Source organism: Zootoca vivipara, chromosome 2 (assembly GCF_963506605.1).
Source record: "Zootoca vivipara chromosome 2, rZooViv1.1, whole genome shotgun sequence".
Lineage (NCBI taxonomy): Eukaryota > Metazoa > Chordata > Lepidosauria > Squamata > Lacertidae > Zootoca > Zootoca vivipara.
The window spans coordinates 7,760,462-7,900,928 of NC_083277.1; the positions used below are offsets into that span (position 1 = coordinate 7,760,462).

The 140,467-nt window shown below is 46.3% G+C and overlaps 7 protein-coding genes across 13 annotated transcripts; 2 read left to right on the forward strand and 5 right to left on the reverse strand.

Moving 5' to 3' along the window:
• Positions 1–1,163: 1,163 nt before the first annotated feature.
• On the reverse strand, positions 1,164–35,011 carry LOC118080256 (E3 ubiquitin-protein ligase TRIM11-like). The gene is made up of 12 exons (XM_060270915.1): positions 34,480–35,011; positions 33,916–34,011; positions 30,739–30,969; positions 29,536–29,558; positions 20,675–20,946; positions 12,509–12,966; positions 9,381–9,476; positions 7,771–8,001; positions 6,536–6,558; positions 5,402–5,520; positions 3,939–3,971; positions 1,164–1,953 (listed from the first exon to the last, which is right to left on the reverse strand). The coding sequence occupies exons 1-12, from the start codon at positions 34,903–34,905 to the stop codon at positions 1,436–1,438; spliced, it is 2,526 nt and encodes an 841-aa protein (XP_060126898.1). The 5' UTR covers positions 34,906–35,011; the 3' UTR covers positions 1,164–1,435.
• Positions 35,012–35,873: 862 nt separating this feature from the next.
• LOC118080222 (uncharacterized) lies at positions 35,874–74,424 on the reverse strand. The gene is made up of 16 exons (XM_060270916.1): positions 72,996–74,424; positions 71,918–72,013; positions 69,838–70,068; positions 66,162–66,184; positions 65,187–65,305; positions 64,296–64,328; positions 63,176–63,205; positions 60,984–61,490; positions 57,621–58,126; positions 48,781–48,876; positions 46,664–46,894; positions 45,408–45,619; positions 43,917–43,937; positions 43,003–43,121; positions 41,397–41,429; positions 35,874–40,663 (listed from the first exon to the last, which is right to left on the reverse strand). The coding sequence occupies exons 1-16, from the start codon at positions 73,410–73,412 to the stop codon at positions 40,152–40,154; spliced, it is 3,186 nt and encodes a 1,061-aa protein (XP_060126899.1). The 5' UTR covers positions 73,413–74,424; the 3' UTR covers positions 35,874–40,151.
• An 8,466-nt stretch (positions 74,425–82,890) lies between these two features.
• On the reverse strand, positions 82,891–94,818 carry LOC132591574 (zinc finger protein RFP-like). 2 transcript variants are annotated; one of them, XM_060270781.1, is made up of 7 exons: positions 94,170–94,658; positions 93,618–93,713; positions 91,738–91,968; positions 90,486–90,508; positions 88,811–88,929; positions 87,317–87,349; positions 82,891–84,033 (listed from the first exon to the last, which is right to left on the reverse strand). In XM_060270781.1, exons 1-7 carry the CDS (start codon positions 94,584–94,586, stop codon positions 83,513–83,515), a joined length of 1,440 nt encoding a protein of 479 aa, XP_060126764.1. In that variant the 5' UTR covers positions 94,587–94,658; the 3' UTR covers positions 82,891–83,512. The 2 variants fall into 2 exon arrangements, with proteins under 2 accessions (XP_060126764.1, XP_060126765.1); XM_060270782.1 differs by lacking the exon at positions 87,317–87,349 and having other exon boundaries at positions 94,170–94,818.
• A 1,881-nt stretch (positions 94,819–96,699) lies between these two features.
• Positions 96,700–98,168, reverse strand: LOC132591609 (zinc finger protein 232-like). Its single transcript, XM_060270917.1, has 2 exons — positions 97,964–98,168; positions 96,700–97,223 (listed from the first exon to the last, which is right to left on the reverse strand). Exons 1-2 carry the CDS (start codon positions 98,166–98,168, stop codon positions 96,700–96,702), a joined length of 729 nt encoding a protein of 242 aa, XP_060126900.1.
• Positions 98,169–99,562: 1,394 nt separating this feature from the next.
• On the forward strand, positions 99,563–105,786 carry LOC118081120 (zinc finger and SCAN domain-containing protein 16). The gene is made up of 4 exons (XM_060270745.1): positions 99,563–99,651; positions 100,075–100,841; positions 102,968–103,097; positions 105,016–105,786. The coding sequence occupies exons 1-4, from the start codon at positions 99,567–99,569 to the stop codon at positions 105,603–105,605; spliced, it is 1,572 nt and encodes a 523-aa protein (XP_060126728.1). The 5' UTR covers positions 99,563–99,566; the 3' UTR covers positions 105,606–105,786.
• Positions 105,787–108,441: 2,655 nt separating this feature from the next.
• Positions 108,442–119,441, forward strand: LOC118079485 (zinc finger and SCAN domain-containing protein 2-like). 2 transcript variants are annotated; one of them, XM_060270181.1, is made up of 4 exons: positions 108,442–108,585; positions 110,124–110,830; positions 113,697–113,775; positions 115,480–119,441. In XM_060270181.1, the coding sequence occupies exons 2-4, from the start codon at positions 110,129–110,131 to the stop codon at positions 117,480–117,482; spliced, it is 2,784 nt and encodes a 927-aa protein (XP_060126164.1). In that variant the 5' UTR covers positions 108,442–108,585; positions 110,124–110,128; the 3' UTR covers positions 117,483–119,441. The 2 variants fall into 2 exon arrangements, with proteins under 2 accessions (XP_060126164.1, XP_060126167.1); XM_060270184.1 differs by having other exon boundaries at positions 108,461–108,589.
• Positions 119,442–120,652: 1,211 nt separating this feature from the next.
• On the reverse strand, positions 120,653–135,971 carry LOC118081267 (zinc finger protein 397-like). Of its 5 annotated transcripts, none has more exons than XM_035107675.2 (4): positions 135,191–135,971; positions 130,871–131,784; positions 128,673–128,751; positions 120,653–126,760 (listed from the first exon to the last, which is right to left on the reverse strand). In XM_035107675.2, the coding sequence occupies exons 2-4, from the start codon at positions 131,591–131,593 to the stop codon at positions 126,021–126,023; spliced, it is 1,542 nt and encodes a 513-aa protein (XP_034963566.1). In that variant the 5' UTR covers positions 131,594–131,784; positions 135,191–135,971; the 3' UTR covers positions 120,653–126,020. The 5 variants fall into 5 exon arrangements, with proteins under 5 accessions (XP_034963566.1, XP_060126732.1, XP_034963567.1 ...); XM_060270749.1 differs by having other exon boundaries at positions 130,871–133,393; XM_035107676.2 differs by having other exon boundaries at positions 133,184–135,971.
• Between the last annotated feature and the right edge of the window lie 4,496 nt (positions 135,972–140,467).

Consider the following 140,467-nt stretch of genomic DNA (forward strand, 5'->3'; position numbering starts at 1 on the left):
TATGGAAGGGGCCCGAAACTAAGGCCCGGGGGCCAGATGCGGCCCAATTGCCTTCTAAATCCGGACCGCATACGGTCCGGGAATCAGCATGTTTTTACATGAGTAGAATGTGTGCTTTTATTTAAAATGCATCTCTGGGTTATTTGTGGGGCATAGGAATTCATTCATATTTTTTTTCAAAATATAGTCCGGCCCCCCACAAGGTCTGAGGGACAGTGGACCAGCCCCCTGCTGAAAAAAGTTTGCTGACCCCTGATAGAGGGGAGAGAGCAAGGGGAGGAGGCCCTCAGACAGGTGGAGGGGGTGTCTTTATTCCATGGTAAACGCAAGGAACGGAGAGCAGGCTGCACTGGTCAGTAGTCAGTGGCCCTGATAGTGGAGCCAGAGTGAGTCCTGCCTGATCTTTGAGAGGGGTCAATTCCATAGGCATTTGTTGTTCCAGCTGTTGGTATCCCAGGGGAGAAATCAGATGCAGCTGGTGCCAAAAAGACACTCCTTTGGGGGAGCATTGTGTATTTGGGGTGGGACTGAGGAACACAGGGAAGGTGCCCTGTGACATGTATAGGGCAGCACAGCCCATGGGGCCCCTTCCGGAAGCTGCTGGACTGCAACTCCCATCCTCTCTGCCCCCTGGCCATGCTGGATGGGTCGGAGGGGAGTTGGAGTCCAGCACTATCAAGAGGAGACCCCATTTGATGCCCCCGATAGACAGAATGCAGCCTGTAAATAAGGAACATTAATGCATCCACTCGAAACACATATAACTGGGCAGAATTCCCACTCAATGCAATGAGGTTTATTTCTGACAATGTGTGGAGATGGCGAGGCTGTATTTGCAGAGGGCATTTGAAGGTGACGCCCTGTTCAATGTCTTTTACATCTAAGGTCTCCAGAGCAAGGAGCTATCCTGCTTGACATGGGTGAAGGGCTTCATTTTTTAATCCTCTATTAATCCAATGATGCATGTATTTTCACAGCTGCATAAGGTCTTGTGGGGAGAGGAAGGTTTCCTAGAATTGCAGAGTTGTGAGGGGACCTGAGGGTCATCTAGTCCCACCCCCTGCAGTGCAGGAAACATTTGCCCAACGTGGGGCTCAAGCAAAAACCCTGGGATTAAGAGTCTCATCCTCTGCCAAATCAGACATCTCAAAATGAAAACAAGATTGAAGGTGAGGAAATTTATTAGGACTCCTAAAAGTGTGACAGTCTCTTTAAGAAGTAAGCTGCAGAGGGAATTCTGGGGAAAAGAACATGCAAAGCAAGAGCAAATCCATTTTGGTTTTGTTAGTTCTGCTGATTTTGACTGGAATGAATCCTCTCAAAGGTCCCCTTGAAAAACTGCCCAACGTGGTCTTGGCCTGTAAATGTTTTATATATCGCTCACTCTGGTCTGGAGGGAAACTCCTGCTGGGCCTGAGAGGCAGATTTAGTCTCCTCAAGAGATTCTGAGGGGGGTTTTCTTTCCCCACAGACAAAAGAAAGGGAGGAGGGTCTCTCCTGAGAACGAGGCTCCTGAGAACGTGTAGAGTTCGGCTCCTGAGTCAGAGTCATAAAAAGACACACGTCCCCCTTCATAGTCCAGAGTCACCCGGATCCTCCTGGGCTTCGTCCTCAGGGACAGACAAGAGTCATCAGGGGAGGTGAAGGCCAAGTATTCATCTGCCCTATTCCCAACAGCCCAGATCCCCTCCTCGGGCCTTAAGGAGAAGAAGCCCTTTCTCGTCACTGACTTCCTGGCGACCCCCACATCCCACCATTCCCCACTTTCCACATTGACTTCCCAGAAATGTCTGCCTGCTGTGAATTCCTCACGTCCCAACACACAAGGCCGATAGTTGAATCTCTCAGGATTGTTGGGCAGGTCTTGATCTTCGTCTCCCCTTCTCAGGCTTTTCCGATCCTCCGACAGGATGAGCCAACGATGGGCTGTGTCTGGATCCAGAGTCACATTGGCTGTTGGGGAAAAGATGAGGGAAAGAGAAGAGTAGGCAGGCAGCCAAGAGACAGAAACAGACATCTTGTTAAAAAAACAACAACCAAAACCCCCAGATTCCCTTTCAGATCAATGGGATTTCTTTGCATCACATGCAAGACTCCTCCTTGCAGACTTTCATCAAAAAAAAACTTCCTTGTTGGTTTTTAAATCAGTTTTCTTCACTTTCTTATATTTGATGTGTATTGTGCCTGCCCTCCTCTCAACCCAGGCATTTTATAAAAGGAAAAAACCACCCAGGAAACCTTTTACTCAGCTCTTCTGTGTTAGCGAAGGGGAAAGAGAGGAGAATTGGAGGAGGCAGGAGAGGAGAGAAGCTGCTTTCCTGACAATATCTGTGGAAATTAGCCTTTGGGGACCTCTGGGTTGGGGTGGGGGATGAGGACCCCCCTGTAGTAGTAGTAGTAGTAGTAGTAGTAGTAATATCACACTTGCCTACTGCCCTTCATCCATAGGTGTCAGGGTGGTTCATAGCATAAAAATATAACACAAAACAACATATAGGCGTCCCCCTCACTTTCGCGGGGGTCATGTTCTGGGCCCACAATTGAGAATCACACTAAGTGGGGAGCCTGTTTATTCCTGCTCTCCATCTCTCTCACCCACTTGGTCTCTCCTTGCCTTCCTACCATCTTGAAAGTTTAGGGCTTGCCGTCAGGGAAGAGGAGGCAGGTGGCAGGGCAATTTTACAAAGGGCTGCTTATTCCATGCTTCTCTTTTGGATTTAATATATAGCATAAGACTAGTTCCCTGGGGGAAGGGGGAATAACGCAAAAAGTTGCCAGTTAGGGTCTTAGACAGTCATGATAGGCAAGTGTAGAGTTGCCGTATTTTGAAGAGCAAAAAAGAGGACATATCTGCCAACTTCTACTCTTAACCATGGATCACTATGGCGACACTCATTTTAAATACCCCTACTCTATGTAGGCTCTCGAAGCTGTGATATACTCCTAGTAGCAATGTTCTTATCTTTAAACAACAAAAGAATAATAATAATACATATTGCTCCCTCGCTTGCAACATGAAAGTATTTGGGCTCATGTTCACATCTTTGTGAATGCAAGTGTGCACAGAACAATTTAACATCTGCATATGGACTCTCCTTAAGGGCAGGGGGATGTTAACTCTTGCCCTCCCAGACTCCTTCTCCAAGATCTTGTAGCTGAACCAGCGTCCTTTTAGTTCAGCCACAAGAAAAGGGTTGTTGCTAGCTTAAGATGCTGCTCTGTTTTGATTCTCTGCTCTAGGCTAGGTGCCTTACATCTGAGTCTAATGCACTAGAAATTTTTTCTAGTCTGAGAAAAAGAGGACATGTGGCAACCAGTCCTGAAAAAGGTCACATGGAAAAGCAACCCAACTCTAGGTAGGAATAAAACTCTTCCCTACTCAGTCTGATCCTTCTGGGTTATTTATCTCTCCCCCTTCTGCATCTTCAAGTCCACCCTCTCTGCCTTTGTGGTACAAACAGCAGGGACTAGAGTCACGTACAGAAGAGACTCTTTACCCCCCCCCCCCAAAAAAACACTAGTCGTATTACCCTGTGAATTGGGGTCTCCATGTGAAATTTACCACGTGAATTTAGATTTCTGAATGACTGAACATTTCCTACAAACAAGCAGTATATAAATTTTATGAAAGAAAGCAAAATCTATAAAATCGAGGGGGAAACCAGGATAATAGTCTACAGGCAGGAGTCGAACTCAGAATTGTGTGCAGGTTCATGGTGTGCAGGTTCTTCGCAGGGACAAGCTCTGCCCCCAATGCAAGCCTTCTAACCCCCTCCCAGTTCATTCATGGGACAAATAACCGAAACACCAATCGAGGCCTGTTACCCAGATTTACACCATTGATGGCGATCCCTAACTCTGCAGAATAGACAGTTCAACACCCATGAAATATCAGACCCCATCCCTCTTGTGATATTGTTCTCCCCCTAGAAATTTACCTTTCTGAATCGACTTTCTGTATAACAGAGCATCTGAGGAAGCAAAAAGATATAAAGTTTAAGGGCAACACTCTTCCACCAGAAATAAATCTCCATACAAAAGTAACATTTCATAATGTGGCATCCTTAAATTCAAGTACAATTATTAAATATTAATTAAATCATACAAAAATAATTAAAAACAATAAAACCATAGGAAGAAGCTATGAAAATAACTAAAGCTTTGAAACTCAGCAATCATAAAGCAAGCTTACAAATAACAGAATACAAATATTCAACATAAATCCTGATGGTCTCTGAACTTTGTCCCTGGAATTGGGCTCTACATTCTTAGACTAGAGGGGAGGCAGAGCAGTAAGAATCCTGTAAAGCGATAAAGAGGGGAGATGGAGGCAGCCTTAACATCTTCCCAAGTAAAGTGGTGGCAGAAATTATGAAAGCCATAACTGTGAAACATAAAGAGAAGTGAAAGTTGCTGAGGAAGGCTTGGCAGAGCTCTCAGGCAAAAGGAAGGCCATTTCTCACAAAACTTCTACAAACCTTTAAGGTTGTTAACAAGCAGAATTATGCTCTTTGGGGCTCATGTGCTCTTGCTTCCATCCTCAATGGGGGAACTCTCAGGAGATTATGACGCCTGAAGCCCTAGATATGGCAACTGCAGGGGGACGTCCAGGGGCGTAGGAAGATGGGGGCGGTGGGGGCATAGCTGCCAAGTTTTCCCTTTTCTCGCGAGGAAGCCTATTCAGCATAAGGGAAAATCCCTGTAAAAAAGGGATAACTTGGCAGCTATGGGTGGGGGCAGCGCGCCCCGAGTGACGCGATCCCAGGGCCGCCATTGCCGCTGCCTGCCCTGCCCCAAAACGCCCGCCCCGCCCGCCTCCAAATGCGCCACTACATAACTGTGCACTGCGCGCCCCGCCCCCAAAATCCGTGCTCCGCCCCGTCCCCAGAATGCACGCCACGTCACTGGGGGCAGCGCGCCTGCTCTCCGCCCCCAGTGGCGAGATGAAGCTTCGCCGCTGGGGACGTCTGAGGAGGAGACAGCTCAGGCCTTGGCTCCAATGCTGAGAAACAAGCCTGAGCAGGAGACAGAGGGGGAACTGGGGGCTTCTTAATGCCCTTTGAAACCATTCAGAGCAGGAGAACCCCCCAAAGGAGAAACCCAGATTGTGTAGACGGGGAACCAAAAGGAAAAGGAGGTTCCGTAGAATTGTAAACAGAAGCACATGGGCGGAAAAATATCCTGACTTTGCTCTACACTCTGCTTCAGGCTTTCTTAGTTTACAGGATCCAGCGTCACAATATATATGGGCCATTCTGGGGGACAGGAAATGAAGGATAGAGCACCAAGAAGGAAGCTATCCTGGGGTTACTAAATTCCATGCAATAAGAGCCTGGCATGTTCAATTCTGAAGAAGTAATAGAAATCCCAGTGTGAAATTCTTGCAGCCATTTTTCATTACCTTTCCATTGTTTCATTGTATCCTCCCCAAGGTGATTTATATCAAAGGATTCCAAGATCCTGTTCCTCAGTTCTGGAGGGAAAGGCAGTGGCTTCTCTGGACTCTCTCTTTTCTCATACCTGGTGAAAAGAAAAACAATGAATGGTCCCATTGTGGCACTGTTTCCCAAATTATTGCAGGAGATCTCAATAACATGAACAAAACTAAAGTTCATTTCCCAAGAGGTAATTTTCAGGATTCAGCTTCATCTGCTGACACCCACCTCCAAGCCCCAGTCTAGCATTTCAACTTCCTGCCCTGACTGAGATGGAAAAGCGGTATAAAGCTGGGTATCCACCACAGATTAGGGAGACCTCAGTCCAAAGCCCTGAGAACAGCTGTCAGTGGCTTCGTAAGGATGCTAAACAGCACAAGGGACAAGATGTAACTCCAAGCGACACCACTGTAGGGCTCCCATGGCTTCCAATGATGCTGTCCCATAACAACTTTCTGGGAAGGTCCCAGGACATAAGAACCAACCCCTGAAGTGGAATGCCTGCCCTCTCACCCTCCCTGAGCCTCTCCAGAGGATGTGAGTGATGTCCAAAGTTGCCAAGAGGTCAAAGAAACAACCTCAACCCTTCATGCCCCCTTCTCTCACCCACAACCCCATGCCCCATGGGCCTCTCCCTTCAGAGGCATCCAACAACCTGACTTTCACCCCGCCACTCCAGACTACCTTCAGCCTCTCACGCTGGAAATGCTCCCAAGAAAAAGAACCCACCTATTCTAGACCAACAGACCTTCCCTCCCTAAGTACCTCAAAGGGGCTGAGTTTCCAGAGTTGGGTGGATCTTTAGCACTTTCTCTTCTAGATGTTTGAAATTACAAAAAAGTCCATGAAGGGAAAGTGCAAGAGAAAGAAAAGAGCCCCCATCCCTGTGTGAAGAGATGTGGGGAGAGAGGAGGCAGTTGACCTTGATCCTTGGAGGGAGAATTGGGGGGCTACAAGTTCAAAAGAAGGGGATCTACTTTTACCTGTGAGATGCTGCAGAGAGTGAGTCCTAAAGTCTCCCCCCTGCAGGGCCATGTTTGAGGTTCTTGCATTCTGGCCTCATGGAGGGATGCTAATGGAAATGAGCCAGATCCACTTACCTCTGCAAGGTGCTTCTCACATCCTAGAGGGAAAAAGAGAAGGTAATTCACTGCACACCACAGGCCACACTAGGAAGACCCCCTCAGAGTGGAGGAAAAGCCTGGCCCTTGGATGTCAGTCTGCCTGGCACATGCCAAGGTTTTGGGTAGGGATGGCTGAATCAGCCAGTTTGGATTTCTCACAGCTTTTATTTTTCCAGTCTGAAATAATTTTTTCTGATATCAAGTTCTCCACATTTCCACATCTGTTTGCAATTATTATTTTTAATCCTTATGAAAATCCACCAGCATTTTAGGGAAAGTTCATGTTTGTGGGTTCAAGGAAGATTCCACCCCATCTCTTGTCTTAGATTATAATTTATTAACTTTAATGCAGTTTGAATTGTGAAATTGAGGCGTAAGGAAACTTACAGGATAATCCTACCAAGGAACTGTCCCAAACTGTCTTCCACAGAAGTCCCCAAATTTCAAATGCTACTTTCCAACTGGAAATAAAAAAGCACCTGCAGCATAAAATGCCTCCAAAGGCGTAATAAAACAGCTCAGTGTTTCTTTGGGCTCATCCACACTTCTGCTTTTCCTGGGCCCAGAAAACACGGGTCCAAGTGGTTTTGCCTTTGCCTTGCCACTTTCCCTCAGGAAAAACCTGCTCCTTAGTGCAACATCAAAGCAAACGTCAATCTGGAGAAAACCTGGCTGATGTTTGCTCTCATTCAGAAGTAAACAGGGGGTTGTCCTGGAGGAAAGGGGTAGGATAAGCAGCAGTCTGGATGAATCCCTCTGTCTTGCTCTTTGGTCACTGTGACTGAGCACCATTTTGGGACGATCTGGATCCATGGGGAAGGTGATCAACCCAGAGGTCATGGAGGGAACTGGAAGAGAAGCTTGGTCAAGAGACTGGCTCATGTCGGAAGGAGGCCTGAATGCATCCTTGGTGAAGCCCCTCACAGGGCAGGAAGGCAGCATTGCCCAGTGGGAAGGCATTTGGAGACAAATCATCAGCAAAGAGCAGAAAACCACCTCCAGTTCCATCAAGACCACAGAAGAATCTCTAGTCTGCATTCAGGTGAGTTAAGCATCCCAGGTCTCTTGGGTCTTCCTGTCCATTACAAACCTGGCTGGAAGCTCCATCAACTGAGCTTCTGAACTCCTTGAATACATGAAAGGGGCACAGAAAGGATGGGAGGCAGCCTCTTCCTGCAGCCTTGGGCTGCTCCTGCCACCATCTTACTTACCTGCAGGAGTTCACTCGCTGGCTTCTGACCCTTTTCCTCCATCTCCTGGATGATCCTTTCAAGGGAGGAGAGTTTCCTGGAGAGTCTGGCCAGCTGCTCATCCCTTTTCCCTACAATCTGCTTCTCCACCTCTTCCACATGATTCAGCAGACGTTTTTCCTGTTCTTCCAGGAACTGGCGGAGTTCTTTGAACTTCTCCACAGTCTTCAGCCTCTCCGTTTCTGTTAATTTCTGCAAGAAAAGCGGACGTCTGAGTGTGGGCGATGGTCAGCCTCCGAAACATCCGGAAGAGAATGATAAAATTCCACAGGGAGGGCACTTCTGATTTTTCATAGTCATGAAACTTCCAGTGGCTAAAGAAATAAACATTTATTTTGAGGGGAAGCCCTCTCCATAGCTGTTTCTGTTGACTTCTATTTTGCAGAGAGCTGCCTAGGGCTTGCTGATCAGAAGGTCAGCGGTTCGAATCCCTGTGACGGGGTGAGCTCCCGTTGCTTGGTCCCAGCTCCTGCCAACCTAGCAGTTCGAAAGCACGTCAAAATGCAAGTAGATAAATAGGAACCGCTACAGCGGGAAGGTAAACGGCGTTTCCATGTGCTGCTCTGGTTTGCCAGAAGCGGTTTTGTCATGCTGGCCACATGACCTGGAAGCTATATGCCGGCTCCCTCGGCCAATAATTCGAGATGAGCGTGCAACCCCAGAGTCGGTCACGACTGGACCTAATGGTCAGGGGTCCCTTTACCTTTTACAGCCTAAAGCAAGGAGCTCTTTTTCTAGCCAGGGATGTTCCCTGCATGTTTTGGGGCATGGCATAACCAGAGTTCATAGTTATCCAGAGAACATCCATGGACATAAAACACCCCTCAGTTTAGACTGGGGCCATTTAGGTGTAGGAAGACAACAGAAACAGAGGAGGAGGAGGAGGAGGAGGAGGAGGAGGAGGAGGAGGAGGAGGAGGAGGAGGACAAAGTGAAGAGTTCATCCCCATAGCTCCCCTGTTTCCTTTAAAGGTTCAAAATGCCCAGAGTTTCCTAAAAATGAACAAGAGTGCACATTTAGGAAGACAATTCTTTAGTAATATTTATGGTAAATCCGGATTTGGATTGAATTGCTTCCACCCTCTCAGCTCACAAGCCCTCAGGCTTCTCCTTGACTACTATTCACATAATAAATGACAAGGGGAAATAAACTCAATTTAGCTGCATTCCTTTGAAATTCACACGGTTAACCCAGCCAGGTAATATTCACAAAAAATGTATTTATGAGGGTAAAGTACAGATCAAAATATTTATACAAGAAGGTAGCTACCCTAACATCTGATTCATTTTCAGAATAATAAATTAATAAACAGAGTGATATGGAAAAATGGGGAGAAGCTGAAATGGGCAGATTTCCCCATCCCTCCTCAGTCCTGACGACATTCTTCAAGTGCTTGTTCCCTCACTAGTAACAATAGTGATAGTAGTAATAATAATAATAATAATAATAATAATAATAATAATAATAATAATATATTTATTATTTATACCCTGCCCACCTGGCTGGGTTTCCCCAGCCACTCTTGGCGGTTTCCAACAGAACATTAAAATACAATAATCTATTACACTTACAAGGAGGTCTTTGCTTTCCTTGTCCAGATTTGCTTGATAGGCCAGAATTTCCTCTCTCTCTTTCCTCAGAATCTCCAGGTGGCGACAGATCTCTCCCTAAAGAGAAAAGGGAAAACTCAGGTTTGATTGAGACACACAGAGACAAGATGAATAGTATGCTGGCTTCTTGCAACCAGTGGCCTTGCTATACTGTAATAGCAATGTAATTTACTGGAGGAAATAAAAGTCCAGAGGTTTTCAACCAGGGCCGTCTCTAGGCCCAGGCTGGGTGGCGCGGGATGCCAGGGTGCCTGTGGCCACCAGGGGTGCCGCTGCGCCTGCCCGCTAGCTGATGGTCGGAGAAGCGCTGTACTTCCGTGCAGTCCGTACGGGATCACGGCGAAGCTCTGGTGAGGCTCCAGAGCCAGAGCCAGCGCCTCACCGTGATGTGGTTGTGCCCACGCCGGGGAAAGGGGGGGCTGTCCCTTGGCTTCCGCTCAGCTCGTCCGGGGGCAGAAGGAAGGTGGGAGGCTCCCAGCCCCCTTCCCCCCTCTCCTGCCCAGAGCGGCAGCAGCGCCTCGATGATGAGGAGGAGAAGGAGGAGGTGGGGGGGGGGAATCTGGAGAGTGCCTCCCTCCCTGTCTGCCTGTCCCTACGTTTAGATCTAAGAGGAATAGCCTTGGTTTAATGTTCTGAGTGCTGCTTCTATTGCTTCTTGCTATAATTTGTCGCGGTAGTAGTGGATAAGTTCCCCTTTTTGCCAAAGTCTGTTTAGCAACTCAATTAGCCATAGATTTCTCCTCCTTACCCTTGTATGCTTCCCCCTCCCTACTCCCACTGCTTTGCATGTGTGCTCTGAGGACTGGAAGAAAACAGTCAGCTTTACAAGCATGATTGCAAATTCCTCATCCCTGTCTCACTTGGAAGAGCATAAGAGCCTGCTGGATCAGGACCTAGTCCACCATCCTGTTCTCACAACGGCCAACCAGATGCTGCAGGAAACCTTCAAGCAGGTCCCCAGCACACCCCACCCACTGGTGGTTTATAGCAACTGGTATTCAGAAGCAATTTGCTCCCAGCAATGTCCACCACTACCTCAGGATTCAACCACCTGCTTCTCCTGCTGTGTACATAGACCTATCTTGAAACACAGGAAGCTCAGTCATGTCAATTTGGCCCTGCATTTCCTACTCTGGCTGGCAGGATCTCTTCAGGATTTTGGGCAGAGGTATGCCCTTCCAATCACCTGCTGCCTGATCCTTTTAGACTGAAGAGCCTAGGAATTAAACCTGGGACCTTCTACATGCAGAGAACACAGATTGGTCTCTCCCTCACGTAATGAGCCCATAGAATGAGCCATTGGTCATGTATTCAGCTTGGGAAGTTTTTGAAAGCTGGCTGGTGCTTCTGAAGTTTCAAAAGTTGATGCTGCACTTGGAGTCCAAAGCTACCAAGAGGCGAGGTAAGCAGAGGTGTTTTTGTTTTTTTAATCCAGTACTTCATTCATAGCCTATTTTACCTCCAATGAGCTTTAGCTGACATGTAGAGTTCTCCCCCTCTCCATATTACTCTCACAAGAACCTTGTGAGGTAGGTTAGGCTGAGTGGCCCAGGGTCATCCAGTGAGCTTCTTGGCAGAGTGGGGATTTGAACCCATATTTCTTGTGCCCTAGTCTGACACCCTAACCACTGTACTACACTTTTCTTCTTGCTGTGTTTTTTCTTTTTGCATTTTCTAAGGAAGCAACTTCTGCAGCAGACACTATCTGTGCAATGTGCTTTGAAATTCAGAGTGTTCTTCAAATGGGGTGTTAGCTTCTTGCAGTGTTTCTCGATTTATTTAGTCCTCCTCCTGTAGGGGCTTACTCATTGCAGGTTTGATTCCCATGTGGGACAGCTGCTTATTCCTGCATTGCAAGGGGTTGGACTAGATGACCCACAGAGTCCCTCCCAAATCTACAGTTCTATTTAACTCATTTTCCCAGCATACATATACTTTGGTGTCTTTTTAATCAAAGCACTAATCAGGAATAATTTTTTCTGACAATAAGAGCTGTTTAACAGTGGAACAGTCTCCCATGAGAGGTGGTAGACTCTCATTCCTTGGAGGTCTTTAAGCAGAGTTTCGGTAGCCACCTGCCATGTACGGTATATTTTAGATGAGATTCCTGAATTACAAGGTGTTGGACTAGATGACCCATGGGTTTCCTTTGAACTCTACAATTCTATGATTCTATGTTTCTTCATGTAGGTTCAGTTCCTATGAAGTTTTTTTCTCTCTCTACAGAGTTTTTGCTTTTAGAGAGAGAAATCTGGTGTACACCTTTCATGGTAGTTTAAGCACATATTGTTGTAGTCTGGCCAGCTTAGTCACTGTGAATGAGTAATCCAGGGTTTTATTAAAAAGAATGTTGATTTTTCCTGAATGGACAGTCTAGCATTGGGGAATAGGGCTCAGCAGGGAGAGGTGTGAGAGAGAGGAACAGTCCGTATTTTGGACTTAGCCAGTGGGCACATTAGTGGCTTAAAACCCCATGAGATTGCTTCCCCCTTGCTGTTGTAAACGGCAGAGGGGATTGGGATGTCTGTGCATTTATCTGTTTGGTTCCCCATCACCTGTATGCACACCCAGCTCCTATTCATGAAGCTGTCATCTCTGATTGGCGGGTAGGGGGAAGGGGTGCCAGAAGGTGATATCGCCTAGGGCGCAAAAAACCCTAGCAGTAGCCCTGGGTGTGGGGGGCGGCGGAGGGATCCTTGCACCACAGCGCCAGATAGGCTTAAGACGGCCCTGTTTTCAACCTTTTTAGGTCCATGACTCCCTGGACCAGCTACCCTTTTTCTGTGGGGCTCCTGTGGGGTTCAGGGGCCCAGTTAGGTCACCCCTTGCTTACAGACTTCTACCTAGTCTTTGCAGATGCTACTCAGGGATATCAAGGGAGATCCCTTGGTCCCCCTGGCAGAGAGAAAGACTTCAACTCCCTCCTCTCAATCATCCCAGGAGCCCTCAGGCTTCCCCGTTGGCTGCTTTTTACATAATAAACAACCACCAATTCATTCCATGCCTACTTTGGACCAGAGAATTAAAAATAAAACCTCCCAAGAAGAATCCACAGCTGTTTCTCCCCTCAAGATCCAGGGATCTCCTACCTTGTACTCCTCAGAAGCCTCCTCCAGAGGAATCACCTTGTGATTTTCATGTTCCTTTGATCTGTCACACACCAGGCAGATGGGGGCTTCGTGGACTTTGCAGAAGAGCTTCAGGGGCTCCTTGTGCTCCTTGCAGACGACTCCGTCTCCCTTTCCCTCTTGAACGCTGAGATTCTCGATTAATTCTACCATGTTAGCCAGTTGCCGATTGGGGATGAGGCTCCTACTCTGGACTCTTTGTCTGCACTGAGGGCAGGAAGCCTCTGCCTCCGATTCCCCCCAGTACTGGATCAGGCAGGATCGGCAGAAGTTGTGCCCACACTCTGGGCTGGTCACTGGATCCTTGAAGTAATCCAGGCAGATGGAGCAAGTGGCTTCATCACAAAGACGCTGGATGTGACCCCCTGCAGCGGCCATGGCTCCCTCACACGAGTTAAGTTTCACTTTCTGAGTTTTCAGTCACTGGGAGTTTCCTTTCCTGGAAATGACTCAGTGATCACGTGATCTTTATCTTTTTTTAAAAAAAATGTCCCCAGGTCTTTGCAGTTGCTGAATGTTTTCTCAAGGAGCAGCGAATGCTTTTTGATTGCTTCCCATGTTTTTCATAACACACAAACGCACACATACCTAGTAAGCTGTGCTATTCATATTGCAACATTTTCATTTATAGGCTTCCTTGTTATTTTTTAAAAAAATATTTTTTATTAATTTCTTTCTTTAAAAAAACATAGACTCACAACAAATATAGACACAGGACAAACAAAAACAAAACCTATACTAAAGCAAAAACTATTACATCTATCTTTATATACAATCCACACTTTCTTTATGTTAACTTCCAATTATTCTCTCTGTAAACTGTATATTAACCTTAATTTATGACACAGGTATAACTTTCTACTTGCTGGATTTTTCTTATGCCATTACATTTTTCTTTAGGTTTTTACCAGGTTCAGTATTGGTCTGCCACTAGGATTCCGATTTACCATTACTCTTTAAATATTCATTAAACATCCTCCATTCCTTCTGTATTTTTTGTTTTGTTTGTTCCCTTATTCTTCCAGTGGTTTTTGGTAACTGTAAATATTCTGTCATTAAAGTTTGCCAATCCATTATGCTGGGCATATTTTTGTTTTTCCAATTTCTCGTGACCAAGACTCTTGCCGCTACTATTCCATACATTAACAATATTCTTTTTGTGGTTTTAATACCCTCTGGTATTTTATTTAGTAAAAATAATTCTGGTCTTTTTCTAAGAGTACATTTTAACATTTTTAAAAGTTATTCGTACATGTTATTCCAGTATTTGCATATTTCCGGACAGTTCTACCACATGTGAATAAAAGACCCTTTTCCGTGTTACACCTCCAGCATTCAGAAGATTTGTTCTTATACATCCTGGCTAACTTTTCCGGGGTTTGATACCACCTGTACATCATTTTTAATATGTTTTCTCTTAGGTTGTAACAGGCGGTAAATTTTATATCCACCTCCCACAGTCTTTCCCACTGTTCTATCATAATGTTCTAGCCAAAGTCTTGGGCCCATTTCACCATCACTGATTTTACTTGTTCCTCATTTAGTTCCCATTCCAACAACAGGTCATAAATGCGTGGAATGTATTTCCCATCGCTCTGTATTAGTTCTTTTTCAAACTTCAATTTTTCCTTTGCAACACACAAATTTTTGTCTTGGTTAAACCTCTGATTAATTTGAAAATATTGTAGCCAATCCAAAAGGTATTATTGTATCTCCTCGTATTTTTTCAATGTTAACTCATTTTGTTTCTTTTCTAATAATTCCTGGTAGGTGGCGATCTTTTCCTCCATATTAAGTTTCTTAACTGTTATAACATTTATTGGTGATGTAACCTTGTCATTTTTGAATTGGAGAATATCTGCTGCTGCCCTAAATGGACGGGAGTTCTGATTTAGCAAGCGTGAAGAAAACTCGTAAAAGTCTGGTTACTAATTCTAACTTAATTCTTTTTTAGCATGCTGGCAAAGAACTTCAGATTGAAACAGACGCTTTCAGCATTGCCAACCTGGTGATCCACGGTTAAGAGTAGATGTTGGCAGCTGTGTCCTCTTTTTTGCTCTTCAAAATACGACAACCCTACACTTGCCTATCATGACTGTCTAAGACCCTAACTGGCAACTTTTTGAGTAATTCCCCCCCTTCCCCCATGGAACTAGTCTTATGCTATGTATTAAATCCAAAAGAGAAACATAGAATAAGCAGTCCTTTGTAAAACTGCCCTGCCACCTGCCTCCTCTTCCCTGGCGGCAAGCCCTAAACTTCCAAGATGGGAGGGAGGAAGGCAAGGAGAGACCAAGTGGGTGAGAGAGATGGAGAGCAGGAATAAACAGGCTCCTCACTTAGTGTGATTTTCACTTGTGGGCCCAGAACATGACCCCTGTGAAAGTGAGTGACGCCTATATGTTGATTTGTGTTGTATTTTTATGCCGTGAACCACCCTGACACCTATGGATGAAGGGCAGTAGGCAAGTATTATTATTATTATTATTATTATTATTATTATTATTATTATTATTACAGGGGGGTCCTCTGCCCTTTCGAAATCCAGCTTGCACTTCTGGGAGTTCTCGGTCCACATACTGCCTAAGCCTGCCTTGTAGAATTTTAAGCATAACCTTGCTAGCGTGTGAAATGAGCGCAATTGTGCGGTAGTTGGAGCATTCTTTGGCACTGCCCTTCTTTGGAATTGGGATGTAGACTGATCTTCTCCAATCCTCTGGCCATTGCTGAGTTTTCCAAACTTGCTGGCATATTGGGTGTAGCACCTTAACAGCATCATCTTTTAAAATTTTAAATAGTTCAGCTGGAATATCATCACTTCCACTGGCCTTGTTATTAGCAGTGCTTTCTAAGGCCCATTTGACTTCACTCTCCAAGATGTCTGGCTCAAGGTCAGCAACCACACTACCTGAGGTGTACGAGACCTCCATATTTTTCTGGTATAATTCCTCTGTGTATTCTTGCCACCTCTTCTTGATGTCTTCTGCTTCTGTTAGGTCCTTACCACTTTTGTCCTTGATTATGGTAATCTTTGTACGAAATGTTCCTTTCATATCTCCAATTTTCTTGAACAGATCTCTGGTTTTCCCCATTCTATTGTTTTCCTCTATTTCTTTGCATTGCTCATTTAAGAAGACCCTCTTGTCTCTCCTTGCTGTTTTTTGGAAATCTGCATTCAGTTTCCTGTATCTTTCCCTATCTCCCTTGCATTTTGCTTGCCTCCTCTCCTCCGCTATTTGTAAGGCCTCGTTGGACAGCCATTTTGCTTTCTTGCATTTCATTTTCCTTGGGATGGTTTTCGTTGCTGCCTCCTGTATAATGTTACGAGCCTCCATCCATAGTTCTTCAGGCACTCTGTCCACCAAATCTAAATCCTTAAACCTGTTCCTCACTTCCACTGTGTATTCATAAGGGATTTGATTCAGATTGTATCTTACTGGCCCAGTGGTTTTTCCTACTTTCTTCAGTTTAAGCTGGAATTTTGCTATAAGAAGCTGATGATCTGAGTTACAGTCAGCTCCAGGTCTTGTTTTTGCTGACTGTATAGAGCTTCTCCATCTTTGGCTGCAGAGAATATAATCAATCTGATTTCGATGCTGTCCATTTGGTGATATCCATGTGTAGAGTCGTCTCTTGTGTTGTTGGAAGAGAGTGTTTGTGATGACCAGCTTGTTCTCTTGACAGAACTCTATTAGCCTTTGCCCTGCTTCATTTTGAACTCCAAGGCCAAACTTGCCAGTTGTTCCTTTTATCTCTTGATTCCCTACTTTAGCATTCCAGTCCCCTGTAATGAGAAGAACATCCTTCTTTGGTGTCATTTCTAGAAGGTGTTGTAGGTCTTCATAGAATTGGTCAATTTCACTTTCTTCAGCACCGGTAGTTGGTGCATAAACTTGGATTACTGTGATGTTAAAAGGTCTGCCTTGGATTCGTATCGAGATCATTCTGTCATTTTTGAGATTGCATCCCATTACAGCTTTTGCCACTCTTTTGTTGACTATGAGGGCCACTCCATTTCTGCTACAGGATTCTTGCCCACAGTAGTAGATATGATAGTCATCCGAACTGAATTCGCCCATTCCCAGGATTATTTGATAAACTTTATGGGGAGTTCGCATCATTATTTGATGGCAGTCTGGGGTGCTATAAAGGGCCTCTCATTGACTTCAAGTTGGACCAAGAGGTGGCTCCAGTTCGCCTCAAGCCAAGACGCATGCCATTCGCTTTGCAGCCCAAAATAGAGGCAGAGCTCGACAAGCTCGTCCAGCAAGGGGTGTTGGCACCAGTTGACTCAGCATGATGGGAAACCCCAATAGTGACCCCACTAAAAGCAAATGGGGAAGTGCGCATCTGCGCAGATTATAAATGCACAATAAATAAGGCAATTCAGGGAAATTCCTACCCCATTCCAGTGGTGTCTCAACTGCTGGCAAAATTGGCTGGGGGCAAGGTATTTGCAAAGATCGATCTTGCTCAGGCATACCAGCAGCTACCTGTAATGCCACAAACAGCAGAAGCTCAAACTATTGTAACCCACAAAGGGGCATTTAAGGTGAACAGATTGCAATTTGGAGTAAGCGTGGCCCCAGGAATATTTCAGGGCATTATGGAGAGGTTATTAAGGGGGGTGCCTGGCACCCTCGCGTATTTTGATGATGTTTTAATATCGGGGAGGGACCCCCACGAGCTGGAAAGCCGCATCAGACTGGTACTCAAAAGGTTCCAGGGAGCTGAGCTCCATCTAAAAAAGGAAAAATGTAGCTTTGGAGTTCCTGCGGTGGAGTTCCTCGGTTACACCATTGATGCTGCGGGAGTGCACCCCATGGAAAGCAAGGTTAAGGCCATCGCCAATGCCCCCAGGCCCAACAACAAAACTGAACTCCAATCTTTCTTGGGTCTGGTGAATTTTTACCATGCGTTTTTACCGCACAAAGCGGCAGTGGCAGAGCCTTTGCACAGGCTTCTGCAGAAGAAGTGCGCCTGGCATTGGGGAAAGCCGCAACAAAAGGCTTTCGAAACCATTAGGGGAATGTTGTCTGCTGAGAGTGTGTTGGCCCATTATGATGAAACGAAACCCCTTGTACTTGCTTGCGACGCATCTCAATATGGACTGGGAGCTGTGCTCAGCCACAGAGAGGCGGATGGGTCAGACAGACCCATTTCGTTCTACTCAAGGATACTTACGTCAACCTAGAGGAACTACGCGCAGATAGACAGAGAGGCTTTGGCTGTCGTAGCGGGTGTAAAGAAATTCTACGACTATGTGTATGGACGATCGTTCTTAATTGAAACGGACCACAAGCCATTGCTGGGCCTGTTCAACCCCCACAAACAAACCCCTCAAATCCTGTCCCCTAGAATGCTCAGGTGGTCTATTTTTTTTAAACGGGTTCCAATATGAGATATGCCATGTGAAAGGGAAATTGCTTTGTCACGCAGATGCCCTCAGCCGGCTTCCACTACAGGGGGCTAGTGATTGTGACCCGGCACCAGCTTAACAGGTCATGATGTTAGAGACATTGCCAAGCGCTCCTGTGACTGCGGAAGAAGTTGCAGCCAGGACTCAAAAGGACCCCACACTCTCCCGTGTCCTTGCCTGGGTAGGGAGGGGGTGGCCATTGGGGGCCAAGAAGAGAAGTTCCGCCCATTTTTAATGCGGCAGCATGAGCTATCCCTTCATAAGGGGTGCGTACTCTGAGGGGACAGGGTAGTCATCCCTAACCCACTTAGGAACCGCATTTAGAAACCTTGCATATGGGGCACCCAGGGATGGTCAGAATGAAATCCCTGGCCCGCTGTTATGTGTGGTGGCCAGGGATGGATAAGGAGATAGAAATGTGGGTACGCACGTGCAAGGCATGCCAAGAGGTTCGACCTGAGGTTCCCAGGGCACCCATTCATTGGTGGGAACAGTCCAGAGCACCATGGAACCGTCTTCACATAGACTTTGCGGGGCCCTACCAAGGGAAAACGTTTTTGGTTGTGGTCGATGCATACTCAAAATGGTTGGAAGTAGCATTAGTCCCCAGTCCCACATCAGCAGCCGTTATCAAGGTATTAAGGCAGCTGTTTGCCACGCATGGTCTGCCAGGAGCGTTGGTGTCAGACAATGGGGCAGCATTCGTGTCAAGCGAGTTCAGAGCTTTCCTCGCTGACAATTTCATACGAGGAGTGACCTCTGCCCCTTTTCATCCATCGTCTAACGGTCAAGCAGAACAAATGGTGCGAACTGCGAATGGTGCAAACTGCAAAGGGTGCTATTTCCCGTCTACTGGAAGGTGACTGGGCAGCCCGAATAGCTCGTATGCTGTTCTTACAGCACACCACTCCATGCACAGCCACGGGAAAGTCACCAGCCAAGCTACTGTTAGGTCGCAGGCTGGTAACAGCCCTGGACTTTGTGCATCCAGATAGGATGCCCTCCCGCTAGGCACGGGAGCCACCACAACCCGAAGGAGACAGAACGAGATACTTTAATCCAGAGGATCTCGTTTGGGTGAGGAATTATGCCAGAGGTCCAACTTGGGTTCCAGGGGTCATTTCGCGGGCCAGCGGTCCCGTGTCATATTATGTCATGTTGTCACAGGGTTAGGTCTGGCGTAGGCATGTGGATCAGCTGAGGCGCAGAATACCCAGCAGGAGTGATGATGAGGGACCAAACACTCCCACATTAAATGAGTTGCCGCCCCTGAGTCAGGTGGAGACACCTTCACTGATTAATGACCCACCAGGGCAGTCAGAAGGTGAGCTCCCCGCTGGGAATACAGAGCTGGCAGAAGATAATGAGTTGGGGGGGGGCCTTTAGGAGGGACATCTGTAGCCGATACTCCCGAGGAGACCTCTCAGCCTCAAACCCCTAGTGTTGCAACACCTGAAGTGAGACGATATAGTAGAAGTCGCAGGAAGCCACAGTCCCTGAAAGACTTTGTGTGTAATTCTCACTAAGTGTGTGGGGGGTGTTGTGTATTAAAATAATAGCACAGCCAAGTATGTATTGTAATATAATATACAGTATAGAGTTTATTGTAGTGTATTGCAGAGTTTATTTGAATGCATAAGTTCCAGCGGGAACGTATATCATTTGCTGGTTCAGAGTGCAGGATTTGGATCCGCTGCTGGATTGGTTTACGCTGGAGGGAATCCTTGCCATTGGTTCCCGCCAAAATGTATCTTTTCCCTGCTAGTTCTCTGTTACTATATAAGTCCCAGTTTTCCCCATTCCCTGTGTTCTGGCTCTTACTTGTTCTTTGAAGTAAAGAGATGTTGTACCAGATCCTCGCCTCCTGCTTCTTATTTGCACTGAGCTGAAATCACTGAAGACCCACTACACAACATTATTAAAGCCATAACTGTGAAACATAAAGAGAAGTGAAAGTTGCTGAGGAAGGATTGGCAGAGCTCTCAGGCAAAAGGAAGGGTCTTTCTCACAACTTCTACAAACCTTTAAGGTTGTCAACAAGCAGAATTATGCTCCTTAAAGCTCATGTGCTCTTGCTTCCATCCTCAATGGGGAAACTCTCAGGAGATTATGACGCCTGAAGCCCTAGATATGGCAACTGCAGGGGGACTTCCAGGGGCGTAGAAGATAGGGGCGGTGGGGGTGGCGCGCCCCGAGTGACGCGATCCCAGGGGCGCCATCGCCGCTGCCTGTCCCAACCCAAAATGCATGCCCCACCCCTGCGCACGGCGTGCCCCGCCCCAAAACGCGCCGCTACATAACTGTGTGCCCCGCCCCAAAACACGCACCACGTCACTGCACACGGCGCGTCCCGCCCCCAAAACCCACGCTGCATCCCGCCTACAGAAGGCGCGCCACATCACTGGGGGCAGCGCGCCTGCTCCCCGCCCCCAGTGGCGATATGAAGCTCCGCCGCTGGGGACGTCTGAGGAGGAGACGGCTCAGGCCTTGGCTCCATTGCTGAGGAACAAGCCTGAGCAGGAGACAGAGGGGGAACTGGGGGCTTCTTAATGCCCTTTGACTCCATTCAGAGCAGGAGAACCCTCAAAAGGACAACCCCAGATTGTGTAGACGGGGAACCAAAGGGAAAAGGAGGTTGCGTAGAATTGTAAATAGAAGCAGGTGGGAGGAAAAATATTCTGACTTGAGGATCCAGTGTCACAATATACATGGGCCATTCTGTGGGACAGGAAATGAAGGTCGGAGCACCAAGAAGGAAGGTATCCTGGGGTTACACAATTCTATGCAATAAGAGCCTGGCATGTTCAGTTCTGAAGTAATAGAATTCCCAGTGTGAAATTCTTGCAGCCATTTTTCATTACCTTTCCATTGTTTCATTGTATCCTCCACAAGGTGATTCATATCAAAGGATTCCAAGATCCTGTTCTTCAGTTCTGAAGAGAAAGGCAGTTGCTTCTCTGGACTCTCTCTTTTCTCATACCTGGTGAAAAGAAAAACAATGAATGGTCCCATTGTGGCACTGTTTCCCAAATTATTGCAGGAGATCTCAATAACATGAACAAAGTTGAAGTTCATTTCCCAGCAGGTAATTTTCAGGATTCAGCTTCATCTGCTGACACCCACCTCCAAGCCCCAGTCTAGCATTTCAACTTCCTGCCCTGACTGAGATGGAAAAGCGGGATAAAGCTGGGTGTCCACCACAGATTGGGGAGACCTCAGTCCAAAACCCCTGAGGACAGCTGTCAGTGGCTTTGTAAGGATGCTAAACAGCACAAGGACAAGATGTAACCCCAAGTAACACCACCGGAGGGCTCCCATGGCTTCCAATGATGCTGCCCCATAAAAACTTTCTGGGAAGGTCCCTGAAGTGGAATGCCTGCCATCCCTCCCTTCCTGAGCCTCTCCAGAGGATGTGAGTGATGTCCAAAGCTGCCAAGAGGTCAAGGAGAACAACCTCAACCCTTCCTGCCCCCCTCTCTCACCCAGGAAGGGCACAACCCCATGCCCCATGGGCCTCTCCCTTCAGCCTCTCATGCTGCAAATGCTCCCAAGAAAAGGAACCCACCTCTTCTAGACCAAGAGACCTTCCCTCCCTAAGTACCTCAAAGGGGCTGAGTTTCCAGAGTTGGGTGGATCTTTGGCACTTTCTCTTCTAGATGTTTGAAATTACCAAAAAGTCAATGAAGGGAAAGTGCAAGAGAAAGAAAAGAGCCCCCATCCCTGGGTGAAGTGATGTGGGGAGGGAGGGAGGAGGCAGTTGACTTTGATCCTTGGAGGGAGAATAGGGGGGCTACAAGCCAGGGCGTACCCAGGATCAAAACTGGGGGGGGGGGCAAGCCATGGTCGTTGAGGTTGTGACATTTCAGCATGAAAAAGGTGAATGAAACCAAAATTTTAAGAAAATTTTATATAATTATAGCAGTGCTTTATTACGGTAGTTATTACAGTGGTACCTTGGTTTATGAACACAATTGGTTCCAGAAGTCTGTTCATAAACTGAAGCATTCATAAACTGAAGCGAACTTTCCCAATGAAAGTTATGGAAAGTGGGTTAATCCGTTCCAGACGGGTCCGCGGAGTGCTCAACCTGAAGCGTACTTAACCCGAACCATGGGTGTAATTAATTCTGGAAGTCTGTTCGTAAACTGAAGCGTTCATAAACTGAAGCGAACTTTCCCACTGAAAGTAATGGAAAGTGATTTAATCCGTTCCAGATGGGTCCGCGGCGTTCGTAAACCGAAAATTCATAAACTGATGTGTTCATAAACCAAGGTGTAGAATTATTTGCTTGAATTTTTTTAAAATTTTTTATTCTAGTTACATGTCTTGTACCTATTTACTTAATACGAATATGAAATTTGGGATAAAAAATTACTGCTTATCAATTGCCAAATTCCTATCAACTATGTGTAACCTCCCAGTAAATAAATCAAATTCAAAATTATTTTTAAACAGAACTCTAGCAAACTCACAGACTTAGCACTTAATATGTAAACTGTTGCCTATAAGCTGAAATTAAAGCCAGTGGGGCAGAAGGGAAGGCAATGGATCTATAGCAGATCGCAATCCAGAAACAAAGGGGGGGGGTTGCTGATAACCGGTTGCCCTAGCAAGCCTCCCTGACCTTTAGCAATGTGAAGCCAGCAGCCACAGATAAAAAAATATAAAATAAAAACCCTTATTTTTATTTTTTTTAAAGTAGGAAAAACAGACTCAGGATAATTTGCAAACTGAAAAGGATTTAAATTTAACCAGGGAGTAAGGGTAGCATGTTAGAATATTTGGGTGTCAATCCCAATATTCTTACTACTGCCACTGGCTTCGGTTAAGAAGACAGCAAACAATCATAGGGTGTTAATCTACGTTTATTCAGAGAGTGTGGTTTAAGTGTGTTCGCCATCACTCTCCAGTTCAGAAGTGAAAGTAGAAACAGAACAAAGGAATATCACATGACAGGAGATCAAGTTACACTGTCTCCTGTGTGTGGGAAAGTACAGCAATCTCATAAAGTAAACAATCAGCCACATGCAGCATCTGTGCCATGTAGAGGATTTATGCTAACATCTCCCCTGAATCCTGAAATGGAAAAAGATGCAAATGTGAGAGCATCATTAAGAGAAGTGAACAAACAGTTGTCATAAACAAAGTAGGACTTTCCTTTTTTTTATAATAATTTTATTAAAGATTTTCCATTTAAACATTTATCACAAATTAATATTCATAGTCAATTAATCAAGGGAAAAAAGACAAAAAAGAGCAAAGGCACAAAAAAGAAAAAAGAAATAGAAATAGAAAAAAAGCGAACAAAAAAAGAAAAAATTAAAAACCCACAAAAACAAAGCACAAAAATATTCAATCTTATCTAATATTCCTTAACATAGCGTCGACTTCCCCGTCCCTCCCTTCCCGAGTTCATTTTAAACTGCAGTTTTCCCAATTTGCATATTTCTGATCTAAACAATTACATAATTAATTAATATCCTCTCCTACTTACTTTCTATAAAAGGAAAAAAGAAAGAAAAGAGAAATAAGAAATATACTCCATCTACAAAAAACCCCTTAGCCTCTAATTTCTCTAAAAAATATTCCCAATTAATTATCCATAAAGATATCACCTTTAATTTAATTCACCCTATTTTTTTTTAACACCCCCCCCTCCTTCCCCTGATTGGCAATTCCCTGCAAACATTGACCAGTTTTTGTACCAATTCGTTATCCATACCAGTTAATCCACCCCCTATTTAAAATTTCTTTTAATATTCACCCCACTCCGTCTCTTGCCCACTCCATGCCTCCCCCCTCTCCCCCCTTCTCTTTCTGCTGTTCCAGTCTCTGTCTCCAACTCCCTTTTCCCAACATTCTTCTTCTTGTCTCCCCCAAATCTACTCTTGTACCAGTCCCCAGTCTCTGTCTGGATGACCTTGATCAGGTTCCGGTCTCCCTCTCCCACTGAGAGACCAGCATCCTGAATCTTTTCTTGAGCTGAAGTCTTCTGTGTAGAATCAATGTCCTTTACAACTTCTCCCACAAGTTGCTCGGGTTCTGTGGTTTGCAGCTCATCTTCCTTCTCATCTTGTAATTCTAAAGTATCCTTTGGGAGAAACAATTGTACCTCTTCTTTGAGGCTTTGTGTCAGTCTATTATATTCCTGTACGTCCTTGCCCAGATCTTGAACTAAATCTAGCAGTTGTTGCATACAGTTATTGTCTGGTTGGAGACTCATTGTTTTGTCTATCAAGTTCCTTTGTGTTCTCAAATTTCACTGGAGAGCAAGCATTTTTAATTCTTAAAAAACGATGCAATATTAACGTCAATCCTTTTATTTGATATTTTGTCCTTTGATCTATAATCCAGCTTTTCTTTTTCCTCCTGTTATTTCCACTTCTAATTTAGAAATTTAAGAGTTCTTTTGGTAAATAACTGCTTTGTCGGTGACAACACAATGGTGGCTGGTCTTTGTTCCCAGGCTCCTGCCCCCAGGCTTCGGAGGGCTCGTTCCAGATAAAACAAGTCTTTTGCAGAGATCCACAAACTCCAAGCACCTTCCCTTGGCTCTGCCCCACAGGGAAGGGGTTCAACTTAATTTTTAAGAGAATTTTAAAGTCCCGATCCAGCAACTGGCTGCGGGTTGTGTCACTGCTTATATTTTCTCGGGGGGGGGGGGACGACCTCCGTTTCCTTTTTAAATTCCCTCTCCCCGGACCAGATCTTTATTCCAATTTATTGTTCCAATAATAAATTTACTTACAAGTCCTTCGTTTGGAGGTATTTAGCGCTCAGTTTGCTGCCGGCGCGGGGCTTTGCGTCACAAAGGTAGTGATCTCCCAAGGCTCCATCCCGCTCAGCCTGCTCTCGGCGCGCCTCAAAAAGGTGCTTTCCGGGCAGCGATCGGGACTCTACAGGGCTCAGCTGGGTTCTCTGCACCCGGAAAGCTCAATCCAGGGGTTCTCTGGGGGGTCGCGGTGCCCTCGCGACTTCCCCCCTCCTTTGGGTCGCTGGGGTCCTCAGAGACCGATGAATCCCCCGCCAACGGCTAATGGCACCAAACCGGAAGTCCCAAAGTAAGACTTTCCTGCTGTGGAACTCTCTGAGACTGGCTTTACCAGTTTTGGCTTCCAGGGGACCAGAGCAGTTGCTCTGTTGACAGAAACAGTGTTGCGTTTGACAACCCGTTGTTGTGGCTTAGCCTGTGTGACTGCTGCCTGTTTTGGAGTTCTAAGCACAGCTAGATTTGCAATTGCTGTGTTGGCAAACTCCTGAGAATACCTCTTGGGTCCTCTTCTGATCCTCTCAGACTGCGTGAGAGGTGCAAATCCTGTTTACTGAGATTCTCCCCTTCAGGACTTTTGGGAGAACTCTTACCAATGGTAAACAGTGGGTCAAGTGCTTCTAGCACTTTTTCATCATCCGATGAAGGTCTGTTAAAAACAGCATGAGTTCCTTTTTGTATGACTGTCTCCCCTGTGTCAGAGCTACTCGGGGTGGAGTCACCAGCAAAGGAATTATCTTCACTACCACTTGTGTCAGTGTAGGAAGCATCAAAATCATTGGCACCTATGGGAAAGCTATCAATAACATGTGTTTCTTGTGGCGTAGGAGTGTGTTCTACCTCTTGAGTAAGAATCACCTCATTGGAAGAAGGCAACAGAACTCTGCATTGACCTTCTTCAAAACCCAACAGAATGCCTCGGACTGGCTTGCCCTCAAGCGAAGCCACCCACATTTTGGTTCCAAAAACCTTAGTGTTGCTCACATCAGGCTTTTGTTGGAACAGAATCTCAAAAGGAGAACGCTTCTGTCCTTTAGGAACCTTTCTGACCCATTCATAAAGATAAGCTGAGGTGCTCTCAGCCCACAGTTGTTCAGACAATCCTGAACTCAGCAGTTGCGCTTGCATGCCTGCTTTTAACTCAGTGTTAACCTTAACACACAAGTTTTTGTCCCAAGCTGCCTGGGTCTTGGCAAACTTGTGGTGAATGCCTTTCTCATCAAAGAAGGCTTGAAACTCCTGTGAAGTAAAAAGAGGAATGTCATTGGTCAATAAACATTCAATTTTACAACCATGTTTCAGTTCAACCATAGCATAAAATTCAGAAAATTTCACAAGAGCCTGCTGAGGCTTTTGCAGAGTATAAAACCACGTATACTTAGATAAGTGGTCAGTTATCAAAAGATAATATTTGGCCTTGCCAAGGGACTTCGGCATAGGACCAAAAACATGAGCAGAAACGATCTGGAAACAACGTGTTAGACCTTTCTGGCTTGGTTGCTTCTTTGCCTCCTTAGGCTCCTCTGGACCTGTTAAACAATCATCAACAACATTAAAACATGCATCACTTTTATCATAAGATAATCTGAAAAGGTTATCTTTGTCTCTGTGTCCCTCTAAAAGAACTTCTCCATTTTTAGAAATCACACAGGTGCCCCTGTGAAAACAGAGCTCAAACCCCTTCTCATCAATTTGAGAAACACTGAGAAGGTTTTGCTTCAACTCTGGAACAAGATACACATTACTGATACCCAAATTTAGAGATTTCAGAAAAATAGTTCCTTTTCCAATGGATTTCAAAGAATTGCCATCTGCCTGTGACATGATGGAGTCCAGTTTCTCAAAAGTCTGGAACAGTCTCTTGTCATTCACAAGATGGTGTGAAGATCCCGAATCTATGATCAGATAAGACCCGTCGTCGTCTTGCTCATCAAGCTGAGTGAGCATTACAAGCATTTTGCGTGCTGTAGGGCCCTTGCTGCTGCTGCCGCTGCTGCCACTGCCGCTGCCGCTGCCTCTCCCCTTAGGCCCAGAAGCCTGTTGTTGACTTCCTGAGTCCTTCTGGGGTCGTCTACATGTCTTGGCTGTGTGTCCAGGAATATTGCATAACTGGCATCTGACTATAGTTTTAAGAGCCTATGCAGTCTCTGCAGATACACCAGGTGATGGTGAGTCGCGCTTCCCGTTGGCCTCCGCCTGTGCGCGGGTCCTGTCCTCCTCATTAAGCAATGAAGCATAAATTCCTGCTGCAGTCATTTGCTGAGGGTCTTGAGCTCCCAGCTGGGCTGCAATAGCATTATAGGACTTGGGAAGGCTATTTAGCACTGTAAAGCAATAAATGTCGTCATCCAAATTGACGTTTCTGTCAACTAGCTCCTGGCGTAGCTGACGCATCTGATGCAAATGGGCTCTCAAGTCTCCTCCCTCCTTCAGACGCAAATTAATTAATATCTGAAAGAATAACATTGATGATCCGGCCCTCAATCTAAGGTGCTCATCTCTAAGATGATTCCAAACATCGAAAGCATAATCAAAATTCCGAACATGAACCAGCTGTGATGGGTCCAAATGCAGAACTATTGTTGCCCTTGCCTGTGCGTTGCGATTCAACCACCTCTGGCCTGGCAAAACGGGCGGTGCGTTCTGAATCAACTCAATAAGTCCTTGCTGGATAAGAACACATTCCATTTTAACACTCCACGTTGCGTAATTTGAGTCATTTATCAGAGGACACAAATTCCTGGAAATTTGTTCTGTTTCCCCAGCCTTAGCCATCTTGCTTCTATAAGCATGCCGCTAGCTTCTGACTTCAAAGTACAAAGAAGCTGCAAATTAGGCTTTCGGCAGGCATCTGCAATTAAGCTGCCACTTTAGAGGTTTTATTGCCGCTATAAATCAGTCCCGGTTCTCACTGCTCCGGTGATAAGGAACGCAGACTATCGTGCACTCTTCCTCCCCTGGAACGCAGGAACCGGTGACTCCCAAGCAGGCGAAAATTCCTCTGGATCAGCTGCTGCAGATTGAGGCCTCCGTCAGGTGCCTGTTTACGCTTTTTAGAAGTCCGTGGATCGTCAGCCAGAGCTCTGCTACCACTGTTAGAATATTTGGGTGTCAATCCCAATATTCTTACTACTGCCACTGGCTTCGGTTAAGAAGAAAGCAAACAATCATAGGGTGTTAATCTACGTTTATTCAGAGAGTGTGGTTTAAGTGTGTTCGCCATCACTCTCCAGTTCAGAAGTGAAAGTAGAAACAGAACAAAGGAACATCACATGACAGGAGATCAAGTTACACTGTCTCCTGTGTGTGGGAAAGTACAGCAATCTCATAAAGTAAACATCAGCCACATGCAGCATCTGTGCCATGTAGAGGATTTATGCTAACATAGCAGGGGAAGGAAACCTTATTTTAAAAGGCCAGGGGGGGAAGAAAGGCGCAAAGACACCCCAAAAGGGGAAGAGGGGATTGGCAAGCCCCAAAACCCACCTCGCAGCAGGAATGAACCTTTTAATCTAAAACCTGACTGCTAGCAGAGGTGAATTGAGCACATGTGAGCAACACAGGAAAAAAGCAATCAGGGGGAGCTAACGGAGCACCAAATTTAACGGAAAAGCGACCCTTAGTTTTGACCAAAATAATGCTGTGCAAAATTAAAAAGCAGAGGTGAATTAAGCAAGAGTAAGCAACCAGATATCACACAAAAACACACACTAGACAAGGGGGAGGACCCTATCGGATGTATAGAGGAGTTTTTGTTTTTTGTTTTTTTAAAGGTTTTTAAAGGAGGGGTTTTTCAGAAACACTCACACACCCCATCCCCGCTAACAATACGATACCAGCTGCTCCTTGCTCTCTCCACGTGCTCTCTCTCTCCTTGCTGCCTTCCCTGCTCCCTGTCAAACTTCTCCCCCCCCCAGCTTGTCAAAGCAGGCTTTTGCAAGCGGCAGCGGCAGAGATGCTTCACGGAGCAGGGGAGGAGGGGCAGGCTCGCTTTTCCCGGAGCGGAGATAGGCTACCAAGCCTGCCCCAGCTGCTTTGGAGGGAAGGAGGTGGAGCCATCCTCCGTGGCTCACCCCAAAGCAGAAAAGAGGGAGAAAAGTCGCCTACTCAGGTGTAAGTGGATCTTGGGTGGCGCTTGGATCCTGACCCGGGCTCCTGGAAGGGAGGGGGGCGGTGGAGATAAAAAGCAGAGGCGTTGCCAGCAGCCCCCTCGGCTTGCAATTGCAAGCGCAGCAGGAGCGGCGTCTGCAGCTGCCGTTGATTTCCCCGCGCGTGTGGCGGGGCGCGAGGAGGAGCCTGCGGAGGAAGGAGGGAGGGGAGGCAGGAGGGAAAGAGGGAGGGAGGGGCATGTCTTGGCCAGGAGCAAGGCGAGGAGGCCGGTCGGGAGCCCGGACAGACGGACGGACGCGGAGCCGCTGCTGCTGCTGCAGAGGCCCCGACCTTGCCCACCATCTCCTCCTCCTCCTCCTCTGGCTGCCGGGTGCTGCGCCTCTCAGCTGTTTTTTGCTTCTGGGGGGGAGCTGCCCCCCCAGAAGCAAAAAAACAGCTGAGAGGTGCAGCGCTGCGGCTCCAGGCTCCTGCGCGGGGAGCCCGAGCCTGGGGCCGCCTTGCTGCACCTTGGGGGGGGCAGATGCCCCCTGCCCCCCCTGCCTACGCCCATGGCTACAAGTTCAAAAGAAGGGGCTCTACTTTTACCTGTGAGATGCTGCAGGGAGTCTCCCCCCTGCAGGGCCATGTTTGAGGTTCTTGCACCCCAGTCTCATGGAGGGATGCTAATAAAAATGAGCCAGATCCACTTACCTCTGAAAGGTTCTTCTCACATCCTAGAGGGGAAAAGAGAAGGGAATTCACTGCACACCACAGGCCACACTACAAAGACCCCCTCAGAGTGGAGGAAAAGCCTGGCCCTTGGATGCCAGTCTGCCTGGCACATGCCAAGGTTTTGGGTAGGGATGGCTGCATCAGCCAGTTTGGGTTTCTCACAGCTTTTATTTTTCCAGTCTGAGATCATTTTTCTGATATCAAGTTCTCCACATTTCCACATCTGTTTGCAATTATTTTTTAAAATCCTTATGAAAATCCACCAGCATTTTAGGGAAATTTCACATTTGTGGGTTCAAGAGAAGATTCCACCCCATCTCTTGTCTTAGATTATAATTTATTAACTTTACCCCTGTTGGCATTGTGCAATTGAGACATAAGTAAGCCTACAGGATAACCCTACCAAGGAACTGTCCCAAACTGTCTTCCACAGAAGTCCCTAAATTTCAAATGCTACTTTCCAACTGGAAATAAAAAAGCACCTGCAGCATAAAATGCCTCCAAAGGGGAAATAAAACAGCTCAGTGTTTCTTTGGGCTCATCCACACTTCTGCTTTTCCTGTGCCCAAAACCAAGTGGTTTTGCGTTTGTCCTGCCACTTTCCATCAGGAAAAACCTGCTCCTTAGTGCAACATCAAAGCAAACATCAATCTGGAGAAAACCTGGCTGATGTTTGCTCTAATTCAGCAGTAAACAGCGGGTTTTCCTGGAGGAAAGGGGTGGGACAAGCAGCAGTCTGGATTAGTCCCTCTGCCTTGCTCTTTGGTCACTGTGACTGAGCACCATTTTGAGCCGATCTGGATCCATTGTGAAGGTGATCAACCCAGAGGTTGTGGAGGGAACTGGAAGAGAAGCTTGGTCAAGAAATTAGCTCATGTCGGAAGGAGGCCAGAATGCATCCTAGGCGAAGCCCAGCACAGGGCAGGAAGGCAGCGTTGCCAAGTGGGAAGGCATTCAGACACAAATCACAAGCAAAGAGCAGAAAACCACCTCCAGTTCCATCAAGACCACAGAAGAATCTCTAGTCTGCATTCAGGTGAGTTGAGCATCCCAGGTCTCTTGGGTCTTCCTGTCCATTACAAACCTGACTAGAGGCTCCATCAACTGAGCCCCTGAACTCCTTGCATACATGAAAGGGGCACATAAAGGATGGGAGACAGGCTGTTCCTGCCACCGTCTTACCTGCAGGAGTTCACTCGCTGGCTGCTGACCCTTTTCCTCCATCTCCTGGATGATCCTCTCAAGAGAGGAGAGTTTCCTGGAGCGTCTGGCCAGCTGCTCCTCCCTTCTCCCTGCAATCTCCTTCTCCACCTCTTCCACATGAGTCAGCCGTTGTTTTTCTTGTTCTTCCAGGAACTGGTGCAGTTCTTTGAACTTCTCCACAGTCTCCAGCTTCCCAGTTTCTGTTAATTTCTGCAAAAAAAGAGGAGGTCTGAGTGCGGACGATGGTCAGCCTTCAAAACATCAGGAAGAGAATTATGAGAATTCCACAGGGAGGGCACTTCTGATTTTTCAGAGACATGAAACGTCCAGTGGCTAAAGAAGTAAACATTTATTTTGATCTTTCTAATGACTTCTCTTTTGCAGAGGACTACAGCGTAAAAGAAGGAGCTTTTTTCCCTAGCCACGGATGTTCCCTGCATGTTTTGGGGCATGACACAACCAGAGTTCTAAGTTGTTCAGAGAACATCCAGGGACATAAAAAAAACCCTCAGTTTAGACTGGTGCCTTTTAGGTTGCTGTTTCCATGGGCGTAGGCAGGGGGGGCAGGAGGGGGCAATTGCCCCCCCCCCAGAAGCAGGGCCACTGGCCAGCCTGCCCCACTGTCCGCCCGGTGCCGTCTCCCTTTTCCCTGGCTGGCTGTGGGGCGGGCGGCGGGAAAGCACCAGAGCCGCGCAAAGCGTTTGGCTGGCTTTCCCTCCCTCCGCCCCACAGCCAGCAAGGGAGAAGGGAGACGTCCCTTCTAGCCGGCTGGCTGTGGGGCGGGCGGAGGGAAAGCCAGGCAACCGCTTTGCGCGGCTCTGGGGCTTTCCCTCCACCTGCCCCAGCGATTGCAGAGGGGGAGGAGGGGATCGGAGCAGCCCGATTTCGGGCTGATCCTGGCTCCCCCTCGTCCCTTCCGATCGGGGAGGGGGAGGAGGGAGTCGGAGCAGCCCGATTTCGGGCTGATCCTGGCTCCCCCTCGTCCCTTCCGATCGCGGAGGGGGAGGAGGGAGTCGGAGCAGCCCGATTTCGGGCTGATCCTGGCTCCCCCTCGTCCCTTCCGATCGCGGAGGGGGAGGAGGGAGTCGGAGCAGCCCGATTTCGGGCTGATCCTGGCTCCCCCTCGTCCGTTCCTATCGCGGAGGGGGAGGAGGGAGTCGGAGCAGCCCAATTTTGGGCTGATCCTGGCTCCCCCTCGTCCCTTCCGATCGCGGAGGGGGAGGAGGGAGTCGGAGCAGCCCGATTTCGGGCTGATCCTGGCTCCCCCTCGTCCCTTCCTATCGCGGAGGGGGAGGAGGGAGTCGGAACAGCCCGATTTCGGGCTGATCCTGGCTCCCCCTCGTCCCTTCTGATCGTGGAGGGGGAGGAGGGAGTCGGAGCAGCCCAATTTCGGGCTGATCCTGGCTCCCCCTCGTCCCTTCCTATCGCGGAGGGGAAGGAGGGAGTCGGAGCAGCCCGAAATCAGGCTGCTCCGATGTGGCCCCGCCCCCGCCCCTTGGCCCCACCCCTTGCTCCCCGCCCCTTGCCCCCCCCTGATTTTCATCCTGGCTACGCCCCTGGCTGTTTCTGTTGTCTTCTATTTTGCAGAGGACTATAGCCTAAAGGAAGGAGCTTTTTTTTTCTAGCCATAGATATGTGGGATGTAAAAACATATTGCAGTCAAATAGAACATTCCTTCAATGCACATGCTGGGGAATGCTTTGTATTACTCAGGAGAAAACTTGCTGGTTCCTCCTGAGCTGAGACAGACTTCCTTTGCTTGTGACTTAATGTGGGTGTGGCCTGTTCTTGGTAGAGGAGCACATGGCCTCCATATTCCGCTCTGTGTGTTCTCCATTGTGTGTTCCTAAGAGTTAGGAGAAGTGACTGTGACTATTTCCCTTAGTAAGGTTACCAGACGTCCCCGTTTCCCGGGACAGTCCCCACATTTACAAATCAGTCCCCAAAAAAAATCCTATCATTCCGACTGAAGTTGAAAAGTGTCCCCGGATTCATTGAAAAAAATATGGTAACCTTACCCTATGGGATAGTTTACATAGTTATGTGTTGTTCTGTAAATTAAGTCTGCCTTCAGGGATCTTGTTGCGAACTGGATGATTATAAGTAAATTAGTTTTATGTTAACTTTAATCAGATGGTCGCATCTATTCTTTTAGGAGGGATATAAAAAAGGGAAACCAGGAATCCTAAATAGTGAGGCTCAGATGAGCCCGCAACTAGCTAACCGCTATGTAATTTAAAAGGGGGGTTGTTTAACAACTCTGCTACCGGTAAGTTATAGAACTTCCTGGTGCAAGTTAGAAGGGATATAATAAATTAATATATCCTCTCTTGCCACCCTAAACATCCCCACAGGATATTCCCTGCATGTTTTGGGGCATGGCATAACCAGAGTTCATAGCTGTTCAGAGAACATCCATGGACTTAAAAGACCCCTCAGTTTAGACTGGGGCCATTTAGGTGTAGGAAGGCAACAGAAACAGAGGAGGATGAGGAGAAAGTGCATAGTTTATCCCCATAGCTCCCTGAATTTCCTAAAGATGAACAAGAGCACACATTCAGAAAGACAACTCTTTAGTTCGGAAGAAGTGTGCATGCACACGAAAGCTCATACCCAATGACAAACTTAGTTGGTCTCTAAGGTGCTGCTGGAAGGAATTTTTTTCTTTAGTAATATTTATGGTAAATCAGGATTTGAATTGAACTGCTTCCACCCTCTCAGCTCATAAGAAACGACAAGGCGAAATAAACTCAATCTAGCTGTATTCCTTTGAAATTCACACCTCTGATATTTTCAAGGTTGACCCAGCCAGGTAATATTCACAAAAAATGTATTTATGAGGGTAAAGTACAGATCAAAATATTTATACAAGAAGGTAGCTACCCAAACATCTGATTCATTTTCTGAATAATACATTAATAAACAGACTGATATGGAAAAATGAAAAATGGGGAGAAGCTGAAATGGGCAGATTTTGCCATCCCTCCTCAGTCCTGGCTTGATTCTTCAAGTGCTTCACTAGTAACAATTATTATTATTATTATTATTATTATTATTATTATTATTATTTATACCCCACCCATGTGACTGGGTTTCACCAGCCACTCTGAGTGGCTTCCAACAGAACATTAAAATACAATAATCTATTAAACTTACAAGGAGGTCTTTGCTTTCCTTGTTCAGGTCTGCTTGAAAGGCCAGCATTTCTTCTCTCTCTTTTCTCAGAATCTCCAGGCGGCGACAGATCTCTCCCTAAAGAGAAAAGGGAAAACTCAGGTTTGAGTAAGAAACACAGAGACAATATGAATAGTATGCTGGCTTCTTGCGACCAGTGGCCTTGCTATATTGTAATAGCAAAGTACATTACTGGAGGAAATAAAAGTCCAGAGGTTTTCAACCCTTTGGGGTCCATGACTCCCTGGACCAGCTACCTTTTTTCTGTGGCCCTCCTGTGGGGCTCAGGGACACAGTTAGTCCCCTCTTGCTTACAGACTTCTACCTAGTCTTTGCAGATGCTACTCAGGGATATCAAGGGAGATCCCTTTGTCCCCCTGGCAGAGAGAAAGACTTCAACTCCCTCCTCTCAGTCATCCCAGGAGCCCCCAGGCTTCCCCTTGGCTGCTTCAATGCCATGCCTACTTTGGACCAGAGAATTAAAAATAAAACATCCCAAGAAGAATCCACAGCTATGTCTCCCCTCAAGTTCCAGGGATCTCCTACCTTGTAATCTTCAGAAGCCTCCTTCAGAGGAATCACCTTGTGATTTTCATGTTCCTTTGATTTCTTACACTCCACACAGATGGGGTCTTCATGGACTTTGCAGAAGAGCATCAGGGGCTCCTGGTGCTCCTCGCAGACTCCTCCTTTTCTTTCTTCTTCTTTCACACCTTGAACACTGGGATTCTTCATGATTTCCACGAAGTTTGCCAATTTCCGGTTGGGGATGAGGCTCCTTCTCTGAACTGCTTTTCTGCAGTGAGGGCAGAAAGCCTCTGCCCCCGATTCCCCCCGGCACTTGATCAGGCAGGATCGGCAGAAGTTGTGCCCACACTCTGGGCTGGTCACTGGATCCTTGAAGTAATCCTGGCAGATGGAGCAAGTGGCTTCGTCACGGAGACACTGGATGAGATCCCCAGAAGCAGCCATGGCTCCCTCACACGAATTAAGTTTCGCTTTCTCAGTTTTCAGCCACTGGGAGTTTCCTTTCCTGGAAATGACTCAGTGAGCAAGTGATCTTTATCTTCTTTTTTCAAAATGCCCCCAGGTCTTTGCAGTTGCTGAATGCTTTTTGATTGCTTGGTGTTGTGTATTGAGTCAAAGGATTTTATATCTGTATTATTATTGTCTGTATTTGCATTAGGATAAAGTAACTGCCTTTTGGTCCCAGAGGGTACAGCTACTATTGGTTCATTTAAGCTGCTGTATTTGGATCCTCTGTCTTATTGGTTTCCTCCAAAAGGCAGCACTGTGATTGCCTGATATTGTTCCCTCCAAAATGTATCCCTTTCTAGCTAGTCCCCTGTCCCTATAAATGTAGCCTTGCTCTCCTCGGACCTCAGTCTTGTTTGCTTTAATAAAGAAGTGTTACTAGAGAACTGCCTCCAGCATATTATGTCAAGAGAGCTGAAATCACAAACCCCACGTCACAACAACTGGCGACGAGGGTGGGATCCAGAATGCTGAGGAGTGGTTAAACGCAGCCCTGCCTCAGAGTCCGGATTGCAGCTGAGAACAAGACTCACTGGCCAGCTGAGAAGACGGCCCTGCCCGCTAGGACAATGGAGAGTCCAAGGGTATTGGAGCCCTTCCAGCCATCAGAGCCCCACACGTGGGAAGACTACGTCGAACGATTTGAGTTCTTAGCAGTGGCTCAAGGGCTCACCGATACCGGCAAAAGAAGGGCCACATTCCTGAGCTACTGTGGGCCCGAGACCTTCAAGCTGGCCAAGGCATTGCTTGCTCCAGCGAAGCTGAGTGAGACATCTCCAAGATATTCTTGCCTGCCTAACGAGCCACTTGGCGCCTACTGAGACCAAGATGGCCCGGGGCGGATGATGTTCCATAAGAGGCAGCAGTGTGCTGGGGAGTCTGTATCCGCATTTCTGGCTGAACTCTGGAAGCTCGCTCAGCACTGCGGCTTCCAAAATTTGGAAGAGACTCTCCTGGATCGGTTTATTGGTGGTCTGAGCAGCAAGAAAGCCAGAAGACGCATCGTGGCTAAAGAAGAGGTTACCCTTGCTTCAGCCTTGAAGGAGGCCACCGCCACGGAGAATTATGAAAGAGAGGAGCTTGATGCCAGTCGCAAGGCCACTAAGCCACAGATAGATGTTGTGCATGCCATGGACGAGCTAGAGGCTACTCCGAGCCAGAGCCCAGTCCGTGGGGTCGAGTTGGTGCGTCAGGCCTGCACAGTGCACAAAGATCGCTGAGGCAGTTGCCCAGGTTGTGGCGGAAACCATGAGCAGAAGAGTTGTCGTTTCTGGGATGCTATGTGCCGGATGTGCGGGAAGACGGGTCACATCGCCAGGGTCTGTAGATCGGCGGCGTCGGGAGCGACAGGAGCACCTAGACTGGAGCATCGCAGACCGCCCACAGCAACTCGTTTTCTAAAGGACTGCCACTACGTAACGGAGATCAACGGGAGGGTCGTGCAGTTCCCAGTGCAAGGCAAGGCACACGTCAAGGTGAAGATTGGAGGTGGACTCCGGGTCTGCATTCACCATCGTGTCGGACCAGACCGCGCGGACATTCTCCCCCACTACGTAACGGAGATCAACGGGAGGGTCGTGCAGTTCCCAGTGCAAGGCAAGGCACACGTCAAGGTGAAGATTGGAGGTGGACTCCGGGTCTGCATTCACCATCGTGTCGGACCAGACCGCGCGGACATTCTCCCCCAGGGGTAAGTTGCCCCCTCTGGAGCCCTTCCCGGCAACCTTGAAGTCATACTCAGCGGGCCGCATCCATGTTATGGGAATGTGTGCCGTGAGAGTACAGTTCCGGGTCAAACAGGCTGTACTCAAACTGGTGATTGCGAAGGGCAGTCGCCCCAGTCTCCTGGGCACTGACTGGTTCCCTGCCCTGGTACTGAGTATATCAGGGCTTAATTCAATCCAAACCTGCCCTGAGATGAGCGAGGTATTATGCAAGGAATTTGCTGGTCTCTTTAATGGAAAACTGGGTTGTTATAAAGGACCCCCAGTTGATTTCGAGTTGGACCCCAGGGTGGCCCCAATCCGACTCAAACCAAGGCGAGTGCCATTTGCACTGCAACCCAAGATCGAGGCAGAGCTGGATAAATTGGTCAAGCAGGGAGTTCTCTCACCCGTGGACTCTGCCTCGTCACACCTCTTAAAGCAAATGGGGAAGTCAGGATCTGTGCAGATTACAAATGTACTATCAATAAGGCACTCAGGGGAAACTCATACCCCATTCCAGTCGTATCACATCTGTTGGCTAAACTGGCTGGGGGCAAGGTGTTCGCCCAAATTGACCTGGCACAAGCTTACCAACAGCTGCCAGTAACCCCACAATCAGCGGAAGCACACCTCACACATAAAGGGGCGTTCAGAGTTAACAGATTACAGTTCGGCGTTTGTGTGGCCCCAGGGATTTTTCAAGGGCTCATGGACCTCTGTTAAGAGGTCTGCCGGGGGTCTTGCCATTTTTTGATGACGTTTTGATTGCTGGAAAAGACCCACAGGAACTGGTTGCGCGTGTCCGTGCAGTGTTGCTCAAGTTCAAGGAGGTGGGGTTGCAACTGAAAAAGGAAAAATGCAGTTTTGGGGTGCCAACTGTGGATTTCTTGGGGTTTAAATTTGATGCATCAGGCATCCACCCCACAGATGCTAAGATTAAGGATATCATCGAGGCACCACGACCACAGAACAAGACAGAGTTGCAGTCATTCCTGGGACTTATTAACTTTTATCATTCGTTCTTACCCCAGAAAGCTTTGGTGGCTGAACCATAACATAGACTATTGCAGAAAAAGAATGTGTGGCGATGGGGCCGGGAGCAGCAGAAGGCTTTTGACTCGTTGCGAAGAATGCTGAGTAGCAGGAGCATCCTTGCTCATTATGATGAGTCAAAGCCGCTGGTCCTGGCATGTGATGCCTCTCAATACGGCCTGGGGGCTGTGCTGAGTCATAGGGAACCAGATGGGTCGGAAAAGCCCATCTCTTTCTATTCCCATATGTTGTCGCCCACGGAGCGCAACTATGCTCAAATTGACAAGGAGGCGCTTGCAATTGTGGCAGGAATCAAAAAGTTCCATGATTATGTGTACGGTCGCTATGTGTACGGTCGCTATTTCTACATTGAAACGGACCACAAACCACTGTTAGGGTTGTTCAACCCGAACAAACAAACGCTGCAAATTCTCTCCCCCAGAATGTTGCGTTGGTCTATATTCCTGAACGGGTTCCAATACACCTTGACCCATGTGCCGGGGAAACGGTTGTGCCACACTGATGCGCTGAGTCGATTGCCCCTTCCTGGCGGGAGCAATGAGGATCCTGCTCCGGCGGAGCGCATTATGATGCTGGAAACACTTCCGGAGGCTCCTGTAACGGCTACTGATATAGCTGAGAAAACGAGGAAAGCAGCTTATTTTCATGCTCCTCCCTGTGCTGCAGGGGGGTCCCTCCGAGAACTGATGACGGCCGGATCTTCGTAGGCGAGGGCAGAGTCTCATGTTTGCATTTCTTGTGTGCTGGCAGCAGCCACAACCCTTTGCTCGCCTTGTGTTGCACATCTTTCCTGCTGCTCTCAGTGTGATGTTGCCTGCCAGCACTGGGGGTGGGCAGTGGGCAAGACCCCCAGCTCAGGGTGCCCGGGACAAGGGGTGAGTGCCACCGCCAAGGAGCAGGGGAAGGTGCTGGAGGTGACCGAGGGCAAGAGATAAAACCAAGCCGAAGGTGGAGGGGAACATGGTTTATCTGCCCTCCCCCCCCAAAGAAAAAAAGGTTTATTCAAGTTGGCGCCCATGCTTGTAAAATTGGTTGCTGGAGGCTGCAGGGCAGGGAGGGGGAGAGGCTGGTTTTGCTCTCTGGTCCTCCTTGCAGGTTTTCCACAAGAGGGGTCTGGGTGGCCCCTCTTGGGCACTGGACCAAATGGGCCACAATAGTGTCCTTCCACGGGGTGAGAGGAGGCTCACAGTGAAACATAGGATGACACACAAACCAACATATAGGGGATGGAGCAAGGGGAGGAGGCCCTCAGGCAGGTGGGGGGAGAAGGTGTCTTTATTCTGAGATGTGCCACCACCCTGTGGGAAATGCAGGGGAAGGAGAGCAGGCTGCACCGGTCAGTAGTCAGAGGCCCTGATAGTGGAGCCAGAGTGAGTCCTGCCTGATCTTTGAGAGCGGTCAATTCCATAGGCATTTGTTGTTCCAGCTGTTAGTATCCCAGGAGAGAAATCAGATGCACCTGCTGCCAAAAAGACACTCCTTGGGGGAGCATAGTGTATTTGGGGTGGGACTGAGGAACACAGGGAAGGTGCCCTGTGAAATGTATAGGGCAGCAAAGCCCATGGGGCCTCTTCCGGAAGCTGCTGGACTGCAGCTCCCATCCTCTCTGACCCATGGCCATGCTGGATGGGTTGGAGGGGAGTTGGAGTCCAGCATTATCCAGAGGAGACCCCATTTGATGCCCCCGATAGACAGAATGCAGCCTGTAAATAAGGAACATTAATGCATCCACTTGAAACACATATAACTGGGCAGAAGCCCCACTCAATGCAATGAGGTTTATTTCTGACAATGTGTGGAGATGGCGAGGCTGTATTTGCAGAGGGCATTTGAAGGTGACGCCCTGTTCAATGTCTTTTACATCTAAGGTCTCCAGAGCAAGGAGCTATCCTGCTTGACATGGGTGAAGGGCTTCATTTTTTTAGTCCTCTATTAATCCAATGATGCATGAATTTTCACAGCTGCATAAGGTCTTGTGGGGAGAGGAAGGTTTCCTAGAATTGCAGAGTTGCGAGGGACCCTGAGGGTCATCTAGTCCCACCCCCCACCCCCCGCAGTGCAGGAAACATTTGCCGAACGTGGGGCTCAAACCCACAGCCCTGGGATTAAGAGTCTCATCCTCTGCCAAATCAGACATCTCAAAAGGAAAACAAGATTGAAGGTGAGGAAATTTATTAGGACTCCTAAAAGTGTGACAGTCTCTTTAAGAAGTAAGCGGCAGAGGGAATTATGGGAAAAGGAAGGAAAATGCAAATCAAAAGCAAACCCATTTTTGTTTTGTTATTTCTGCTGATTTTGACTGGAATTCATCCTCTCAAAGGTCCCCTTGAAAAAACGTGCTCTTGGCGGGTAAATGTTTGTTATATCGGTCACTCTGATCTGGAGAGAAACTCCTGCTGGGCCTGAGAGGCAGATTTAGTCTCCTCAGGAGATCTTGAGGTGGGTTTTATTTCCCGGCAGATAAAAGAAAGGGAAGAGGGTCTCTCCAGAGAATGAGGCTCCTGAGAACGTGTAGAGTTCAGCTTCTGAGTCGGCATCAGAAAAAGACACACGTCTCCCTTCATAGTCCAGAGTCACCCGGATCCTCCTGGGCTTCAGGGACAGAAGAGAGAAATCAGGGGAGGTGCAGGCAAAGTACTCATCTCCCAACTTTCTCACAGCCCACACCCCCCCCTGAGGGTTTAAGAAGAAGCTGCCCTTTCTCCCCACAGACTTCCTGGCAACCCCCACAGCCCATACGTCCCCCCTTTCCACATTGATTTCCCAGAAATGTCTGCCTGCTGAGAATTCCTCATGTCCCAACACACAAGGCATGATGCTGAATCTCTCAGGATTTTGGGGCAGGTTTTGTTCTTTGTCTCGCAATCTGACACTTTTCCGATCCTTGGACAGGATGAGCCTGGGATGGGCTGTGTCTGGATCCAGAGTCACATTTGCTGTTGGGGAGAAGATGTGGGAAAGAGAAAATTAGGCAGAGTCAGCTGAGAGACAGAAACAGACATCTTGTTAAAAAAACAACAACCAAAAACCCCAGATTCCCTTTCAGATCAATGGGATTTCTTTGCAGATTGGGATGGCTAAAGCACGAGAAATGGCTGGTGAGGTTGAAACTGAGGAAGAGGGGGCTCAGGCCTTGGCTGTGCTGCTGGGAGACCAGCCTGGCAGGAGGTGGAGGAGGGACTGGGTGCTTGTGGGTGCCCTTTTAAACACACTTCACGAGGGGTGGAGGGAAAAGAAAATGCAAGGGAGGTTCCCTATACATGAGAACTCGACAAGATGGACATTGGACTGACCCTGCAGGATTCTCCTTAAGGGCTTTTGTAAGGCTCTGAGGCTTTTCCCTAAATCAAGCAATATATAAATTTTATGAAAGAAAGCAAAATCTATAAAATTAAGGGGGAAACCAGGATAATAGTCTATAGGTAGGAGTGGAACTCAGACTGGTGTGCAGGTTCTTCGCAGGGACAAGCTCTGCCCCCAATCCAAGCCTTCAAACCCCCTCCCAGTTCATTCATGGGACAGACAAAGAACCCAAACACCACTAGAGGACTGTTACCCACAGTTACGCCATTGATGGGGGTCCTAAATTCTGCAGAACAGACGGTTCAACACCCATGAAATATCAGCCCCCATCCCTCCTGTGAAATTGTTGCTCCCCTGGAAATTTACCTTTCTGAATCGATTTTCTGTCTAACAGAGCATCTGAGGAAGCAAAAAGATATAAAGTGTAAGGGCAACACTCTTCCACCAGAAATAATTCTCCATACAAAAGTAACATTTCATAATAACGTGGCATCCTTAAATTAAAGTACAATTGTTAAATATTAATTAAATCGTACAAAAAATAATTAAAAACAAGAAAATCATAGGAAGAATATATGAAAATAACTAAAGCTTTAAAACATGAATCCTGATGGTCTCTGAACTTTGTCACAGAAATTGGGCTCTACATTCTTGGACTGGAGAGGAGGCAGAGCAATAGGAATCCAGTAAAAGGAGGCAGAGGGGAGATGGAGGCAGCCTTAACATCTTCCCCAAGCAAAGTAGTGGGGTAAGTTATTAAGACCAAAATTGTGAAACATAAGGAGAAACAAAGGTTGATGATGAAGGCTTGGCAGAGCTCTCACGCAAAGGGAAGTCCTTCCTCACAAACCCTCTACAAACCTTTAAGGTTGTTAACAAGCAGAATTGTGCCCTTTGGGGCTCATGTGCTCTTGCTTCCATCCTCAATGGGGGAACTCTCAGGAGATTTTGAAGGATGAAGCCCTAGATATGGCAGCTGCAGGGGGACGTCTGAGGAGGAGACGGCTCAGGCCTTGGCTCCACTGTTGAGAAACAAGCCTGAGCAGGAGGCAGAGGGGCAACTGGGGGCTTCTTAATGCCCTTTGACTCCATTCAGAGCAGGAGAACCTCCCAAAGGACAACCCCAGATTGTGTAGACGGGGAACCAGAAGGAAAAGAAGGTTCTGTACAATTGTAAAAACAGATGCATATGGGAGGAAAAAAGGCTGACTTTGCTCTACACTCTGTGTCACGTTTTTTTTTACAGCAGGGACGTCCAACCAGTAGATTGTGATCTACCGGTAGATCCCTGGCTGATCCTGGTAGATCGCGGGATCCTTATCATGTACAAAAAGTTACAGGGAAAAAGCTCAACAACTCTGGGCAATCCACCCACCCACCCCACGCATGCTCCTCCTCCCTCCAATGACAATGGGTAGATCACTGTCAGTTTTTTAATACTGGGAGTAGATCACAGTCTCTTGGGAGTTTACAGGATCCAGCATCACAATATACATGGGCCATTCTGGGGGACAGGAAATGAAGGCTGGAGCACCAAGAAGGAAGCTATCCTGGGGTTCCTCTAGGAGTCAGCAAACTTTTTCAGCAGGGGTCCGGTCCACTGTCCCTCAGACCTTGTGGGGGGCCGGACTATATTTTGAAAAAAAATATGAACGAATTCCTATGCCCTACAAATAACCCAGATATGCATTTTAAATAAAAGGACACATTCTACTCATGTAAAAACACCAGGGAGGCCCCACAAATAACCCAGAGATGCATTTTAAATAAAAGGACACAGTCTACTCATGTAAAAACATGCTGATTCCCGGACCGTCCGAGGGCCGGATTTAGGAGGTGATTGGGCCGCATCTGGCCCCCGGGCCTTAGTTTGGGGACCCCAGTCTATTCCATGCAATAAGAGCCTGGCATGTTCAGTTCTGAAGGAATAATAGAATTCCCAGCATGAAGTTCTTGCAGCCATTTTCATTACCTTTCAATTGTTTCATTGCATCCTCCACAAGGTGATTTAGATCACAGGATTCCAAGACCTCATTCCTCAGTTCTGAAGGGAAAGGCAGTGGCTTCTCTGGACTCTCTCTTTTCTCATACCTGGTGGGAAAAAAAAAACAATGAATGGTCCCATTGTGGCAACGTCTTCCAAATTATTGCAGGAGATCTCGATAACATGAACAAAGTTGAAGTTCATCTCCCAACAGGTAATTTTCAGGATTCAGCTTCATCTTTTGACACCCACCTCCAAGCCCCGGTCTACCATTTCCACTTTCTGCCCTGACTGAGATGGAAAAGCGGGATAAAGGACTTCCGGATTGAGCGCAGACATAGCGGTCGGAGATTCGCGAGCTCCGCGGACCTCGGGGCATCAAAGGTGGGGGGAAACCGCTCCAGCGCAGCGGACTCCCGAAGAAAACACCAGACTGAGCTTTCTGGGGGCATAGTTGTCCAGCTGAGCGTAAAGCTGCTCCCTCCTCCCCGGCAAGGCTCTGTTTAGAGCCCCCGAGAGCGAGGGGGTCGAAGTGGCAGTGCACTTCGGACCCCGAACATTACCTTTGACAGCATGAAGCTGCAGGACTGCAAGGATTGAGCGCTCAATTTCTTCCAAAGAAAATTGCTAAAAGGACTGTACTGTGAATACTGAATTATTTGATCTAATTTGTGGGGGGAAAGAATTTGGCCACGGGAGGGATTTAAAACGGAAGCCGATACCTACCCACTGAAAGACTTGGGAAGCAAGGACGAACACCGAAGCCAGGAACATTTTCTTTTAAAAGTGAGAACCTCCAAAGATCTGACTTTGATCTTCCGCCCAGAAGCAGGGGAAGGGGGGGGAGAAATTTAAGTGGATTTTAAAACCCTGCAAAAGTGCTGAATTTGACTTCAAAGTACCTGTAACACCCTGGTTCAATGCTGTGGAAAAGCATTGTGAGGATATCGTCAACTTCAGCTCCCTATCCAGCTGCGAAATAACTTTCGATTCCGAGTTGGAGAGAAGCCTCCTTCCCCCATTTCCTGTTTTTTGCCTGTCACGACCTTCAAACCAGAGAGATGGGAGACATAACAGGATTTCTACCAGACTATGTTGAGCTTAATGGCGCAAAACAGTCAGGAAATGAAGACATGTATTTATGAGATACAGAAATTCAGGGATTACATTATGGATTTACAGGAAAAGAATGAAGAAAAAGAGGAGCTGGAAGAGAAGAGGGGAAATGATGGGAAGGAGAAGGATATGGATTTTGGAGAGGAGGACACAATGATTAAATAAATTCTGAAGGACTGTGTTTTCATACAGAGGAGAAAAGATGAATTTTGGCTGAGAAGTGAAGAAGACCTGAAAATGGCAAAGTACAATATTGAGGGCAAATGTAGAGGGTGGTTTGGGAGGTGGCAGGGAGAGAAATTTGATGAGGGGGCATTGAACCATTGGAGAAGGGGGGAGCTGTTCCTAGGCTCTGGAGGGAAAGGCAGTGGCTTCTCTGGACTCTCTCTTTTCTCATATCTGGTGAAAAGAAAAACAATGAATGGCCCCATTGTGTCACTGTCTCCCTAATTATTACAGGTGATTTCAATAATAGGAACCAAGTGGAAGTTTATTTCTCATCAAGTTTATTTCCATCACAGATTGGTGAGACCTCAGTCGAAAACCCCTGAGGACAGCTGTCAGTGGCTTCGTAAGGATGTTAAACCCCAAGCGACACCATCGGAGGGCTCCCATGGCTTCCAATGATGCTGCCCCATAACAACTTTCTGGGAAGGTCCCAGGACATAAGGACCAACCCCTGAAGTGGAATGCCTGCCATCTCTCCCTCCCTGAGCCTCTCCAGAGGATGGGAGTGATGTCCAAAGCTGCCAAGAGGTCAAAGAGAACAACCTCAACCCTTCCTGCCCCCCCTCTCACCCAGGAAGGGCACAACCCCATGCCCCATGGGCCTCTCCCTTCAGAGGCATCAAACAACCTGACTTTCACCCCCCACTCCAGACTACCTTCAGCCTCTCACGCTGGAAATGCTCCCAAGAAAAAGAACCCACCTATTCTAGACCAACAGACCTTCCCTCCCTAAGTACCTCAAAGGGGCTGAGTTTCCAGAGTTGGGTGGAGAAAGAAAGAGAAAGAAAAGAGCCCCTATCCCTGTGTGAAGTGATGTGGGGAGGGAGGAGGCAGTTGACCTTGATCCTTGGAGGGAGAATAGGGGGGCTACAAGTTCAAAAGAAGGGGCTCTACTTCTACCTGTGAGATGCTGCAGGGAGTGAATCCTACAGTTTCTCCCCTGCAGCCCCTGTTTGAGGGCCATGTTTGAGGTTCTTGCATTCTGGCCTCATGGAGGGATGCTAATGGGAATGAGCCAGATCCACTTACCTCTGCAAGGTTCTCCTCACATCCTAGAGGGAAAAAGAGAAGGGAATTCACTGCACACCACAGGCCACACTCCGAAGACCCCCGAAGACCCCCTCAGAATGGAGGAAAAGCCTGGCCCTTGGATGTCAGTCTGCCTGGCACATGCCAAGGTTCTGGGTAGGGATGCCAAGGTTCTGGGTAGGGATGGCTGAATCAGCCAGTTTGGGTTTCTCACAGCTTTTATTTGTCCAATCTGAAAACATTAAATTTTCCTTTATAAAGTTTTCCACATTTCACCTCAGTTTGCCTTTATTGTTTAAAATCCTTATGAATATCCACCAGCATTTTAGGGAAATTTCACGTTTGTGGGTTCAAGAGAAGATTCCACCACATCTCTTGTCTTAGATGATAATTTAATAACTGTAATCCAGTTTCATTGTGCAATTCAGATATACATAAACCTACAGGATAATCCTGCCAGGGCACTATCCCAAATTGTCTCCCATAGAAGTCCCCAAATTTCAAATTCTATTCTCCATCGGGAAGTAAAAAAAGCACTTGCAGCATAAAATGCCTCCAAAGGGGTAATAAAACAGCTCAGTGTTTCTTTGGGCTCATCCACACTTCTGCTTTTCCTATGCACAAAAAAAATGAGTCCAAGTGGTTTTGCCTTTGCCCTGCCGCTTTCCCTCAGGAAAAACCTGCTCCTTAGTGCAACATCAAAGCAAACGTCAATCTGGAGAAAACCTGGCTGATGTTTGCTCTCATTCAGCAGTAAACATTGAATTTTCCTGGAAGAAAGGGGTGGGACAAGCAGCAGTCTTGATGAGTCCCTCTGTCTTGCTCTGTCTTGCTCTTTGGTCACTGTGACTGAGCACCATTTTGGGCCGATCTGGATCCATTGTGAAGGTGATCAACCCAGAAGTTGTGGAGGGAACGGGAAGAGAAGCTTGGTGAAGAGACTGGCTCATGTTGGAAGGAGGCCTGGATGCATCTTTGGCGAAGCCCAGCACAGGGCAGGAAGGCAGCATTGCCCAGTGGGAAGGCATTTGGAGACAAATCATCAGCAAAGAGCAGAAAACCACCTCCAGTTCCACCAAGACCACAGAAGAATCTCTAGTCTGCATTCAGGTGAGTTAAGCATCCCAGGTCTCTTGGGTCTTCCTGTCCATTACAAACCTGACTAGAGGCTCCATCAACTGAGCCCCTGAACTCCTTGCATACATGAAAAGGGGCACAGAAAGGATTGGAGGCAGCCTTTTCATGGATCCTCTGGCTATCCCTGCCACCCTCTTACCTGCAGGAGTTCACTCGCTGGCTGCTGACCCTTTTCCTCCATCTCCTGGATGATGCTCTCAAGGCTAGAGAGTTTCCTGGAGAGTCTGGCCAGCTGCGCATCCCTTCTCCCTACAATCACCTTCTCCACCTCTTCCACATGATTCAGCAGACATTTTTCTTGTTCTTCCAGGAACTGGCGCAGTTGTCTGAACTTCTCCACAGTCTTCAACCTCTCCATTTCTGTTAATTTCTGCAAGAAAAGAGGAGGTATGAGTGTGGAAGATGGTCAGCCTTCAAAACAGCAGGAAGAGAATTATGAGAATTCCACAGGGAGGGCACTTCTGACTGGAGACATGAAACCTCCAGTGGCTAAAGATGTAAACGTTTATTTTGATCTTTCTATTGACTTCTATTTTGCAGAAGACTACAGCCTAAAAGAAGGAGCTTTTTTCCCTTGGCACGGACGTTCCCTGCATGTCTTGGGGCATGACACAACCAGAGTTCTAAGTTGTTCAGAGAACATCCAGGGACATAAAAACCCCTCAGTTTAGGCTGGTGCCATTTACGTTGCTGTTTCTGTTGACTTCTATTTTGCAGAGGACTACAGCCTAAAGGAAGGAGCATTTTTTTCTACCCATAGATATGTGGGATGTAAAAACATATTGCAGTCAAATAGAACATTCCTTCAATGCACATGCTGGGGAATGCTTTGTATTACTCAGGATAAAACTTGCTGGTTCCTCCTGAGCTGAGACAGACTTCCTTTGCTTGTGACTTAATGTGGGTGTGGCCTGTTCTTGGTAGAGGAGCACCATTGTGTGTTCCTAAGAGTTAGGAGAAGTGACTGCTCAGTCGCAGTCACTTGAGACTATTTCCCTTAGTAAGGTTACCAGACGTCCCCAGATTTACAAATCAGTCCCCTAACAAAATCCTATCATTCCGACTGAAGTTGAAAAGTGTCCCCGGATTCATTGAAAAAAATCTGGCAACCTTACCTTGTGGGATAGTTTACATAATTATATGTTGTTCTGTAAATTAAGTCTGCCTTCAGGGATCTTATTGTGAACTGGATGATTATAAGTAAATTAGTTTTATGTTAACTTTAATCAGATGGCCGTGTCTATTCATTTAGGAGGGATATAAAAAAGGGACACCAGGAATCCTAAATAGTGAGGCTCAGATGAGCCCGCAACTTGCTAACCGCTATGTAATTTAAAAGGGGGGTTGTTTAACAACTCTGCTAAGTTATAGAACTTGCTGATGCAAGTTAGAAGGGATATAATAAATTAATATATCCTCTCTTGCCACCCTAAACATCCCCACAGGATATTCCCTCCATGTTTTGGGGCATGGCATAACCAGAGTTCATAGTTGTCCAGAGAACATCCAGGGACATAAAAGACCCCTCAGTTTAGACTGGAGCCATTTAGGTGTAGGAAGGCAAGAGAAACAGAGGAGGATGAGGAGAAAGTGCAGAGTTTATCCCCATAGCTCCCTGAATTTCCTAAAGATGAACAAGAGCACACATTCAGTAAGACAACTCTTTAGATGTGAAGAAGTGTGCATGCACACGAAAGCTCATACCCAATGACAAACTTAGTTGGTCTCTAAGGTGCTGCTGGAAGGAATTTTTATGGTAAAATTGCTGGTGGAAGTAATATTTATGGTAAATCAGGATTTGAATTGAACTGCTTCCACCCTCTCAGCTCATAATAAACGACAAGGTGAAATAAACTCAATCTAGCTGCATTCCTTTGAAATTCACACCTCTGATATTTTCAAGGTTGACCCAGCCAGGTAATATTCTAAAAAATGTATTTATGAGGGTAAAGTACAGATCAAAATATTTATACAAGAAGGTAGCTACCCTAGCTTCTGGTTCATTTTCAGAACAATAAATTAAAAAACAGAGTGATATGGAAAAATGAAAAATGGGGAGCAGTTGAAATGGGCAGATTTTGTGATCCCTCTCAGTCCTGGCTTGATTCTTCAAGTGCTTCTTCCCTCACTAGTAACACTAGTGACACTTATAATAACAATAATGAAAATAATAATTTATTTATTAATTATTTATACCCCACCCATGTTGGGCGGCTTCCAACAGAACATTAAAATACAATAATCTATTACACTTACAAGGAGCTCTTTGCTTTCCTTGTCCAGGACTTCTTGATAGGCCAGAATTTCCTCTCTCTCTTTCCTCAGAATCTCCAGGCGGCGACAGATCTCTCCCTAAAGAGAAAAAGAAAAACTCATGTTTGATTAAGACACACAGAGACAAGATGAATCGTATGCTGGCTTCTTGCAACCAGTGGCATATGCCAGTCAAGCCTCTGCTTAAAGACCTCCAAAGGAGGAGACTCCACCACACTCCTTGGTAGCAAATTCCACTGCCGAAGAGCTCTTACTATCAGGAACTTCTTCCTAATGTTTAGGTGGAATCTTCTTTCTTGTAGTTTGAATCCATTGCTCCGTGTCCGCTTCTCTGGAGCAGCAGAAAACAACCTTTCTCCATCCTCTATATGACATCCTTTTATATATTTGAACATGGCTATCATATCACCCCTTAACCTTCTCTTCTCCAGGCTAAACATACCCAGCTCCCTAAGCCGTTCCTCATAAGGCATCGTTTCCAGGCCTTTGACCATTTTGGTTGCCCTCTTCTGGACACGTTCCAGCTTGTCAGTATCCTTCTTGAACTGTGGTGCCCAGAACTGGACACAGTACTCCAGGTGAGGTCTGAACAGAGCAGAATACAGTGGTAATATTACTTCCCTTGATCTAGATCAGGCACCCCCAAACTGTGGCCCTCCAGATGTTTTGGCCTACAACTCCCATGATCCCTAGCTAACAGAACCAGTGGTTGTAGTCCATCTGGAGGGCCGAAGTTTGGGGATGCCTGATCTAGATACTATACTCCTATTGATGCAGCCCAGAATTGCATTGGCTTTTTTAGCTGCTGCATCACACTGTTGACTCATGTCAAGTTTGTGGTCTACTAAGACTCCTAGATCCTTTTCACATGTACTGCTCTCAAGCCAGGTGTCTCCTATCCTGTATTTGTGTCTTTCATTTTTTTTGCCCAAGTGTAGTACTTTACATTTCTCCTTGTTCAAATTCATCTCGTTTGCTTTGGCCCAGTTATCTAATCTATTAAGGTCGTTTTGAAGTGTGATCCTGTCCTCTGGGGTATTAGCCACCCCTCCCAATTTGGTGTCATCTGCAAACTTGCTCAGGATGCCCTCAAGCCCATCATCCAAGTCATTGATAAAGATGTTGAATAAGACTGGGCCCAAGACAGAACCCTGTGGCACCCCACTTTGGCTTCGGTCAGTAAGCCAGTTACAAATCCACTGAATAGTAGCATTGTCTAGCCCACATTTTACCAGCTTCTTTACAAGAATATCATGGGGCACCTTGTCAAAGGCCTTGCTGAAATCAAGATAGGCTACAACCACAGTGTTCCCTTCATCTACCAGGCTTGTAATTCTGTCAAAAAATGAGATCAGATTAGTCTGACATGACTTATTTTTCAGAAACCCATGCTGACTGGAGTGAACAAAACCCGGGAGACACCACCCACACATTCCAATCTGGACGACATGGCACAACGTCCAGATTGGACAGCATTCTGCTCACACAGTCTAATCCCTTGGGTGGAATCATCAAACATAGGCAACATTAAAATCACAGACCATGCCCCGGTAGAAGTCACCATTAAAATAGGAGAGAGAACACACAGTACCCCATCATGGTCCTTTAGCCCCATCCTAACCACAAACAAACAAATTAGAGAAAGTCTCACAAAAACCCTTCAAAATTACTTCAAAGAAAATGATGTGAACAATATAACAACCCCCCTCCTATGGGACGCAATGAAAGCAGTCACCAGAGGAGCTTGCATAAAAGAGAAAACACTCCTTAAAAAACAAACCTCCACAAAGATTAGTAAAATGGAACAAGACATTACAACCCTCTCATCACGCTACAAACAAACAGGATCCAAAAAACTTCTTAAACTCATAGAACAAAAGAGAAGGGAAATAGACTCCCTAGAAATCAACAAAACAATGATCAGCATTCTATATTCTAAACAACGCTTCTATGAATATGGAGGGGAAAACTCCAGACTATTAGCAAATAGATGTAGGAAAAGAACACTCAAAACAAGAATACACTGCATCACCAAAAAAGACGGCAACACAACATTCTCCCCCAAAGAAATAACCTCAGAATTTGCAGAATTTTACTCCAATCTGTACACCTCCCGCAACCCACCTGAGAAGGAAATAAAAGAATTCATAGCAGGACTGACCATGCCTACCTTAACAAATGAAGAACAGGAATACATGGACAGGCCCATCACCCCAGAGGAAATAGACGAGGTCCTCAAAAACCTGCAACCACACAAAGCCCCAGGCCCAGACGGCTTTACAGCAGAATTCTATAAGAAATTCAAAGAACCCCTAATGCCACACATGACCCGCCTATTTAATGACATCATGAAAGGGGGGCCCATCCCCAAAACCTGGACCCACTCCAAAATAGTCTCCATCCCAAAACCACTGAAGGACAATCTCAAAGTTGAATCATATCGCCCAATCTCATTAATAAACCAAGACTACAAGATATTCACATCAATCCTGGCCAACCGCCTGAAAAACTTCTTACGCAACTTAGTAGCCCCAGATCAGACCGGCTTCGTCCCCGGTCGTAATATCACAGACCCCATCAGGAAACTGCTGAACCTAATCGAACACAGCAAGGCAACCAAAATCCCACTGACAATTATGTCTCTAGACATCCTCAAAGCCTTTGATTGCCTAGAATGGAAATACCTGTTAGCAGTACTAACTAGCATGAAATTTGGCCCAAACTTTATACAAATCCTCAAACAAATATACTCCCAAGCCTCAGCAAAATGCAGAATCAACTGTGACGGGTATAGGACTCCTTTGAGTTGTTTATGACTCAATTAGGAGCCACTGATTACCGCCCGGCACGCTTTCTCTAGCGCCTCTGCTCCGTAGACCCGGGCTGGCAGTAAAACACACAGCAGAGTTCTTCTTCTTCTCACACACAGCGGAAACTTGTATAGCCATTGGATAAAAAGCCTCTTAAGAACACACAGAGTCCAAGGTGTTCTAATAACTACTGGAGTTTATTTTAAAGAGAAAATAACAAACAACCTGGTGAGAGCGCAGACATCTTGCAACCGTCTCCCAGGCAAAAACGAAACCAACCGATACACATAGAAACACTTCTGGTACATTCTGTAACATGATCTTCCTCAGTGGTCAGGTGCTTCACAGTACACAGTTAACCCCTTCGGTTACTTGTTACTCCTCACACCCCCTCTCACCTGAACACTGGGGATGGCGGGTATCCAAACTTACCCCAAAACCAACCCTTCACAGAATTCCCCATGCCGTTGGAAACTCAAGGGTTTTGTGAACCCATCTGCTAGGTTCTCCTGGCTTGGACAATACCTCAACTTTACCAAGCCTACCTGTATGCTTTGACATACGTTTCGGAAGCGGATGTCTAAGTGTTTGGTTCTGGCCTTGAACTGTCCAGACTCTGCCAGTCTCAAAGATGGTTGATTGTCGCCCCAAACAGTGATGGGCTGGCTACAATCACCCCAGATTTCCTGGACCAAACATCTGTAGTACTCCAACTCAGTGCATGTCGCAGACAACGCACAGAATTCGGCTTCCGTGGAAGACATTGCTATTAGGCTTTGCCTGCGCGACCGCCAACCAATCAGGGCATTTCCAAACTTGACTACCAAACCAGTCACTGACTTCCTGTCCTCCTGATTGGCCCAATCAGCATCTGCAAAACAAGTGAGTTGTGGCTCACCTTGTGCTGACATTTCCAAACAATACTCTTTGGTCTCCTGCAAATACCTAAGCACTCTCTTAATGCCATTCCAAGCATGCACGCTAGGTTTCGATGCTTCTCTACTGAGCAAATTGACTGCAAAAGCAATATCTGGTCTGCTCCATTGTGACAAATACAACAGACTCCCTAGCGCTGACTGAAACACTTCAGGACTCTCAAACGCTACCTTGTCCTTCACTTGTGACTCTTTCACAAAGTTTGTCTCCATGGGTGTTCTGACCCCTTTACAGTCAGACATTCTGAACTTCTCCAGCAAATGTTCAATCTTGCCTTTCTGACTGAGCAAAAAACTTCCATCCTCAGTTCTGTCTATCTGCACACCTAGATAAACATTCACTGCACCTAGATTCTTGAGTTTGAACCTCTTGCCTAGCTCTTTTGCAAACTTCTGCACTTGCATCTGGCTCTTTGCTAAGCAGATCAGGTCATCAACATAGACAAGCAACAGTTCTTGCTGTTCTCCTTCACCTCTGAGATACAGACAACTGTCAGCTAGACTCTTCCTGAAACCTAGGCTCTTCAAAACAGAATCAAGACATGAATTCCAATTTTTAGCGGATTGCTTCAGACCGTAGATCGACTTGTGCAGCTTCCACACCTGACCTGGCACGTCACTCTCAAACCCTGGAGGAGGCAACATGTACAACTCCTCCTGGAGGTCAGAGTTCAAATAAGCGGTGTCCACATCAAAGTGGTTGACCACTAGGCCTCTCTGCGCTGCAGTCGCTAAAAGCATCCTGAAAGATTCCGATCTCGAAGTCGGACTAAAGACATCTGTGTAGTGGATTCCTTTCTTCTGAGTAAAACCTCTAGCCACTAATCTAGCCTTGTACTGAGGCTCTCCAGTCACTGTGGGTTTCAACCTGTAGACCCACCTACAACTGACTGCTTTCTTACCTTCTGGCAACTGTGATTACCGCCCGGCACGCTTTCTCTAGCGCCTCTGCTCCGTAGACCCGGGCTGGCAGTAAAACACACAGCAGAGTTCTTCTTCTTCTCACACACAGCGGAAACTTGTATAGCCGTTGGATAAAAAGCCTCTTAAGAACACACAGAGTCCAAGGTGTTCTAATAACTACTGGAGTTTATTTTAAAGAGAAAATAACAAACAACCTGGTGAGAGCGCAGACATCTTGCGACCGTCTCCCAGGCAAAAACGAAACCAACTGATACACATAGAAACACTTCTGGTACATTCTGTAACATGATCTTCCTCAGTGGTCAGGTGCTTCACAGTACACAGTTAACCCCTTCGGTTACTTGTTACTCCTCACATCAACAACATAGACTCGAATAACAGAAATCCAAAGGGGCACAAAACAAGGATGCCCACTATCCCCCTTCCTATTTATACTAGCCCTAGAACCGCTAGCTATCCGAATCCGTGCAGCCACAGACATCAAAGGAGTGGAAATAAAAGGCAGAACATATAAATTAGGGCTCTTTGCAGATGACCTAATGGTCACAACATCAGACCCCTTAAACACAGCAATCTCCCTAACCAGAGAACTCAACACATTTGCAACGGTGTCAGGCCTGCGAGTAAACTTTGCAAAATCAGAAGCCATGTGCTTCAATACTCCTCCCCACACCCAGAAAGAACTCGCTAATATCACCAAAATAAAAATCTGTCACACCAAGTTCAGATACCTAGGGGTACAAATAACCAAAAATCTCAACAAATTATACCTCCACAACTATAAACCCTTGTGGCGACAAATAAACAAGGACCTAAAGAGATGGAACAACATGAATTTCACCCTCTCAGATAAAATGGCAATGATCAAAATGATCACTCTCCCAAAATTAACCTACTTATTCCAAACCCTCCCAGTCTGGATCCCCCCAACCCAACTTCGCAGATGGCAGAGAAAACTACACTCCTTCATCTTCTCACATAAGAAACCAAGAATAAGCACCAAATACCTGCACCTCCCCACCTCACAAGGAGGATGGGGAATCCCTAACATAGAAACATATTACAGGGCCAACCAAATTCGACATATAATCCCATATATACTGGAAGACGAGACAAAACAATGGATACACCTAGAGAGAGACACAATTGAAAGTATCTGCACCACAGCATACCCACTCCTCCCAAACAAACTAAGAAAGATCCCCACAACACTTAATAGGTACACACAAACCATGTTCAAAGCATGGAAAACAGAAACGGACAAACTATCCCCAACCACATCCCCACTACTCCCCCTGGTCTACCATCCACTATTCCACCATGCAGCACAAAACATCCAAACAAAAACTTGGCAAACCAAAGGCCTATATCGCCTACTAGAATTTTATAAAAATAACACACCTCTGACAACACAAGAAATACAAGATAAACTAGAAGACACCCAAATACCCTGGTTAGCACAACACCAATTACATGCCCTTTTGAACAAGCCAGCAATAAAACTAGCAGCAACAAGACCCCTGACACCCTTTGAAAATCTCCTCCTAACAACAAAGGGTCACGGCAAAGGGATGGTATCTGCAATATATAAAATACTGCTCCAAAATCCCACAAACCCCCCAGACACAATAAAAAAAACAATGGGAAGACGACATAGGCTACGAGATTAACCCCACTCAATGGACCAGAATGTGGTCTAAACCCCCCTTTATATCCATATCAGCAAAAAGGAAAGAACTCACTCTGAAAACCATCTACAGGTGGTACCTAACACCACAAAAACTAGCACTAATACACCCAGGAACCTCATCAAAATGCTGGAGAGGATGCACCTCAACAGGCACATATTTCCACATGTGGTGGGAATGCCCCAAAACCCAACAATTCTGGAGAACAACCGTAAGAGAAATAGGTAAAATAACCCAACAAACATTAGAACTTACCCCAGAACTGGCCCTGCTAAACATCTTCCAGGACAATAACGCCCATCTACATCACAAAGAACTCATAACCCACTTACTCTCAGCAACCAGAAGCATCATAACCAGACACTGGAAAGACCTGTCAGGAGTAAGCATGGACCAATGGTACCAGACTGTATGGGAAACAGCCCTACTAGAAAAACTAACCAATAAGTTGAAACTGACACGGGGACAAATAGAAGAAGAGGGCTTCACCCCAATATGGTTCCCCTTCATCACATACACAGGCCAACAAGACAACGACAGAAATCCACCAACAGCATACAAATCAATTTGGCTAACCTGACCCAGAACACCCACCCACCCCACTCACATAAAACAGACCACCACAGCCAACCACAAAATAAAACTATATCCTAGGCCAACCCCAACAACTCTCACCACCAAAGGAAAACAAATGCACAACAAGGAACCTATGCAAGCATTGCTGACAACCCCCCCACACACACATTAAGTAAAACAGAAACATTGCCACACCCCCACACCCCCTTCCCTTATCTACCACTCCCCCCCTTTTCCTCCCCAATGTCTCAACAATTGAAACTGATCTGTAAAAATGTTATGAGAGACATTGTACACGTCTTTGTAAACTGAGAAAACCTTCAATAAAAATATTTTTTTTAAAAAAAGAAACCCATGCTGACTTTTAGTGATCACAGCGTTTCTTTCTAGGTGCTCACAGACCGTTTGCTTAATGATCTGCTCTAGAATCTTTCCTGGTATTGATGTCAGGCTGACTGGGTGGTAATTGTTTGGGTCCTCTCTTTCCCCCTTTTTGAAAATAGGGACATTTGCACTCCTCCAGTCTGCTGGAACTTCGCCAGGAAGGAATTTTCAAAGATTATTGCCAGTGGTTCCAGGGGCGTACCCAGGATCAAAACTGGGGGGGGGGGAGCCATGGTTGTTCAGGTTGTGACATTTCAGCACAAAAAAGGCGAATGAAACCAAAATTTTATTATATATAATTATAGCAGTGCTTTATCATGGTAGTTATTACTTGTTATTAGTTATTAGTTATTGTTGTTGTTTAGTCGTTTAGTCGTGTCCGACTCTTCGTGACCCCATGGACCAGAGCACGCCAGGCACTCCTGTCTTGCACTGCCTCCCGCAGTTTGGTCAAACTCATGTTCGTAGTTTCGAGAACACTTTACGGCAGTTATTATTTGCTTGAATTTTTTTTAATTTTTACTCTAGTTACATGTCTTATTCTAATATCATTTTTTTGGGGTTTCTCTTTGTTTCTCTTGCTTTGTTTCTTTGTTTCTCTTGCTTCAACCACAGACAGAGCTAAAGCACCTATTACTGCCTGGCAAAAGCACCCAAAAATAGTGCAAAGTAGGAGCAATAAGGGAGGATGTAATCTCTCATACCTGCATGCTGTTTCCGTGAACAGCTATAAGTACAATGCTCAAGTACAGTGGATTTAGGTGGTGTCATAGCCCCTCCATGCCTGCAACAAGCCCCGTTGTGCCTTTTTGAAGCCCACAGCAGGTGTGGGAAAGCCCAGTGGGGATCATCGCAGGCATGGGAAGGCCCGGCTCTAGATCAAGTACCACTCTACTCTGCCTTGGTCAGACCACACAAACAAATAAGGAAACAAATAAGCACACAAACTTTCTCACACACAGCCCCAAAAAGACAAACCAACAGAGTGTCTCCCAAGCTCAGCTCCCCTAACTCACCAGAAGCCCCGCCCCCTCAGACCATGTGCTCAGGGAGAACACACTTCCAAGGACACCTGCAAGGTCACCGGCTAGAAACACACACACACAAGCCTGGACAGTCACCCAAATCCAAGAGGCAAAACCCTAGAAAACAAGCACAAGCACACAAACAAATAAGGAAACAATAAGCACACAAACTTTCTCACACACAGCCCCAAAAAGACAAACCCACAAAACCAACAGAGTGTCTCCCAAGCCCAGCTCACCTTGTGCTCCCTCCTCAGTCGCTGCACTCCAAACTTCTACCTACTTTGCAGATGTTACTCAGGGATATCAAGGGAGATCCCTTTGTCCCCCTGGCAGAGAGAAAGACTTCAACTCCCTCCTCTCAGTCATCCCAGGAGCCACCAGGCTTCCCCTTGGCTACTTTGGATGTGAGAATTAAAAATAAAACCTACAAGAAGAATCCACAGCTATTTCTCCCCTCAAGATCCAGGGATCTCCTACCTTGTACTCCTCAGAAGCTTCCTCTAGAGGAATCACCTTGTGATTTTCATGTTCCTTTGATTTCTTACACTCCTCACAGATGGGGTCTTCGTGGACTTTGCAGAAGAGCTTCAGCGGCTCCTGGTGCTCCTCGCAGACTCCTCCTTTTCTTTCTTCTTCTTTCCCTTCTTGAACACTGAGATTCTTGGCTATTTCCACGAACTTTGCCAATTTCCCGCTGGGGATGAGGCTCCTTCTCTGAACTGTTTTTCTGCAGTGAGGGCAGGAAGCCTCTGCCTCCGATTCTCCTGAGCACTCGATCAGGCAGGATCGGCAGAAGTTGTGCCCACACTCCGGGCTGATCATTGGATCCTTGAAGTAATCCTGGCAAATGGAGCAAGTGGCTTCATCACGGAGACACTGGATGTAACCCCCAGAAGCAGCCATGACTTCCTCACCCCAAACAGCCGAGTTAAGTTCTGCCTTCCCAGTTTTCAGCCACTGGGAGTTTCCTTTCCCGGAAATGACTCAGTGATCACGTGATCTTTATCTTCTTTTTTTAAAAAAAAATATCTCCAGGTCTTTGCAGTTGCTGAATGTTTTCTCAAGGAGCAGCGAATGCTTTCTGATTGCTTCCCATGTTTTTCATTACACACAAACACACACACACCTAGTAAGCTGTGGTATTCATACTGTAACATTTTCATTCAAAGGCTTCCTTGTCATATTTGAATTCTAGAAACTCTAACTGGATGGGAGTTCTGGTTTAGCAAACGGGACTTGATTCTGTGAAGTGAACTCCTAAAAGTCTGGTTGCTAATTCTAACTTAATTCGTTTTTAGCATGCTGGTTAAAGAACTTCAGATTGCAACAGACACTTTCAGCATTGCCAACCTGGTGTCCTCTGTTTGCTTCAGACTACAACTCCCATCCAGTGGTGGAGCATGTGCCCGCACTGCCCAGGTATAAATAAATCATCATCATCCTCCACCTAGTTCAGTGTTGTCAACAATGACTGACAGCAGCTCTCTAGGGTGATAGACAGGAAGCTTTTCCTGAGACGGTAGAGCATGAGACTCTTAATCACAGGATCATGGGTTCAAGTCCCACTTTAGTGTGAATGTGCTCCTCAAACTCTTTCTTTGAACACAGGCATCTGTTTATGAGGAAATAAGAATGAAGTTTCAAAGATCAACGAAAAGCAAGCTAAAATAGGTGACATAAAAGGAAAGGGGAATGAGGAGGGAGGAGGAAAGGAATAAGCTCAGTTACTAGTTCTTAAAGTTATAATGACCAGTTGGGGTAGAAACAGTGCAGGGAGCTTGATGGAGTGACTGTTACTAGGTGTTAGCATAATATTCTAACACTAGGTGACACTTGCGGAAGAGCCCAAGGTAGCTCTGAGCCGCAGTGATTGAATACCGCTTATTAGTTTCTCTCTCTGCTCTGCAACCTCATGGAATATTGGCATTTGCTCAGTTCTATGTATGCCTATTTCCAGCATGGCCTACTTTAAAAAGGGTTCAATCTAAGCACTGATGTTTCACCCATTGTGTCATTTAAAGTCACACTGTGTTGTGCACCTTCAAACAGCATTCTTGAACATGCTTATTGCTCCCATTGTTTTTCTGCATTCTGACTGCCAATGTGTTAGGGACACAGCCAACAACATTCGTGGTTTTCTGGGGGGGCGGGGGCATTGTACATTCTAGGCAAAAAGGCCACTCATGTCAGCTTATACCTTGGGTTCCCAATGTGGCCTTTGGCCCCTTCCACTTGTAATGAGGGTTGCTTTTTTCCACTGAGGATGGTGTGGAAGGGGCTGGAAAGTGGTGTGTAGGCATCTAGGGACACATTTCCCCAGAGTGTCTCTAGGTCCCACATGTGGCCCATAGAGAAAGAATATGGGGCAGACAAGCTAGAGGCCACCAGCATCCTGCTCGGATCCAGAACATTCAAATGCAGCTTATTTTTATGCTCCTCCCTGTGCTGTAGGGGGGTCCCTCCAAGAACTGATGACGGCCGATGTGGCGAGTTACACCGGTAAAGGGTCCCCGGACATTTGACGGTCTATTGACCCAATACCTCCCTCGCCTATTTCTTCCCTTTGCTGCCACCAACCAGTATATCTGTGTACTGGTACACAATTGATTTGAACTCAGTCAGTTGAACAGTGAACAAAACAAATAAGTTTATTTATTGTGCAGATCTTACAAGCATATCAATTCTTATTGGTTTCTCAGTTATGTTCACTTTAAGCTTAACCGTTAGACTTAGTTCTCCCCGTTCTCCCTGACTGAAATTCTCTTCTTAACTCTTATAGATTCTGCCCCACCGCTCACCTCTCTAGCTTCTCTCTCTATTTCAAAATCCTCTCTACCTCTCTCATCAAATCCACCTCAACTCAACTCCTTCGCTCGCCTTGTGTTGCACACCTTTCCTGCTGCTCTAAGCATGTGTTGCCTGTTGGCAGTGGGGGTGGGCAGTGGGCAGTACCCCCATCTCAGGGTGCCCAGGGCAAGGGGTGCCTGTGCCAATACCAAGGAACAGGGGAAGGTGCTGGAGGTGACCGAAGGCAAGTGATGAAACCAAACCAAATGTGGAGGTGATCATGGCTTATCTGCCCCTCCCCAAGAAAAAAAGGTTTATTCAAGTTGGCGCCCATGCTTGTAAAATCGGTTGCTGGAGGCTGCAGGGCAGGGAGGGGGAGAGGCTGGTTTTGCTCTCTGGTCCTACTTGCAGGTTTTCCACAAGAGGGGTCTGGGTGACCCCTCTTGGGTGCTGGACCAAATGGGCCCCTTTTGTGTCCTTCCACAGGGTGAGAGGAGGCTCACAGGGAAACATAGGATGACACACAAACCAACATATAGGGGATGGAGCAAGGGGAGGTGTCCCTCAGGCAGGTGGGGGGGGGAGGAAGGTGCATGAATTTTCACAGCTGGATAAGGTCTTGTGGGGAGAGGAAGGTTTCCTAGAATTGCAGAGTTGTGAGGGGCTCTGAGGGTCATCTAGTTCCACCCCTGGCAGTGCAGGAAACATTTGTCGAACGTGGGGCTCAAACTCACAACCCTGGGATTAAGAGTCTCATCCACTGCCAATTCAGACACGATTGAAGGTGAGGAAATTTATTAGGGCTCCTAAAAGTGTGACTGTCCTAAAAGTGTGACTGCAGAGGGAATACTGGGGAAAGGAACATGTAAAGCAAGAGCAAACCCATTTTTGTTTTGTTATTTCTGCTGATTTTGACTGGAATGAATTCTCTCAAAGGTCCCCTTGAAAAACTGCCCAATGTGCTCTTGGCGGGTAGATGTTTTTTATATCGGTCACTCTGGTCTGGAGAGAAACTCCCAACAGGGCCTGAGAGGCAGATTTAGTCTCCTCAGGAGATACTGAGGGGAGTTTTATTTCCCCACAGACAAAAGAAAGGGAGGAGGGTCTCTCCAGAGAACGAGGCTCCTGAGAACGTGTAGAGTTCGGCTCCTGAGTCTGCGTCAGAAAAAGACACACGTCCCCCTTCATAGTCCAGAGTCACCCGGATCCTCCTGGGCTTCAGGGACAGAAGAGAGAAATCAGGGGAGGTGCGGACCCTGAACTCATCTCCCCTCTTCCACACAGCCCAGAACCCCTCCTCAGGGCATATGCAGATGATGCCCTTTCTCTCCACAGACTTCCTGGCGACCCCCACTTCCCACCATTCCCCACTTTCCACATTGACTTCCCAGAAATGTCTCCCTGCTGTGAATCCCTCACGTCCCAACACACAAGGCCAGTTGCTGAATCTCTCAGGATTGTTGGGCAGGTCTTGCTTTTCGTCTCTATATCTCACACTTTTCCGATCCTCGGACAGGATGAGCCAGGGATGGGCTGTGTCTGGATCCAGAGTAACATTTGCTGTTGGGGAGAAGATGAGGGAAAGAGAAGATTAGGCAGAGTCATCCATGAGACAGAAACAGACATCTTCTTAAAAAAACAACAACCCAAAACCCCAGATTCCCTTTCAGATAATTGGGATTTCTTTGCATCACTTGCAAGACTGAGACTCCTTGCAGACTTTCATCAGAATAAATATCTTCCTTGTTGGTTTTTAAATCAGTTTTCTTCACTTATTTGATGTGTATTGTGTCTGCCCTCCTCTCAACCCAGGCATTTTCTAAGAGGAAAAACCACCCATTAAACCTTTTACTCAGCTCTTCTGTGTTAGTGAAGGAGAAAGAGAGGAGAATTGGAGGCGGCAGGAGAGGAGAGAAGCTGCTTTCCTCTGACAATCTCTGTGAGAATTGGCCTTTGGGGACCTCTGGGTTGGGGTGGGGGTGGGACCCCCCTGTAATAATAATAATAATAATAATAATAATAATAATAATAATAATATCGCATTTGCCTACTGCCCTTCATCCATAGGTCTCACGGTGGTTCACAGCATAAAAATACAACACAAAACAACATATAGGCATCCCGCTCACTTTCACGGGGGTCATGTTCTGGGCCCACAAGTGAAAATCACACTAAGTGAGGAGCCTGTTTATTCCTGCTCTCCATCTCTCTCACCCACTTGGTCTCTCCTTGTCTTCCTACCATCTTGGAAGTTTAGGGCTTGCCGTCAGGGAAGAGGAGCAAGGTGGCAGGGCAATTTTACAAAGGACTACTTATTCCATGATTCTCTTTTGGATTTAACATATAGCAGAAGACTAGTTCCCTGGGGGAAGGGGGGAATAACTCAAAAGGTTACCAGTTAGGGGCTTAGACAGTCATGATGCGCAAGTGTAGAGTTGCTGTATTCTGAAGAGCAAAAAAGAGGACACATTTGCCAACTTCTACTCTTAACCATGGATCGCTATGACGACACTCATTTTAAATACCCCTACTCTATATAGACTTTCAAAGCTGTGATATATTGCTAGTAGCAATGTTCTGAACTTTCAATAATAATAATAATACCGGTAATAATAATAATAATAATAATAATAATAATAATAATACGTATTGCTCCCTCGCTTGCCACATGAAAGTATTTGGGTTCATGTTCACCTCTTTGTGAACATAAGTGTGCACAGAACAATTTATTGAACTGTTAAACATCTGCATATGGACTCTCCTTAAGGGCAAGGGGATGTTAACTCTTGCCCTCCCGGACTCCTCCTCCAAGATCTTGTAGCTGAGCCAGTGTCCTTTTAATTCAGCCACAGGAAAAGGGTATTATACAGTATGTCGCTAGCTTAAGATGCTGCTCTGTTGCGATTCTCTGCTCTAGGCTAGGTGCCTTAGATCTGAGTCTAATCCACTAGAATTTTTTTCCAGTCCGAGAAAAAGAGGACACGTGGCAACCAGTCCTGAAAAAGATCACATGGAAAAGCAACCCAACTCTAGGCAGGAATGAAACTCTTCCCTACTCAGTCTGATCCTTCTGGGTAATTTATATCTCCCCCTTCTGCACCTTCAAGTCCACCCTCTCTGCCTTTGTGGTATAAACAGCAGGGGGCTAGAGTCAAGTTGTACAGAAGAGACTCTTTACACCCCCCCTAAAACACTAGTTCCACCCCCCCCCCCCCGGTGAATTGGGGTCTCCATGTGAAATTTACCTCTCTGAAGATTTCTGAATGACTGAACATCTGAGGAAGCAAAAAGAGAGGCTTAATGGGATACAATGCAATAGCTAAAAAAAACAAAAAAAACTTTTTTAAAAACATCACCATAACATAGTATCTGTTTCCTTATTTCAAGCAAAAGATGAAATCTTAGAACAAATAATTGCAAAGACGACAACTGTAGGCCTAAGTAGTGATGTTAAATATTCTCCAAAAGATTATTCTCGAGAATTTAATATCACTCACTAGGCCTAAGGAATTAAAACAACAAACATGTTTAGCTGTAATTCCTGCATTGCACTAGATCAGGCATCCCCAAACTGCGGCCCTTAAGATGTTTTGGCCTACAACTCCCATGATCCCTAGCTAAGAGGACCGGTGGTCAGGGATGATGGGAATTGTAGTCCAAAACATCTGAAGGGCTGAGGTTTGGGGATGCATGGACTAGATAATCCTTGGGATCCTTTCAAACTCTGCTATTCCATGATTTCATGGGGAAATCAGAAATGGTAAACCATACTAGAAAATGGAAAAATACAATCATTCAAAATCCATGAATAAAATGGGGACCTGTACTGCAGGGCTGGAGGAAGGTTTAACATCTGCCCCAAGTAAACTGGTGGGGGAAAAGAATTTCCAAGTATGCTGACAAACCAGATTGCAGAGGAAGAATCGGCATAGCTTTGCACTGTAATTCCAAGGGTCTCGTGCAATGGGAAGTCCTCCCTTGTGGAATGGGGCCAATCTCAAAAGAATTGTGGGATGGCTGAAGCACGAGAAATGGTTGGTGAGGTTGAAACAAGCAGTATATAAATTTTATGAAAGAAAGCAAAATCTATAAAATCGAGGGGGAAACCAGGATAATAGTCTATAGGCAGGAGTCGAACTCAGACTCGTGTGCAGTTTCTTTGCAGGGACAGGCTCTGCCCCCAATCCAAGCCTTCAAACCCCCTCCCAGTTCATTCATTCAAAGAACCGAAACACCAATAGAGGACTGTTACCCAGAGTTACGCCATTGATGGGGGTCCCAAACTCTGCAGAATAGACAGTTCAACACCCATGAAATATCAGTCCCCATCCCTCCTGTGAAATTGTTCCTCCCCTGGAAATTTACCTTTCTGAATCGATTTCCTGTATAACAGAGCATCTGAGGAAGCAAAAAGTTATAAAGTGTAAGGGCAACACCAGAAATAAATCTCCATACAAAAGTAACATTAATAACGTGGCATCCTTAAATTCAAGTACAATTGTTAAATATTAATTAAATCATACAAAAATAATTAAAAACAATAAAATCATAGGAAGAATCTATGAAAATAACTAAAGCTTTAAAACTCAGCAATCATAAAGCAAGCTTACAAATAACAGAATAAAAATATTCAGCATGAATCCTGATGGTCTCTGAACTATGTCCCTGAAATTGGGCTCTACATTCTTGGACTGAGGAGGAGACGGCTCAGGCGTTGGGCTCCAATGTAACGTGATCCAGAGGGCGCCATCCCCGCTGCCTGCCCCACCCCCAAAACCCGTGCCGCGCCCCACCCCCGGTGGCAAGATGAAGCTCTGCCGCTGGGACGTCTGAGGGGGAGACGCCTCAGACCTTGGCTCCAATGCTGAGAAACAAGCCTGAGCAGGAGGCAGAGGGGGAACTGGGGGCTTCTTAATGCCCTTTGACTCCATTCAGAGCAGGAGAACCTCCAAAAGGACAAACCCAGATTGTGAAGACAGGGAACCAAAAGGAAAAGGAGGTTCTGAAGAATTGTAAACAGAAGCACATGGGAGGAAAAATATCCTGACTTTGCTCTACACTCTGGTTCAGGCTTTCTTTACAGGATCCAGCGTCACAATATACATGGGCCATTCTGGGAGACAGGAAATGAAGGTCGGAGCACCAAGAAGGAAGGTATCCTGGGGTTACACAATTCTATGCAATAAGAGCCTGGCATGTTCAGTTCTGAAGTAATAGAATTCCCAGTGTGAAATTCTTGCAGCCATTTTTCATTACCTTTCCATTGTTTCATTGTATCCTCCACAAGGTGATTTAGATCACAGGATTCCAAGATCCTGTTCTTCAGCTCTGAAGAGAAAGGCAGTTGCTTCTCTGGACTCTCTCTTTTCTCATACCTGGTGAAAAGAAAAACAATGAATGGCCCCATTGTGGCACTGTTTCCCAAATTATTGCAGGAGATCTTGATAACATGAACAAAGTTGAAGTTCATTTCCCAACAGGTAATTTTCAGGATCCAGCTTCATTTGTTGACACCCACCTCCAAGCCCCAGTCTAGCATTTCAACTTCCTGCCCTGACTGAGATGGAAAAGCGGTATAAAGCTGGGTACCCACCACAGATTAGGGAGACCTCAGTCCTAAACCCCTGAGGACAGCTGTCAGTGGCTTCGTAAGGATGCTAAACAGCACAAGGGACAAGATGTAACCCCAAGCGACACTACTGTAGGGCTCCCATGGCTTCCAATGATGCTGCCCCATAACAACTTTCTGGGAAGGTCCCAGGACATAAGAACCAAACCCCTGCAGTGAAATGCCTGCCATCTCTCCCTCCCAGAGCCTCTCCAGAGGACGGGAGTGATGTCCAAAGCTGCCAAGAGGTCAAAGAGAACAACCTCAACCCTTCCTTCCCCCTTCTCTCACCCACAACCCCATGGACCTCTCCCTTCAGAGGCATCAAACAACCTGACTTTGGCACTTTCTCTTCTAGATGTTTGAAATTACCAAAAAGTCAATGAAAAGAAAGTGCCTGGGTGAAGTGATGTGGGGAGGGAGGAGGCAGTTGACCTTGAACCTTGGAGGGGGATTTGGGGGGGCTACAAGTTCAAAAGAAGGGTCTCTACTTTTACCTGTGAGATGCTGCAGGGAGTGAATCCTACAGTCTCTCCTCTGCAACCCCTGGAGGGCCATGTTTGAGGTTCTTGCACCCCAGTCTCATGGAGTGATGCTAATGGAAATGAGCCAGATCCACTTACCTCTGAAAGGTTCTTCTCACATCCTAGAGGGAGAAAGAAGGGAATTCACTGCACACCACAGGCCACACTACGAAGACCCCCTCAGAGTGGAGGAAAAGCCTGGCCCTTGGATGCCAGTCTGCCTGGCACATGCCAAGGTTTTGGGTAGGGATGGCTGAATCAGCCAGTTTGGGTTTCTCACAGCTTTTATTTTTCAAGTCTGAGATAATTTTTCTGATATCAAGTTCTCCACATTTCGACATCTGTTTGCAATTTTTTTTTTAATCATTATGAAAATCCACCAGCATTTTAGGGAAATTTCACGTTTGTGGGTTCAAGAGAAGATTCCACCCCATGTCTTAGATTATAATTTATTAACTTTAATTCAGTTTGAATTATGCAATTGAGGCATAAGTAAACTTATAGGATAATCCTACCAAGGAACTGTCCCAAATTGTCTTCCACAGAAGTCCCCAAATTTCAAATGCTACTTTCCAACTGGAAATAAAAAAAGCACCTGCAGCATAAAATGCCTCCAAAGGGGTAATAATACAGCTCAGTGTTTCTTTGGGCTCATCCACACTTCTGCTTTTCCTGTGCCCAGAAAACACGGGTCCAAGTGGTTTTGCCTTTGCCCTGCCGCTTTCCCTCAGGAAAAACCTGCTCCTTAGTGCAACATCAAAGCAAACGTCAATCTGGAGAAAACCTGGCTGATGTTTGCTCTCATTCAGAAGTAAACAGCGGGTTTTCCTGGAGGAAAGGGGTGGGACAAGCAGCAGTCTGGATGAGTCCCTCTGTCTTGCTCTTTGGTCACTATGACTGAGCATGGGGAAAGTGATCAACCCAGAAGTTGTGGAGGGAACAGAAAGAGAAGCTTGGTGAAGAGACTGGCTCATGTTGGAAGGAGGCCTGAATGCATCCTTGGTGAAGCCCAGCCGAGGGCAGGAAGGCAGCATTGCCAAGTGGAAAGGCATTTGGAGACAAATCATCAGCAAAGAGCAGAAAACCACCTCCAGTTCCATCAAGTCCACAGAAGAATCTCTAGTCTGCATTCAGGTGAGTTAAGCATCCCAGGTCTCTTGGGTCTTCCTTTTTTTAAAAAATAATAATATGTTCATTGATTTTTATAACAGACAACAAATACAACAAAAATAACACCACCAACAACAAAAAAATTAAAATACAAAAATACAAAAACACCAGAATACAAAAAAATAAATAAATTCTTATTTCATAATCTCACTTTTTATCTCATCTAATGACTTCCTCGGTCCTCCTCCTTCTGTGTTACAATGTAAATCCCTTTTAGTAATTTCAAAATCATATTAAACAACTAACTTTACTTTAAAATTGACTTAATTCTATATCTTATCTTCCTTGATATTTACCTTCTCTACTATTCCATATCTTTCTACATACCTATAACTACATTCTAACAATACTTATTTCTTAACTTGTTATTATCTACAACCTCCTTGTATCTCCTTCACTTCCATTGGTTCTACTCTCTTATAAGCTTATTCTTTAAATAAACTTTAAATTTTTCCAGTCATCTTCCACTGTTTCTTCAATCCGATCTCGAAGCCTCCCGGTTACCCCAGACAATTCCATATATTCTATCAACTTCTTCTGCCATTCATCCACTATTGATATAGTTCACATTATTTAATCATTGACTCATTATTTGTTTCTACTTAACCTCTAATTTTCCCCTTAAAATATTCCAATAATATGCTAAACTATTATTTCTATCCCATCTAATATGTTAAATTATAAACTCCTCTCGTCCTAAATTATAATTCCAGCTCTACCATGTCTCATTCCTTAACCCTTTCCAATTCAGACCTTGTTAATCCGTCCTAATTATAATTATATATTCCTTTCATCCCACCCCCGCCCTGGCCTCCAGCAACCCAGACCACCCTCCCAATCTTCCATTCTGTAATTGCTTCCCTTTAACTTTAGCATCTACCTCACATCCAATTTTTTCCTCCACCTCCCCCCCCAATATGTCTTGTCTTCTATGCCACGCCTCCCTTCCCTCACCAGAGAAGCACAGACCCATACCCATTCTTCATATTCGACCTGATCTCCCACTCCCACTGGGAGATCAGAGTCCCACATTTCCTCTTGTTCTGATGTTTCTTGGATCAAATCAGCCTCTTGTGCAACTTCTCTCACCAGTTGCACAGAGCTCCCCAACCCTTTCCCCTCTTCTTCTTCTTCTTCTTCCTCTTCCTCTTCCTCTTTATTTCTTATATCCACAGTTTTTACTTGTAATTCCAAATCCATTGGGGGTAAATCTTGTTGGTCTTCTACTTGAATCAGTCTTTTGTTTCCTCTCACATCCCATAATATCTGTTGCACGAGGTCGAATATACACTTCCACTGTTTCTCATCCAGCCTCATTGTTTTGGGTAAATTCTTTCTTTATCGTCTCAAATTTCAGGGGCCAGCCTGGATTGTTGTGCCACCAGAGCTGGTGATTTCCCCCCCCCCTTCAAATTTCCATTCCAATTTACAGTCTGAACTAGTCTTTTATTTGTAAATTCAAAGTCCAGCTCTCTTTACTAATATTCTTACAAAAGAGACAATCTTGATAAATAATACTCTGCAGCTGCACTTCAAGGTCAATGCAAAGCAAGACAGTGGGGCTTTATGGAATATTCCCAGAGACTTATTAGGTAAAATCCCAGTAACTCCCAGCAGCTGGCAGAATGATAACTTTTACAGTCTGTCCCAGGCTTCAAGTCCACTGCTTTTTTCCTTTTTTCCCTTTACTTCCCTGACAGCATACAAGCAGAGAAATTGTAATTTTTCAGTCCTTTTACAGCTCTAACAGCTGCCAAAATACTTCAAAGGTCCTTTAGGTAGTGAGAGTTGGAGAGTTCATAAGAATAGCAGAGTCCTTTATGACGTCACCATGCAATTGTCTGGGTCCCGGGGGGCCCTCTTTCGGAGTGAATTACAGCGAAAATACACATCCAAATTTAATGAAACTTCAGGGGTCTCTCAAGCACAGTCTAGTCTCCCCTTCCCCTGATTTTGGGGAGATTTCGAGTTGCTGTTCCGGGGATATTATTTTTTAAAGTCCATATCCGGCTGTAGCTGCTTGTAATTACTTTCGATTTTGCCACAGCGAGGGGGGGGGCGACTTCCCATCCCTTTTAAGCCCCGTTCCTCCGTCCAAATTGCTCAAATTTTAAACTTTTCTTTACTCACGAGTTCCAATTGTTCCAAATCCAGGTTGGGAAAGATCCACCGCTCATTTAGGTCGGCTCAGAGCTGCGTGCAGAAAGGTAGCAATCTGCTCAAGAGCTTCGCCTTCGACTTCACCCTCTCTCGTCACCCCCCAAAGGGGGGTTTACCGGGAGGCAAAGGAGGCTCAAAAAATAGCTCAGCTGAGACCACGTCTTCAGAAAGCCCAATCTGAAGCTTAAAAACGGGGGTTGTGTCGCTCTCACTTTCCCCCTTTTCCTTTTCTGCGCAGGGAACCTCGGAGAACTCGAGGTCCCTGCCGATCCCTAATGGCGGGTGGAAGCGGAAGTCAGGTCTCTTGGGTCTTCCTGTCCATTACAAACCTGACCAGAAGCTCCATCAACTGAACCCCTGAACTCCTTGTATACATGAAAGGGACACATAAAGATGGGAGGCAGCCTCTTCCTGGACCCATGGGCTGTTCCTGTCACCGTCTTACCTGCAGGAGTTCACTTGCTGGCTGCTGACCCTTTTCCTCCATCTCCTGGATAATCCTCTCAAGAGAGGAGAGATTCCTGGAGAGTTTGGCCAGCTGCTCATCCCTTCTCCCTGCAATCTCCTTCTCCACCTCTTCCACGTGATTCAGCAGACATTTTTCTTGTTCTTCCAGGAACTGGCGCAGTTCTTTGAACTTCTCCACAGTCTTCAGCCTCTCCTTTTCTGTTAATTTCTGCAAGAAAAGAGGAGGTCTGAGTGTAGAAGATGGTCAGCCTTCAAAACATCCGGAAGAGAATTATGAGAATTCCACAGGGAGGGCACTTCTGATTTTTCAGAGACATGAAACGTCCAGTGGCTAAAGATGTAAACATTTATTTTGATCTTTCTATTGACTTCTATTTTGCAGAGGACTACAGCCTAAGGGAAGGAGCATTTTTTTCTAGCCACAGATGTTCCCTGCATGTTTTGGGGCATGGCATAACCAGAATTCTAAGTTGTTCAGAGAACATCCAGGGACATAAAAAACCCCTCAGTTTAGACTGGTGCCTTTTAGGTTGCTGTTTCTGTTGACTTCTATTTTGCAGAGGGCTACAGCCTAAAGGAAGGAGCATTTTTTTTCTAGCCATGGATATGTGGGATATAAAAACATATTGCCGTCAAATAGAACATTACTTCAATGCACATGGCCTCCATGTTCTGCTCTGTGTGTTCTCCATTGTGTGTTCCTAAGAGTTAGTGACTCCTCAGTCGCAGTTACTTGAGACTATTTCCCTTAGTAAGGTTACCAGACGTCCCCATTTCCCGGGGATTCCCCAGATTTACAAATCAGTCCCCAAACAAAATCCTATCATTCCGACTGAAGTTGAAGAGTGTCCCCGGATTCATTGAAAAAAATCTGGTAACCTTACCTTATGGGATTGTTCACATAGTTATATGTTGTTCAGTAAATTAAGTCTGCGTTCAGGGAGCTTATTGTGAACTGGATTATTGTAAGTAAACTAGTTTTATGTTAACTTTAATCAGATGGCCGTGTCTATTCATTTAGGAGGGATATAAAAAAGGGACACCAGGAATCCTAAATAGTGAGGCTCAGATGAGCCCGCAACTAGCTAACCGCTGTGGAATTTAAAAGGGGGGTTGTTTAACAACTCTGCTAACTTATAGAACTTTCTAGTGCAAGATAGAAAGTACAGTATATAATAAATTAATATATCATCTCTTGCCACCCTAAACATACCCACAGGATATTCCCCGCATGTTTTGGGGTATGGCATAACCAGAGTTCATAGCTGTTCAGAGAATATCCATGGACTTAAAAGACCCCTCAGTTTAGACTGGGGCCATTTAGGTGTAGGAAGGCAACAGAAACAGAGGATGAGGATGAGAAAGTGCAGAGTTCATCCCCATAGCTCCCTGAATTTCCTAAAGATGAAGAATTGCACACATTTAGAAAGACAACTCTTTAGTAATATTTATGGTAAATCAGGATTTGAATTGAACTGCTTCCACCCTCTCAGCTCACAATTCCTCAGACTTCTCCTTGACTGTTATTCACATAATAAAGGACAATGGGAAATACATTGTTACCTCGAGTTACAAAAGCCTCAGGTTACAAATGCCGCTAACCTGGAAGAATTACCTCGAGTTGAGAAATTTGCCCCAGGATGAGAACGGAAATCCTGTGTCGGCGGTTCGTAACTAAAGGTACCACTGTAAACTCAAATTAGCTGCATTCAAAGGTGAATTTACCTAATTTGCTATTGCTGAAAAAATATGGAGACCAAAACAGAGCAATCCTTTGAAATTCACACCTCTGAATTGTTCAAGGTTGACCCAGCCAGGTAATTTTCACAAAAAATGTATTTATGAGGGTAAAATACATATAAAAATATTTATACAAAGAAGTAACTAACCTAACATCTGATTCATTTTCAGAATAATAAATGAATAAACAAACAAACTGATATGGGAAAAGGAGAAATGGGGAGAAGCTGAAATGGGCAGATTTCCCCAACCCTCCTCGGTCCTGACTCCATTCTTCAAGTGCTTGTTCCCTCACTAGTAACAATAGTGACACTTACAAGGAGGTCTTTGCTTTCCTTGTCCAGGTTTGCTTGATAGGCCAGAATTTCCTCTCTCTCTTTCCTCAGGATCTCCAGGTGGTGACAGATCTCTCTCTAAAGAGAAAAAGAAAAACTCAAGTTTGATTGACACACACACAGAGAGATGAATATTACACTGGCTTCTTAGGCTCGGTGGCCTTGATATAATAGCAAAGCATCTTACTGGAGGAAATAAGAGTCTAGAGGTTTTCAACCTTTTTGGGTCCATGAATCCCTCGACCAACTACCTTTTTTCTGCAGCACCCCTGTAGGGCTCAGGATCCCAGTTTGGTCCCCCTTTGCTTGCAGAGCTGGCAGCCCCTCACCCTTTCTCAAACCCCCTCCCTTGCGGAGTGCTCTCTCAGCCTCCTCTCCTCTCCCCTCTCCTTAGGAGTCCTCCTCTTGGTCTCTGAGCTGCCCCAAAGAGAGGTTCCTCCTCACGCTGCCCCACAGGGGCCTGGGACTTGTCTGTCCATTCCCAACAGCAAGGGCCCCTTCACCAGTTTGCTTGCTTACTTTGCTTGCTTACTCTTCAGTAGCCAGAGCCCACGTGTGCTTGTGGCCACCAGAGGAGATTTAAGTGTACTTAGTTGTGTATGTGCAATTTACATTTGCAGTGTTTTTAGAGTTGCCAGACTCAATAGAGGACAGGACTTCTGTGCCTTTAATTGCCCTGCTCTCTTTTGAGTCTGGAAACCTTAAAGAGAAACCAGCAGACCCTTTGCTTGGAAATTAAACAAACATATGTACAAGCAACCTTGCTGGGGGATGTGAATGAGGTTAACCCTTTCCCTCCCTGCCACAATCCCAACCCAAATCTTTGAAGCTGCTGTGAGTATTTCAAGGGAAGATCCCTTTGTCCCCCTGGCAGAGAGAAAGACTTCAACTCTCTCCTCTCAGTCATCCCAGGAGCCCTCAGGCTTCCCCCTGGCTGCTTTTTACATAATAAACCACCACCAATTCATGCCATGCCTGCTTTGGACCTGAGAATGAAAAATAAAACCTCCCAAGAAGAATCCACAGCCATTTTCCCCATCAATATCCAGGGATCTCCTACCTTGTATTCCTCCAAAGCCTCCTCCAGAGGAATCACCTTGTGATTTTCATGTTCCTTTGATCTGTCACACACCAGGCAGATGGGGGCTTCGTGGACTTTGCAGAAGAGCTTCAGGGGCTCCTGGTGCTCCTTGCAGACTCTCCCTTTTCCTCCTTCCTCTTGAAGGCTGAGATTCTGGGCTATTTCTACGAAGTTTGCCAGTTGCCGGTTGGGGATGAGACCTCTTCTCTGGACTCTTTCTCTGCACTGAGGGCAGGAAGCCTCTGCCTCCGATTCCCCCCAGCACTCGATCAGGCAGGATCGGCAGAAGTTGTGGCCACACTCTGGGATGGTCACTGGATCCTTGAAGTAATCCAGGCAGATGGAGCAAGTGGCTTCATCACGGAGACACTGCATGTGACCCCCTGCAGCAGCCATGGCTCCCTCCCCCCAAAGAACTAAGTTAAGTTTCACTTTCTCAGTTTTTAGTCACTGGGCGTCACCCTTCCTGGAAATGACTCAGAAACTCAGTGACCACGTGATTTTTTTCTTTTTTTAAAATGTCCCCAGGTCTTTGGTGCATTTGGTGAATGTTTTCTCAAGTAGCAGCGAATGCTTCTGGATTGCTTCCCATGCTTTTGATTACACACAAACACACACACACCTAGTAAGTTGTGGTATTCATATTGTAACATTTTCATTCATAGGCTTTGTGATAGGAAAAAACTGCTCCCCCCCTTTAAAAAATATATATATTTATTGATTTTACAAAATAGAACATACAACACAAAAACACACAGAAGAAATACACAAAAACATAAAAACAAATACAAAACACTACAATAAAAATATCAAAACATTATTCTATCGAAAAATTCTAACTTTGTCGACTTCCTCCCCTCTGTTTCATTATATTACGTCCTTAGTACTTCCATATCTTGATTGCAATCTTCTTAATAATTATCTTAACATATATATCACTTTCTACCTTATCAATCTTATAATCTCTTATAATTATCTCAAAATACAATTCTATTCTAATTAAATCTTAAAACTGAATACAATAACAACACCTAACTAAATCTTAATATATAATAATAACTCAACTAATGCTCTTCCACAACCTCTTTATACTTCCAAAACTTTTAATAAAAACTATTAATCTTACAATTCTTTTCTAAATAAACTTTAAATTTATTCCAATCTTCTTCCACCGATTCTTCCCCCTGGTCCCGGAGTCTCCCAGTCAGCTCGGACAGTTCCATAAATTCTATCAACTTCATCTGCCAATCGTCCACCGTAGGTACAGTGGTACCTCGCTAGACGAATTTAATTCGTTCCGACGGTCAATTCGTCCTACGAAAAATTCGTCTTGCGAGGCACCATTTACCATAGGAATGCATTAACAGTTAATTAATGCATTCCTATGGCCTCTGGGGGACTGGCTGCAGTGGCGGTGCTTGCTTGCTTGCTTGGCTTATGGAAGGCAGGCAGACAGGCGGCAACAGCCCCGGAGCCTTGCCGGGCTGTTGCTGCCTGCCTGCCTGCCTTCCCTGAGCCCGGATCTGTTCCTCCGCTTCTCCCCCCCTCTTCCCGCGCTAGTTCCCCGTTGTATTCCGCTGGTCTCTGCCGGTTGCCCCTCACTGCTCGCGGCAACCAGCAGAGACCAGCGGAACACAAAGGGGAACCAGCTGCAGCGTGGAGAGAAGACAAAGGAAGACCAGCTGAGAGGCGCTGACAGCTCATCTTCCTTTGCCTTCTTCCCTTGCTACAGCTGGTTCCCCTTTCACTAGAGGAATACCCTGTAGGTTTTGTGATTGGAGGTCTTTATGGCCATGCTTCGCAAGACGAAGCAGTGGCCATAGAAAACCTCGTTGTCTTGCGAGGCAACCTCCGATCGCAAAACCCATTCGTCTAGCGAGAAATTCATCTAGCAGAGCATTCGTCTAGCGAGGCACCACTGTACATCTTCAGTTTTCCAATTCTTTGCTAATACTATTCTAGCTGCTGTTGTGGCATACAGAAAAAACATATCTTTCTTAGGTAATTCCTCTCTAATTATCCCAAGTAAAAAAGCTTCTGGTTTCTTAACAAACGTGTTTTTCAACACATTCTTCAATTCATTATAAATCTTATCCCAGAAGCTCTTTACTTGGGGGCAAGTCCACCACATGTGGTAAAAGGTTCCTTCCACATTCTTACATTTCCAACATTTATTGTCCTGTTTATGATAAATCTTAGCTAGTTTTACCGGTGTAAGATACCATCTATACATCATCTTTTCTTTTTTTAAAAACAATCTTTATTTTGATGTCTTAAAATAATACATCAAAGCAAAAAAAACCAAACAAATATATCCAATCAACAAAAAAGAAAATTAAATACATCTATAAAAAAACAACCATTCAAAAACATAATTTATACAAATCATAATATAATACAAATAATACATTTTTAACAAAAAAAGAAAAAAGGAAAAGAAAAGAAAAACAGAAAAACAGAGAAAAAATATATATAATGATACCATCTCTACATCATCTTCATCATATTTTCTTTCAACACATTACATGCGGTAAACTTCATATTCTTCTTCCATAACCTTTCCCAATCTTCCATCATTATATTATGCCCAACATCTTTTGCCCAATCAATCATTACCGATTTTGTTTGTTCATCTTTGGTATGCCTCTCCAGCAATAGATTATACATCTTTGAAAGATTCTTTGTTTTAGACTAAAACTGCTCCTTTCCCCTAGAGCCTGTTGTTGTTGTTGTTTAGTCGTTTAGTCGTGTCCGACTCTTCGTGACCCCATGGACCATAGCACGCCAGGCACTCCTGTCTTGCACTGCCTCCCGCAGTTTGGTCAAACTCATGTTCATAGCTTCGAGAACACTGTCCAACCATCTCGTCCTCTGTCGTCCCCTTCTCCTAGTGCCCTCAATCTTTCCCAACATCAGGGTCTTTTCCAAGGATTCTTCTCTTCTCATGAGGTGGCCAAAGTATTGGAGCCTCAGCTTCATGATCTGTCCTTCCAGGGAGCACTCAGGGCTGATTTCCTGAAGAATGGATAGGTTTGATCTTCTTGCAGTCCATGGGACTCTCAAGAGTCTCCTCCAGCACCATAATTCAAAAGCATCAATTCTTCGGCGATCAGCCTTCTTTATGGTCCAGCTCTCACTTCCATACATCACTACTGGGAAAACCATAGCTTTAACTATACGGACCTTTGTCGGCAAGGTGATGTCTCTGCTTTTTAAGATGCTGTCTAGGTTTGTCATTGCTTTTCTCCCAAGAAGCAGGCGTCTTTTAATTTCGTGACTGCTGTCACCATCTGCAGTGATCAAGGAGCCCAAGAAGGTGAAATCTCTCACTGCCTCCATTTCTTCCCCTTCTATTTGCCAGGAGGTGATGGGACCAGTGGCCATGATCTTGGTTTTTTTGATGTTGAGCTTCAGACCATATTTTGCGCTCTCCTCTTTCACCCTCATTAAAAGGTTCTTTAATTCCTCCTCGCTTTCTGCCATCAAGGTTGTGTCATCTGCATATCTGAGGTTGTTGATATTTCTTCCAGCAATCTTAATTCCGGCTTGGGATTCATCTAGTCCAGCCTTTCGCATGATGAATTCTGCATATAAGTTAAATAAGCAGGGAGACAATATACAACCTTGTCGTACTCCTTTCCCAATTTTGAACCACTCAGTTGTTCCATATCCAGTTCTGACTGTAGCTTCTTGTCCCACATAGAGATTTCTCAGGAGACAGATGAGGTGATCAGGCACTCCCATTTCTTTAAGAACTTGCCATAGTTTGCTGTGGTCGACACAGTCAAAGGCTTTTGCATAGTCAATGAAGCAGAAGTAGACGTTTTTCTGGAACTCTCTAGCTTTCTCCATAGTCCAGCGCATGTTTGCTATTTGGTCTCTGGTTCCTCTGCCTTTTCGAAATCCAGCTTGCACTTCTGGGAGTTCTCGGTCCACATACTGCCTAAGCCTGCCTTGTAGAATTTTAAGCATAACCTTGCTAGCGTGTGAAATGAGCGCAATTGTGCGGTAGTTGGAGCATTCTTTGGCACTGCCCTTCTTTGGAATTGGGATGTAGACTGATCTTCTCCAATCCTCTGGCCATTGCTGAGTTTTCCAAACTTGCTGGCATATTGGGTGTAGCACCTTAACAGCATCATCTTTTAAAATTTTAAATAGTTCAGCTGGAATATCATCACTTCCACTGGCCTTGTTATTAGCAGTGCTTTCTAAGGCCCATTTGACTTCACTCTCCAAGATGTCTGGCTCAAGGTCAGCAACCACACTATCTGGGGTGTACGAGACCTCCATATCTTTCTGGTATAATTCCTCTGTGTATTCTTGCCACCTCTTCTTGATGTCTTCTGCTTCTGTTAGGTCCTTACCACTTTTGTCCTTGATTATGGTAATCTTTGTACGAAATGTTCCTTTCATGTCTCCAATTTTCTTGAACAGATCTCTGGTTTTCCCCATTCTATTGTTTTCCTCTATTTCTTTGCATTGCTCATTTAAGAAGACCCTCTTGTCTCTCCTTGCTGTTTTTTGGAAATCTGCATTCAGTTTCCTGTATCTTTCCCTATCTCCCTTGCATTTTGCTTGCCTCCTCTCCTCCGCTATTTGTAAGGCCTCGTTGGACAGCCATTTTGCTTTCTTGCATTTCCTTTTCCTTGGGATGGTTTTCGTTGCTGCCTCCTGTATAATGTTACGAGCCTCCATCCATAGTTCTTCAGGCACTCTGTCCACCAAATCTAAATCCTTAAACCTGTTCCTCACTTCCACTGTGTATTCATAAGGGATTTGATTCAGATTGTATCTTACTGGCCCAGTGGTTTTTCCTACTTTCTTCAGTTTAAGCTGGAATTTTGCTATAAGAAGCTGATGATCTGAGTTACAGTCAGCTCCAGGTCTTGTTTTTGCTGACTGTATAGAGCTTCTCCATCTTTGGCTGCAGAGAATATAATCAATCTGATTTCGATGCTGCCCATTTGGTGATATCCATGTGTAGAGTCGTCTCTTGTGTTGTTGGAAGAGAGTGTTTGTGATGACCAGCTTGTTCTCTTGACAGAACTCTATTAGCCTCTGCCCTGCTTCATTTTGAACTCCAAGGCCAAACTTGCCAGTTGTTCCTTTTATCTCTTGATTCCCTACTTTAGCATTCCAATCCCCTGTAATGAGAAGAACATCCTTCTTTGGTGTCATTTCTAGAAGGTGTTGTAGGTCTTCATAAAATTGGTCAATTTCACTTTCTTCAGCTCCGGTAGTTGGTGCATAAACTTGGATTACTGTGATGTTAAAAGGTCTGCCTTGGATTCGTATCGAGATCATTCTGTCATTTTTGAGATTGCATCCCATTACAGCTTTTGCCACTCTTTTGTTGACTATGAGGGCCACTCCATTTCTACTACGGGATTCTTGCCCACAGTAGTAGATATGATAGTCACCCGAACTGAATTCGCCCATTCCCTTCCATTTTAGTTCACTGATGCCCAGGATGTCGATATTTATTCTTGTCATCTCATTTTTGACCACATCCAGCTTACCTCCACTCATGGTTCTTACATTCCAGGTTCCTATGCAATATTTTTCTTTACAGCATCGGACTTTCCTTTCGCTTCCAGGCATATCCGCAACTGAGCATCCTTTCGGCTTTGGCCCAGCCGCTTCATCAGCTCTGAATCTACTTGTACTTGTCCTCCGCTCTTCCTCAGTAGCATGTTGGACGCCTTCCGACCTGAGGGGCTCATCTTCCAGCGTCATAACTTTTATATGCCTGTTGTCTTTGTCCATGGAGTTTTCTTGGCAGGGATACTGGAGTGGCTTGCCAGTTCCTTCTCCAGGTGGATCACGTTTAGTCAAAACTCTCCACTATGACCTGTCCATCTTGGGTGGCCCTGCATGGCATAGCTCATAGCTTCTCTGAGTTATTCAAGCCCCTTCGCCACGACAAGGCATTGATCCATGAAGGCATTGATCCATGAAGAGCCTGTATAGAGTCCTTATGTAGGTTCAGTATCGGCAGGAGAAAAATAACAGAGGCCAACCAGAGAATATTGAGAAGCAAAACAGCTAGTGAGCCTGATCTTTATTAACTGTTGCAACAGGGTGCTCACACCCCACCCCCACGCAGGAGGGAGGAGGAACTCAGAACATTGGTATGCAAGCCCTTATACAGTGGTACCTCTACTTACAAATAACTCTACTTACGAATATTTCTACTTACGAATGGAGCTCCATCCGCCATCTTGGATGCGGTTTAGATAGGATTTTTTCTACTTACGAATTTTTTCTCCCAATGCATTCCTATGGGATTCGACTTACAATTTTTTTCGACTTACAAATGTCCATTCGGAACGCATTAAATGTGCATTCGGAACGCAATAAAGTAGAGGTACCACTGTATAGACTTTTGAAATTGCCATCCTGTAGCTCAAGTCCACCCCCACATCCTGGGGGATACATCACTGAAGGGGCAGTCTACAGCAGAAATCCTGTCTGCCAGAATACCTGATAATGGTCACTGATTGCATTACCTGGGCTATTCTTTTGTGATGGTAAATACTCAGTTTCTGAATCCAGGTCACAAGCTCACCCTATTCATACACAGATATGCCTTAAGACAGGATTTGTGAGCAAAGAGACAATGGAGAGGTTTTCCATTTTCCTTCCTCCTTGCAGAGAAACATTTGAGGTCAATTTGGGAGTCAAAATGGCTTCAGGATTGTTCCCCTGCATTATTTCAGACACATGGTTTATATACTTAATTTATATACAGTGGAACCTCTACTTACGAATTTAATCCATTCCGAATGCACATTCGTAAGTAGAAACATTGTAAGTCGAAACGATGTTTCCCATAGGAATGCATTGGGAATGGATTAATTCGTTCCGGAGCCTAGGAAAAAGACACTTTTAAAGTTTTAAGACTTTAAAAGGCATGCACAAAAACATTACTGTACCTTTCAGTGCAGGGAGCGCGGGCGGGTGGCAGCGAGGCGGCAGGTTAGTGGTGGCAGCGGGGGCCTGATCCGGCCGTAGGCCAAGTGGGGGAGGCGAGGATCTGGTGGGAGGCCGGCCATAGGCGTCGACGGGGCCCGATCCGGCCATAGGCCGAGCTGCGTAGGCGGCGGGATTCCGCTAGCGGCGTCGGCGGGGCCCGATCCGGCCGTGCGCCGTGCGCCCAAGGCGACAGGAGGCCGCTAGCGGCATCGGCGGGGCCCGATCCGGCCGTGCACCCGAGGCGGCGGGAGGCCGCTAGCGGCGTTGGCGGGGCCCATCTGGCTGTGCGCCCGAGGCAGCGGGAGGCTGCTAGCGGTGTCTGCGGGGCCCGATCCGGCAGTGCGCCGTGAGGCTGAGGCGGCGTGAGGCCGCTAGCGGCGTCGGCGGGGCCCATCCAGCCGTGCGCCGTGCGCCCGAGGTGGCAAGAGGCCGCTAGCGGCGTCGGCGGGGCCCGATCCGGCCGTGCGCCGTGCGCCCGAGGCGGCGGGAGGCCGCTAGCGGCGTCGGCGGGGCCGATCCGGCCGTGGGCCGGGCGCCCGAGGCGGCGGGAGGCCGCTAGTGGCGGAGGCGGGGCTCGATCCGGCCGTGGGCCGGACGCCCGAGGCGGCGGGAGGGCGCTAGTGGCTGAGGCGGGGGCCCAATCCGGCCTTCGGATGTCGAAGAAATTCGTAAGCGGGCCCCAATTCACATCGTTCGTAAGTAGAATTTTTCGTAAGTAGGGTTATTCGTAAGTAGAGGTTTCACTGTACTTATATACTCTCTCTCTCTATCCTATATAATAAAGTCCCTGTGTCTCTGCGTCCCTGTGTCTGCGCTACTGCGCATGCGCCCCACGGACACAGGGATTGGACGCAGAGACTTGGAGCGCAGAGACCGGCCCCTCCTCCGCCTCCTCCCGCTGTCCCAAGTGGTGACGGCCTCCTCCACCTCCCTTCTCCTGAGAAGAGGCCTCTGCCGCCGCCTCCCGCAGCACACCTCAGGTAAGCGCGCTGCCCCTCACTCTCCCACCTCGCTGCCCCGCATCACTCTGCCGCAGCAGGGAGGTGGAGGAGGCCGTCGCCACTCAGGACAGCGGGAGGAGGCGGAGGAGGGGCCAGTGGGCCTCAGGCGCTCGCCAGCGGGTGGGGCGAGCAGGAGCTGCGGCAGAGTGACGCGGGGGCGGCGAGGTGGGAGAGCGAGGGGCGGCACGCTAACCTGAGGCGCGCTGCAGGAGGCAGCGGCAGAGGCCTCTTCTCCTCAGGTGGAGAAGGGAGGTGGAGGAGGCAGTCGCCACTCGGGACAGCAGGAGGAGGCGGAGGAGGGGCCGGTCTCTGCGCTCCAAGTCTCTGCGTCCATAATGCGAATGTTTTATTCATAATTTTGCTCTGAAGCTTCTGAACTTGTCATGCCTAATAAAGGTTATTGATTTGATTTGATATACACACTAGCTGGCCCTGGCACGCATTGCTGTGGCTAATCCGTGATTGCCCCCATCCTGTCCTGATCCATGATCTATTCTGTCTGCTCCCCCCCCCCCGTCAGCTTATCCCTGTGAATCCCCCAAGTCCCTCTTCCCGGTAACCCCCACCCAGGGGAGGTGTGGTTCCCTGGGTGATCCTGGTATTTGGGGGGTGGGAGGGGAGGGTTGAGGAAAGGTGGGGGTCCTTGGGTGGTGTTGGTATTTGGGGGTGGGAGGGGTGGGTTGAGGAGAGGTGAGGGTCCTTGGGGGGTCTTGGTATTGGTTGGGGAGGGTATTGTGGGTAGAGGGTTGTAGTGGGGGTTTGTGGTGGGGCAGGATTCCGAGGGGGTTAGTGTCCATGAGGGTCATGGGTCTTTGATTGTGGAGAGGCGTGTGGAGGGTGTAGGTGTGGGGGTGTGGAGTGGGTTTGATTGGGGGGGAGGGGGCCGTGGGAGTTAGTTTGAAGAGGGCTAGGGCTGTTGTGGAGGCGGCCGGGTCCGTGGGGGTGGCTTTATTGGTGGCTGCAGGATCTGTGGGGTGGGGGGGATGGGTACGATCTCCGAGGTGGGGGTGGGTCCTGGAAGGCGGCGGGATCAGCGGGGGTGTGATCCATGGGGTGTGGGGTTGCTCAGGGGAGGGGGTTGTGGGAGGTAGTTTGGAGCGGGCTAGGGCTGTTGTGGAGGTGGCCTGGTCCGTGGGGGTGGCGTTATCGGTAGACGGGATCCATGGGGTGGGCTTGCTTGGGGGGAGGGGGTCATGGGAGGTGGCAGGATGGGGGGCAGGATCTGTGGGGTGGGTGTGGAGTGGGCTTGGTCGAGGGGAGGGGGTCGTTGGTATGTGATCTCCTAGGCAGGCGCGGGTCCCTGTGGAGCAGCCTGGTCTCGGATGTGTGATCTCCGAGGTGGGATTGGTTCCCTGAAAAGCGGCTTGGTCTTGGGGCGGTTTGCTCTCTGTTGGAGGCGTGGTTTCCAGGGCGTGAGGGATTGTGGGAGTATGTTTGTCCGTTGTTCGTTGAATGTCCACTGGAGGGCGCACCTTTTTTGACCACAAATCCAGGTTTTTACCTGTGTTAGGTGTGTCAGTTGGTCAGTGTCAGTGCATGATTACCTGCTCACATATGAGTCTGAGGTTGTGGCCAAATTTCAGGACGATCGGGTAAGTGCTTGTGAGAGAAAATGGGGAATAACACACATGCACCTTCACCATTTTTATACATATAGATGTGTATATATATATATATATATATATATATATATATATATATATATATAGGTGTGTGTGTGTATATATGTATATATGTGTGTGTGTGTGTGTGTGTGTGTATATGTATATGTATATATATATATATATATATATATATATATATATATATATATATATATAATAGCTGGCCCTGCCATGCGTTGCTGTGGCTCAATCTGTTAAATGGACCCTCAGAGTCCCCCTTCAGACTCCCCTCACCTTCAGAGGCCCCCTTCATTTTGTTTGAGATATTTTGCCCTCTCCTCTCCCCATCCTGTTCAATGTCTTTTACATCTAAGGTCTCCAGAGCAAGGAGCTATCCTGCTTGACATGGGTGAAGGGGTTCATTTTTTAGTCCTCTGTTAATCCAATGATGCATGCATTTTCACAGCTGCATAAGGTCTTGTGGGGAGAGGAAGGTTTCCTAGAATTGCAGAGTTGTGAGGTGCCCTGAGGGTCATCTAGTCCCACCCCCTGCAATGCAGGAAACATTTGCCGAACGTGGGGCTCAACCCAAAACCCTGGGATTAAGAGTCTCGTCCTCTGCCAAATCAGACATCTGGAAAGGAAAACAAGATTTGAAGGTGAGGAAATTTATTAAGACTCCTAAAATTGTGACTGTCTCTTTAAGAAGTAAGCTGCAGAGGGAATTCTGGGAAAAGGAACATGCAAAGCAACAGCAGAGCCATTTTTGTTTTGTTATTTCTGCTGATTTTGACTGGAATGAATCCTCTCAAAGGTCCCCTTGAAAAATTGCCCTACGTGCTCTTGGCGGGCCAGTGTTTTTTATGTCAGTCACTCTGGTCTGGAGAGAAACTCCTGAGAGGCAGATTTAGTCTCCTCAGGAGATACTGAGGGGGGTTTGAAGGTCATTCAGACGAAAGAAAGGGAGGAGGGTCTCTCCAGAGAACGAGGCTCCTGAGAACGTGTAGAGTTCGGCTCCTGAGTCAGCGTCAGAAAAAGACACACGTCCCCCTTCATAGTCCAGAGTCACCCGGATCCTCCTGGGCTTCTCATTCAGGGACAGAGGAGAGGAAACAGGGGAGGGGAGGGCCACGTACTCATCTCCCCAATTCTCCAAAGCCCAGACCCCATCCTCGGGCCTTAAGGAGAAGAAGTAGCTCTTTCTCTTCACAGACTTCCTGGCGACCCCCACATCCCAAAATGCCCCACTTCCCACATTGACTTCCCAGAAATGTCTGCCTGCTGTGAATCCCTCACGTCCCAACACACAAGGCCAGTTGCTGAATCTCTCAGGATTGTTGGGCAGGTCTTGCTTTTCGTCTCTATATCTCACACTTTTCCGATCCTCGGACAGGATGAGCCAGGGATGGGCTGTGTCTGGATCCAGAGTCACATTTGCTGTTGGGAAGAAGATGAGGGAAAGAGAAGATTAGGCAGAGTCAGCCAAGAGACAGAAACAGACATCTTCTTAAAAAACAACAACAAAAACCCCAGATTCCCTTTCAGATCAATGGGATTTCTTTGCATCACATGCAAGACTCCTCCTTGCAGACTTTCATCAGAATAAATATTTTCCTTGTTGGTTTTTAAAATGGTTTTCTTCACTTTCTTATATTCAGTGTGTATTGTGCCTGCCCTCCTCTCTCTCTCTCTCTCTTTTTTGTAGAGAAACTGTCACATCATTTATTTATTTTAAATCGTTCCGGTTTCATGGAATATGCATTCCAGAAGAATCAGTTATTTTTTAAAAAAATAAATCTTTATTTCAATTCTTTAAAATATTACATAAAAAAGAAAATTAAATACATAAAGAAATAATAATCGATTCGATCATATATACCATTCAAAAACATATAACTGAGAAACAAAAAATGAAAAAATAAACAAAACAATAATCAAAGAGAAACAAATAATACTCCAAAATTCCTAAATTTCAATCCAATAGCATCACCAAATAATATAAACATTTACAAATAACAGAAAAAAGAAAAAAGAAAAATAGCACAAAAAATAAAAAAGATCTTAACATTTTCCTATTGTTTGTGCACCACTTTCCTTTATTTAACTTCTCGTCTTGCTTTATCTAAATTACTATTTACACATGTTCTCCGTATTTCCCTGCATATCTTTCAATCTAAACAAATAAGCAGATCAATATTTATCTCTTCTTTTTTCAAATAGCCCTCAACACTTTTCTGTGGGAATTGGCCTTTGGGGACCTCTGGGTTGGGGTGGGGGATAAGGACCCCCTGTAGTAGTAGTAAGTAGTAGTAGTAACAATAATATCACACTTGCCTACTGCCCTTCATCCATAGGTGTCAGGGTGGTTAACAGCATAAAAATATAACACAAAACAACACATAGGCGTCCCCACACTTTCGCGGGGGTCATGTTTTGGGCCCACAAATGAAAATCACACTAAGTGGGGAGCCTGTTTATTCCTGCTCTCCATCTCTCTCACCCACTTGGTCTCTCCTTGCCTTCCTACCATCTTGGAAGTTTAAGGCTTGCCACCAGGGAAGAGGAGGCAGGTGGCAGGGCAATTTTACAAAGGACTGCTTATTCCATGCTTCTCTTTTGGATTGAATATATACCATAAGTGTGCACAGAACAATTTATTAAACTGTTAAACATCTGCATATGGACTCTCCTTAAGGGCAGGGGGATGTTAACTCTTGCCCTCCCAGACTCCTCCTCAAAGATCTTGTAGCTGAACCAGCGTCCTTTTAGTTCAGCCACAAGAAAAGGGTTGTTGCTAGCTTAAGATGTTGCTCTGTTGCAATACTCTGCTCTAGGCTAGGTGGCTTACATCTGAATCTAATGCACTGGAAAAATTTTCTAGTCTGAGAAAAAGAGGACACGTGGCAACCAGTCCTGAAAAAGGTCACATGGAAAAACAACCCAACTCTAGGCAGGAATGAAACTCTTCCCTACTCAGTCTGATCCTTCTGGGTTATTTATCTCTCCCCCTTCTGCATCTTCAAGTCCACCCTCTCTGCCTTTGTGGTACAAACAGCAGGGACTAGAGTCAAGTTGTACAGAAGAGACTCTTTACGCCCCCCATGAAACACTAGTCCCCCCCTCCTGTGAATTGGGGTCTCCATGTAAAATTTAACTCTCTGAAGATTTCTGAATGGCTGAACATCTGAGGAAGCAAAAATGCAATAGCTAAAAAATAATAAATATTTTTTACAAAACATCACCATAACATAGCGTCTGTTGTTTCCTTATTTCAAGCAAAAGATGAAATCATAGAAGAAATAATTGCAAAAACAACAACTGTAGGCCTGTGTAGTGATGTTAAATATTCTCCAAAAGATTATTCTCAATAATTTAATATCACTAGGCATAAGGAAATAACTAACTTGTTTAGCTGTAATTCTTGCATTGCAGGGGGTTGGACTAGATGATCTTTGTGATCCTTTCAAACTCTGCTATTCCATGATTCCATGGGAAAATCAGAAATGGTAAAACATACTAGAAAATGGCGGAATCCAATCATTCAAAATCCACAAATGAAATGCATAGCTGCCAAGTTATCCCTTTTTTTAAGGGAAATTCCCTTATGCTGAATAGGCTTCCTCGTGAGAAAAGGGAAAACTTGGCAGCTATGGAAATGGGGACCTGTACTGGAGGGCTGGAGGAAGGTTTAACATCTGCCCCAAGTAAACTGGTGGGGAAAAGCTGTTGAAACCGGAATTTCCAAGCATGCCGAAGTTTGGGGATGCCTGGACTAGATGATCCTTGGGATCCTTTCAAACTCTGCTATTCCATGATTTCAGAAATGGTAAACCATACTAGAAAATGGGAAAATACAATCATTCAAAATCCATGAATAAAATGGGGACCTGTACTGGAGGAAGGTTTAACATCTGCCCCAAGTAAACTGGTGGGGGGGAAAGAATTTCCAAGTACTGTATGCTGACAAACCAGATTGCAGAGGAAGAATCGGCAGAGTTTTGCACTGTAATTCCAAGGGTCTCGTGCAATGGGAAGTCCTCCCTTGTGGAATGGGGCCGATCTCAAAAGAATTGTGGGGACTCTCAGGCGACTGGGATGGCTGAAGCACCAGAAATGGCTGGTGAGGTTGAAACTGAGGAAGAGGGGGCTCTGGGAAACCAGCCTGGCAGGAGGTGGAGGAGGGACTGGGTGCTTGCGGGTGCCCCTTTTAACACACTTCACAAGCGGGAAATTCAAGCAAATCTTGAGAAGCCCCAAAAAGAACCTTTCCAGATTGTGTGGAGGGGAAACAAAATGCAAGGGAGGTTCCATTTGAATCAGAACATTGTAATGATCGAGCAGGATTCTCCTTAAGGGCTTTTATAAGATATTTTAAGGCTCTGAGGCTTTTCCCCAGAATCAAGCAATATATAAATTTTATGAAAGAAAGCAAAATCTATTAAATCAAGGGGGAAACCAGCATAATAGTTTATAGGCAGGAATGGAACACAAGACTGGCATGCAGGTTCTTCGTGGGGACAAGCTCTGCCTGCAATCCAAGCCTTCAAACCCTCTCCAGGTTCATTCATGGGACAGACAAAGAACCCAAACACCACTAGAGGACTGTTACCCACAGTTACGCCATTGATGGGGGTCCCAAAGTCTGCAGAACAGACGGTTCAACACCCATGAAATATCAGCCCCCATCCCTCCTATGAAATTGTTCCCCCTGGAAATTTACCTTTCTGAATCTGTTTTCTGAATAACAGAGCATCTGAGGAAGCAAAAAAGATATAAAGTGTAAGGGCAACACTCTTCCACCTGAAATAAATCTCTACACAAAAGTAACACTTCATAACGTGGCATCCTTAAATTCAAGTGTGGTCAAACCTCGGTTTTCGATCGTCTCTGTTACTGTACGTTTTGCGAGAGCCGCGCCTCAGAAATTGACCGTTTTGGAAGTCGAACATCCTTCTGGAGTAGATTACATTCGACTTCCAAGGCTTGACTGTACAATTATTAAATAGTACAGTGGAACCTCAGAAGCCGACCACCTTTGAACTCAAACGCTTCAGCTCCCGAACTATAGAAAAATGTAAGTGATTGTTTTTCGGAAGCTAAACATCTTGCACGGCTTCCGCAGCTTCTGATTGGCTGCAGGAAGCTTCTTCAGCCAATCGGAAGCCACACCTTGGTTCTTGAACCATTTCAGGAGTTGAACCGACTCCTAGAATGAATTAAATAAAAGAACCGAGGTACAACTGTAGAAAAAATAATTAAAAACAAGAAAATAATAGGAAGAATCTATGAAAATAACTAAAGCTTTAAAACTCAGCAATCATAAAGCACGCTTACAAATAATAGAATAAAAATATTCAGCATGAATCCTGATGGTCTCTGAACTTTGTCCCTGAAATTGGGCTCTACATTCTTGGACTGGAGGGGAGGCAAAGCAATAGGAATCCTGTAAAAGGAGGCAGAGGGGAGATGGAGGCAGCCTTAACATCTTCCCCAAGCAAAGTAGTGGGGTAAATTATTAAAACCAAAATTGTGAAACATAAGGAGAAATAAAGGTTGATGAGGAAGGCTTGGCCGAGGTCTCATGCAAAAGGAAGCCCTTCCTCACAAACCTTTTAAAAAAATCTTTCAGATTGTTACCAAGCATAATTGTGCCCTTTGGGGCTCATGTGCTCTTGCTTCCATCTTCCATGTGGAAACTCAGGAGATCTTGAAGGCTGAAGCCCTAGATAGGGCAGCTGCAGGGGGACGTCTGAGGAGGAGACGGCTCAGGCCTTGGCTCCATTGCTGAGAAACAAACCTGAGCAGGAGACAGGGGGTTGGACTGGATGGCCCTTGTGGTCTCTTCCAACTCTATGATTCTATGACAGAGGGGGAACTGGGGGCTTCTTAATGCCCTTTGACTCCATTCAGAGCAGGAGAACCTCCAAAAGGACAACCCCAGATTGTGTAGACTGGTAACCAAAAGGAAAAGGAGGTTCTGTATAATTGACGAGAGATGCACATGGGAGGAAAAAATCCTAACTTTGCTTTCTTTACAAGCTCCAGCGTCACAATGTACATGGGCCATTCTGGGGGACAGGAAATGAAGGCTGGAGCACCGAGAAGGAAGGTATCCTTGGGTTCCTCAATTCCATGCAATAAGAGCCTGGCATGTTCAGTTCTGAAGGAAGAATACAATTCCCAGTGTGAAACCCTGGCAGCCATTTTTCATTACCTTTCCATTGTTTCATTGCATCCTCCACAAGGTGATTTAGATCACAGGATTCCAAGATCCTGTTCCTCAGTTCTGGAGGGAAAGGCAGTGGCTTCTCTGGACTCTCTCTTTTCTCATACCTGGTGAAAAGAAAAACAAATTATACACATTGCAAAAGTAAAACCAAACCTCACAAAGGAAATGGCACTAATTCATTGGGGAGAATTGGGGTGCTACAAGTTCCAAAGAGGGGGTCCTGTTTTACCTGGGAAACCAAACAGATTATTATTATTATAAATTCTTATTATACCTGTGAGATGCTACAGGGAGTGAGTTCTAGGGCTGTCTTAAGCATTCCCCGTTGCTTGTTGATTGAAAATGCCCCGTGTATCTTAAGCACGTGCAGCGCGATCCTAAGCAGGTTTGAATGCAAGAGTGAAACAAAACTCTGAAGCAAGCTTCCCCCCCGCCCCTTGCCGGCAATAGTCATTTACACTGCCCTAGGAAAGGCCTCCGTTGAACCCAGTGGGACTTACTTCAGAGTAAAGTTGGTCGCAAGGGATCAGGGCCCTGCCTGCCTTGGGCTTCAAAAGAACTCCTAGATGTCTCCCCAACCTGATCCCAGAGTTTGATGTACCCTTCATATCCTAAAGGGGATTGCCTTTCGGGTCTGGGATGAATTTTGAGGGAAAGAGCAAATTTATCCCCGCCTTGAGCTATGAGCTATACTTCACTCAATGGGAGGGGAGGGGAGGGAACGGAAGGGAAGGGAATGTCTCGGGGGCGAAATTGACCATATGCTTAAAATGAGTGGACGTGGATGGCCGTTGTGTGTTGAGTGTTTGTGCATCACTTCCACCAGGGCTCAGGTAGGAGCTAAAGTCTGTAATTTTCTCCTCCGTCGCACCATTAAAAACAGGTTGCTTTTTTCAATTAAGAGCTGCCTTCAGCCCCAGTCAGTTCTCCTAATGACAATACATTATATTTTCACTGTTCTCTCCCCCCCCCCAACTACACGCACACGCACAACCCCCAACTCCGAAAGAATGGGAAATCCTATGTTTTCATTAGACGTGATTAGCGAGAAAGTCCAAGAGGGAGGGAAATGATTTAAGGGGGGAGGGTTCTTGTCTGAACTAAATACCGGGACCTTCTTCTTGTTTATTACTGTATTATTAAACCACCACGCTTTTAAATAAATTGGGATTTCGTACAGAAAGGTGGAGGGGCGAGGAGGCTGGTCGATGTGGCTTCCTTCAGATTAAATGCAGACCACAGCGATGGTCATTTAACCGACCTGATTGGATCTGGTGTTGGGGGTGAGGTGCGAGAGAATGATGATGATTTTTTAAAAGCAACTTTCCTCCACTCTTAGCTGCTGCCGGCAGCTTTGCGGGGCTGGAGGAGGCGGGCAGCGGCTGGAAGGCGGTTCCTCCAGTGGGGAAGAGGCGGAGGCTCCAGACACGGCGCCCAGCCTCTGCCTCTTCCCTGGCGCCCATGCCTTGGTGGCCACGGCAGGCGGAGGCTTTGGGCACAGCACTGCTTTGGCGCAGTGGACGAGGGCGGAGAGCTTGGCACTGTGGATCCCCGCGCCACTAGCCTCTATGGCTAAGACGCCCCTGGAGCACCATGTTTGAGGTTCTTGCATCACGGCCTCATGGAGGGATGCTAATGAGAATGAGCCAGATCCACTTACCTCTGAAAGGTTCTTCTCATATCCTAGAGGGGGAAAGAGAAGGGAATTCACTGCACACCACAGGCCACACTAGGAAGACCCTCTCAGACCCTGGAGTGGACGAACAGCCTGGCCCTCGGATGTCAGTCTGCCTGACACATGCCAAGGTTTTGGGTAGGGATGGTGGAATCAGCCAGTTTTGGTTTCTCACAGCTTTTATTTTTTCAACCTGAAATTATCAATTTTTCCAATATCAAGTTCTCCACATTTCCACATCAGTTTGCAATTCTTGTTTAAAATCCTTATGAAAATCCACCAGCATTTAAGGGAATTTCACATTTGTGGATTCAATAGAAGATTCCAACCCATCTCATGTCTTAGATTATAATTTATTACAGTAATTTGAATCCAGTTTGCACTGTGCAATTAAGATGTAAGTAAGCCTACAGGATAATCCTACCAAGGAACTGTCCCAAATTGTCTTCCATAGAAGTCCCCAAATATCAAATTCTATTCTCCAACTGGAAATAAAAAAGCACCTGCAGCATAAAATGCCTCCAAAGGTGTAATAAAACAGCTCAGTGTTTATTTGGGCGCATCCACACTTCTGCTTCTCCTGTGCCCAGAAAACACGGGTCCAAGTGGTTTTGCCTTTGCCCTGCCACTTTCCCTCAGGAAAAACCTGCTCCTTAGTGCAACATCAAAGCAAACGTCAATCTGGAGAAAACCTGGCTGATGTTTGCTCTCATTCAGCAGTAAACTGCGGCTTTTCCTGGCGGAAAGGGGTGGGACAAGCAGCAGTCTGGATGAGTCCCTCTGTCTTGCTCTTTGATCACTGTGACTGAGCACCATTTTGGGCCGATCTGGATCCATTGTGAAGGTGATCAACCCAGAAGTTGTGGAGGGAACAGGAAGAGAAGCTTGGTCAAGAGACTGGCTCATGTCGGAAGGAGGCCTGGATGCATCTTTGGCGAAGCCCAGCCCAGGGTAGGAAGGCAGCATTGCCAAGCAGGAAGGAATTTCGAGACAAATCATCAGCAAAGAGCAGAAAACCACCTCCAGTTCCATCAAGACCACAGAAGAATCTCTGGTCTGCATTCAGGTGAGTTAAGCATCCCAGGTCTCTTGGGTCTTCCTGTCCATTACCGGTACAAACCTGAGTAGAGGCTCCATCAACTGAGCCCCTGAACTCCTTGTATACATGAAAGGGGCACAGAAAGGATGGCAGGCAGCCTTTTCCTGGAGCCTTGGGCTGTTCCTGCCACCGTCTTACCTGCAGGAGTTCACTCACTGGCTGCTGACCCTTTTCCTCCATCTCCTGGATTATCTTCTCAAGGGAGGAGAGTTTCCTGGAGAGTCTGGCCAGCTGCTCATCCCTTCTCCCTGCAATCTCCTTCTCCACCTCTTCCACACAATTCAGCCGTTGTTTTTCTTCTTCTTCCAGGAACTGGCGGAGTTCTTTGAACTTCTCCACAGTCTCCAGCTTCTCCGTTTCTGCTAATTTCTGCAAAAAAAGAGGAGGTCTGAGTGTGGACGATGGTCAGCCTTCAAAACAGCAGGAAGAAAATGATGAGAATTCCACAGGGAGGGCACTTCTGATTTTTCAGAGACATGAAACGTCCAGTGGCTAAAGAAGTAAACATGTATTCTGTGGGGTGGCCCTCTCCATTGCTCTTTCTGTTGACTTCTATTCGCAGAGGGCTACTGCCTAAAGCAGGTGTAGGCAATCAAAGGCCCAGGGGCTGGATGCGGCCCAATCACATTATCAATCCGGCCTGCAGACAGTCTGGGAATCAGCGTTTTTTTACATGAGTAAAATGTGTCCTTTTATTTAAAATGCATCTCTGGGTTATTTGTGGGGCCTGCCTGGTGTTTTTACATGAGTAGAAATGTGTGCTTTTATTTAAAATTCATTTATGGGTTATTTGTGGGGCATAGGAATTCATTCATTCCCCTCCCCAAAAAAAAACATAGTCCAGCCTACCACATGGTCTGAGGGACGGTGGACCGGCCCACAGCTGAGAAAGGTTGCTGACCCCGGACAAGGAGCTTTTTCCCTAGCCACGGGTATTTCCTGCATGTTTTGGGGCATGGCATAAGCAGAGTTCATAGTTGTCCAGAGAACATCCATGGACATAAAACACCCCTCAGTTCAAAGTGGAACCATTAAGGTGTAGGAAGGCAACAGAAACAGAGGAGGATGAGGAGGAGAAAGTGTAGAGTTTATCCCCATAGCTCCCCTGTTTCCTTTAAAGGTTCAAAATGCCCAGAGTTTCCTAAAAATGAACAAGAGTGCACATTTAGAAAGACAATTCTTTAGTAATATTTATGGTAAATCCGGATTTGGACTGATTTGCTTCCACCCTGGCCTGGCGGAGGATTTGTGGAATATCTGAAGGAATATTATGAAAATATGAACACACCAGTAGGTTTACTTTAAAAAATACAACAAATATATGTATAGCCGTTGTCAAAAATGTATATTTGAAATTGATATATGAGAAAGACAGGCAAGAAAGAGTAAAGCACCGAAACCTGAAAGTTGGAAAAATAAAACCAAGAGAGAGGAAAGAGGAAGTCAAGTTTGAAAGAACAAGTTTAGAGGAAAAGACTATATAGGAAGAAAAGGAGAGGTAAATAAGGTACGACACATGGTATTATTTGTAAAGTATCTTTATTTGAGATTTTTTTTTCTGTATGAAACCAATTTTTATTTGTATATCAAAATATCTGTACAATAAATAAAAGCAATAAAAATGGGGGGGGGGAGATTTGCTTCCACCCTCTCAGCTCACAAGAGTTCAGGCTTCTCCTTGACTACTTTTCACATAATGAATGACAAGGGGAAATAAATTCAATTTAGCTTCATTCAAAGGTGAACTTACCTAATTTGCTATTGCTGAATAAATATGGAGACCAAAACAGAGCAATCCTATGAAATTCACACCTCTTATATTTTCAAGGTTGACCCAGCCAGGTAAATCCATTTATGAGGGTAAAGTACAGATCAAAGTATTTATACATTTTCAGAATAATAAATTAATAAACAGAAATAGGGAGAAGCTGAAATGGGCAGATTTCCCCATCCCTCATCAGTACTGACTCGATTCTTCAAGTGCTTGTTCCCTCACTAGTAACAATACAGACACTTACCAGGAGGTCTTTGCTTTCCTTGTCCAGGTCTGCTTGATAGGCCAGAATTTCCTCTCTCTCTTTCCTCAGAATCTCCAGACGGCGACAGATCTCTCCCTAAAGAGAAAAGGGAAAACTCAGGTTTGATTGAGACACACAGAGACAAGATGAATAGTATGCGGGCTTTGCTATGCTGTAGTAGCAAAGTACTGGAGGAAATAAAAGTCCAGAGGTTTCCAACCTTTTTGGGTCCACGACTCCCTGAACCAGCTACCTTTTTTCTATGGGGCTCAGGGACCCAGTTAGTCCCCTCTTGCTTACAGACTTCTACATAGTCTTTGCAGATGCTACTCAGGGATATCAAGGGAGATCCCTTTGTCCCCCTGGCAGAAAGATTTCAACTCCCTCCTCTCAGTCATCCCAGGAGCCCCCAGGCTTCCCCTTGGCTGCTTTTTACATAATAAACAACCACCAATTCATGTCATGCCTACTTTGGACCTGAGAATTAAAAATAAAACCTCCCAAGAAGAATCCACAGCTATTTCTCATCCTAAAGATCCAGGGATCTCCTACCTTGTATTCCTCGAAAGCCTCCTCCAAAGGAATCACCTTGTGATTTTCATGTTCCTTTGATTTGTCACACACCAGGCAGATGGGGGCTTCGTGGACTTTGCAGAAAAGCTTCAGGGGCTCCTGGTGATCTTCGCAGACTCCTCCTTCTCCCTTTCCCTCTTGAAGGCTGAGATTCTGGGCTATTTCTACCACATTAGCCAGTTGCCGGTTGGGGATGAGACCCCTTCTCCGGACTCTTTGTCTGCACTGAGGGCAGGAAGCCTCTGCCTCCGATTCCTCCCAGCACTGGATCAGGCAGGATCGGCAGAAGTTGTGCCCACACTCTGGGATGGTCACTGGATCCTTGAAGTAATCCCGGCAGATGCAGCACGTGGCTTCATCACGGAGACGCTGCAATTGACCCCCTGCAGCAGCCATGGCTCCTTCGCGCCAAAGAGCCGAGTTAAGTTCCGCCTTCCCAGTTTTCAGCCACGTGGAGTTTCCCTTCCTGGAAATGACTCAGTGACCACGTGATATTTTTTTTTTTGAAAAAAAATATCAATTGCTGAATGTGTTCTCAAGTAGCAGCGAATGCTTCTTGATTGCTTCCCATGCTTTTGGTTACACAAACACACACTTGCCTACCAAGTTGTGGTATTCATATCATATTGAGTGTGTTCAGACTTCGAGCCAGGAGGTGGCATTGGACACCAGCCCTACTCAGAGTAGCCCTATTGAACTCAGTGGGCATGGCTACTTTGGGGGCATTTGTTTGATTTACAGTAGTTCATTTTATCTGCAGCATTCACACATCTACATTCACAGCGGGCAGTTCGATCCATTTTTATGGCATGACCCTAACTGCAAATTTATACATACATTTGAGCTTTAACCCGACATGGAAGATACTTCCAGAAATGTAACATAATATAGTGCAATAAAAAAATTCCTTCAGTAGCACCTTAAAGACCAACTAAGTTTTTATTTTGGTATGAGCTTTCGTGTGCATGCACACTTCTTCAGAGCACACAAAAGCTTATACCAAAATAAAAACTTAGTTGGTCTTTAAGGTGCTACTGAAGGAATTTTTTTATTTTACTTCAACTCAGACCAACACGGCTACCTACCTGTAACCATAATATAGTGCAAGTTTAACACTCATTTACATGTTATTTGCAAAAACGTGGTTTTTGTGTGTGAAATTCAGGCCAAAGGTTGCCCAGCAAGCCTCCCAGCCAAGTTGCAGATCTGGGCCTTATACTGCAACCCTCTGCATGCTTGATGAGAAGTGCCATTTAGGTGATTTATTCCCTGGTAATGGTGTACTGTAGTGTATATTTAAGATTGTTGCCTTAGGATCATAGGGATCACTCAGCCTTAGACTGAGTGACCTTTGGGCTCATCTAGTCCAGCTTTGTCTATAGCAATTGACAGTGGCTCTCCTGGGTTTCAGGCAAGGGATGTATCCTGCCCTACCTGGAAATACTGGGGACTGAACCATGCAAAGCAGATCCCTTACCAGCAAGCTACAAGCCTTTGGATCCAACACACAACCTCCCTTTCTTGGCATTGCTGCCCCAATCCCTATCCCAAACACAACACTTAGGAATGGAAGCTTTCCTCCCTAAGACTACTGACTTTTTGAGGGAAGTTCCCTTTTTGAGGGAACTGGAATTTCAATGGAAGCGACACCAATTCATTAAATTGTGCTTCTGTGTGAAATTGCTCTAAGCTTTGCACTAAGATACGGCTATGTTTTCCACTGCTTAAAGGCAGCGGTCTTTAAGAGGCTGTCTGAACTGTAGAAACTTAGGAGGGGGTCAAGTTTATCTCCGTGCTCTGAAAAGCCGCTCCTGGTGTGTGTGGTTTCATTTCTGTGGGCTCGGAAGGGACGATCAATCAACTAAACAAAAGATTGCAACACACCCTAATTCTCCAGCAATTCCTCTTCCCAAAGGGAACCAGACTCAGGCTGGCAATGCCCCTGGAGCTTCTCACTGCTGGGAACACATCACATTGGTGTTAGCAATGGGATGGAACCCAAATGGAGAATGGGGGCAGGGACATAGCTAGAGCACAAGGAGCTGATGTTCCAGCAGCAAATGGGAGGCCTTGTAGTGTCAAAAACAGATGATCTGGTTGTGGACCCCAGTCATGTCGCACCCACACCCACAACTCCACACGGTTCTGTGCCCTCTCCCTGAATTAGTGAAACAGGCAGTTCAATATATAAATGTTTGCAAGTTGTTTTAATTTACAGCTTTTCTAGGTGTAGAATGTAAGATTCCTTTCACCGTTTGTTTGTTTGTTTGTTTGTCTGTTTGCTCAATATTTGTTGTCTTCTCTGAATAAAGAGAGCACAGCGGCCCTGCTAGGGCAAGGCAATGGGGCTTGCTTGGGAGAAAACAAGGAGGGATAGCTTCCTGAACTTCACAATACAAATTTGTGTGTGTGGTTGCGCCCGGGTCACAAAGGGAGAATATGCGACTTAGCGTATTAAAACCATTTCCGCCACCCTGAAGGCGAAAATATTTTATTTTATTCTAGCCTCTTAGAACAGAGTCTGGCTGTTTATGCAGCTCGAGCCGGTCTGAATTATCTGATGTGCAAGAAGGTTCTGCTCATCGCTGAAACTTTTCCCACAGTGAATACCCTGGTGTCTAGTGAGGCTGGATTCAAAAGCAAAGCTTGCCCAGCAGAGCGGACACTTGAATCTTTCGTTCCCTGCATGGACCCTCTGGTGCCTGCTGAGACGTAACTTGTAGCTGAAGGTTTTCCCGCAGTCTGCACACTCAAAAGGTTCTTCCCCTGCATGGATCGTCTGACGAATATCCAGATTTGAGCTCCACCTGAAACTTTTTCCGCAATTGACACAGTCGTGCGGCTTCTTCCTGTGGTGGAGCCCCTGGTGCCGTGCAAAGTTTTGGCTGTGGCTGAAGCTCTTCCCGCACGTGAGGCACTCGTGGGGCTCCCCCCGCCCGTGTAGATCCTCTGGTGTGCAATGAGGCTCGTGTTCCAGCGGAACCTCTTCCCGCAGTCTGAGCACTTGTAGGGCTCCTCTCCTGTGTTGATTCTCTGATGCCAGAGAAGGTTTGATTTGCGGCTGAAGCCTTTTCCGCAAACACCGCAGGTACTCTGCTTCTTCTCCAGCCGCGGTTTCTGATGATCTCGTAGAACGCTCCAAACTGGCTTAGCTGGCTGGCGATGAGTTTCTGGTTCCACATCTCCATTCAATTCACTCCCTCGAAGTCGTCTCGATTCTCAGTGTCAGCTTCCTCCTCTCCTCTCTTAATTCCTTCCAACCACACCTCATGCAATTCCCAATCCTTCTCAGTTCTCCAAGCGTCATCTGTTGGAATAAAAATAAAATGAGTATGTACGGGTGTGCATGCACATGTGTTCAGAGCCACAGAATTGTAGAGCTGGAAGGGACCGAAGGGTCATCTAGTCCAACCCCCTACAAAGCAGGAGTCACAGCTAGAGAATCCCTGGTCTCTACTGGCAGCAGCCATTCCAACCGCCTACAGCAGAAGTCCCAGTAAAGGAAGAACGGATACCAAAACTTATGGAATATGCAGAAATGGCGAAACTTAGTGGAAGAATAAAAAAACCAAGCTATCAAACTCTTTATAAAAAAATGGAAATGGTTTATTGAATATATACAGAAAAATTGTAAACAGATAAAACCATTAGTAGGATTATTGTAATAAACTGCGGTTTTATAAGAGTATATATTTATTGTTCTTCCTCTGCCTTTCTTTGCCCCAGAAGGAGCCCCTTGGCCAGGGCCACTGCCTGGGAACAGGTCTTCGGGCCTCCTTCCTGGACCCAGCTCTGCATCTCCGGCGGCAAGCCGGCCAAGAACTGCTCCAAGATCACGAACTCCACGATCTGCTCCCTGATGTGCCTCTCTGGCTTCAGCCACTGGTGGCAGAGGTACCAGAGGCGGCTGCAGACCTCGCGGGGGCCCTCGGCCTCCTGGTAGCGGAACCAGCGGAAGCTCTGGCGCTGGGCCTCCATACCGAGGGCAGCCTCTTCCTTCAGTTGCCGGTCTCTGCCAAGGCCAGCCAGGTTGCTCCTGGAAGGCCAGTTGGGGAGCCAGCCCCCCTGCTCTGCCCTAATCTGCTGGCCAATGGAACGATGGGGAAGGACGATTTTGCCGCCACCCCACAGTACAGCCTGTGGGTCGCCCCAATCCGACCCGGGGAACTGCGAGGTCTTCAGGAACGCCTGCTACTAGGCTTCCCAGTGCCGAGACAACACCCCCTCGGTCTGTTCCTGCTTCATCTGTTCCACGGTCCGCCTCAGAAACTGCCCCATGGCGCCCGCTTGGCCTTCTTCCTTGAGACGACAGGCATATGATTCCTCGCTCTCAGGTGTCAACCCCATTTGAAGCCCCCGCTCTAACGTAGCTGGGAACTGAAGGCAGGAGGCTGAGGGTTCCCTGACTCATGCTAGAGCCATGTCCGCTTAGAGGGACGATTCGAACACAGCTCTGTCCCTCGCTAGTGTGCAGTGTGGCAGAGGGTGATGGGCCTGCGCTTGGCCTTCCAGAAAAAGAGGGGCCAGAGCTCACCATGAACTTGGAAAGGGGTCACCCACATTCCAAGGCATGACTCTTGATCTCAGGGTCATGGGTTCGAGTTGGGCAAAAGATCCCTGCATTGCAAGGGGTTGGACTAGATGACCCTCGGGGTCCTTTCCAACTCTACAATTATATGAATTCTATGCGGGGAGATACAATTCAGAAAGACGGGGTGCCTGCTACTCTCAGGAACTTTGGAAGCTGCCTTATATGCCTTATAACGAGTCGGGCTACTGGCTTAGTACTGGCAGCAGCTCTCCAGAGTTTCAGGCAGGGAGTCCATCTCTCCCAGCCCTGGCGATTGTACTTGGGAATTTTCTGCATGCTAAGCAGCACATGCTCTACCCATCAGGCAGCACTTTCTGAACATGCACCTCATTTATTGCACCCCATGCACCAACCTCCCGGCAATGCAAAAAAATAAATCTCAGCCAGGCAGCATTTTAGCTGCAAAGCCAGGCAGGAAATGCATGGGAGGCTGTCCTCTGTCCCGCCCCGCTCCTCCCCTCACATTTTTTCTTGCCTCGCTGGGAACTGAGCCGTGGCTGTTGATTTAACCATTAACCAGCCACCCACCTCTATATTGCCAGCACGGACTGGCAGCAGCTCCCTAGTTTTGTAGCCCTACCTAGAGATGCCGGGGATGCATGCAAAGCAGACGCTCTGCCACTGATCTATGCCCCTTGCTGCTTTCCTGCAGCAATAAAAACCATTGCAAAAATAGCTCACTGCTTGGGAGGCTGCTGGTCCTAATGCAGCTACTGTAAATTCTTCTGTTAGCTTCTGAGTCCGGTCTTCAAGCTCCGTTTCCTAGAGCGGCCCAGGACATTTGGATGGGGGAAGTAAACAATGAGGACAACTTCCTGGGTCTAAGCCCCTCCCTCCTCCTGGCATTAGACTCCTGCAGAAGACAGACAGGTGGGTGATTTAAGCCATAAGCTGAAAGCTAGGATCATTCATAGTGGCGTGGTGGAATGGAATTAATTCATGCAATGCAATGCAAAATAGGGAGGGGAAACCATTTAAAAATAGTAACCAGGCTCAGATTCATTCTTCCAGAGTCAACCTTTCTCCAGATCCACTTGTTCAAAAATCTGAGAGTGATCTGAGAGAGATTTCAATACTGCACTTGAGAAATTAGCGCGAATTAAAACCAGGGGATTTTGAATAAATTTGAGTATACTGTACTATCACTAAAGGCAAAAATTAAAATAAAAAGTCCCAGAGCGGCCACAGATCTAAAAATGTCAGTAACCTCTACTACTGCGTAGGAGGCAAACAATTCATCAGGAAACTTCTTACTGATCTGTAACCTATTTTATTTCTCTCCGACTTGAGCAGGGGAAATGGCCATGGAGGAACCGGGAATGAGGCTCGTCTGCCCAAGTTTCAAGGTCCCGGGAATCAAAATGGAGAAGATGGACTCGGCAGGCCCTGGCCAATGGGAGGGACGACGAGAGGGAGTAGGAGGAATCCCTCATGCAATTGAGGCAGAGAGTCTGAAGGAGTTCATTTGGTGGGCTGCTCCTCAGCAGATGAAGCGGGAGCCGGAAGGAAGTTTCCCCGTTTGCTGGGGTGCCCAGTGGCAGGACTTCCTGAAGGCTGTGCAGTTCCCTCGCTCCAGACAGAGGGATCCACAGCTGGGGGAATCCACCCTGCAGACCGGCAACCCCAAGGCGTTGGTGGGCACTGCTGGGCACGGCCCGTGGCTTCCAGAGGAGAGAGGGAGGTGGCTCTTGCAAAGGCCCAGCGGAAAAGCCCATCCGGCCTGGGTTCAAATGGCGTCCCGTGGCCAATGGGACGAGGGGGATTTTGCCAGGACAGAGGCCAACCGCCAGCGGTTCAGGCACTTCCTCTATGAGGAGGCCACGGGGCCACAGGAGGCATGCGGGCGACTCCGGCAGCTGTGCCATCTGTGGCTGGAGCCCGAGAGACAGTCCAAGGAGCAGGTCCTGGAGCTGGTGGTCCTAGAGCAGTTTCTGAGCATCCTCCCCCAGGAGATGCAAGGCTGGGTTCGCGGAGAGGGACCAGTGAGCAGCTCCCAAGCAGCAGGCCTGGCGGAGGATTTCTTGAGGAGGCAGCTCAACGCTGAGAGGCTGGAGCGACAGGTGAGGAGCCGGAGTATAAGCTTAATGTCCTGTTTCTTCTTTCTTCAGTATGTTGTATCTCATTGTTTGACAATTGTGAACAATCATCAGCAAAACTTGCAATATATAAAATACTGCTCCAAAATCCCACAAACCCCCTAGACACAATCAAAAGACAATGGGAAGACGACATAAGATATGAGATTAACCCCACCCAATGGACCAGAATCTGGTCTAAACCCCTCTTTAAATCCATATCAGCAAAAAGGAAAGAACTCACTCAGAAAATCATCTACAGGTGGTACCTAACACCGCAGAAAGCAATAATACGCCCAGGAACCTCATCAAAATGCTGGAGAGGATGCACCTCAACAAGCACATGTGGTGGGAGTGCCCCAAAATCCAACTATTCTGGACAACAACCATAAGAGAAATAGGTAAAATAACCCAGCAAACATTAGAATTTACCCCAGAATTGGCCTTGCTAAACATCTTCCAGGACAATAATGCCTACCTGCACCACAAAGAACTCATAACCCACTTACTCTCAGCAACCAGAAGCACCATAACCAGACACTGGAAAGACCTGTCAGGAGTAAGCATGGACCAATGGTACCAAATAGTATGGGAAACAGCCCTACTAGAAAAATTAACCAATAAGTTGAAACTGACATGGGGACAAATAGAAGACGGCTTCACCCCGGTATGGTTCCCCTTTATCACATACACAGCCCAACAAGACAATGACAAAAATCCACCAACAGCATACAAATCAATATGGCTAACCTGACCCAAAACACTCACCCACCCCACTCACACACAAAACAAAGACCACCACAGCCAACCACAAAGGAACAACCATATCCTAGGCCAACCCCAACATCTCTCAACATCAAAGGAAAACAAGTGAACAATAGAGAACCTACAAGAGCAACGCTGACAACCCCCCCCCCTTATTAAGCAAAATAGAAACATTGTCACCCCACCCCACCCCACCCTCCTACATCTACTTTCCTTCCCCTCTCCTCACCAATGTATCAACAAATGAAACTAATTTGTAAAAATGCTAAGAGAAACATTGCACATATCTTTGTAAACCAAGAAAACCCTTAATAATAATTTTTTAAAAAATCAGCAAAACTGTTCCAGGAAAGAAGTTTGTAATATTCAGCCAGAAAATATCGCTTGGCATAAAATGACAGCATTTCTTCTTTTAAAACCCCCTCAAAACTTTGCTTTGCTTTGCAGGAGGGATTGCAGAGCATAGCCATTGTGGCTAGTGGCCACCGATAGCTTTCTCTTCCATGAATCTGTCTAATCCTTTTTTAAAGCCACCACGTTGGTGGCTATTAATGTCTCCTGTGAGATTGAGTTGCGAATTGCTCTGCAAATAAGCACCGCGAAGATTGCACAGCCTGTCTTGCTGTTTACCCCAACACCCATGGGAAAGAATATATGCTCTAGTTATCTCCCGGGACACGGGTGGTGCTGTGGGTTAAACCACAGAGCCTAGAGCTTGCCGATCAGAAGGTTGCCGGTTCGAATCCCCGCGACGGGGTGAGCTCCCGTTGCTCGGTCCCAGCTCCTGCCAACCTAGCAGTTCGAAAGCACGTCAAAGTGCAAGTAGATAAATAGGTACCGCTACAGAGGGAAGGTAAATGGCGTTTCCGTGTGCTGCTCTGGTTTGCCAGAAGCGGCTTTGTCATGCTGGCCACATGACCTGGAAGCTATACGCTGGCTCCCTCGGCCAATAACGCGAGTCGGTCACGACTGGACCTAATGGCCAGGGGTCCCTTTACCTTTATCTCCTGCTTGGACTACTGCAATGTGCTCTACATGAGGCTACCTTTGAAGGTGACCCAGAAATGACAACTAATCCAGAATGCGGCTGCCAGACTGGTGACTGGGAGTGGCCGCCGAGACCATATAACACTGGTCCTAAAAGATCTACATTGACTCCCAGTACGTTTCCAAGCACAATTCAAAGTGTTGGTGCTGACCTTTGAAGCCCTAAACAGCCTCAACCCAGGCAGAGGGTCTTCTCGGTGTTTTAAGTATGTTTTGAAGCAGGGTTGTATTTTTTTCTTGATTTTGCTGCTTTATCTTTTGAACTAAATAAGCAAAAGAGGCCCTCTCTGCTCTTTCAGGAACTGGAGCCCTACAAGGAATTCGTGGTGGACTTCCCCGAGAAAGAGGAGGTCCCACAGTGCCTTGAGCAAAGAGGACATCTCTTTGAGGAAGCCAAGCAGGAGTATACTGAGGGCCGTATGCAACAAGGTCAGGCACTATTATTAATAATAATTTATTTGTACCCAACCCATCTGATTGCGTTGCCCCAGCCTATCTGGGTGGCTTCCACCATATACAGAAACATAATTAAACATCATACATTTAAAACTTCCCTACAGGTGTCTTCTAATCTCCTTGACATCTGATGGGCAGGTTTCCCACAGGATGGGTGCCACCACCGAGAAGGCCCTCTGCCTGGTTCCCTGTAACCTCCTTGCAGGGAAGGAACTGCCAGAAAGCCCTCGGAGCTGGACCTCAGTGTCCGGGTTGAACGATGGGGGTGGAGATGCACCTTCAGGTATACAGGACCGAGGCCGTTTAGGGCTTTAAAGTACTAGTTACAAGACAGAGAAACCAGTAGGAGAACACTTCAATCTCCCAGGACATTCTATACAAGATCTCAAAGTAGCTGTTTTATTACAGAAAAATTTCAGAAACAGACTGGAAAGAGAAGTTGCTGAATTGCAACTCATTACCAAGCTTAAAACCATGGAGAGACCTGGTCTGAATAAGGATACTGGATTCTTATCTCATTATACATTATCAAGCTTTCTTTAGCACCTCAGCCCTTGCTTTTTCCTGCAAGACCAATTGCAGTCGTTAACAGTCATCAACAGGTTTACCACTCCTATCAGCCAATCACCCAGTCCACCACCCTTCTGAGTAATACCCCTCCCCACCCTCTGACTGTACGGTCTGGTAACTTCTGTTTCAGTGTACAGTATCTGAAGAAGTGTGCATGCACACGAAAGCTCATACCTATCACAAACTTAGTTGGTCTCTAAGGTGCTACTGGAAGGATTTTTTTTTATTTTCTTAGGGCTTTAAAGGTTTGAATTGTTATCACATGGTGCTGATAACACCAGGTTTGGGGATTCGATACCCATATGGGCTACCTATGCGGTTGGAGGTGCCCTGCTCTGCTTTAAACAGTAGCACGTAGTCTAACCCAGGCATCCCCAAACTGCGGCCCTCCAGATGTTTTGGCCTACAACTCCCATACTCCCTAGCTAAGAGGACCAGTGATCAGGGATGATGGGAATTGTAGTCCAAAACATCTGGAGGGCCGAAGTTTGGGGATGCCTGGTCTAACAGGACCTCTATAATATTGTTATAGTAACCGTATGGACCTGGCATTCCATGGCAAATTGAACTTGTCCAAAACAGGCAGAGCACCAGCGTCCAGTCTAGACAAACCAAACACCTCTGTCTTAACACAGGAACATAGGAAGCTTCCTTATACTGAGCCAAATCATTGGTCCACCAAATTTAGTACTGTATACACTGACTGGCAGCAGTTGGGGTGGGGGGTGGGATTCCAGTAGGGGACCTTCCCAGCGCTACCTGGAGATGCTGAGTATTGAACCTGGGACCTTATTCCACTGAGCTATGGTCCTACAGACTGTAATTGTGCCCCGGAAGGACCAGGTGCGCAGCCTGGGAGTCATTTTGGACTCACAGCTGTCCATGGAGGTGCAGGTCAATTCTGTGTCCAGGGCAGCTGTCTATCAGCTCCATCTGGTACGCAGGCTGAGACCCTACCTGCCTGCAGACTGTCTCTCCAGAGCGGTCCATGCTCAGGTTATCTCCCACTTGGACTACTGCAATGCGCTCTATGTGGGGCTACCTTTGAAGGTGACCCGGAAACTACAATTAATCCAGAATGCAGCCTCTAGACTGGTGACTGGGAGCGGCCGCCGAGACCATATAACACCGGTCCTGAAAGACCTACATTGGCTCCCAGTACATTTCTGAGCACAATCCAAAGTGTTGGTGCCGACCATTAAATTATCATCATTATCATCATCATCATCATCATCATCATCATCATCACTAGGCTGAGTTTCAGTTTGTTTACTCCTGTCCAGTCTGTTACTCATTTCACCCTTAAAAAAATACGTTGCAGGTGTTGGCCCCGAAGATAAGCCAGATAAGAATTGTGCAGAAAAGCCCAGGCAACCAGAACCCATCGAGAGCTCTTTGTGGGAAGCTGAAATCAACGCTGTGCAGATCCAGAGCCATGCGGGGGAATTCCTCGAAAGCAGAGGAAGAACCCGTGCGGGAGAGAAGCCGTACAAGTGCCCGGAGTGCGGGAAAAGCTTTCTATACGGGTCAGATCTCATCAAGCACGAGAGGACGCACACCGGGGAGAAGCCTTTTGCCTGCACAGACTGTGGGAAACGCTTCAATCAGAGCTCGCACCTCATCTCCCATGAAAGGGTCCACACGGGAGAGAAGCCCTACAAGTGTCTGGCATGCGGGAAGAGCTTCGGTTGGCGGTCGGACCTTGTAAGACATCAGAGAATCCACACAGGGGAGAAGCCCTACATTTGCCCAGATTGTGGGAGGAGCTTTAGCGCCAGCTCAGACCTTACTAGGCATCAGAAAACCCACACAGGAGACAAATCCTACAAATGCGTGGCCTGCGGGAGAACGTTTAGCGGGCGATTGCAGGTTGCTAGTCACCAGAGACTCTGTATCGGGGGGAATTGCTGAAACCAGGGAAATGCCCATAGAAAAGAGCATTCTTGCGACTAGACAGCGAGCAGTCTTTTTGCGTGACAAGTGGTGTATATTTCTTCAAGGAAGAGTCCACAGTAGTCTGTGGTTTGCTCTGTTTCCTAGCAAAATTTTGTATGTTGAATCAAGATTTCTGGTGTGCTTAATAAAGATGACTTTTTTTTTAAAAAAAGCTTTCTTTACTGAAGTTTTCAACAGAACGATAACTTTCCACTGAAATCTTGGAACCCGTTAAAAGGACCTGTCTTTTAGAATAGGGCTGGGACTTGAAACATCGCCCACACAATGCTTTGTAATGTGTAAATTAAAGCTCAATCTCTGCCATTTGTAGACTTATTTGTAGAACCCGGTCCTGAAAGACCTACATTGGCTCCCAGCATGTTTCCAAGCACAATTCCAAGTATTGGTGCTGACCTTGAAAGCCCTCAACGGCCTCGGTCCATTATACCTGAAGGAGTGTCTCCACACCCATCATTCAGCCTGGACACAGAGATCCAGCGCCAAGGGCCTTCTGGCAGTTCCCTCCCTGTGAGATGTGAGGTTACAGGGAACCAGGCAGAGGGCCTTATCAGTAATGGCGCCCATCCTGTGGAACGCCCTCCCATCAGATGTCAAGGAAATAAACAACTATCCATAGCTGCCAAGTTTTCCCTTTTCTCTCGAGGAAGCCTATTCAGCATAATGGAATTTCCCTTAAAAAAAGGGATAACTTGGCAGCTATGCAACTATCTGACTTTTTAGAAGACATCTGAAAGCAGCCCTCTTAAGGGAATTTTTAAATGTCGGATGCTTTATCACATTTTAATTATTCTGTTGGAAGCCACCCAGAGTGGCTGGGGAAACCCAGCCAGATGGGCAAGGTATAGATAATAAATTATTATTATTAAATTATATTATTAACCCTGTTATTTCAGGATACCTTAAATCAAGCTGCTATTAAACTTCTGCACCAGCCACCGCCACAGCTCTCCCCTCCCTGAACTACATCCCTGTCAACAAGACTTGCAAAGCTAGGTTCAAAATTGTACCGCAATGAACCGAACTGAAAATGACAAAAATAATATAAAGGAGACTTCACTGTGCCGGCTCGTAAGAAAAACTCAAGTCCGCCATGGGTACTATCTTAGGATGAACCAAAAAAGTCACCTTCAAAAATATGGGTCACTTTTGAGTTTTCCACTCAGTGGATAATATTGTTATACAACAGGGGTTGCCAAACTTTATAGCCCCAGGGGCACAGTGCGATTTCGGGACAAGTCCAGTGGGCATGTCACTCCCTGTGGTCACATCTTTCCCGGCCTCCCCCAGATCAGCATCCCACCCACCCAAGCGACGGAAAGCATGCACACAAACACACACTTGCACTTTGCTTTTCCTGCAGGTGTGGGTCCAAGCCCGTAGAATTAATCTGAGCATGGAAAAGCACACGTACGGTAACTGCTGCTCTTTTTTTACTTTTCACGGGAGAAAAAGGCAGCCACGTTCCCCAGCTCCTGACCATGCAGAGGAGAGAGTGGGAAGGCTCAGACGCTTCATGGACGCCAGGGGGAAACCTCAAGGGTGGCTCTGCACCCATGGGTTCACCACATTGGCAAACGTCCTTCAAGATGAGGATGAGGATGAAGATGAGGATTTTGTTGTTGTTGAAAAAGTAAGGAAATAGGGCTGTTCATTACAGCCCCAAGGTTTGCTTATAGAGTAAGGTTACAAGATTTTTAAACCACTGAGCCTAGGGCTTGCTGATCAGAAGGTCGGCGGTTCGAATCCCTGTGACGGGGTGAGCTCCCGTTGCTTGGTCCCAGCTCCTGCCAACCTAGCAGTTCGAAAGCACGTCAAAATGCAAGTAGATAAATAGGAACCGCTACAGCGGGAAGGTAAACGGCGTTTCCATGTGCTGCTCTGGTTTGCCAGAAGCGGCTTTGTCATGCTGGCCACATGACCTGGAAGCTATACGCCGGCTCCCTCGGCCAATAATGCAAGATGAGCACGCAACCCCAGAGTCGGTCACGACTGGACCTAATGGTCAGGGGTCCCTTTACCCTTTACCTTAATCCGGGGACACTTTAAAAAAAAGAGAGAGAAAATATATTTTTAAAAAAGTTATTTTAAAAAATTAAGAAGTAATCTATTCTGTGGCCTCCTCTGTCATGCAGCCTTCCTCTGGACTGCTCTCTTGGAGCGCTAGTCGCTATGGAGTATGAGAAACCATATATGCTGCTGTGAGCCTCTTGGAGAAAAATGTGGGATACAAAGTAGGCTTTTATGATGATGATGATGCCACCCTATACCTGGAGGTCTCAGGGTTGTTGTTGTTTTGTTGTTTTTGATTATGTATTTTGTGGTTTTATATTTTGATCTTATTCTGTGAACTGCCCTGAGACCTCCAGGTATAAGGCATTATATAAATTCAATAAATTCATAATAATAGTAATAATAACAAATAAATAAATACAAATAAAAGCAATTTCCAGAGGGGTATCATGTTCTCTCTCGCAGCAAATTCAGAATATTGTGGCATCTATTTCCCCCTGTCACAAGCTCTCAGTCCCACTATCCTCACTTGTCCAAATAAAAAGAAAAAAGCTCATGCTATAATAAATGATCTCCGACTCTGTTCAGCTCCACAAGACTCTAGAAACAAATACATAAGTAAGATTTAAAAGGAAACAGAAACAGCCAGGAGGAGAAAGAAGGCGATTTACTGATGAGCCCAGAGACGGGAGGGGAAAAAGCTGGCAAATTGCAATCAGCTTCCCCAAAATCCCACCGTAAAAAAGCCCAGCTGGTAGAGGACTCTGCAGATTCCATGGTCTCAGCAGAGTCCTAGAGTGGCCCAAAACCATAAAGGTCATAGAGCTTTTCCGGTTTCCGGTTTCCCGCCGGGTCAGAGCATTGAGGTCCGTTTCCGGGAGCGATATCGCCAGTTGCAGAGCGCGGGAAGAGCGGTTGTGCCCAGGTAGGTGAGTTGCAGAAAGGATAGTTCCATAACCATTGCAGCAGCAGCAGCAGCAATAAAAATAAGGCTGGCTCCCTAGAGAGGCTGCTTAAGATTGCTGCCACGTGTTTACCCAGAAGTAAGGCCCCGTAGGATTCAATGGGGACCCTTCCCAAGTAAGTGCGTGCAAGGTTGCAGGTTGTAATCCTGTATCCGCTTCTCTGGGAATAAGCCCCCATTGAACTTCGTGGGGCTCGCCTCTGAGCGGACATGTAGAGAATTGGGCTCGAAATTTAGAAACTATGTGGGGTTTGTGGGGGTGTTTCTCCCCCACCCCCATATCGACTGGGGAGATTGCATCCAATCCTAAAAGGATTCCCCTTTTTTGTTTCCTAAATCGATTGGGACTAGATTTGGGATGTCGTGTTTTCCATTTCCCAAAGGAGCTGGGAAGTGTGCCACGTTAAAGTTAGCTTGTATCCTGCCATGCAGATTTTTTAATGTCTCCTCTCTGTGACTTTTAACTTATTTTAAATTGGTTTTTAGCGTTCTGTTTTAATTGTTGTAACCTGTCCTGTGACCTTGGAGTGGAGGGCAGGTAATAATAAATCATTGTAAGTCCTCCTCAGGGTGGGCCCATTAAGTTAGTCATGTCTATTAACTTGCCTATCTGGAGTGTGTTCATTTGTTGGGGGATGTTCTAAAAGCACATACACCCCCCCCCCAAAAAAAATTCCTTGGCAGATCCTGTATCTACAATTCATGGTTTACTTGGCAGTTTATTATTATTGTTGTTGTTGTTACTGTAATTGAATTAATCTTGTTGAGTTCATTGGGGCTATGTGTTTAGAATTTTCAGTCCCCGCGAAAGCAAACATTTAATCTCCGCTAAAATTTTGTTACTTGCCTACGATACTCAAACTCAAAAATGTTTAAACATTGTTTTATTATTATTTTCTTCTTTTATATAAGAATATTTTGCATTGATAAAAAAGTAAAATTCAATAAAAATTATTTAGTTTAGTGGCGACTAGTGGAAACTTTAGTTTTACCCAAATAGGAAGTTCTAACTGCCATGCTGAGTTGTTGATCTGCTGTTTACAAATAAATACAGTGCACCCTCTGGATATGAACTTAATTCGTCCTGGGGGTCCGTACTTACCCTGAACAGTCTGTATCCAGAGGTGCCGCTTCTGCGCACGTGCGTGGCGTGATAGAGTGCTTCTGCACATGGGCAAAGTGCACAGAGTGCATTTGCAGATGCGCGCGCAGCGAAACCCGGAAGTGTTTGCTGCGTTTGCAACCTGAAATTACATTATGTAACCTGAGGTACCACTGTACATCTATTCGGGGGGGGGGGATGTTTAAACGTTTTAAAGAAACAAAAAATCTCAAGTGAGAACCACTGTAACCTTCGTTTGAGGAGCCATTTGGCACCTAGCTTTTATATCTGAGTTTCTAACACTGGTGTTGCCTTCCCTGAGGCATCTGAAGCGCCACTCTGGGATTCGAGACTTGGTGGATGGATCTCATTGGTGCTGCTGTGTTTATTTTCTTAGATCCAATGATGGATAAACAAGAGGAAGTTGATTGCAAGCCGATGATGGATGATGGAGGAGGAAGTCAGTCATTTGAAGCTTCCCTTGGAAGCTCGGGAGATTGGCTTGATGTGAAGGAGGAACCTCAAGAGAATTCAACCCAGCTATGGGAAACACAGTGGCAACAGTACTTGAATACAGTGGAGCTTTGTCCCTTGGGAACCCCACAGGAACCCACCCCCTGGGACGATGCGCCGACCTTCCTGGCCTCCTTCGAGCAAGTGGCTGAAGCCTACCGGTGGCCCAAGGAAGAGTGGGCAGCCCGGCTCCTGCCTGCACTGGGTGGAGAGGCCGAGCAGGCCTTTAAAAGCCTGGAGGGCCCAGATAGAGAGGATTATGGGAAGGTGAAGGCAGCCATTTTGCAAGGAGACACCATGAACAGGGAGAATTACCGCCAGCACTTCCGGTGCTTCAGCTACCAGGAGGCCGAAGGGCCCAGAGTGGCCTATACCCGGCTGCAGGAGCTTTGCTATCGGTGGCTGAAAGTCGAGAAGCACTCCAAGGAGGAGATCCTGGAGCTGCTGATCCTGGAGCAGTTCCTGGCTGTCCTGCCGTCAGAAATGCAGAGCTGGATGAAGGGGCACTGCCTCGAGAGCAGCACCCATGCAGTGTCCCTGGCCGAGGATTTCCTGATCAGACACTTGGTGTCCGAGAGAAGAGAAGAGCAGGTAAGAGAGAGCTGAATCAAGGACGAAATCGGTCTCTGCCTTTATCACGGGCCTTAACTCATAAGTGGACAATTTCCATAGAAATAACTCGGGTCTCGAATATTTGAAAGACCACCTCTTTTCCTACAGGCCTTCCTGGGTGTTAAGATAAGGAGAGAAGGCCCTCTTGGTACCTCCACCACCCTCAGATGGTGGTGGTCTGGGAATGGGCCGCCTTTGTGGCAGCTCCTAAGTTGTGGAACTCCCCACAGAGGTGTGTCTGTCACTTTCGCTGTACAGCTTTTGTTGTACAATCGCACCTTGGGTTTTGAACAGCTCTGTTCTCAAACGATTTGGCTCCCAAACGCTGCAAACCTGGAAGTGAGTGTTGCGGTTTGCGAGCTATTTTTGGAAGCCGAACGTCTTCCGCGACTTAGGATTGGCTGCAGGAGCTTCCTTCAGCCAATTGGAAGCCGCGCCTTGGTTTCCAAACGTTTTGGAAGCCGAACGGACTTCCGGAACAGATTCTGTTCTAGAACCAAGGTACGACTATCCTGAAGCTGCACCTTGGTGCTGGGACCTGCCTTTGGAATGATGCTGGTGCTGGTTCAGTCAGCTTAAAAAAATGTCAGAGAGCCAGTGTGGTTAGCGTGGGACTGAGAAGACCTGAGTTCAAATTCCCGTTTAGCTCATCTCGCTCTCTTGCAGCCTGTGCTACTTCACAGGGTTGTGACAGGGAGAACATTGGTCCAGGGGTGGCCAACTCCCCAGAGACTGTGATCTACTCACAGAGTTAAAAATTGGCAGTGATCTAACCCCCTTTTTGGGGTTCAGGTCAAAGTTGTTGAGTTTTTTCAGGGAGGAGGTAGAATGTTGAGCTTTTTTTAGGGGAGCCACAGTTGTTCACCTTCTTTGGGGGAGCCAGTGATCTACCACAGACCTCCAGTGATCTACCTGTAGATCACAATCTACCTGTTGGAAATGCCAGGATTAGTGCATTGTGGTGAGGGTGGAGGTCCCTGATGTGCTTTTGATTAGTGAACAAAGCTAAAATTTAAATAAATTTGCTAAATTGAACCCACAGGGCAGCAGATTCCCCCCCCCCGGCAAATCCACGTCACCGGAGATGACTTTTTAAAAATCTCATACATTTTGCCCCAATTTCCGCAAAAGTTGATACCCTGCGGCCTGCGCTTCCTTCCAGAAGAGCTCAGGGTAGCAAACACAGTAAGATTAAAACACCTCTTTAAAACATCTAAAAACAGCAACACACACACAGATGTAAAGCTGGTGTACAACAACAACAACAACAACAACAACAGATGGAACCAAATCACATGTCAGCCTGCCAAAACAGAAAAGTCTTTTTTTTTTAAATATATTTTTATTAATTTTTCCAATTAAAACCAATTATATCACATTCATTATTTCAAATTATACACATATATATCAATCAAACCGAATGTTATGCCAAATCATCTAGAAATTTTTTTTTGGGTTCCCATGCTTCAAGAAATTGGGGATTCCTCGCAACCGTCCACTGCCGTCTTTTTTCTAAAGTTCAAATCGTCTCTCCGAGTTCATAATAATCCAGATCTTTCCCTTACAGTCACATAGATGTTTTCCTCTTTCAACCGATTATTTCCCAGCTGCTGAGATAAATGTCAAACAAAGTTTCACAAATGTTCTTTCTCCTGTGTGAGTTAATCAGTCCAGCCTCCCCATAAATCTTCTTGGTCTGGAGCGTCCCTATTGCGTCGACTCTCAACACGAAGCAGCGCCATCTTAAAAAAACTCAAATCACTTTCGTTTTCTCTCATAGATTAACGATCTTTATAAAATTTACAGCTTTTCCAGGCAGAAGAACCAAACCTCACACCATGCATAGACTCTTGGTAAATTAATGGATCTCCTTGCCCTATAGCTGAACTTAGCTTCAGGTCGCTGCTCCAATTCAAAGTGCGTCACAACTCATAAATCCTCCGAACGTGTCTAGGCACTCCTCCCATCCAACTAGAGGGGGGCTTTTCTCGTCAGCAACTCCTCATCTTCAAAAAATATGCTCAATAACAACAGTTTATAAAGTTCAACTCACACAGTCTTTTGCTTCTCTTTCACTCCAAACAAGCCAGGACATCATGTCTGGGAAGGTACGAAGTAACTCATATGAAAAAAAATAAAAAAGACTCGCTTCCCTTATCGCTCCGTCCCCATCAATTCTTCTTCCAGATGAAATACAGCCTTTAACTCCTCACCCTCAGCAGCATAGATTTCTTGGCAGTAAACAGCGCTTCTGCCCCTCCTTCTGAAGTATGTCCATAGATTTAAGCCTAATTATCTTCTTTAATCATGGAAATCCCCGCCATGCAGATTAGCGTCCGGGAGTCCTGGCCCTCGTAAGTGCTTCAGCCCAAGCTCCCCCCACTCCATAAACAGTCGGAGTGGGTCTGGGGGCATCGCGGGCCAGCGGCCCCTCTCCGTAACCCCCGGAGAGGGTAGGGGGTTGCCATTTACTCCCCTAGCAACCGCCAAATTCCTTACGAAGGTCAGAGGGATGGAAAACAGGTCCGCCATTCCTGCAGGCGGAAACCGGAACCTGCCAAAACAGAAAAGTCATGTAGATTTTCCAGAAAACGTCCGCTGGATTCCCCAGGAAAAAAATCTAAATTGGTGATTTAGCAGGTATATTAAAGCAACTTTTACAGGTGATTTAGGAGGTTTATTAAAGCAACTTTTGGATTTCAATTTCCTCCACTGAAAAGGAACCATGTTACATTTCCATAATGTGCAAATATCTCTAATAGGTGCTAAATGATCGAGGGGAATGGTTCTGTTAAGAAACGACACCCCCCCCCCCCGCCTGATGGGTTTTGCATTATTCTTGTAGGTGCCTGCACTCCCAGAAGAAGGAGCTATGAACCTGCAGGAGACAGAGAGTGAATCCTGGGAAGATGACACTGACATTGGTAAGAATTCCTTCAACCAGAGTTTATTTCTGCAAGCGTTTGGGCTTCCCCCCACCCAAGACTGTGGCTACTTCCCTCTTTGTATGTGGCTGTTTTGGCCGCAAAGGAATGGCATGCTCAGCCTGATCATTAGAAATAGAAGGAAATGGTTATAGAGGTTAGCAGGCACAACTTGGGTAATGATACCCACCAGCCAACAAAATCAAACTAAGTTGGGTAAGTTGGGGAAACACTTCTAAATATCTTCAGTAGATGAAATACAGTTTTGATCCAGTGTAAAGATACATTCAAAACAGATAAAATTGCAAATCATGGTGCATAAAAATCAATGATTTAAAAAATATATGAAAAGAACCGGATTTTTAAAATTTAAATTGGATTTTTAAAATAAATTGCTTTTGGAGGAAAAATCTTTCTAAAGATAGTTTTCTATTTAAGTTACATTATCGTCGAAAGGCTATTCATCAGAAAACAAGGATTTGTTTTAAATTTTTCTTGTGTGCTAAAACTCAGTCTTAATGTTTTGTTTTGTTTTTTTAAAAAGTTTAACCACATCAGTCAACAAACATGGATACATATGCTATAATGTTATTGTTTTAGTTAAATAAATAGTTTAAATTGTTATTAAGGAAATGATTATTTTTCTCCTCCCAATAAAGTACAGCAGAAAAGTTGTCCAAATATAAACAACTTATTAAACCTCACAATAATTTCATAATTAGCTGTCTATGTATTTCTAATAGTATAACCAAATCAGTAATTTTTGATATAACTAAAAACTACTCTGAAAATTCCAAAAATGAAACCCTCATCTGGTTGTAAATATTAAGATTATACCAGCAAGAATGAGTCTTTCGGGGGGGGGGGATTTAAATTAACTCTTACTGACTAATGATTTAAATCAAATCCACCCTGTTGCAAAGTAAGTACAGTAGCAATCTGACTTTTCTGTTCAAGTCAAAGCCTGAAGAAAATCCTTATAGAATCAAAACTTAACCGTGAAATTTGTCAAAGGCCAATAGTCAAAATAGATAAAACTACAAAGATGAGAGTTAGTAATAATTTACTGTTATAGGTAAAGGGACCCCTGACCATTAGGTCCAGTCGTGACCGACTCTGGGGTTGCGGCGCGCATTTCGCGTTATTGGCCGAGGGAGCCGGCGTACAGCCTCTAGGTCATGTGGCCAGCATGACAAAGCCACTTCTGGCGAACCAGAGCAGCACACGAAAACGCCGTTTACCTTCCCGCTGTAGCAGTTCCTATTTATCTACTTGCATTTTGACGTGCTTTCGAACTGCTAGGTTGGCAGGAGCTGGGACCGAGCATTGGGAGCTCACCCCGTCACAGGGATTCGAACTGCTGACCTTCTGATCAGCAAGCCCTAGGCTCAGTGGTTTAACCCACATCGCCATCTGGGTCCCCACCTATTTATCTACTTGCACCTATTTATCTACTTGCACTTTCGAACTGCTAGGTTGGCAGGAGCTGGGACCGAGCAATGGAAGCTCACCCCATCACGGGGATTTGAACCGCCAAATTTCTGATTGGCAAGCCCTAGGCTCGGTGGTTTAACCCACAGTGCCACCCGCATCCCATTTACTGCTTTAGTTTCCAGCAAGTCTTAGGTAGACAGGAAAGTGCCCTTCATCATTCTCTTGGTCCATGTAAACACTTAACAGGAGAACTCTTTGTCATTTCAACAGATCTTGGGACAGTGCAGGAAGATGGAAGTGAGAATTATCTGCCTGAAGAGAACGGGCAGGAGAACCATCCACCTGAAACGGGGCCACGGGGTGTGTCGGCAGAGAGAGCCAAGGACAACAGTCCCCAGTATTGGAAGGAGGGAGACGTCTTGGAGAATAGTCGCAGAGCAGAACGGCAGCAGGTGATCTACCTGAGGAAAGATGGGCAAAGATCCGTCCTTTGTGAGAAGGTTGGCAGGGAAGCAAGTATAACTGTGATCTGCCAGGGAACCATCAATGGCAAGAGAAGTGGGAAGGCCTCACGCTCTCGGGGGAAACAGCACAAATGTCCCCACTGTGAGAAAACCTTTAGTTGCCCAACACACCTAAGGAAACACCTGATCCTGCATTCAGCTGAGAAGCCCCTTAAAAATCTTGGAAGACACCACACTGGAGAGGAACCCTATAAATGTGCAGATTGTGGAGAGTGTTTCTCACAGAGCTCGTCTCTTGACAGCCACAGAAAGGAGGTGCATCAGGAAATGAGATCTGCCACCCTGCGGAAAAATGTATCTAGTGGGAAGAAGGAATACCACACATGCCCTGAGTGCGGGAAAATGTTCTTCAAGCCATCACAGCTGAAAATACATCAACGCCTCCACTCTGGAGAGAAACCCTTTCGGTGTATTCATTGTGGGGAGTGTTTTATGTGGAATTCAGGTTATATTCGCCATGGGAAGATGTGTCGCCAGCGGAAGAAATTGACCCGCCCCCTGCAAAAAGGATCTAGTGGACAAGAGAGATCCCACCCGTGCCCCGAGTGTGGGAAAACGTTTGACAGGCCATCGCGCCTCATAAGACACCAAGTTGTTCACACTAGAGAGAAACCCTATAAATGTGCTGATTGTGGGGTGCGTTTCACCCAAAGCTCAAATCTTGACTGTCATAGAAAACGGATTCACCAGAGAAAGAGACTGGTCCCTCTTTTGAAAAAATTACCCACCACGCAGGAGATTCGGCAGGAAATGAAATCTCGCCCCCTCCAGAAAAACGTACCTGGTGGGCAGAAGAAACGCCACTCATGCCCTGAGTGTGGGAAAATATGCTCCCACTCATCAGTGCTAAAAACACATCAACGGATTCACACTGGAGAGAAACCCTATCGGTGTACCCATTGCGGGGAGTGTTTCATGTGGGGTTCAGCTCTTTCCCGTCATAGGCAGAAGGCTCATCGGGGACAGAAGCTGGTCCCCCTTTCGTACAAAGTATCTAGTGGACGAGGGAAATCTTGCCCGTGTCCCGAGTGTGGGAAAGAGTGCAGGTGGATATCAGAACTAATAAGACATCGGCGCATCCACACTAGAGAGAAACCCTTTAAGTGCACCGATTGTGGAGAGTGTTTCAGATGGAATGCATCTCTTGGTTACCATAGGAGCAATTGTCACGGGGGAATGAAATTGGTCCCCCCTGTGCAAGGGGGGTCCTCCCCACATCCTGAGCATGGGCAAACATTCAGCAAGACATCACACCTCGCAAGACACCAGAGAATCCACACTGGAGAGAAGCGGCACAAATGCTCCGAGTGTGGGAAAAGTTTTGATCGGGCGTCGCACCTCGCAAGACACCAGAGAATCCACACTGGAGAGAAGCGGCACAAATGCTCCGAGTGTGGGAAAAGTTTTGATCGAGCGTCGCACCTCGCAAGACACCAGAGAATCCACACTGGAGAGAAGCTGCACAAATGCCCCGACTGCGGGAAAAGTTTTGGTCAAGCGTTACACCTCGCAAGACACCAGAGAATCCACACAGGAGAGAAGCGACACAAATGCTCCGAGTGTGGGAACAGTTTTGATCGAGCATCACGCCTTGCAAGACACCAGAAAATCTGGATGGGAAAGAAGTTATACAAATGCTCCGAATGCGAGGAGAGTTTTGTTTGCAGGGCCGGCCTTGCGAAACACAAGACGTCTCACTCCGAATTGGCCCTCAAGAGTGCATCTGAGCAACTTGATGGTGCTCTGTGAGTAACCCTGGGAAACATCGTTTTGCAACAGAGGGGCTCACCACAGAAAAGGCTTCCCCCCCCCATTGCTGACTTCCAAATTTCCTGGCTCATTTGGATTTGTTTAGTTTAATCAAACAAAATGCCAACTTACTTACTAGCCTATTGGTAAAAAGACTGTAATATAGTACCAAAATGTATTCATTTCAACCAGGTAGGTTTTATTAAAGACAGGCCGGTAGCTGACCCAATTCACAAACGTTGAATTTTGTCCGTTATATAAAGTAACATAAAATTCCTTCTCTTTTTAGAGTAAGCTTTTGAGAACAAATTTGTAACTTTTACCCATCAAAATATGAGAGGCGAATTCTTAGGTGTGGTTCCTTGATTATATGCTAACAATGTGGTGAAACAAATTATTGAAAAATCAGCAACTATGTTTTGGACTTTCCAGAGAACAACAAAAAAGCAACTCATTTGACACCACTTCCAATAAACAACAGTGTCATAGGAGTGCTTATCCCTAAAAAGACTTAAAATGATTTTTTTTAATCCTTTATTAATAAATGTTAATTAATGTTGGGAGTGGTGGGAGGAATTTTTTTCAGTATGGCATGGCTAGGAAGAGTAGCTGCCATAAAATTGTTAGACCCAAATTCATATCAATTTAAAGTTCTGCCCACTGAAATTCCAAAAGCTAAACTTGTGGCAGAATTTACTCAGTTCATTTCTATGTGGGGGGGGTGGGGAGGCAATCAAGAATTACAACCAAAGTTATCTACAGCATTTGTAAGGACTTTCAAAATTATCAGTTGCTGTGATGACAACAACACAAAACAATGGATTGAAATGGAAAAAGAACTAAATACAGTCATACCGTGGGTTGCAAACGCTGCAGCAGGGCCGGCTCTAGGGGTAGTCTGGGTGGCGCAGGGCGCTGGCCCGGTAGGGGGGAGCCGTGCAGAAACCATGTGCACTGTGCCTGCCCACCAGCCACGGCAAGGAGCGGGGGGGGGGGAGGCGCCGGAGCGATCTCCGCGCCAGGGCGCCCAACGTGCTTCAGACGGCCCTGCGCTGCGGGTTGCATGTTTTCAGGTTGCGGACCGCACTGAACCCAGAAGTACCGGAATGGGTTACTTCAGGGTTTTGGCGCATGCGCAGAAGCGCAAAGTGACATCACTCGCATGCACAGAAGCAAACACTGCGGGTTGCAAACGTGTACCTTTAAACAAAATTAGAGCAAATTCATTTATCTCCACTAGAGTGCAACACCTAGAGAGAATTTACAACCCTTTAAATTTTGGATTGAAAAACTGAATGTGCTTTTATCATCCTCTCTTTATAGCGATAAGTGTCATTGATTTGCCAATTGCGAAAGGAACTATATATACCTAGCATAATAAATACCTTCATAATGGAGTTCAATTAAAATCCGGCCAACAATTAAAAGAAGAAAATATCAGGCACTCCTGGTATAATATACACCAAATTCTCCATTTTGCCCCCCTCCGGTAGTGAAACTCAGGCTAATATGGAAATTAATGACTATGGAAATGCTAATTACACAGTGTAAGAACCCAGTTTCTTAAGGGACCTAATATCCAGTACTTACATGGGCTACCAAAATGTTAAGAGTAGAAAAACTTTCATGTCTAAAAACTCACACCCTTTTTTAATATACAAATTTGTTAAAGGGAAGGAGGGAGGATCAGTGCATCCATCTTAATTTACACATATGTTGATAATATCTGCTCCAAATGTTCAAACTGGTCCCCAAACAAGGTTGGTGTACATAGATTCAGTGTTTCTGTGACTTTGATTGGAGTTAACCTGCTTTGCAGCCGCTGCATATGTTTTCCCCAGTACAATTTACTCTTTGTTAATGCACTTTCTGACGCACTCTTAATTTGTCTCTTCTGCTCCTTAAGTTGCTGATCTCCTACTTCACAAGCTTCCAGTAAATATTCAGAAACAATGGCAACTGGTCTGGTGTTTTGTTACGATCTAATTACTGCCCCCCCCCAATTGAGTATTACTGTTAAATGTTTTCATATCCTACCTTTCTCCCCGTGTGGAATTCAAGGCGGCTTCCGACGTTTAAAAGCATTATAAAACGCAATAATGTAATAAAAGCAAACTGGTTAAGAACAAAAGCTGGAATACAGCAGAACACATTTAGAACCTGCAATTAAAATATAGTTTGCCCTGATAGTGGCCTGGATCTTTTGTCCAGCGTGTGACTCAAACCCATGACCCTGAGATTAAGAGTCTTATGCTCTATGGACTGAGCTGGGAAGGGGCTCACTGTCTTAGTGCATGAGTAGGTTCATATAGGGAGATACGATCTCTCAGGTAGCCTGGGACCCTAGACACCGACAGGTATTGGAATTGAGAATATTGCCATTCCGCGCCCATTGGTAAAAGCATCTTGTCCTCAGTAAAGGCTATTTGTAAAAAATTCTCCCTCTGTTCCCATCAGCTGATCTTGTGTACATAATCCCATACGCGAACCACAACTTCAAATCAGGGTGACCCCATAAAGTCAATTGTGCAGGAGTGTGTCACTCTGCTAGCTACAGGGAGGTAGCCGTGTTGGTCTGGGTCGAAGTAAAATAAAATAAAAATAAAATAAAAGGGGACTCCTATTTCAGTGTATCTGAAGAAGTGTGCATGCACACGAAAGCTCATACCAAAATAAAAACTAGGTTGGTCTTTAAGGTGCTACTGGAGGAATTTTTATATTTTACTCTGCTTGCTGTGATCAAAAGCTTTGTTAACTGAACCCCTGCATTTTGTAGGGCCGCCTCAAACTTGAGTAGCCGATACATCCAACAAGGGTTCATAGTTAACACCCAGAAATCCCAACAGGACCTCAAATTTCGGGGTTCGCAGTTAATGAAGCTGTGAAATAAGTGGCCTGGCTCCTTTCTCTCTTTTACATGTCTAGAACCCAGCGCCACCCCTGCAGGTGACGCAACTTATGTGATATACGAGGTGGACAATTATCCCAAATAAACTTCCGAAATAATGCAGTAATATGGCTTCTCCCCGCCTTCATTTCTCGCCAACTCTTATTCAAAGGCACATACTGCCCCTGACTGGAGAGTTTTATCCTCTCATTAATTTGTCTAAGCCTCTTAAACCAGTGGCCAGAGTCCCAAAGTTTAACACTGCTGTGTGAAGATGGTATCTGAAGAAGTGTGCATGCACACAAAAGCTCATACCCAATGACAAACTTAGTTGGTCTCTAAGGTGCTGCTGGAAGGAATTTTTTTAGAATCAGAGTTGGAAGAGACCACAAGGGCCATCCAGTCCAACCCCCTGCCAAGCAGGAAACAAAGCATTCTTGACATATGCCTGTCAAGCCTCTGCTTAAAGACCTCCAAAGAAGGAGACTCCACCACACTTCTTGGCAGCAAATTCCACTGCTGAACAGCTCTTACTGTCAGGAAGTTCTACCTAATGTTTAGGTGGAATCTTCTTTCTTGAAGTTTGAATCCATTGCTCCGTGTCCGCTTCTCTGGAGCAGCAGAAAACAACCTTTCACCCTCCTCTATATGGCATCCTTTAATATATTTGAACATGGCTATCATATCACCCCTTAACCTTCTCTTCTCCAGGCTAAACATACCCAGCTCCCTAAGCCCTTCCTCATAAGGCATTGTTTCCAGGCCTTTGACCATTTTGGTTGCCCTCCTCTGGACACGTTCCACTTGTCAGTATCCTTCTTTATTTTGTTTCGACTACGTCAGACCTACACGGCTACCTACCTGTACCTGTCACTACTGCTGTGTGAAGTACAGTCATACCTTGGTTTAAGTACGCTTCTGTTTGAGTACTTTCAGTTTAAGTACTCCGCGGACCTGTCTGGAACGGATTAATCCACTTTCCATTACTTTCAATGGGAAAGTTCGCTTCAGGTTAAGTACGCTTCAGGATAAGTACAGACTTCCGGAACCAATTGTGTACTTAAACCGAGGTACCACTGTACTTCCTTTTGTCCAAAATCCCAAATCTAACCTTTCCACACATGGGAATTGTTGCATCCCACTCGATCACTTTGGTTGTCGTTTTCTGAGCCTTTTACAGCTCCACGATACCGTATATTTTTTTAAGGCAAGAAGACCAGAACTCTACACAATGTTCCGAGTCCGGTTACCTTCCTGGATCTCATCTAGACTAGCAACCAATCCATCCAATTCCTCTAGCAAACACAGCAAGTTGATGTTTGCCCCTTAAAGGTATAGTACCTCTGAACAGGGAGGTTCTCTCTGAGCTGCCATGTGTCCAGACCAGGGGTCAGCAACCTTTTTCAGCCATGGGCCAGTCCACCATCCCGCAGACCATGTGGTGGGCTGGAATATATTTTGGAGGGGGGGGGGGAAGAGAACAAATTCCTATGCCCCACAAATAACCCAAAAATGCATTTTAAATAAAAGCACACATTCTACTCATGTAAAAACACGCTGATTCCCAGACCGTCCGCGGGCCGGATTGAGAAGGCGATTGGGCCGAATCCGGCCCCTGGGCCTTAGGTTGCCTACCCCTGGTCCAGACATTCTGCAGTGCATCCCAAGTAACAGCCAGCCCTACGTTTAAGTGGAGCTAGCTGCCTTTGTGTAAGGAGAAATCCACTCCCGGTCCCTAATGAGAATTCTAAATAGAAATGCCAGTTTTGTGGAATGACGGGCTCGCTGCAAGAAAACATTGCTGTGTGCTGTGCTGCTTCATATGCCAGCCATGCCGTCCAAGATACTCCATTCCACTTCTCCCTCTCAGGGATACTCCATTCCATTCCTACTGCCCGTTATGCATGCAGCCACCCTCAATCTCTGGGGTAGGCCTTAACTTCAACCTGGCCTCACTAGATTTTTGGTCTTTGGTCCACCTTCTTTGCCATGGCATGGGCCAGTCTGTCAAAGCAAAGGAGAGTCCTTGAACATAGGCAGAGTGTCCCTCAGCCTAATGGATGTCCATTATTTCTAGTGTGACGAGAGAGAAAAAATCCATCTGCTTCCTCCATGCATAGATTTTAAAAACTTCTATCATGTCTCCTTAACTCACCTTTTCTCTAATTGAAAATAGCACCTTGGTTGCCACTGCCTCCTGCAGAAGTGAGTTCCATAGTTTAACTATGTGCTGTGGGTGGGTGGGGAGTCCTTTCTTTTACCTCTTAGGGAATCTTCCACACTGAAAATGTGCTCTAAATTAACGGTGTATGTGCAGATACCATGAAGCATTGCCTCGAAGGGGCTCAAGCACAGATTTGAGCCTGTCTCCATAAAGGTAAAGGGACCCCTGACCATTAGGTCCAGTCGTGACCAACTCTGGGGTTGCGCGCTCATCTCGCATTATTGGCCGAGGGAGCCAGCGTATAGCTTCCAGGTCATGTGGCCAGCATGACTAAGCCGCTTCTGGCGAACCAGAGCAGCGCACGGGAATGCCGTTTACCTTCCCGCCGGAGCGGTACCTATTTATCTACTTGCACTTTGACGTGCTTTCGAACTGCTAGGTTGGCAGGAGCTGGGACCAAGCAACGGGAGCTCACCCCGTCACAGGGATTTGAACCCACAGCGCCACCTGGGGCCCTCCAGCTGCAGTTGGACTCTGACTCAGCCCTTGCCAGCATGTCCAATGGTCAGGCATGATGGGAGTTTATTGTTTATTTGCATTTATAGCCCACTTTCCTCTCTCTCCAAGCAACTCAAGGTGGTATACCTGGTTCCTCTTTTTATTCCAGCCGCCACTGTGAGAGGCAGTGACAGGCCCCAGGTCACCCTAGTTAGCTTCTTGGTGGGGAGATTTGAACCCTCGTCTCCCGGATCCTAGAACAACACTAACCACTACAACCCACCATAATCTGGAGGGCCAGGGGTTTCCCCCACACACCTCTATCAACACGTCATGGATCTCCTGAAGAGGGTTTATAAATAAAACCACACCCCAGTTCCCTTGTTGTTAACACCCCAGGAGCAGAAGCAGACTAAAAAAAAAAGAATGTTTAATTTCGACTTATTAGTTGTCTTTTAAAAAAAAAATCAAACAAAGAAAGGTAGGAGAGACACTCACCCATCATTTCTCAAGTATATAGATATATAGATATATATATGTTGCCATGAAGAGGAAAGAATTTATTACAAGACAAACCTAAGGGAAGTTAACATTGCCTGGGAATCAAAGGTTGAAAACCTGAGGGAAATTCTCAGGTAAGGAGAAAGGGGGAGGGGGCAGAAGAAGAAAGAGCAAGTGTTTGAAAATACAAGGCATAAATATCGACTACATTGGTTTTGGATATAAGTAGGACTATCTCGGGATGCAACGGAAGAGGCCTAGCCCACGCCTCAGAGGTACGAGGTCCTTTCAAGGTCCAGAGAGATTCTCTCACGTGCTCAGTTCTGGGGATGAGATGCAATTCCGACGCACTCGTGCTGCTTCGCTTTTTAGACCCATTTCACAGGTGGAGGGGGGGAAGGGGACGCTGTGGTGTCCATGTTTTCCATCACTTTTCCTGACCCCCCCCCCACCTCAGAAGGTCATTTTCACTTATCAAAATTTTAGGCTGGATCAGGCCAAAGGCCTTAAGTCCAGCATCCGTTTCCCAGAGTAGCCAGTCAAGACGTCTCCAAGAACCCCAGAGGTGGGGCAAAAAAGGCAACAGCCCAACTCACCTTGTCTTTCCTCCATTCCCACCCCCCCCCCAAATATCTGGTGTTCAGCTTCTGTTCCTAACCACCATGATCATTAGCTACAACCAGTTGCCAAAAACCTGCCTGAGTTTTGCAAACCGTGGTGTGCATTTGATTGCACTGTAGTAATAAATCTGGGGGCTGAAATTGGATTTTTAATTGGCACATTGTTTGGGGCAGAATAGCTTCCTCCTGCGTAAGCCCCGTTGTTTCAGCCAAATCAGGGCAGCGTTGTGTTTTTTAAAAGCAAGAAGTTAACGTTAAGCCTCAGTAGCCAAAAAGTGGAAGTTCCTTTGCATATATTTGCGTACATGGCAGAAATTTATCCCACTTCTTAGCCACATGACAGAAAGCCGTTAGAAACCCTATGGATTCCCTTTCTGGCTAGTGAGGCTTCCCCAGACTTTGCTCACAAACTTTTAAGCCCCAGCCATGAGGACTAGAACCTTAACACACTTTGCTTTTTGTTACTCGGTTTAATTTTCTCTTAAAAGGAAAGCTGAATTTGATGCCTCCCCCCAAACAGCGGGCGGGCGAGCGAGCGAGGGATATCTGCCAAGGTCTAGCAAAGGAATTTTAGCTGGACTCCTTTGCACACAGAAGGTCCAGCATTCAACCTGGCGCCCTCAAAGTCTCACTGGACTACGGCTCCCACCATCCCTGGCCACTGGGCAGTACTACCTGGGGCTGATGGGAGTTGTAGTTCTGCCGCACCTGGAGAGCCAAAGGTTCCCGGCTCCAGGAGTCAATGATTCAGAAGATGTTCTGTCTGGAGAGCTGCTGCTGGTCAGAGCTGGCATTGATGAGTGATGCCATCCCGATGCCAATTGTAGAGTTGGAAGGGACCTCAAGGGTCATCTAGTACAACCGCCCCGCAATGCAGGCATCGAAACTAAAGCATCCATGCACATGCATGCCTAACTCTGTCTCTCTGAAACATCTGGGGCTGGGAAGGAAAGGCTGGGAAGGCCCAAGACTGGGGCCTGGATGCAGTGGGTGGGGGGTTAATAAAGTGAGAGGTTCTCTGGTCTAGGAAGCTGGGTAAGTTGCCTGCCCTGAAGTATCAAGTGTGTGGTTTGGAGTTTTTTAATTCATGTTCTTGTCTGTGTCTTTTTAAACCACCTCTCTGCTGCTGTCGTTGAATTTTGTACATTGCATGCGTGGAAGGCAATACAATTTGGAACGGCAATAATGCAGTGGTACCTCAGTTTTCGAACGTGATCCATTCCGGAAGACCGTTCGGCTTCCGAAACCTTCAAAAACAGAGGATCAATGGGCTGGTTGCAAATGGGAAGAAATGAAAAACACGCCTTGGAAGTGCGTACAACCTCTGAGGCACGTTCGAAAACGGAAGCAATTACTTCTGGGTTTTCGGCGTTCGGGTTCCAAATTGTTCGACTTCTGAGATGCTCAAAAACTGAGGTTCTGCTGTAATAATATCTCTGGTCACCCCGCTGCCTGGGGCTGATCTGGGAGTCCTGCCTCATCTGTTTCCCTGCTCTGCAGTGGAAAATACAGAACTAGAACAACTTATAGCATGACCTGGTATGAGGCAGCTGCCTATAGCAGGAGAAAGTTGCCAACCATCCAAAACCAGGCCCGGCCATTTGCAGTTTGATGATGCAGCCACCTGGTTTTCTCTTCACATGAAGAAAATGCAGGAAGCGCCCACTGGATCTGGCCAAGAAGGTCTAAAGTCTGGCATCCGGGTTCCCAGCCAATCGGATGCTTCCAGGAAGCTCCCGAGCAGGGTGTTGAAGAAAAAGCCCTCCGCTGCCTTGCTAGATGGGTGCAGCTCGAAGCCGGCCCCCTACCCCATCCAAAATGCGGGTCATGCCGAGACACCCCACCCACCCCCGGAGAACCAACGCCCCTCACTCGCCCATGTGTGTTTTCTTGTGTGCAATGAGGTAGAGTCCCCGTGTGAAGCTCTTCCCGCAGTCCAAGCACTTGTAGGGCTTCTCCCCCCGGTGGGTCCTCTCGTGAGCGGTGAGGTTGGAGCTGCGCCGGAAAGCCTTGCCGCAGTCGGCGCAGCTGTAGGGCTTCTCCCCCGTGTGCGTCCTCTCGTGGACGATGAAGTCCGAGCTCCAGCGGAAGCTCTTGCCGCAGTCGGCGCACTTGTACGGCTTCTCTCCCGTGTGGGTCCTCATGTGGGTGGTGAGGTTGGAGTTGCGGTTGAAGCTCTTGCCGCAGTCGGCGCACTGGAAGGGCTTCTCGCCCGTGTGGATCTTCTTGTGGCGGATGAAGTGCGAGCGGTGGTCGAAGCTCTTCCGGCAGTCCTGGCACTTGTACAGCCGCTCCTCGGTGTGGATCCTCCGGCGCAGCACCACGCACCGCTTCTGCCGCTGGTTCTCCTGCATCCTCTCCGGGAAGAAGATCTCGCTGAGGTCCTCGTAGCCCACCTGGCATGGGATGGCCTCCGGCAGGCGCTTGGCTGGGTGCCTCTCCAGCCGCAGCTGGCTCTCAGAGGCCTTCCCTGGCTCGTGGGGCTGAGAGAGGCTCCCGCGTGGCTTTGGCACCGATGTCCCGCAGGTGTTCTCCCGTTCAAGGTACTCCCGCTGTTGCAGAAGGACCTGCCTCTCCTGTTCGCTGAGCAGCCTGCTCCCTGCTGGAACTAAATAAAAGAGTGGAGGTAAACCGCAAAATTATAAATCGGCAAGCCAGCAATTAGAATCATAGAATCATAGAGTTGGAAGAGACCACAAGGGCCATCCAGTCCAACCCCTTGCCAAGCAGGAAACACCATCAAAGCATTCTTGACATATGGCTGGGCTGTCAAGCCTCTGCTTAAAGACCTCCAAAGAAGGAGATTCCACCACACTTCTTGGCAGCAAATTCCACTGTCGAACAGCTCTTACTGTCAGGAAGTTCTTCCTAATGTTTAGGTGGAATCTTCTTTCTTGTAGTTTGAATCCATTGCTCTGTGTCCGCGTCTCTGGAGCAATTAAGAGTGCCAGACTAAGATCTGGGAGAGCAGGGTTCAAATCCCCGCTCAGACACGAAGCTCATAGTCCCTGTCTCTCAGCCTAACCCAACCTTGCATGGTTGTGGTGGGGATTAAAGGAATGCAAATGAATTAAACAATTAAATCACAAGAGTTTGAAGAGGGTCCTCAGATGCCATCTAGTAGTTCAACCCCCTGGTTCGACTTCAGGATCTGCTGCACAGGATGATGTGGTTTAGGGGTGGAGATTTTGGGGAGAATATGGAAACTACAGCTGATTGAGCATATATAGAAGGTAACATATTGGCTCTCTTTGGAGTTATATTTTGCTGCTTAAATTTTTTTTGCCAATTTAATTTATTTTATTAAAAATAATTTTATTTATTATTTTGGCAAAGTAATAATAATAATAAATAAGCCCACCACTGAGACCATTCCATCGTAACTATCCAATCTCCCAAAATGTCAACTCCTCTTGCGGATGGTTTGACCCAGGCATCCCCAAACTTCGGCCCTCCTGATGTTTTGGACTACAATTCCCATCTTCCCCGACCACTGGTCGTGTTAGCTAGGGACCATGGGTGTTGTAGGCCAAAACATCTGGAGGGCCACAGTTTAGGGATGCCTGGTTTGACCCCTTTCTGTAGTAGTACGAATTCTACTAACACCTTCCCTATCTCCTCAGAATTATTTCTCCTGCATATTCCCCATCTTACCTTAATAGCACATATTATCATCAATAGCTATATCCCACACCTCTGTATACCATTCTTCCATTTGATATTCACCTTGCCCCTTCCACTTCCTAGCTATAATAACTTGTGCAGAACCTTACCAATTTAATTAAGAAAGGAAGGGAATGATCAAACAGACCGGCTCTCCTTGTCTTTCCACTGGCAACAGAAGACTGTTGTAGCCCAACAGGCTTTTGCAGACTGACCAAATTTTTCAAGTGAATGGGCTTTTTAAATAGCACTGTGCTGTTTTTATCTATAAATAAAAAAACAAATCTGCTTTTATATTGCTTTAATTCTATTGTAGTTTAATTGCTGTTCAGCAATTCTCTTTTATACGTTTTTAGCCTTCTGCATTTTAATAGTATACCTGAAGTATACCTGATGGAGCGTCTCCACCCCCATCGTTCCGCCTGGACACTGAGGTCCAGCACCGAGGGCCTTCTGGCCGTTCCCTCGTTGTGAGAAGCCAAGTTGCAGGGAACCAGGCAGAGGGCCTTCTCGGTAGTGGCACCCACCCTGTGGAACGCCCTCCCATCTGATGTCAAAGAGAACAACAACTACCAGACTTTTAGAAGACATCTGAAGGCATGTTTAGGGAAACTTTTAATGTTTGATAGATTTCTGTATTTTATTTTTCTGTTGGAAGCCGCCCACAGTGGCTGGGGAAACCCAGCCAGATGGGCAGGGTATAAATAATATATTATTATTATTATTATTATTATTATTATTATTATTATTATTATTTAATGCCCTTGCTGCCCGGTCCATCCCCCTTTGCCCTTTTTGCCGCTGACACGGCTACCCCACGTGGAACGAAGAAACAAGCCGGGCGTCGCCGTTCTTACCTTGTTTCCGAGAAGCACCCAGGCAAACTTGCTGCACCCTTGGGAAATTCACCGTCACTTCTTCAAAGGAATCTAGAACCTGCCAACAAGGGTCGGTGGTTAAAACTGAAGCACAAAGAGATTTGGACAAACCCAGCCACCTCCGCCCGAGCAATAGACTTGCTGTAGGGGACCTCAGGCCCTCCAGGTGCTGAACTATAACTCCCAGCAACCCCAGCCATTGGCCATCCTGGCTGAGACTGATGGGAGCTGCAGTTCAGAGACTTCAGAATGAGCGTAGGTTTCCGATACCAGCTGTGTACTATCCCTAGGGTCAGAGAGGACATGCTTCTGAATGCTCCTTGCTTGCACCTTGTCGGCTGTGGTGAGAACAGACAGGGTGGCACTGGGACGGCTTTTCTTATGTTCTCTATCTCGATGTCCCTTTCTGCTACTGCAGGCGTGGAGGCAGTGTTAGAAACTAGGATATATAAGCTGGACGCCAATCGGCTCCTTAAACCAAGGTTACAGTCGCTATTTGGGGGCAAGACGGCTCTAAAGTCTTATTTTTCAAAGGATGGGCTGACTGCGATTTTCTGGCTAGTTTAGGCTAGTTTAGCTTTGAGCTAGGTTAACGACTTTGAGAATTAAAAGAAGAAAATTCACTTGAGCCAGGCACAGCACATATATATTGGCCTCTTCTGACCTCTTTTTTTAAAAAAAAATTATTCATACTTTTCAGGTTTATACGCTTCATTGATTTTAGAATCATTTTGACATTTCAAAAACTGACTTCCTTCCCCCTCTTTCTGCGTGCGGTTCCTTCAATTTATTTCTAATATCTTCTGCATATCCTAATTGACCTAATCCTCTTTTTCTTAATGGGGACTGCTGCTGCTCAGGCTGCACAGAAAAAGCATTTCGGTTCCTGAAACTCATTCTGATTGTGCAGATAACATATAACAGATAGAATTTTATAGGATGTGTTGCTAGTGGGTGAAAACATCCCAGATTCAATTATCCCCAGGCATGCACTTGGTTGCAAATGGTTGCTGGCAGGTGCAAAATGTGCTTGGTGCCTGGCTAATTTCAAACACTGCATTGGGGGGGGGCTTTAGAGCACCAGGTGCTCTTGCACTAGAACTCCCATCATCCCTGGGTGTTGCACGGGCTTGCTGGGATTGATCGGAGACATGTGGCCATCCAACCTCTGCTTAATAACCTCCAAGGAAGGAGATTCCACAACCTCCTGAGGTGAGACCGTTCCACTATCAAACAGCTTACTGTCAGAAAGGTCTTCCCGACAGCTTCCTCCCAATATACCTGGGAGCTGTAGTTTGTTAAAGGTGCTGAGAATTGTCAGGACACCCCACTTCACCTCACAGAACTACATTTCCCTGTGAAGAAGGATTGATGATTTAGCAACTCAGGGAATTATAGAGGAACTAGGGCCCTCTAACAGCTCTCGGCACCCTCTCAGCTACATCTCCCAGGATTCTTTGGGAGGGAAGCCATGATTGTTTAAAGTGGTATCACAGGGCTTTAAAGATATGGTTAGATTACTGAAATGTGTTTTACGTAGGGTTGCCTCTGATGACGGTTCGGAAACTTCAGCTAGTGGAGAATTCAGAGGCCAGGTTGCTCACCAGAGCAAGACAGTTTGAGCATATTACACCAAACCTGGTCTGACCACACTGGCTACCAATTACGGTAGTTTCCTGGCCCAATTCAAAGTGCCGGTTTTGACCTATAAAGCCTAAAACAGCTCAGGACCACAATACCTCAAGGACCGACTCTTTCCATATGAACCTACCCAGACCCTGAGGTCATTTACTGAGGACCTTTTTCGTGTGCCCCCGCGAGAGGTCCGGAGGGTGGCAAGGCAAGAACAGGGCCTTTTCTGCAGTGGCTCCCCATCTGTGGAATGCTCTCCCCAGGGAGGTTTGCCTGGCGCCTTCATTACACACCTTTAGGCGCCAGGCAAAAACGTTCCTTTTCAACCAGGCCTTTGGTTGACCTGATTGACATCCTATTTAAAATGCGGTCCTTTTTGGGTGTGTGTGTGTGCTATTGGGTCAAATGTTTTTATTTTGATTTTATATATTGTGATCTTTTCTGTGAACCTCCAGGTATATTCAATAAATAAATAAATATGGCCTGAATGTGACCCGATAAGGGATTTTTTTATTCATTCCCCCCCCCACACCCCTTCCTCTCACCAGCTGTTGGGGTCTCTCCGCCTCCTGCTGCCTCAGCAGGAAACCCTCGGCCAGGGCCACCGCCTGGGCGCAGGTCTCCGGCCCACGCTCCCTGACGCAGCCTTGGATCTCCGGCGGCAGGATGGCCAGGAACTGCTCCAGGACCAGCGCCTCCAGGATCTGCTCCTTGGTGTGCCTCTCCGGCTTCAGCCACTGGTGGCACAGCTCCCGGAGCCGGCCGCAGACGTCCCTCGGCCCCTCGGCCTCCCGGTAGCTGAAATGCCGGAATCGGTGGCGCTGGGCTTCTGCGCTCGCCGCATCCTCTTCTAAGACCTCTTCCTTGACCTTCCAGCTGCCGCCCCGCCCGAAGCCCTGTGGGGCCGCCCCGCCCGAGGCCGGGAAGCCCTTGGGATCCTTGAAAGCCACGAGCTCCGGCAGCGGAGGGCTCCCCCACCCGGCGTGAGGGGACTGGACCACCTTCAGGAACTCCTGCCACTGGGCTTCCCAGCGCTGGGCCAAGCCCTCGTCCGGCTCCTGTTTGATCTGCTGTGGCGTCACCCGCTTCAGAAACTCCCGGGCACCGGCGGCTGGAGCTAAACGAGAGCCTTTCCTCACCCCCTCAGCTGGCTTGGCACCACAGGCCAGGCTCTTCTCCTCCATTTTCACCCGGGGCTCTCGAGCGGCCTGAAGGCGCAGGGCTGGCGGCGCACCCCCTTCTTTCAAAACGGCTTTCTTGGAGGCCATTGGGAGGGGCCTTATCCCATCTCAGGCCTTCCTGAGCTCCAGTGGCGGCTGTCTGCCTAGGAGAGAGAAAGGGGAAGGTTCCCCGCCTCCGTTGTCCGTTCCGTGATCCTGTGGCGTGTGGGGCGACGGAGACACGGCCGTTTGGCTAAGCGGTCATTTGCAAGTGGTCCTGATGGGTAGAGGTCACTGCCCTGTGGATAGAAAGCACAAAATTGCAAGTGGGGGGGGGAGAGAAAGGAAAGGATGGAGGAGATAATGAGTTGGGGAAAAATGTTTAAGATAACCTTTGTAAAAACAAACAAACCAGAATTTTGTAGGTACCAATATCCGAAAGGAACAGAAAAAACTTTTAATGTATGCGACAACAGCCGCACGGATGCTACTAGCCCAGAGATGGAAAGAAGACAAAGTACCGACCAGAGAAGAATGGCAAACCAGGCTGATAGGTTATGCCGAAATGGCATTAACATTTGACCGGAATGCTCAGGAACCAAGAATACAAGAACTTTAAAAAAGAATGGGGGGAAAATTATAATTTATTTAGGAGACCACCATAAGCAGATTAAAACATTAGCTGGATTCTAATAATGCTTTAAATGTAGCAAATGTCATGGACAATATGGAGAGATATAAAATGTGAATTATGAAATGATACCGGTATGCAGTTGAGAATAATAGGACCTATGGAAGGGAAGATGAGAAGTCCAGAGATTCGGAGAAATCTCTAAATATGGATATGCAATTTGTATTGTTATACAGTCTCCAGTTACGAATGGGATCTGTTCCAGAGGCCCGGCTGTATCCCGAAGATTTTGTAACTAGAGGCGCCTGTTCTGCATATGTGCGAGCGGCAAGCACACTTCGCAACCCGAAGTTTATGTTACCCGAAGGTAATGTAACCCAAGGGTCCACTGTAATTCTATATTTGTAAAATCAAATAAAAAATATTTCAAAAAGAGAGAGGAAAGAATGGAGGAGGAACATTCTAGATTTGCCTTCAGCTTAACGTTTTAAACAGAATACCCACCCAAATATTTGCCTCCCTCCCATCTCGCAGCTCTCTCTGAGAACGTGCCACAGGGGGTTGGCCTGGATGACCCTCAGAGTTCCCTTACAGCTCTACAATTCTATGATTTTCTAGGGGTTGTCGTCGGCTGTTTCAGGCCTGTGGGCACATTTTGAAACCGCCAAAGTGGCCATGGGCATCCCCAAACCACAATCGATGCAAGCCAGTGTGGTTAAGTGTTGCAACACTGGGAGACCAGAGTTCAAATCCCCACTCATCCATTAAGCGAACTGAGTGACCCTGGGCCAGCGCAACTTGCCTCTCACAGGGTTGTTGTGAGGATAAAGTGGGGAGAGGGAGGCCCATATAAAAAAAAGGTTAAGGTAATGACCCCTGGATGGTTAAGTCCAGTGAAAGGCAACTTATGGGGTTGAGGCGCTCATCTCACTTTCAGTCCGAGGGACTAGGGAGCCAGTGTTTGTCCGCAGACAGCTTTTCCGGGTCATGTGGCCAGCATGACTAAACCACTTCTGGCGCAACGGGACACTGTGACGGAAACCAGAGCGCACGGAAACGCTGTTTACCTTCCTGCTGCAGCGGTACCTATTTATCTACTTGCACTTGTGTGCTTTCGAACTGCTAGGTGGGCAGGCGCTGGGACAGAGCAACGGGAGCTCACTCCGCCGCAGGGATTCGAACCGCCGACCTTCTGATTGGCAAGCCCAAGAGGCTCTGTGGTTTAGACCACAGCGCCACCCACATTCCTAGGAGGCCCATATATGGCACCTTGAGCTCTTTGGAGAAAAAGGTGGGATATAAATGAAACAAATAAATACACAACCACACCGCAAACTGCACTTAATAACTTCTCACTTATTCTCCACCTCCCCAGCAATTAGCTACAAAAAAGCATTTTAACATTTCCCAAGACTTTTGGAGTCGGGGAGCCGATTTTCCCGGGCGGTGCAGCAACATGTATTTAAAGTGCTGTGGTACCGCTTTAAATGTTTGTGGCTTCCCCCCAAAAATTCTGGGAGCTGTAGTTTGCCAAGGGTGCTGTGAGGGGAGACCCTCAATTTCCCTCAGAGAACTACAATTCCCAGAGTCCCTTGTGAGAAGGGACTGTTAAACGACCCTGGCAATGTGGGGAAATAGGGGAATCTCCTACCAACTCCCTTAACAAACTACAGTTCCCAGAATTCTCTGGGGGAAGAAGCCATACCTGTCTAAAGTGGCACAGTAGCTTAGTTGGTAGAGAATGAGACTAGTAATTTCAGGGTCATGGGTTCGAGTCCCATATTGAGCAAAAGATCCCTCCATCGCAGGGGGTTGGACTAGATGGCTGCTGTGGGGTCTTCCAAATCTATGAATCTATGAATGGTTAAACTCACTGATAGGGCTTTTAATGGGTGGTGTGAATGTGTCACACTACTTCCATGACTCTTCCCTGTTTTCAAGGCCAGGCCAGGGACATCTGCAATTTTAAATATATAAAAATAAAACACCCATCTTTCTATCTGCTACAATGCACAGCCTTGCTCATGCCTATCTGACTGGTAGGAGAGAAAGAAGAGTCTTCTCAGGAGCGCCGTGCAAGGCTTGGCCTGTGTGTCTGTGGGCACCGGGTTGGCGACCCCTCACTGAGATTAGGAAGCTACCTTATACTAAGTCAAACTGTAGGTCCATCTGCCGTGGAGCTGATAAGAATTGGCTCAGTCGGCAGAGCATGAGACTCTTAATCTCAGGGTCGTCGGGTTCGTGGCCCACGTAGGGCAAAAGATTCCAGCATTGCAGAGGGTTGGACTAGATGACCCTTGGGTATGCCTTCCAACTTTATGATTCTACATCTACACTGACTGGCAGCAGCTCTTGCAGCGTTCAGGCAGGAAGTCTCTCCCATCCCTGGAGATGCCATTAGGGACTGAACCCAAGACCTTCTGCATGAACTATGGCAATAAAAAGCCAAAGTACCCGTCCATCTAGCTCAGCACTGTCTGCACTGACTGGCAGCAGCTCTCCAGGGTTTCAGGAAGGGGTAGTCTCCCAATCCCTGCCAGGAGATGTCAGGGATTGAACCCAAGTCCTTCTGCGTGTCAAGCAGGTGCTCTATCTTTTTCCTTAAAGGCAGAGTTAAGATTCCAGTCCTCATGGTACTAATTGAAGAGCTGTTTAAATGGGAACAAGGGAAGCTGCCGTAAACAGAGTCATAGAAACAAGGCATTGCAGAATCAGAAGGGATTCAGAATGCAATAATCTTCTGCCCAACGGTGAGGCTCAAACTCATGGCCCTGAGATGGAGAGTCTCGTGCTCTACCGACTGACCCGCCAGGCAGGTGGGCTGCCCAATTCCACATCGTCTATGCTGGCCGGCAGCAGCTCTCGGACAAGGAGTATTCCCAGCCCTAAATGGGGATGCCTGGGGCCTTCTGCAATCAGAGCAGCTGCCCTGCCCCTGAGCTACAGCAATTGCTCCCCTCCCGACCTCCCTCAGCCCCTTGCTTGGCTCCCTCCCTCTCTCCCTTGCATTGCACAAAGATGGACAAAACAAATAATAATAATAATATATTATTTGCATTTTTTTTTTTACTCACTTCAGCAGCCCCAGCCTCTGAGGTTCTCTGGCGCCTTCAATGCAACCACCCCAGAACTGCCGCTTGGAGGAATTAAAGAGGGAGATGAAGCTACTTTGTGCAAAAGGTTGGGAAGGAATGGAGGGTGAAGGCGGAACAGGAAAGGAAGGGACTCCCTGGTCTTTTTTTTTTTGCATTTCTCCCTCCTCCCAGATGTCTGGGGCCTCTCTAGCAGCTGTCACCAGATCTATTGGGTTAACCCTTCTTGGGTAAATTCAAACCTGCAGCTCCAAAAGAAGGGGGTGGGGCTCTTGAAATGCCTGCAACTGCCGCCCTCAGTAGACCAGGTTGCTCTCCGGCAGGTGTTGTGCGAGGCAGGCAGAAATTCAACAGGTGCAGCTTTTTTAAAAAAAATTCCCTTTGTGCTTCCCCTAAAAACATCAACAAACAAGAGAGAACATCAACAATTAAAAGCAATTCCATGCTGTGGAATTGCATTCCTTTTTCAGAGTGCTGTGTTTTCCAGAAGAAGAAGAAAAAACGAAGACATTTTTTGTTCCTTTCCCTTTCTGAATTATTTTCATTTTCTTCGCTACAGGCAACAAAAGTAACAAAAAGAAAGAAAACGAAGCACGAAATATTGAAGCCGCAAAGCATCGCGGCCTGGAAGGGGAAAAGTGCAGAGATGCAGCTCGGCTTTAACGGGTTAAGAATAACCTCTAAAGGGAGAGGTTCCCTTTACAAATAATAAATATTTATATAATATTAATAATAATAATTTTAAAAAATTATTTATACCCTGCCCTCCCCAGTCAAAACCGGGCTCAGGGCGGCTAACACCAATAAAATTACAATAAGACATAAAAGAAAAGAAAACAATTAATTAAAATACAGATTAAAATACAATATTAAAATTTAAAATGCAGCCTCATTTTAAGTACTGTAGTCCATAAATAAAATAAATAAATAAAAGTATTCTCCAGTTGTGAGTTCCCTCACAGGTTCCATATAGTTTTAAATGAGCCAGGTATTTGCATGTTGGTAAAAATTTAACCATACACCTCAATATTTGTACAGTATTTTATTGTAGTATGAAAAAGGATTTAATAAAATAGGGGGGGCAGGGGCGGAGAGAAATAAAATCATGCCATATGTCAAAAAAACAAAAATCCCACCAGGTCATTCAAGCTCTACCCTTTAGACACATTTTTTTGTTTTTTTGTTTCCACAAGCTTCTTCAGCTGGATAAAAGTCTCTTGCCTTCAATGTTCATTATTTGAGTGGTTTTGAAACCTATTTTCAGGTTTGTTTAAAAAAACACACCTGCTTTTAAAAATATTTCTATATGTCTAAATGGCTTTGAGGCATTATGTCAAAGGCATAAATGAAGAAATGTAGAAACAATTCCTGGTGTAAATACAATTCCATATATACAACAATTACTGGAACACTCTTTTTTTAAAAAAAATCAATTAAGGCTGCAGTCTTTACCTGGGAGTAAGTCCCATTAAATTCACTGGGGCTTACTTCTGGGTTGACACGTACAGAAGTGATGAATCAATGAAATAATTCAATTCTAAATTTAATTTAATTCTTAAAAATTATGTTTTCTGCTGCCGGGCACATTTTTCCAATAAACACATGTACAAAAGGCACATAGGACTTTACAGAGTAAGGCTTTGGTGCCAAATAACTTGAGCCACAATCCTTGGCTGCCTGCATGCACTATATCAGGCTTCCTCAACCTCGGCCCTCCAGATTTTTGGCCTACAACTCCCATCATCCCTAGCTAGCAGGACCAGTGGTCAGGGATGATGGGAATTGTAGTCTCAAAACATCTGGAGGGCCGAGTTTGAGGAAGCCCACACTATATGCTTTATTTCCCTCAAAGAACTCTGGTCTCTGTGGTTTACAGTTTACAGTTCCAGCACCCTTAACAAACTACAGTTCCCAGGATTGTTTGTGGACTTAAAATGCGCTTTAAAGCTGTGTTACGCACTATAGATCTAAAACACATTTGGAGCACATTCTTTCCCTCAAAGAATTCTGGGGCCTGTAGTTTATCTGTCGCGGAGTGACAGTTCCGAGAACCCCTTCGCAAACTACAGCGCCCAGAATTCTTTGAGGGAAGGGATGTGATTTGAATGTGCTTTCAAAGAGAACTCCTTCATCTTCCATAAATTTGTCCAATCCTCTTTTAAGGCCAACCATTGGCAGCCATCACTGCCCCCTGCGGGAATGAGTTCCGCAGTTTAACAGTCCTTCACCGTTCAGCCTCACTGGGTTAATACCAAATTTATGGTATTAGGAAATAGGGAGGAAAATTTCTCTCTGTCTACTCTGGAGCAAATGCTAGTCCTAACTCAGAGTAGACCCATTGAAGTTAAGGGACCTGAAAATCGATGAACAACTCTTATAGATAGATAGAAGAGGATTTACTCTACTCGGCTATTTCGAGGACAAGTTATAACAGGGGCCCCAAACTAAGGCCCAGGGGCCGGATGTGGCCCAATCGCCTTCTAAATCTGGCCCGCGGACGGTCCAAGAATCAGCATGTTTTTACATGAGTAGAATGTGTCCTTTTATTTAAAATGCATCTCTGGCTTATTTGTAGGGCCTGCCTGGTGTTTTTACATGAGTAGAATGTGTGCTTTTATTTAAAATGCATCTCTGGGTTATTTGTGGGGCATAGGAATTAGTTCATATTTTTTTTCCAAAATATAGTCCGGCCCCCCACAAGGTCTGAGGGACAGTGGACCGGCCCCCTGCAGAAAAAGTTTGCTGACCCCTGTTATAATGATGTATAAAACCCATAGCAGACATTGGTAACTGAGCAGGTGATGTGTAAGGAGAAGGGATGAATGTATTTTGAAATGATAGTTGGAAAACGTTATTTTATTGGGAGCAGCAAAGGAGGGAAGAAGATAGAGAGGACATCGGGGGGGGGGTCAACTTTAAAATTTGTATTGCAATTGTATGGATTTGGTGACAATTTGTTAAAAATTCTGGAATAACAATAACAATAATTGGCAAAAAGAAAATAAAAGAACTTAAGGGACCTGACTCAGTTTATCTGAACAGAAATGCTCAGGATTGCACTTTGAGTGTGTGAAATTTCATTTATTACTCTCTTCCCATGAGGTCCCCCAAAGCAATCCAAAATATAATAAAAGCGTCTGTGGAATAGAGCCCCTCAGAAGGCGGAGGATTTTAAGCAGAGGATGGCCACCTGTCATGGATGCTTGTGTTGAGATGCCTGCACTGCAGGGTGTTCCTAGAACCACACAATCATAGAATTGTAGAGTTAGAGGGTACCCCGGGGTCATCTAGTCCAACCCCCTGCAATAGGGATCTTTTGCCCAACTCAAACTTTTCCAACTCTAGAATTTCATGATTCTATATGTTAGGAATATAAAAATAGTAAGTAATAGTAAAACAACTGCACACACATACATAAAAGCAATTTTTTAAAAAACAAACTATAAATTGCAACATTAAAAAATGTTCTAAAAACAATTAACCCAACCAACATGCATACACACCACGTGTAAAGGTAAAGGTAAAGGTAAAGGGACCCCTGACCATTAGGTCCAGTTGTGACCGACTCTGGGGTTTCAGCGCTCATCTCGCGTTATTAGCCGAGGGAGTCAGCATATTGCTTCCAGGTCATGTGGCCAGCATGACAAAGCCGCTTCTGGCGAACCAGAGCAGCGCATGGAAACGGTGTTTACCTTTCCGCCGGAGTGGTACCTATTTATCTACTTGCACTTTGACGTGCTTTCAAACTGCTAGGTTGGCAGGAGCAGGGACCAAGCAACGGGAACTCAACCTGTCGCGGGGATTCGAACTGCCGACCTTCTGATTGGCAAGCCCTAGGCTCAGTGGTTTAACTTTAACCCACAGTGCCACCTACACCACGTGTAGAAGCATATTAATATAATATAATATTGCCCCGTATCAGGTGCCTTTTACAGCAGTCTAACATGCAGAAATTCAACAGGGCCAGCTTTCACCGAGAGCCAGGTTCAGATCTTTCCTCTGCCAGGAAACTACTCACTCTAATCCAGGCATCCCCAAACTTCGGCCCTCCAGATGTTTTAAACTACAGTTCCCATCTTCCCCAACCACTGGTCCTGTTAGCTAGGGATCATGGGAGTTGTAGGCCAAAACATCTGGAGGGCCGCAGTTTGGGGATGCCTGCGAATCCTAACCTACCTTGCAGGGCCATTGTGAGGATTAAGGCAGCAGGGTGGGGGCAGAAGAACAATGCGTGATGTCTTGAACTCCTTGGGAGAAAAGCAGGATATAAATCTAGTGATTATTTTTTTAATGTGTTAAAATAAAAAATGATTGGCAGGGGGAGTGGGGTGTGTGTGTGGGAAGAGTATTCAACCTGTATGCTGTCCTGTTAAAACCACAGGAGCCCCGCCAGAGGGGGGAAAGTCTGCAGAATATTTCCTAAATCTTTTACAGTAATTGTCTCCTATTATCATGCGAGCGAGCTCCCATTTCCTTTCAGCAGCTTTGCCAGGGGTCACACACCTGGGTCTCTGCTTCCTTAAAAACTCCAGCCAAATCTTTGAATCCTGGAAGGAGAGCAATTTTATCAAAGCTGCTGCTTTTCAAGTTTGATATATAGGAATATTTCACATTGGCTGTATGTAAACCTCAGAGTCTTCCTTTGTTTTATGAACAAGCGGTATACAAATCTTGTTGAATAGATAAGATTCCCTATTTCCTTAAGCCACCCCCCCCTTTTATGGGAGGTCCTACAAAGGGTTAAATCTGGGAGATGCCCTTCCTCAAAATTTCCCCAGGTTTTTTAAAAAAATTGTGTTAAGAGGACGGGGCTGGTGGGAGGGAGGGGCCGACCTGATGGAGGAGCCCCTCCCTGTCTGGTCTCAGTCTATTCTGTTCATTCTAGCAAACTGGGTGTTGGAGAGCGGCTGGAAGCGGTGGTGAGTTTGAACCCATTATGCTGGGCCCTTGGAACGCCCTGCCACTATATCTATCTATCTATCTATCTATCTATCTATCTATCTATCTATCTATCTATCTATCTATCTATCTATCTATCTATCTATCGGCTCCATCCTTGAGATCAACCTTCCCCAACCTGGTTCCTTCCAAATGGGGATTTTTGCTGTTGTTTCTGCAACTACAAGCTTAACTGTACTGGCTGAGCCTAACGCATATTAAAAGTTCGCCAGGCTTGGGGGGGGGGTTGTTCTCCATATGGGGGGTGAGGGTCTTTTGGGGGGGGCTTCAATTCCCATCAGCCCCAGCCGGTGTGGCCCA

What these genes read in the sequence shown, in the direction of transcription:
- LOC118081267 (XM_035107675.2), bottom strand. Translation starts at nt 131,593, where the DNA reads ATGGCCTCCAAGAAAGCCGTTTTGAAAGAAGGGGGTGCGCCGCCAGCC. An exon ending in CGGAGAGACCCCAACAGCTG is followed by an intron (nt 128,752 to 130,870) that starts GTGAGAGGAAGG and finishes CCTTGTTGGCAG; the next exon opens with GTTCTAGATTCCTTTGAAGA. An exon ending in GGGTGCTTCTCGGAAACAAG is followed by an intron (nt 126,761 to 128,672) that starts GTAAGAACGGCG and finishes TCTTTTATTTAG; the next exon opens with TTCCAGCAGGGAGCAGGCTG.
- LOC118080222 (XM_060270916.1), bottom strand. Translation starts at nt 73,412, where the DNA reads ATGGCTGCTGCAGGGGGTCACATGCAGTGTCTCCGTGATGAAGCCACT. An exon ending in CAGGAAATCGATTCAGAAAG is followed by an intron (nt 63,206 to 64,295) that starts GTAAATTTCCAG and finishes TTGCTTCCTCAG; the next exon opens with ATGTTCAGTCATTCAGAAAT. An exon ending in ATTGAACCAGGGTGTTACAG is followed by an intron (nt 43,122 to 43,916) that starts GTACTTTGAAGT and finishes TTTTCCCACCAG; the next exon opens with GTATGAGAAAAGAGAGAGTC.
- LOC118079485 (XM_060270181.1), top strand. Translation starts at nt 110,129, where the DNA reads ATGATGGATAAACAAGAGGAAGTTGATTGCAAGCCGATGATGGATGAT. An exon ending in CCGAGAGAAGAGAAGAGCAG is followed by an intron (nt 110,831 to 113,696) that starts GTAAGAGAGAGC and finishes TTATTCTTGTAG; the next exon opens with GTGCCTGCACTCCCAGAAGA. An exon ending in GGAAGATGACACTGACATTG is followed by an intron (nt 113,776 to 115,479) that starts GTAAGAATTCCT and finishes TCATTTCAACAG; the next exon opens with ATCTTGGGACAGTGCAGGAA.
- LOC118081120 (XM_060270745.1), top strand. Translation starts at nt 99,567, where the DNA reads ATGGGGGAAGTAAACAATGAGGACAACTTCCTGGGTCTAAGCCCCTCC. An exon ending in CTCCTGCAGAAGACAGACAG is followed by an intron (nt 99,652 to 100,074) that starts GTGGGTGATTTA and finishes CGACTTGAGCAG; the next exon opens with GGGAAATGGCCATGGAGGAA. An exon ending in TGAGGGCCGTATGCAACAAG is followed by an intron (nt 103,098 to 105,015) that starts GTCAGGCACTAT and finishes AATACGTTGCAG; the next exon opens with GTGTTGGCCCCGAAGATAAG.
- LOC132591574 (XM_060270781.1), bottom strand. Translation starts at nt 94,586, where the DNA reads ATGGCTGCTGCAGGGGGTCAATTGCAGCGTCTCCGTGATGAAGCCACG. An exon ending in AGGAAAGCAAAGACCTCCTG is followed by an intron (nt 91,969 to 93,617) that starts GTAAGTGTCTGT and finishes CTTTTTTTGCAG; the next exon opens with AAATTAGCAGAAACGGAGAA. An exon ending in CAGAAAACAGATTCAGAAAG is followed by an intron (nt 84,034 to 87,316) that starts GTAAATTTCCAG and finishes TCTTCCCAACAG; the next exon opens with CAAATGTGACTCTGGATCCA.
- LOC132591609 (XM_060270917.1), bottom strand. Translation starts at nt 98,168, where the DNA reads ATGGAGGCCCAGCGCCAGAGCTTCCGCTGGTTCCGCTACCAGGAGGCC. An exon ending in GAGCTGGGTCCAGGAAGGAG is followed by an intron (nt 97,224 to 97,963) that starts GCCCGAAGACCT and finishes CTCTGGCATCAG; the next exon opens with AGAATCAACACAGGAGAGGA.
- LOC118080256 (XM_060270915.1), bottom strand. Translation starts at nt 34,905, where the DNA reads ATGGCTGCTTCTGGGGATCTCATCCAGTGTCTCCGTGACGAAGCCACT. An exon ending in AGGCTTCTGAAGATTACAAG is followed by an intron (nt 34,012 to 34,479) that starts GTAGGAGATCCC and finishes TTTTCTCTTTAG; the next exon opens with GGAGAGATCTGTCGCCGCCT. An exon ending in TGTCCCACAGAATGGCCCAT is followed by an intron (nt 12,967 to 20,674) that starts GTATATTGTGAC and finishes ACTCCCAGTGAC; the next exon opens with TGAAAACTCAGAAAGTGAAA.